Source organism: Pelmatolapia mariae, linkage group LG9 (genome assembly GCF_036321145.2).
Source record: "Pelmatolapia mariae isolate MD_Pm_ZW linkage group LG9, Pm_UMD_F_2, whole genome shotgun sequence".
Classification (NCBI taxonomy): domain Eukaryota; kingdom Metazoa; phylum Chordata; class Actinopteri; order Cichliformes; family Cichlidae; genus Pelmatolapia; species Pelmatolapia mariae.
In genome coordinates, this window is record NC_086235.1 from 34118753 (window position 1) to 34262931 (window position 144179).

At 39.3% G+C, this 144179-nt stretch overlaps 1 protein-coding gene and 1 long non-coding RNA gene across 2 annotated transcripts; both read right to left on the reverse strand.

The window, feature by feature from the left end:
• Positions 1 to 4592: 4592 nt before the first annotated feature.
• Positions 4593 to 104609, reverse strand: vstm2a (V-set and transmembrane domain containing 2A). Its single transcript, XM_063484307.1, has 5 exons — positions 104026 to 104609; positions 102684 to 102850; positions 29581 to 29631; positions 25207 to 25540; positions 4593 to 8391 (listed from the first exon to the last, which is right to left on the reverse strand). Exons 1-5 carry the CDS (start codon positions 104102 to 104104, stop codon positions 8315 to 8317), a joined length of 708 nt encoding a protein of 235 aa, XP_063340377.1. The 5' UTR covers positions 104105 to 104609; the 3' UTR covers positions 4593 to 8314.
• A 19603-nt stretch (positions 104610 to 124212) lies between these two features.
• Positions 124213 to 124927, reverse strand: LOC135933547 (uncharacterized). Its single transcript, XR_010573796.1, has 3 exons — positions 124815 to 124927; positions 124516 to 124668; positions 124213 to 124232 (listed from the first exon to the last, which is right to left on the reverse strand). It is a non-coding gene; the product is annotated as an uncharacterized LOC135933547 (long non-coding RNA).
• Between the last annotated feature and the right edge of the window lie 19252 nt (positions 124928 to 144179).

The window sequence follows — 144179 nt, forward strand, 5'->3', positions numbered from 1 at the left end:
CCTTTCCTAAGACCATGAAGGTATGTAAATGTGAGGGAAATCACTTGACTGGTGGAACAAACTCCAATCACCCAGATAAGCAGAAAGAAATTGAAGGGACGGAAACATTTTGATTTAAATGCATTTCCCAGAAATTTCCCAGATTTAGGACTTAACAAGGTAACCTGATCCAGTGTCCCCAACCACCACTCCGTGAGTCGTTTGGTACCGGGCCGCGAGAGTTGAGGCTCGGGTGTGAAATTTATGGTTTTCAGGGTTTTTATCGTTAACTCGGTTTCCCTGGGCCTTTTCCCGTGTTGTAGTTGTGTGTCTTATTTTGAAAGAAATATTTACGCGTTACCATAGCGACCAGAGAGCATTAAGGGGCAGAGAGGAGGATGTTACTCTCAATGTTGTTGGCGCATTATTTATCTGCGACACCTTAAAGGCCGGTCCGCGAAAATATTGTCTGGTATTAAACCGATCCATGGCGCAAAAAGTGTTGGGGACCGCTGACCTAATCTGTATCAGGTTTACAAATGAATGACAAATTCAGTAGCAGTACAATATATACAACGTGAATCACTCAACCATTTATACCAGCCTATTTTCCCTATACTTCATACCTAACATTCACACTCTTGAGGGTAGTATCTTGCCCAAGGATATATGCGGGATATTTGAACCAACCAAACGTCCGATCAGTAGACGACTCACTCCAGCTCCAGCCTTAAATGACAGCTCAAGGAAGAGTCTTCCATAGGATAACAATTGGTTTTGGAACAATAATACTGCATCACGTCTCTGTGATGTAGACAAAGCTTTATACCATAACTTATTCTCTCTTTCTCTTACACACTTACACACACACACACCTTTCAACGGCTATGATTTATTATGAACTGAAACTAATTTGTTTGTTTACACATAAGGAAAATGCTTGGTACAATACTGGCTGTCTGTCCATACTTCCATAGTTTAATGAGGCAAGCTTCATATTCTGTCAGCACATATTCAACATAGCACTCTCCTGGGCTCTGTTTTCATAATCAACACACCCACTCACCCACTGGAGAATAATTCCATAACTGTCTTCAAAACCCTTCTTTCTGTCTCTCATGTTGGGTTAAACTCATAGCTTTTTATTTTCACTCTCTAAGGTGACACCGCCTTTGTTGTTGTATTTAGTCATTGACAGCCATTCTAAGCCTGACATAGTATATTTTTGGCCGATATGCCAGTATGATTTTCTTCCAAAGCCTTTGGGGTTGGTAAATCCCTCGGCATCGAGGGATCCTTCGTATTGACGGCTCTGCACAAACACATCTCCATTCCTTTTGGCCCCTCGTGGAACAGAAAAATCAAGTGGGGTTAGAAAGTCATGCGGTACATTACAGTGACGGATTCCTGAAAGCCCAATAAAGACCCTTACATCAATGTCAGTTTCAATTGATTACTTTTAATGAGTCCAAATAAATAATGCAAGACTATTCGTCCACACTCACACACACACACACACACACACACACACACTGACAGGAAACAGAAACTTTCGTAAAGTTTAATGCCCTTCAATTACTTTGAGTTTGTTAAAATGTCTTTGAGTAGAACTGATCTCATTAAAATATCAGAGGACCTTTTATCTTAAGGCAGGATTTGTGAAACCATGTAGGAGATCTGTATTCCTTTTTGATATATCAAAATAAGACCAAACAGCAAAACCTTTTCATGGATTGTTGCGGGCTGAGAAACCGCTCTCATTCCCAACGCATAACATACCGACAATTTGTCACTTCCCGAGGCGTCTCATAGTAACACGAAAGGTAACCTTCCGAGTCCCTATGATACACGCTGGATTGTAGATGGAATCCAATAGAATGATGCTCCCGGTGGTAACACACATTCCAGCCATGTATTCCAGCCCTAACCTTAATCCTAAGCCTGACCATAACCTTATCCCTGACCTTAACCACAACCTTAATTGTATTAGATAGTGTTTTCCAAAGCGATTCATGATGAGAAACTAAAATAAATATAGATGTCTGGATTCATTCCAAACGGTTCTCATGTTTCCAAACATGTAACATACAGATGGGTTGTGTCGCCAAAAGCGTAACATACCGATGATTTGTCACATAGCGTCGGTATGTTACGTGTTGGGGCTGACCATGAGTTTTCAGTATTGTGTTGTTATGGTTTTGGTTTCTTCAGGAAAGTGCCAGAAAATAAGACAGAGATTTGATACTACATCACAAAAAAACAAATGCGTTTTCTCCGTACTGGATTTTTGGTGATAATTTTGGAGATACACTATCTTTCATTCTGCTTTATGTTGGTCAGTTTAACATTTTCCCTTGAACATCTCTTTATTTGCAGAGTCCCTAAAAACTGCTGCTCAACTTCTTTATGTTTCTTGGGTTCTGGTATTGATTTGCAGTTTTATGTTCATCAAAGTGGTTATTACTGTATTACTAGTTAGATTCCTTGGCAACACTTTTACTATAAATTTCTCATGTGGAAATAATGAGTAAATTACTCAATATTTACACATTTATACTCATGCTCACCAGAGGAATCATATTAACTTGAGACTATGCTACAAGGAAGAATAACATTGGTTCTTTGTTCAGAGTCTTCAAGGCTTTACTGTCGTGACTATTGATCAAAAGAATATTGATTACCGTCTCTCAGGCCACCTTTGAATTCGGTACTGAGATTGTTATACTGGAGAGGGCATGAAAGAAATGTAATGAATTTGCAAACCATGTGACTATTTCTGGAAGACTTCAATAGCAGATGGCATACTTTTACAAATACACCCTGATCTTGATCATTATCTAACTAAGAAGTTTTAGTGAACAAAACCTTGGGAGACCATGAGCACTTTACCTTTTTACTTGAGAGACCTGCCACAAAATTGGTTCTGAAGGTATCGAAGTGTAGCAGACTAATTTTTGACAAAATTTGACAAACAGTTGGGAAGTCGTTTGCTGTAAAGTGTAATGTATACTATAAGCATTTACAACAGACAGAAAAAAATTACAATATTATATTTTTAGGAATATGAAGCTCTCTACAAAGTTCTCAAGAATGGGACAGCATGCTTTGTTTCCTTTTTTCTATTTTCTCTAACCTTTACACAATTCCATCCACACAGTGTTCGTGGTTATGCCGTTCTTGAGGTGTGAGGAAGTTCCCGACAGCACATTGCCAAACACCACACAGTGCCACCAGTGGGGTACTTTACATTGAAGCTGGAATCAGAGTCACTCTCATTCTCTGCACGGACCTTGTCTCTACAATGTATGCGTGTATATTTTATGAGCATATGAAAATGTAAACTCTGTTTTTCTAACAGTATTATTTTTTCCTCCATGGACACACATAAAAAGATGAACAGATCTTACCCATCTGTGATTCATCGTCTGCAGCAACACAACATATTTGAATATGCAAGGTGCAGAGAGGGCAGTAATTTCCACATACAATAATTCCCCCTACTTCTTTATGCAGCAGTACAAACAGTGTCCTGATTCGAGTGCCAGAGGCCGGTCGGTGGTTTGCTCTTTCTTTGCCTCCACATAAATAACTGTCATTGCTTGCTGAAATAACTAACACGGGCTGAGGGTTAATTTCATATTGTTGCTCATGTGTCTCTCTTGCTTTTGCTCTCTTTTGCTACTTTGCCTGTTTTGCATTCTGAATTCACTGATTAAGTAAACCTGATTAGCTGAGCTGCCGCTGCCAAATTCATTCCGCAATTCCAAAGAGGATCTCGCTCTCTTAATTTGCTAGTGCTCTTTCTTACCTTTCAAACAGACAAGTGGATGATGAGATTTGACGGCTCATTTTTACCAGCTGGGAGGTTGTTTTCTGTTACTAAGTTTTGCACTGATGAAGGCTGCCAAAAGCAAGAGACCAAATTGCAAACTACCTAAATACTTGTTACTCTTTTTACCTCCTCAGCACCAGCATCACAGTGCCTCGATTACGACTTGTTAAAAAATTGTGTTCAAATCTTTATGTCCCTCAGTGTTCTTCATGTTGAACCTTAATTTAGAGATTTCAATTTTAGATTTAAGCATAGTGGTACTATTATTAATATCTCGACTCTATAAGGGCTTTGACAAAGAAGCAGAGCATCAACAACATCAACATTTCATTCCACTATAACAGCTATTTAAGTTTATAAATAAACTTTAAGTCTATAGATGACAACTCACCTCCTTTATTAATTTTTGTAAGCAGAATATATCAGCACAATGACCTTTATCATTTCTGAATGATATATCATAATAGATCAAAACTTTTAATCCCTTCTTATATACTTGGGTCAGCCACTTTTTCATGATTATAAAGTAATTCAAAAATGATGCCAATCGCACACATTTGTTTCTTTTTCTGTTTAGTTTTTTTCACATTTTTCAGTCTCTTGATGGTATATAAAGCAAGATTCTACGGTGCTATCAAACAAAAAGCTATTAATAATTCCAACAAAAGTAACTTTATTCCAAGTTGGAAACTGGGCCAGTGTTTAGCACTGTCAGCGCTCTCTAGCTCACTCACTAAAAAGCTCAGTATTTTACCAACCAAACAGATGGGATTCCTCAGTGTTTGAATTTCATCTGTGAAAATGGTTTATTTAAATATTATTCTGGTATTGTCATTATAATACAAACTGTTGCAATGTTGCAGTACAGAAGCCTCACACAATAGCAAAGAAAAGAGAATTATAATTCATCAGAACTTTTGACAGCTCAACAAACAGACAGGACCGCATTGAAATGAAATACATTAGAAGAAACAAATACATCTAGAGTGGGTGAAGAGTTGGCATATAAAACAGAACAAAAATGGCTGTGTGATGTTTCTGAAATAACATCCCTGGATGTAGGAACTGCTGCTGTAACCATCACTGTGAACTGTTCTCCTCTTTGGTAACAGAGACCTTGCTGCTTGTAAGCAATTCAGCCTCTCCCAACACTCATACCAAGTATTAGTTATTATTTTTTTAACCACACCAATCAATCATTGCTCCCATCTCTCTTTCTTTGTTATTCAGTATGTTACAAGGACCCACAATAAAGTGAGTCCCCTAGATTAAGATGAAGGCTTTATAAAGGAGATGTTTCTAATATATATAGATAGATAGATACTTTTTTTTGTCAAATACATTTTACCCATTTTCATTTTGAAGAGATGAAAACCCACTTTGGACTTGTTTACACTTGAATATGAATACATGACACCATTGTTACAAGTACAGAACATCACTGGCCTCTGCCTTTTTAAATGGATTTAAAAAATGTTCTCATGCTGATTATTTCATTTACAAGTTGTACAATTCTGCATCTTTTTACATGAGGGTTGGACACACCGTCCACTCTCTGGCACACATTCAAATCTCAGTCTCAATACACTGGAAAAGATTGTTTTCTCCTTGTAAACTAAATCATATTACATAGCATGTTTCTTTTCAAAACAATCTGTCGAGTGGCATATATGTGACAGTGATGTTAGATTAACTGTCTAAATGTGCATTGAAGCTATTTGAAACTTGAGGCATTAGACAGGGTCGTCCTCCATCGCCCGCACATCTTGTACCCAGCCTTGATGCTTCTGATCAGAAGATGTCTCTGCTCTTATCCCAAAGCACGACACATTCTGTCAGCCTTTGAAGCTCCGAGCTGGATCAACAAGTTTTCACACAACTGCTATTTGGAAATGCATCTATACAAGGGAGAATTTGATTTAGCTTTGAGTGCAAAGCAGAATGAAAGCTCAAAGTGAAGTGAACATTTACCTTTTTTGGGACATACACAGTAACCATTTCAAAATGCATCTGTATGACGTGTGATCAAAACGCCCTGAGATCAGGTCCATAATAATTAAAAACCCTGCCTGATTTAAACATCTCTGATCTCTCATTCAATATCATCCTCTCAGGAATGTCCAGACAGCTTCCAGCATAGCTGCTATTTTTAGATCACTCCCTGGAAGTTTTTTCTTTTACCACATGTACATTCTGTGATTTCACCGTGGACCTCAAACTTGCACGGTGACCAAACAGCAACTTGACTCGGTCGTCGCTGGTGATGGGATCTGGGTTTCCAGCTGTGATCCAATAGTTTGAAGGCAGCAGATCAGATGAGGTGGGAAATAAGAAGCATGCTCATCATTTTTTTTTGACATTCATGAGGTTGTGCACCATGACAATGTGTGTCTGGTCCAGTCTGTCAAAGCCAACTGTTGCTGCATTGGTGCGAGGTGCCTCAGGGAAATGCTATTGCGTGCCAGTTTTTCACCCACATCAACACAATCTTTGCTTTTCACGTGCATTATCTGCCTCCCTGTAACTTTTTCCTGAAACTGAAAATCCAGTTTTAATAAAACTGAAGGACATCAGCACATATTGGAGAGGCAAGTCAGGGATAAATGTACAGGGTGATCTAAAAATACCACCTGTGCACAAGAAGATGATCTTGAACAAGAGGTCGGCCAATTTTAAATGATATGGCCAAGGAGTAAAACAGTTGATTTTTTAGGGGGTGTGGGGTGGATTCCCAGAATTTTTTGATCACTCCTTATATATTATGCATGAAAGCCAGCTTACACCATATAACAAATTATGACTTCTATTATCATGCTTTATCTTTGACCACCTTAAAAGTTGGGCTAAGCAAGAAGAAAGTTGGGAAATAAAGCACTGATCTCGTTGCAGGGTGATTGGTGCTCTCTGGCACTGAATTTTATGGTCGACAACATTCATTTACAGTATCCTTCTTGAAACATCTGTCAGCTATTCACTTATTCATAAATATTTCACTTTAAATTGGAACATTGGTGCGCAATGTCCTTTCTGCTCAAAAGTTAACAACAAGGAAAGAATCCGTTTTTCTTTTGGAGGTTATCCTCAGTCATGCTAATGATCTAAGCTATGTGTATTATGAAACCCCACCATGCCTTTGCCTCTGTTTGTGTCAGATTGTCAAAGCGGTATATTTTTAATAAATGCTCTGCATGAATAAAAATCTCTGTGATATATCATCTGAAGATAAAGCTAAAAATATATTAATGTGAGATTAAGAGAGAAAAAAATAAACGTATTTCACATAATGAGTATACTCTCTGTGTCACTGGATCTCATGTCACCACCCTGCCACTCAGACTTGTACCTGTATGTGTGTCACTGTATGCATTAGGAATCAAAACGAATAAATGCTAGCTATCCTCATCATCCAAAGTGGGTAAATCCTCATTCATCCTCTGTAATTATAGCAGGGAGGTGCACAGCATCTGAAGCATGTCATTTAGCAAAGGTCCAGGTCAGTTAAAATCAATCATCCAATGGTCACATATTACAATTTTGAATGACTCGTAACTTGTGACATCCTTTTTTATTCCTACCAAGGATGCGATACAAATTAAAATGACATAGGGACATTTTTTTCACATCAAGTTAGCACATTAAAATAAAGCTAAATTCAAAATATTGTAACACTGAACTCCAAATGTTTGACTCATGTAGCTAACTAATGTGTTATCCTCTCTTCTAAGCCTTCAGACCGATAAGCATGCATATCCCCGGATGGATCACTAACAAGATGTAAAATTATGCACAATGGAAAGCTGGGTGGCTGATACAGCTGAAAGAAAAATTTGAAAATTTAACCTTTCGTTAACCTGTTGGTTAATGGTAACAGTCTAAATTAACACATACTTGAATATAAATTATCTCTTCGAGAGGGCTAAGAGTGCCTATTCACATTGAAGTTCCATGGTCAATATGGTGAGTGGTAGCTATGTATACAGCACATACAGTAATTCTAGGTGCTTCAAATAAAACAGATATAGATACAGATCTAGAATTATATATATTACACAAATATAGACTCTCCTTTTTTTGTTCGCTTTTGAGCAATGAACGCATGAACTGGAACAGCGAAACCATAAGAAAGTCATTCTTCCATGAGATTTATCCAACAAGATACAGAGTCCAGTTGTCACATAGGAGCGTTGCACCTCAGGTGGTGTCAGGATGACGTCTGTACAAAAGGTAATCCGACAGCTTTAAATGTGACTGGTGTTTACATTGGCTAATAACAATGTGCTGGGTGCAAGAGCAGTAGTGGCTAGGACACGAGGGGGGGCAACTGTGCTGTCCGCAATATGGTGGAGAGATGTGTGTGGGGTAAGAGGGGGGCAGGGCCGGGGAGAGGGGCAGGGAGTAAAACAGGCTTTTTTTTCTCATTCGCTTTGAGAGCAAACAGAAAGAGAGAGAGTGAGTGAGAGAGAGAGAGAGAGACCTGGGTGCAAACCATGTCAGTTCCTCAAATTATAACAAGGCATTCCTCACCAAACCACACGCCACGAGGAGGACAGCCAGTCCATAGCTGGATGATATTCTTGTACCTGTAAAGATAAGAAACAGAAGCACAAAAACACTGTTACTATTCTATTTTCTTCCCCGTGACCAAAACTCTCTACAGGAACACAAATCCTTTCCTATGAGCTTGTTCAAGGCCTACAGCACATATGACAAAATGACTTTTTATGTTTGGAAATACAAGAACTGGAGCATTAAAAAAAGGCTGTTAGCGAGAAAGAGTTTGTCCATAAACGTGTAATAAGAAGTCAAATCAAATAATCACCATGTTCTTCCTCTTAAAGTTGAATCTGACATCAATGAAGCTCACGTATACTTTCAAGTATGGTGGTTCTTTCCTTGAGCTAAACACCTTTTGTTTTTACCATATCACACCATTCACTCTGTGAAGGTTCTCAGTCATCCAGGCCATCATAGTCTAAGGAGCTCGGAAAGAAAAGCATCAGGACTTCTTTAAGTTTCCTTGAAGACGTTTCATCTGAGAAGCTTCTTCAGTTCTAAGAGCAGCGAGTGGTGGAGAGTCCAAGAATTTAAGCCCTAGGGGAGTGTCCCCACAAGAGAGTCATGGACCCCTTATTGATTGTCTACCTAATCACACGAGCCAAGGTGTGAAAACGGGTGTAGGTCACAATCAGCCAAGGTTTTTGGTGAATCCATTGTGAAGCCTAGCCCCACCCTATCATGTGACTTCCTGAGGTCAAATGGCCCAGGATGTGAGTGGGCGTTAAGGCGTCTTGGAAGGATCTCAGATGGTCGTTCAGAGTGGACATAGATGGCTTCTTTCAATCCTCTTTCAAACCATCTGTCTTCTCTCCACCAATTGCTCTTAGAACTGAAGAAGCGTCTCGGATGAAACATCTTCAAGAAATTTAAAGAAGTCCAGTCACTTTTCTTTCCAAGCTCCTTAGACATATCACAGATCTATTTTTTTTTAATTTGAGGTATTTCTCAATACAAGAAGAAAAAAAATGCTGTAGTTTTACTTTAAGGCTCCTAATTATAATATTTGGTGCCTGACTTGGATAAGATAATGCTAAACCTTAGCTTAAGGTGAGGATTTCATTTTTTTCAAATCTCTACAGTATCAACTTGGTAACTAAGAAAAATAGTTGTAAAGTGAAGTTGTAAAATTAGTTACTGTTGCAAATCTGTACATACATTTTTAGTAAATGTGGGCTGATGTCCAGTCATTAGTGTGTGCCATTAAGCTGAGGCGCACTTGGGTATATATAGTTTGTGACTATAGCTGCCTACAAATAAGTCTAACACCGTTAGGCATTTGAAAAAGGAAAAACAATACGATCTCTGCAGCAACAGCAGGTGCTTGTGGGTTGAAGGTGGTAAATGAAAGTGCTACTTCAAGACACTTTTTAGAAGAAAGATTCTGATTATTGCAAATACTCTCAGAAGCAATTTAACTTCTGATCTTTTTTTTCTATTTCAATGAAATCCTCGTGTTAGCTTTACTCAAGAACTATGACACTACGTCATCCTGCTAGTCCTTTCTGTTTATTTATTTTGTGCGAGTGTGTTCAAAATGAATGATATATATATATATATATACACAATTGGTTTATTTTGCTCGAGATGTGGTTTCTTGTTGTTTTACACCCACATCTGTACTTCAGTTTCTGTCCAACATATGGTCTAGATGGAGCAGAGTCCAAATGTAGCCCATACAGCTCCTGCTACGTACAGAATATAGACAGTTGAGTAGGTTTTAAAAGCTTTTATGTTTTTATTTAGTCAAGCTAAAAAGACATTTTAAAAAAAAAAAAAAATCCATCTCAAGTCAAGTTTCAGAAAATTTGGCATTAAAATGCTCCTAATAGCAGCATATAGGAATGTACATGTTGGTGTTCCAAATAGGAAGAAAATACCTGGGTAATGCTGTCACATTCACAAGTGATCATTCTTGTGACTTTACAGGTAAGAATAAATGGCCTGCATTTGTATAGCGCTTTACTCAGTCCCTAAGGACCCCAAAGCGCTTTACACTACATTCAGTCATTCACCCATTCACACACACATTCACACACTGGCAATGGCAAGCTACATTGTAGCCACAGCTGCCCTGGGGCGCACTGACAGAGGCGAGGCGAGAATAGAAATACAGCGGTCCCTCGTTTATCGCGGGAGTTAAGTTTTAAAAATAACCTGTGATAGGTGAAATCCGCGAAGTAGCGAACTTTATTTTTTACAATTATTATAGATGTTTTAAGGCTGTAAAACTCCTCACTATACACTTCATACACTTTTCTCAGACAGGCATAAACATTTTCACACTTTTGTTTAAACGCTCTCAAAGTTCAAACATTCGTAGAAAAATAAGTCCAGTATTATAGAAACCAAAGATCAAACCCTGTTTTCAGGTCCAGGACATGGGAATAGAGCAGCTGCCAGAAAATTCAACATTAATGAATCAATGGTACGGAAGTAGAGGAAGCAAGAAGAATGAGTTGAGTAAAGTTTGACTTATCTGACTGTTTTGTTTCGCTTAATGTGCCTTATAATCAGGCACCTTATAATACAGTAACTTCTATCTTCCTTTAGCATGTCCAGAAGTCCAACTTTTTGTGTGATGATAGCATCTTTCTCTGCCTTTTGGGTGCTACTGCAGGTGCCTTTGACCGTGCAAAACGTTTGTTGACATTGTTGTGTTTGTTGGGGAGAAAACTTGCAGACATAAAGTACAGCACTTCAGAGTCACACTGCTAGCGATCGAAGATTTATGTAAATGTGACAAGCTGAACGCATTCTGAACTGTACGGGAGACACTGCACGGAGGAGACTGATTGACAATGGTCTACAGCCGATCAGGAGGCAGAACACAATGCCCTGTAAAAAAACAAACAAACAAACACAAAAAAAGCAAAAGTGCACAAAAGAAATTTGTGAAACAGTGAGGCCGCGAAAGGTGAACCACGTTACAGCGAGGGACCACTGTACTTGAAATAGGAGATTGACAAAAATGAAGCAAAATTGTAGAGATTCAGCTTGTAATGGTTGAAGGAAAAGAAAGCGTCTGCTGCACAAACTCAGGGTTTCAAATACCCCACACACCTAATCCCAGAAAACCTGTTTCTAAACATGTGAATTTTAGAAAGAAATTCAAATGACCAAAAATAGAGTTGAAATTGTCTACAAAGAAACACAAAGTGCTGTGATTAAACCAGGAGAGGCAGACAACTACAAAGAAAGTGAAAATGACCAGAAAGAGACTAAAACCAAACACTAAAAGGCAAAAAATAAATAAATAATGCAAATTAGCCCAAAAAGCGATTGGAAAGAGTCAGAAAAAAGGTGTCACTGAGACTAAACATGACCAAAAAGAGAAGAAAGCAGACCAGAGACAGAAATGTGTTAAAAGAAATGCAAATGAAACACATAAACAGAGAGACAAAGAGAAAAGAGACATATAAACTGACTGCAAAGAGATGCAAACCAAGTCGTCTTATGTGCTTTTACCTATATAAACAGGGGGAATGTTAATCTATGTGTGATTGATGTTATAAATACATTCATTTAATTCTAGCAGCTTTACTGAAATCCCTGGAAAACTGTAAATAAAGGCTTTTGGACTGCTCTGAAAACATTTTGCATGGGCAGTTAGCATTGCCTGAGACCTGACAAGCTGCTATCACCACTGCGGGCAACTCTGACTGTTTACTGAGCATCTGACATGACTAACAACTGCAAACTAGAACACAACCTCCTCAGCCTGCAGTTTGATCCGCTTGCGTCTTGGAAACATTGAGCCAGAACTGATGAGAGCAAAGTAACAAATGACAGCTGTACAATCAGCCCAGCAGATGTCTGTGGACATAATAATAGGACATTTTCAGCATTGAATGCTTAGATAGGGAAAGAAAGGAGAGGGAACTGTGTACAAAAATGCAATACCATGAAATAAAGCATGATTTCAGTAATATTCATTAAAAAATCACATTATTCAATAAACTATATTAACATTTACTAGATTCCTGTGTCATACTGGACAGTGGTTCTAAGAAGAAACTGTACCAGGGGAGCCCACTGTTCCTCGCAGCTCTGGATTGTCAAGGCTGCTGAGGGTTAGGGGATATAAGGAAGGGATGGTGGTGCAGAGATGGAGGGCTTTGACCCTTTATTCCTCCCCACCACATCTCATTTGGCTCGAGGTGATCTAGAGAACAGGAGTGCCACAGAGGAGCAGCAATCACTCTAGGCCAAAACATCCTTCACACAGAGAATAATTAATCAGCTTCCAGCTAGGAGCCACAGAAAGGCACAGATGCAGTGATACAGGACAAAAAATCTGCATATCTACTGAACTATTTTACAATAATCTACTCTGTATATAAAAGTACGCAGCTTTAACTGTGGTTTCACTGTTGCAAACTGTTAATTACCTCAGGATGGAGGATGTGCCTTTGACTTCATTTTCTATTTTTCATCATTTTTTGTCAACAAAAGTAAAACCATGAAAGATTGTTTTTTTTTCTTAGGGCTTTGAGTTGCCATGCTGCACCACTGTGTTCATCCTACATCTATGCTGTTTTGCTGTTTTGAGGTTTTTTTTTTCTTTTTTTGGCCTTTTATGTCTAAATAGATCAATAAAAAATTTAAATGTTCATCACACATCTTTAAATGACACCAAGCTGTCAGTGTAAAGGTTCTGTAATATCATTTTCCATATTTTATCATATACTCATTTTAAATATGCTACAGGTATGCACAAATAATCCCGATGAGCCAAAGTCTTCAAACTGCTTTAGTTTTTTTCTGTTCTTGACTCTGTATGATGTCACTAAGAAACCACCATCATTACATGGACCTCTCATGGACACTCAGCTCTGACTGCGATCACAAAAGCTCCGTCAGAAAGCTGGCTTAAAGGGAAGGGAAGGTAGATTGTTTCAAATACAGGATGAGAAGCTGTGCCAAGATCCTGTGTAAGAAAGAAAATATTTTAAACTATGAATGATGCAAAGCCACTCTAGTAGAATCCAATAATTAGTAAACTATTCTGAGCGTGTTATGTCTGAAAAGGGCTGCAGAAAGCACCTGTGTTCTGCTGTGGAAGTAAGACATCCTCATTAAAAATCTCGTTGTAGCTCTAACACTTCCCTCTTAAGTACCACAAAACACTGACTATCTAGCAGAGTGTGTTGTCATGTTTTAGTTGCATGTATCTTTTAACTCCTAATTTCAGCAGGGCAACTAAGGGTCTGAAACAAAGTCACTTGATATCTACCCCTTTAGAACTCTTTTTAATGACTGTTAACAGGAGTTTAGCTTAAGCAGAGTTCAGCTAACAGGAAGGTTTAACTGACAGGTGAGATGCAATTCCTCATTTCACTGTGCAGTATTTATGGCTCGATGAGTGCAAAATAATAACACTTGAAGTTTGCAAAGCAAGAGTAGTTTTATAGGAGAAGTTGAGTGTTTTTCAGATGAAAATGGAGCAACAGTTGATTAAAAAACACTTGCCATCTGTCCAGAATAAAAATATTGTGCTTTGGGATTGTGTTTCAATTCATAGAGTAGGGAAAGTTGCACAACCTAAACCGAACAAAACTGAAAAACTCTGAGGATATCTAACACAGCTCATGTGTGCAATACAGCATTTATTTGTAACTCACAACCTGCGCTATATACACAACCTAAAGGGACATGAAAGGAAAAGTAGCAATAATAGAATTCATAAGAATCAAATCCAAAGTAGTTGTTGGCTGAACTCCCTATTGAAAACCCAAGGAGCATTGATAAAAGACAGCCTGCTATTTTTACAACCAAATACAGCAGCAGTATAATGCAGTGAGGCAGGGCTGCTTGATTAGGTCATAATGACCTCCTTCTGGATATAACCCAACAATGATGGGTCACTGCACACCACCCTGCACAGCTGCGTAGGGTCATTTCTTTAGTGTTAGTTGTGACGTCTTCCAGATGCACTTCAAAATCTGCTGAACTGACTCTGAATTATTATGCTCTAGTCCCCCCAGAATCTGGTGATCAAGCCACGTACAAAACAGCAGAGAGATTGTTATTCATACATTATTGATTTGCTGTTGTGCTGCTTTCTATTGTTTCGTGTGGGATTTCCAAAGCCATTTTTCAGTTTGCTTATCTGAGAGAACACAAACAATAAGGGAAGGCACATGTACCATAGATATGATTCTATCAGGTAAAAGAAAAGATCAGCCACACTATCAGCACTGCACCATGTTCATATCAAATCTCTGAAGCAACATCTTGTAGTCATCATAGTCCTTCATAAGTTATAAAGACTGACAGTTGTGTCCAGTAAATCGCAGGTTTGCCCAAAAGCTAATTTCATTTTTTTTTCTTTTACATGGAAACCACAACACAAGAAGAAGAAAAACAAAACCTTTCTTCATCCGCTGGTCAATTTGGAGAGTCTGGCAAAAAGAAAAAACTAGCAAAATACATATTTAAGGCTTTTCCACACCTTATGAAAATTAGTGCAAGTTTAATTAGACAGTTATTTAAAAAACAAAATGTCAAAACTTCTAACATAGCAAAGTGGTGCAGTCCTAAACTGTCACATTACAGGCAAAAAAGTACCGATTGAGTCCATGTTCTCACTGTGTTTGTGTCCATTCTCCACCCATGCTCCAGTATATGTGCACAAAATCAAAGTAAGTGTTGATGTGAGAGTACTTGATTGTCTGCAACACTAAGCTTAAATTATGTTTTACTTTACTTGGAGGATGTTCATTCATTTATTTATTTATTTATTGTAAGTAAGATCTAAATAGTGTAGCAAAAGATGATGGTACTCCTAGTTAGCTGTGTCTAAAATTTAGAGCTAGTAAAAGTAAAATAGGAAACTTATAAAAGGAAAACGTGTATGGGTAGACTGAAGAAATCAAGCATCAGGACAGAAAACCCTGAGCAATACGGCTTAACAGTAAAAAAAAAAATACACAACACAGAGATATAAATAAGTCATTTTTTTGTGACAGAATCATAAGAAATGGGTGGAATGGACTGGGATTTACATAGAAAAGTCAAAGGAAAACCTGTAGTAACACCCAAGCAAATATCCATCCATCCTTTTTTCCACTTATCTGTGGCTGGCTTTGTGGCTAATCTCTCCAGTGTGTCCTTGGGTTTCCAAACTGTCCGAACACCTCACCCAGGAGGCACCCAGGGGGCATCCTAGTCACATATTCAAACCATCTCAGCTGGCTCCTTTCGATGTGGAGGAGCAGCGGCTCTACTCTGAGCCCCTCAATGATGGCTGAACTCCTCACCCTATCTTTAAGCGAGATCCCTGATGCAGAGTGGCCACTCTAACCTTTTCCGGCTGAGGGCCATGGTCTCGGATTTGGAGGTGCCAATTCTCATTCCCGCCGCTTCACACTCGGCTGCGAACCGCTCCAGTGCGAGCTGGAGACCGTCACCTGATGAAGCCAGCAGAACCACATCATCTGCAGAAAGCAGAGATGAGACTCTGAGACCACCAAAGTAGAAGCCTTCGGCCACTTGGCTGGGCAGCCGTGGTGGAGTCCAACACCCACCGGAAATGAATCTGATTTATTGCCGGCTATGCGGACCAAGCTCTTGCAACAGTTGTATAAGGATTGAATGGCCCATAACAATGGGCCAGACACTCCGTACTACCGAAGAATCTCCCACAGGACACCCCGAGGAACATGGTTGAATGCCTTCTCCAAGTCCACAAAACACATGGAGACTGGCTGGGCAACTCCCATGCCCCCTCGGGTATCCTCAAGAGGTTAAAGAGCTGGTCCAGTGTTCAGTGACAGTGACGTTATTCTACGCGAGCTTTGAATAACGGAGGGACTCTCTTTTCCAACACCCTGGCATAGACTTTCCCAGGGAGGCTGAGCAGTGCAATCCCCTTGTAGTTGGAGCACACCGTGCACCATGTGATCTATTGAGGTCACCTGGCACAAGATGTGAGTGGGGGTTGAGGCTTCATGGGAAGGGATCTTAAAACTGCATTGCAAGTGGCAGATAGTTGGTGTTGTAAGCCACCCCTTCTGATCAAAGATGGTCGTTCACAGTGGACATACTGTAGATGGCCTCCTTCACTCCAAAAATGTGAACACTGGCATCCTCGAAAAGAGTAATCTTTATCCTTTAGGTGCAGATGTATAGCTGAGTCTTGTCCTCTTCAGGTGGCTTTTTTATTTGTTTATGGAGTGACTTTTTCGATTTTTCCAGTGCAACAAAAACAAGATCCTTAGACTACCACCAGATGACTGAGAGTCCATAGTAAAAGTCTATTTTTGTCCCTGTTGGTAGACAAGGACCAAATTATTAGAACTAAATGTAATCATGTCATCCTTTGAGGGCCACAAAGGTACAAATGTGACTCGCTGTAGCTCATTAGATAGAGCAAGTCATCTAGTAGTTGGAAGGTTGGTAGTTAAGTCCCTCACTGTTCCAGTCTGCAACCAACTGAAAGTTGCTCTCTGATGTGTTCACTGGTGTGTGGACACATCAGATATGTGAGATCACTTTTTATAAAATTACAGTGAAATAGGTAAAATCTTAACTGTAATTTTAGAACATGATTCTTGTTTTCTAAATGATGATGCTGATCAGAGTTAAAAATGATGTGGGCATACCTTGCCAAGGGCAATTGCTATCATATGAGGATGTACTGTCCGTCCGTTATTCACGTGTAGCATTTAGTTTCTAAACGCCAAGATAGTAGCACTTTGAGCCTTTACACTGGGATCTACTAACCAAGTGATATAACGTTATTGCATTTATCTTTACATGGGTTTTATGGTTCAAAGAAGCTATACAAATTAACTTGCGCTGACATGTCTTGCTAATGTGCTTTTGATGATTTATTTTCTCACCCTCTTGTCCTCCATTTCATAATGGCATTGTGTCCCCAGATAACAGCAATATGTGTGGGAATTGTATCTAAAGTAAAACAGTTATCTCCTCCCAACAGTGCCAGTCACTTTGAAAGACTGTATAAATCTGCAGTACTGCATATGAGTCTGTCACCTTCTTGCATGCACTGGGTGCAGGATTGTTTCCATTTGTTCCATTCCTAACCCTGAAATGATGTAAGCAATCCACATAGTATGGGAAAACAACACTGTCTGCAGCAATTATTCTCATAACCTCACAGATTCCTTCAGCTTTTTTGTGAGCTGTTTTTCACTTTCAAACTAACCTTGCCAGCAAGCATACTAAAGGTAAAGTCTGTGCTCCTGTGCTATTTTTAGAAAACAACAAAGGAAGAACATTTGCGAATTATTATTGTTGTTGTTTTGTGTTCTGCTGTGCATTTTAATTGATGAGCAGAGGGGGAAAATGTAAGAAGTGTCCAATAACACAACTGAACATACACATATAACGTGTATACACAAAAAGAGCTTTAGCTTATTATTTCATTTCACCATCGCTGTAGCTAAAAGCACTTTCATCCACTTCCTGTGATCGTTTGCTTGACAAGGTCACTGTGTCTTTACATGTCATTTGGAATTATCTATCTAAAGAGGGAAGCTGTGGAGAAAAGGGTTTCCAGGGGAGATTTTGAGTCGTCTGACTTCTGTACATAGTATTTAAAGCAATACGTTATGCCACTTTGAGTTTTCCCTTTTTCCATCCTCCAAAGTTGAAGTAACTGCAGAATGAATCATGTGGAAATATAATGAGCGAGAGTATCTAAGGTTGCAGAGACCTTTTTACTGGTTTCTTGGTGCATGCTGAGATAGAATAGACCCATATTGAATACTTTTCATTTTGTCCTACTTAACCTAACACAACACTTCTCATTTTGCCAAAATGTTTTTGGCTCGGTGAAACGGTGATGTGAAATATTGATTCCAGGCCAGTGAGGCAGCCAGGTTCAGTGAGGCAGGGAGGTGATTCACCACAGCACCTCCACAGGGAGCTCAAACTGGCTTCATGCCAGTTCTATCTATTGCTGCTGATCCCTTGCTGGCTGACCGTCTCTTTGACTCGCTTGCTTATTTGTCCGGGGGCTCCGGTATATAACTTGCTTTCTGATTTGCTTGTTGACTGATAGACTCTCTAACTGACTCATAGACTGCCCAAGCCATAGTTGGATTCTTAGCTAATATGACTGTGTAAATACAAGTAGATGCCATTAAAATGCAGCTTGATTGCTCAGCTGTGATGAGTCTAAATGTGATAACACAGTCTAAGGAATAAAGCTTCTAAATTACCATCCACAACATCTAAAACGACCACACCAGGATGACCACGTACTACAAGTGTTTCTTTAACCATTTAGCCACTGAAAAGGGGAATAAACAGCTAATGAGTGCTTGGGGATATTTTCCTCTGTTGGGTTCTTACCCAAACATACTTGGTCTCAGCTTCTATCAGCATTGTTCCTGTTATATGCCATGTGGAAATGACTAATGCAAATCTGATGCCCATCTAAATTTGACACCTTTCACAGTATTTGTCAGTGTTAATCAATACAAATAAATACTTACAAATTATTTTTCATTCAATATGTGTGGAATTTGCTGACAGTAGTGACATTCCTTACGTCCAGTTTATCAAATGTTTTATTATTTATTCTGGGCCTTGATGTAGCCTCTCAGTCAGTGGATGAAGAGCCTAATTCCAGATTCATTTAAGACAGTTTGCTAATGATTGACTTAGTTCATCAAAAACAGTAACAACAAAAAGTAGTTTTATTTTCTAAAAGTTTGATGTTTTCTCATAACCGTAATATGGCTTTTGCTCAAATTGTGTCTTTACAATCATTCTAAACTATTTTTTGAAATCTTGTAATCTTTTAAATAAATTCAAAGAGTTGATTGGTTTATGGAGGGCTAAAAGTACAAAAATGATATGAATAAATACATCATCAAATAATTAATGAATTAAATGTGTCATTAATTAAATAAAAGTGGAAATAATTTATTAAATGCATAATTAAATAACATGTATCATTAACTCATAATTAACTTATTTAAAAAAGCATATTTATTTATTTTCATGGTCCCTGTGCTTCAGTACATCATGAATAGTGATGCTGACCGACAGTCGGGTATCCCTGAATGTATTTTGAATTAAATCTCGTGCAGAAATGATGAAGCAAAGCACCCCAAACTGTAAGTAACATTTTGAAATCCTACTGTTTCAATGTCACCAAACACACCTTTTTCTTTAAGGCATGAATGTAGTGGCGTAATCTTCAAATATCTGGTTGTCAAGAGCCTAATGGCAAAACTACTCCAACATTTTTGGAGACGTCAGGTCCCAATAACAACCACTGGACCAGCATATCGATGTTGTTCTTGGACATCATGAAGAATGATGTTAAGCCTACTCTAGAAATATTTAAATGATCAGTTTTCAATTCAATTCAAATACTTTATTGTCCCACAAAGGGAAATTAGTTTAGCAGCAAAGCAACAATAAGAGTAAACAAAACTATAATAAAAAGCCACAAGACAGTTATTTGCCATTAAGGAGACGGGTTGCAGCAGGGATAAATGAAACCTGGAGTCTTTTGGTCTTCCTCACAGGTACTCTAAAACGACGGCCAAAGGGCAACAAGTCAAACTCACTGCGAAGTGGATGGTTAAAACAATTAACAATAACACGAGCCTTCCTCAGTACATGTTTGTTATAAATGGACCAAAGTGCCAACGCCAACGAGATGTTGCTGGCAGTTTTTACCAAAAGTCCCAACTGATTCTGGAAATCTACTAAAATTCAATTAATGAATAAATAACACAATCTATGTGGGGGTTTTTTCTTCTGTGAGCAGTAAGACTTATGTATACATCTATAATGTCTTTAAGAGACATCTACTGAACAGTCTGTTGCTTAATCAGTGATATTTAAGTTAATATACTGGTGTACAGCTCTTTACCACCTTCTTCCAAATCAATACAGGTTGTATAACCTTTGATGATAATTTGACAGTAATGGGCCTTTTATAGCTGAGAATCTTGCCAGAGAATTTTAAAGGAACGTAGACTATTAGGTGTATTATGTGCTTTTTATTATTAAAAAAAGAAAAAACTGGCAACAACACCCAGGCCTGGATCAAACTTGGTACAGTTACACTTTGGAGTTTCAAAGAAAGCACAGATACACTTATTTATTACTAACAATTTGGTACCATAAGAAATGCCTTAAGAACGTGTAACTTCAAAGAAACAATAGAATGTAAAGGCTTTTAATTGTAAACAGAAATGAAGATGATAATTACCGGAAAGGTGAGGCGACAATTTACCTCAAAGGAAAGAATGGCCACACTGACGACTACTTCATGATCATATTTCTCTGGACGTAACAAGCAAATGTCTGGAAGGATTCGCCACTCTGTGCCATCTGTGACCATCCTTCACCCTCTGTTAATTCTGTAGTATAGTAAAGGCGCACCAGATACCAAATAAAACCTTGAAAACTGATAAAATTTAAACCCTGTGATGATCATTATGAAATGTGTGAATATGTTAAGTTTGAGTTACACACACAACAACGGCATGCGTTTGTGAACTATCCTCATTCATGCAGTTTCCATATACACTGTGTGCTGTTGATGCATTTCATTTGCCTGGCTCTTCCAGTTGAGAGTGACATCACTCTTGGGGTGACTACTTTGTTGCACTGCACAAAAAAAGGAAGCAACCAAACCCATGAATAGAACCCAGTCATTGTTGTAGGTGTGGCTTGTTTAACGAGTCACATTGTAACAGTAGTAATACAGAATGAAAGTTTTAGTTTGCTAATGTTGTTAGTGCACTGTTGCCATCTTGGACTGTTGTGTCACTGTGCTCCAACAGGAACAATTGCTCCAGTTGAAAATTCTTCATTTCAACTTCAGATATAAGTCCATCCTCAGAAGACTGAGCTCCAGATTCAAGTAGGAACCAGCAAGTATGTGGGAACAAACTTGGTACTGAGGAACACACACTGCAAGAAACATTTCTCGACTGAAGCAAAGGCTTTAACTAGAAAACTGGGCAGTGTGTAGTCCATCACATTTGATCCAGACTGAGGCCAGTATAGCTGTCCTTTATGGACCACTTGCAATCCTAATGTAGGCATGTACGATCACATCCCACCCAGCACCCTTACTTTGTTTTTTTAACAAATCAGTAGATGTCAGTAGAAGCCCTTTCAATGCAGAAAATAACAAAGCTGTAGCAGAGTCAACGAACGATTTATCTGAAATCCTGAAAATTGAAAATGCCACAGCTGAAGTATCATTTAAAACAAATATGTTTACATTCATCCACCGTGAATTTTCAGTGGTGCTCAAGACCGGGCTTTGCCTCCTGCTGAGCATTCACAGATAGCAGACAGATTTAGATGCACCCACAAGACAAGTAAGGAAGAACCCACATTAGATTAATGAACCTGAAGCGACACGCTGCCATTGCATGTGAGTGCCTGAGCAATAGAAATGCAGCCACGAACAGCAGTCGTGCTGTTTCTAACCACCTACTGGAATGATGACTCATTGGTGTTCTTTCCTTAGACATACACAGTTGAGGCAGTTTAAAAAAATATGGTAGTTCTTTAAAACAAGGTCAGTGATTTTTTTTCTCTTTTTTTTGGATGAATGCTTATGCAATCAAACTGAGTCCATATTTGTTTTTACCTTCATGCGGGAACAAGGCTGGCCTCAGGGGTAGAGGGACAAGTCTGGCTTGGGGGACATTTTTCTTTCCTTTTTTCCCCAGCTCCGGTCACCTCTGAGCTTTGACAGAACAACACTGCCAGGAACGATGGAGGCCGAGCTGTGATCTAACAACAGCTGACACACTGGTGGGGAGTAGCTGTGAACAAACCACTCTGCTACTGCAGCCGCTCCACCAGCCTCAGTCCCATTCTCCCATCTGGAAAGTGCCTCATTGTTTACAGATGCAGCAATGCGGAAAAGGAAAATATCTGCACTCTCCCTGGTTTAATTTCATCTCAGCCCATTTGCCTATTGTGGCTCATCTGCCTCAAACCTGAGCATGGCTGTAATAGAACTCTGTCGCCCTCAGCTGTAACACCTCTCTGCCGCTCAGAGAGGGGGCTAAGGCTGCCTGAGCAGCCACAGAGAGGCATTTATCAGTGTCAGACACACCACACAGAGGACTCACTGCAACACAGTTGTCAGCATAATTTGGCTGCCTCATAATCTCAGGCTCTGCAGCCCTGGGGATTATTCAACTTTTTACCTCTATTCAGTGGCAAGTAATATCTTTCTGTGTTTCGCTACACGGTGCAGAGGGCTATCTGAGCCCAGAGCAGGGTCCACTTTGTGTTTGAAATGTCTGCCCAGTGGAGAAATGATTGGCATTTAGAGATGAGGAGCAGCGCAATTATAACATAGTCGGATAGTCAAAAAAAGAGAGAGAGAAAATTTATATAAAACCACATGAGGGCAAAATGAGAGGAGGTTACTACAGAGGCACCTGCGGTTTCAATGGTGACGTATGAGTTTCCTCGATTGTAAACACTGAAGTGAAAATGATAAATCAAAACCCGTGCAAAATATGCTGATTTAATATCACAATCATTTTGTTAAAGCCTTTTTTAAGTATACTCTACCAGAAAAAACCCTAAAAAGACACTCAGAGCAACTTAACAGGTAGGTTTGCTCAGGTAACCATCCTCTTTTGGTCAGCAACAAACAGGCAGGGTTAATAGGTGGTTATATATAGTGATACGCTATGAGAGACTGCTTTTTGGGTCGCCTACCTTCTCTCTCTCTCACTAACATGTCATGGTTGGCGGCTGGTGTCCAGCTGATCTACAGAGCCAGAAATCTTCTTTTGATTAGGTTCACCCGTGGTTGGCATGTGTAATGGGATATGCTGGATGAAATATCTGGCTGACTTTTATCAACCTTTACTCAGAAGTGTAAATTATTTACAATCTATAAAATTTCAGCAACAGAGGTGACTGAAGAGAAATTCTATTGGCTGTGATTGGCTGCGGTGTGTTATCTCTTACTCTCACTTGGGTTTTCTTCACTTTTGTCTAACTGCTTCAGTGGAAACTCAGCTGACCTCAACATCACTATTCTCAGGGAGCTCAATGCAGATGTTTAGGCATGACATGGTACACAAAGATTTTCAGCCTCACTATACTTAAAGAATAGAGGTATAGTTGATATTCTTAGCCATAATATTATATTACACCTAAATGAAAGTAATTGTAATTTCAAGCTGGTTTATGTAGCATTATAATAACATTTAAGCATCTTTTAAAATATTCAGCATTATTCAGTTCAATGTCGAATCTTTTTGTGGGTTAAAAATTAATTATGGTGAAACTATATGTTGTGATTAGCCCTAATGTTGTCTCTGTGTTTGTCTGTGAAGGTTCTCAGTCATCCAGGTCATCGTAGTCTAAGGAGCTTGGAAAGAAAAGCGTCTGGACTTCTTAAAGTTGCTTGAAGACCTGAAGAAGAACTGAAGAAGCTTCTCGGATGAGAGGTGAAACGTCTTCAAGCAACTTTAAGAAGTCCAGACGCTTTTCTTTCCAAGCTCCTTAGTCTCTGTGTTTGTGTTTTATATCGCTATGGGCTGGTGAGGATGTAAAAAAAACATGAAATGCTATATGTTGGAGCGATTACAACAATTAACCGATATTGCAGTGACTATAATAAATCTGTAAAAGAATTCAATACAGCTTTGGCTGGCCTGTGACACTAAGCTGTGTAGTCACAGAGCCTGCAGCTTGGAGCCTACAGCGAGGAGACACTCTGTAAGAAGGTGTGTGTGTGGGGGTGGAGACACCCGAGGAGTCCTGCCTGGAGACTTTAGGCTGCTTATGAACATTTCTTAAACACAACTGGGGGCTGGGTCATGTAGTGCCTTAGACATTAACAGTAAAGTCTTAAAATGATTTTGAAAACTTACAGGTGTTCACTGAAAAGAATGAAAGAGTAGAGAGTGTTCTTATCTCCTAGAATAGTTAAAAGCCTAAAGCAACATTTTGGGGATGTTAGAGGGAGGTGATTGACTTGTAGCTGGCTACTGAGAAAAGACAAATATAACATGCTACATGAGATTAAATAAATCACAGTCTTCTTCAATACGTGCTTACTAAAAATATGAAAATTTAAAACACTGGTCTGCTGCAGTACAGTGAGTTTGTGTATGTTTTTTCTTCTTCTTTTTACTTCACCATGGCATTTTACACAATTTTGTACATTAAAAACATTATTGGAGTGGATAAATAAAGCTAGACAACTGACTGCTAACAAAGTTTTGCTAGTAATTAGCTATTATGCTAGTCAATTCATTAGCTTAGTTGCTGCCAATTCAGTTTATTCAAACCAATCATGTCACTTTTGTGGAGCAAAAGAGAAGCTTTAATTGCTTCCTCTGAATTCCAAAAGTAGACACATAATGCTAAATATTTGCTTAGATGAATTTGGATTTCTCAAGCAGGCGTTAATGCTGCAAATGTTGTCAGTATTTAGCCTTCAGGGGAAGCTAGCAGCTTTGTGAAAAGGCTCATAGTATCAATGCTGTATTTTTAGTTGGCACATATACAGTATTTTAAGTTAATTCTTCAATTTTAAATCATGTAGTTTTAGTAGTCATGTTGAGTATTGCTATTACAGCTGTGCTGGTGTTTTTCCTACTCCACTGAGAGCACGTTAGTTCTTAAAACTGAAGTTCTATTGTAAGCTCAGTTGCTGAATAACCTCATTCTAAGTTCTATTCTTGGTAATCTTGAATTTTAACCAAGCAGTCCTTTTAAGCAAAGTAGGTGACTCACAAATGTGTCAAGAGCATTGCAAATCAGGATTTCATGGTGGTAGTGAAAACATAAGTCATGGGAGGGTTTTTTTGTGTGTTCCACAGTTTTTATGTAACTCTCCCCGAGGGCCTTACCTGAGCCGGGGTTGTGTTTAGCTGTATTGGAGGATGTGTGAGAGGTGGAAGTTGAGACCACCCTCTGGTCTGAACTCATGTCCTGCCCCAGTGATGAGCTGGACTTTCTTGGCTTCTTGTTTTTCAGGTGCCGTAGGGAGTTCTTCTCAGGAGGTGGCAGTGGTCGTTGGGGCCTGGACGTGGCGTTGACCTTCAACCAGGCTTGGGCCTTGTACTCCACAATCTCTCCGTAGTTAGCGCGTGTCACCCGGCACTCGTATAGACCTTCATCGTTCTTGCTGACTCTGGAGATCTGCAGCTTGTGTGAGATGTCATTGCCCTGGACTTTCACAGTCTGTTAGAGTAATTAAAAAAGAACAGACTGTCACAACATTCGATGGCATGATAAATACCACAAGTTGCTTGCACAACACATAACTCTCACACTCTGGGTTTTCCCCAAAATTTGACATGAACATATCCTAATTTTACTTTTCGAGTGTGGAAATAATAAGATTAAAAAAATAAAATCACAAATTCACTGTCATTTATTCTAATAAACTGTACTTTTTTTGTACAGTTTATTTTTGTACCAGTACTGTCAAACAAATCAGTTTGCTTGACAGTATGCTTTATTTCACTACCATCCATTTTCCTAAGGTTGATGGTAAATAATTAAGCGTCAAGGACGAAAACATCTGTCAAGTCTACGAACCACTCTAAAACCCACAAATGTGCATTTGTTAATAAGGGGTGAAGGAGTGATTCTGTACGGCTCTGAGAGCAGGGCAGCAAAGTCAGCCAAGCGCGTTAATCACGGCAGTTCAACTAGTCGTATGGGTGGCACACATGACAGGCAGATTTTTGCTCGGCTCATTTCACAACCCTCTTTCTCCCTCACTGACGTATAATTTTTATATACTTTTAAAGGACAGACATATCGCTATGTTCTCTCAATCAAGACAAAAAAGCACTTCAGATTAGGATTAAGGTAAAAGCTTTTGTCTTGGTTAAATATTGAAAACATCAGTATACCGTGGTCCATGTTTCAGTTCATGGTTAACTTGGATGAGTACACAGACTTTCAGTATGAACATTTTGTGATTTTGCAGACTGAGTTTAATGAAAAACATTTTTATGTTGATGAAAAACAATTTTGGTGGCATCTAAGAGAAGCGGTTTTATATGCTGGTAAAAGCGTAGAGTCAAGAGCTTTGTGCAGGCACATGTAAATTTTCCATCTTCTGATTCAGATGACATTATCACAAAGAAAAAAAAAACACTGTCAAAGTTCATTATGGGACTGGACATCATTTGTATAGATGGGATAGAGTATGTTTTTTTGTTGGCTTTAGGGAGCACTTCACAATGGAAAATAGCCTCTGGGAAAAAAATGACATTTTTACTTCAGTGCTAACAAAAAGGTAAATCAAAGACTAAATGCCATCCCTATAACCAAGAGTCAGAAACACCGAATCTGTTCTGAAAGCACTGCAACAGAAAAAAGAACAACATTGCTACATTTCTATGCTTTTGTACTGTTTTTCTAGAATATCATTAAATTTACATAAATAAACTGTGATTTTACATTTCAAATGTAAAATAACGTAAAATCACTGTAAATGTAATAAAACATAATTTTCTTGTTTTTTAAATATATTTGTCTGTACATATGCATATTTAGATTGTTAAAATACATTCACAAATGTATCATGATTTCACAAATATGTGTCTGTTATTTGAAAGATTGAACTGTTAAATTCAAGTCAAGTCAAGTCAAGTCATCTTTATTTATATAGCACATTTAAAAGACACATCAAGTGTCGGCCAAAGTGCTGAACAATTCAAATGTAATGCTATGGAAAAATATATAAAATGATTCTTATAAACTTTTTTTTTACATCAAATAATGTTATTTAGGGCATTTGTGGCTCAAGAGTTGGCAGTTCGCCTTGTAATCAGAAGGTTGCCGGTTCGAGCCCCGGCTCGGACAGTCTCTGTCGTTGTGTCCTTGGGCAAAACACTTCACCTACCGCCTACTGGTGATGGCCAGAGGGGCCGATGGTGTGATATGGCAGCCTCGCTTCTGTCAGTCTGTCCCAGGGCAGCTGTGGCTACAACTGTAGCTTGCCTCCACCAGTGTGTGAATGTGAGAGTGAATGAATAGTGGAATTGTAAAGTACTTTGAGGGTCTCGAAAAGCGCTATATAAATGCAATCCATTGTTATTATTATTTAAACCACCTGTTAACTGTATATTTCTGTACATTTAAGTATTATTATTCATATTGCCGCATTCATTGACCTTGTTTATAGGTAATTTCATTGTTTAATCACGTTAAAATGTTCCTAATTTAATGTTTAAAAGTGCTCGAAAAAGGCAAAATCCCATGTAAAATTAGGGCAACAAACTGTATTGTCATTACTGAAAATAACCGTAGTTTTATGTGAAAGTTATTTTCTGTTATTTTCTGGTATTATTTTGGCGCCCCAGCTGCCGGAATATTACTGTTTTTCTAGGATTTTTTTTTTTTTACAGTGTAACATGTTCGGGTCACAGATTCTCTGTGTAGTTATACTGGCTCTCTTTCTTGTTTGAGACTTTTTTTGTGTTTCAAGAAGTTGAAAAATATTTGAAGAACACACTGAGGTGCTTCCCATTATACCAGTTCTTAATTTGAGACTCATAATTTGAGAAAAAAAACTTTGTTTTAGCTCAACCTTAGGAAGGGCCACCTTCCTTTTCAGGTACCTTTTTCTGTGATTGGCTGCTTCTTAAACAGGACACTTGGATGCCTGAGCTTTTGATTCACTTTCACATAAAATGACCCCATAATTTGACACTTTGCCAACTTCTACCATAAGCATTAACCACTATACATAAGAGCACACACATACGTCAGAGTATGACAGACAGTGTTGGGGAGTAACGGAATACATGTACCGCCGTTACGTATTTAAAATACAAAATATGAGTAACTGTATTCCGTTACAGTTACCGTTTAAAAAGGTGGTATTTAGAATACAGTTACTTTGTTTAAATAAATGGATTACACGGCGGTATTTTCCTGTTTCATATTGTCACGAGTCAGGACTGTTTGGGTTTTGTTTGACAGCTACGTTCTGTTGTTCCAGGCGGCAGCGTTACGGTTGCCATGGTTACAGGGTGACGCGCTCTCTCTGCGACTGTGTGTTTCCTGGGTGAGAGAGCGCCTTTTTGTTGTTGTTGTTGTTGCACTAAGCTAATAGGCAGGATGCTACAGGCATAGCCCTAAAGAATGTAGCCTCATGGGCAGTGTAGTCCGTGCTGCAGGGAGAATGGACTGCCATACCTGTTATGTGTCTGTGAGCGAGGGAGAAAAAGGAAAAGTACGAGCTGTCATCGAGCAGAAACGGGAGCTGGAAGCATGTAAATATAATAATAACCACTGCAGCCAAGAAGAGTGCCTGACGAGCCCAGTTGTAAGTAAGCTATTAAGACTCGACTGTACACTGTGTTCGTGTTTTCCTCCGAAACAGTAAGTTCCGTTGGAGCAGCCTTTCAACGCCTCTCTTTGTCTCTCGCTAGCAAAGTTGACCCAGACAACAAAGTAAAGCTAGTTTTCGGCTACGAGCCCGACACGGAACCCGACGTATTAGCCAGAGGTCCCTTTACTACGGTTCAGAGCCGCGGACCTTCAGTAATAGTAATAAATCACATTCATGTAGTTGTAAACAGCATGATAATATATTAAGTAATCCAAAGTATTCAGAATACGTTACTCTCATTGAGTAACGTAACGGAATACGTTACAAAATACATTTTGGGGCATGTAATCTGTAATCTGTAGTGGAATACATTTTAAAAGTAACCTTCCCAACACTGATGACAGAATGTAAGAAGAGCCATAATAAGTTCCCTTTAATAATAACACAGAATCCATTAATTACTGAAATGTAAGAATATTTAAATACTCGTCTTCTGCTAGGAGACTGTCATACAGGCAAGGACCGTGTATAACACAGAAAATCACTGACCCAATTTCTAAGAAACCAGCATCTACAAACTTAGCTTGATCGTAAATCTGTCACTTTCCATTACACATGCCTGCCTGAGTGTCTGAGGGCTCCAATGAGGTCATTTAGAGGAAGGCTGTGTGGTGCACTGGGCACAGAAAGCGCATACAGAGTGGCAGGAAAAGGGGCGGAATAGTTGGTGGAGCATGAGCGCGGGGAGGGAACCACTTTGACAGTAATAATACACTGCCACTGATTTCACTGATTAGCTCCTTTCTCTGGTTGAAGGTGTATTATTCGAGAAAATCAGCTGCTGTTGTGTTTGCTCGGAATGAAACACTGCCAACTTTGGTCACGACGGCACACGGCAATGGCCTACGTGATGTGTTCTTGTACTTACACTTATTTTCGTCCCCTCATCATCAGGATCGGGCTCTTGTATCATCTCCATCTGGAAATGCAGAGAAAGAGAAAGGGAGCATGAGCAAAGTATAGAAACCTGCCACTTTCAGGAAATGTTTAGAGATACATTTTATGCGAGTCCAGTGTCAGAAACCCTAAAACCAACTCTGATAGTCCTACGACAACCTTGAGAGACGGCATGATCTATCCACCGAAGGCTATAAATCTTTCAAAACAACATCAACACACAGCGTACGGACTGAGTGACTGCATTGCTACTGTTCTGTCTTTAAAAGTAAATGCCACTCTTGCCACTGTTTCTGATTTATTTTTAGATTTTCTGAGTGCTTCTGTGGAGAAATTAAAGACAGCTTCCAGATGCTGCTGTGAATTTAGTGGGAAAAGAAAACAAAAGCGGTTCAAACGAGGATGCTGTGTAACAAATGAACAGCTTCCTGAGACAAATCACACCTCAAAACCTCTATCAGCTTCTGCAGTGAAAAGTAATATCGCCTAGGAAAACTTATGACGAATAATAAAATGTCAGACAGCCGAGAATAACTTTTCACAATGGCACAAAAAACAGTGAACAGCAGCGTGGCTCCTGGGCTTACAAAATGCCTCTGTTTGAGCATAATTCTAGCATGGTGGCAAGCACTAAGCCTACAGCCTACATCATGGACTGAGCATTGATTTTAGAGGCTATAATTTATTTATCCCACATCGGATGCCAAATGGATGTGTGCCTGGAAAAAAAAAAAAGAACCAAATAAAAAAAGAAAAGCCTGCTGACTACAAAGCTGAGGAGGAGCAAGAGCTGCACAATACAAAAGGAAGTTTCTCCAGAGGACATAGAAGCTATTGGCTCCACGGTTCAGACAAAAAATGAAGGGCAGGAGGAGTGAGGGATAAGATGGCTACTTATAAGCATTTGCTGCAGAGAGTGTTCCTTCAAGTGCTGTAATTACCTCAGAGGAACCAGGGCGCTTTTCTCTAGAGGATGTGCAGTAGACAGGTGATTAATGAGAAGAATTAGGAGCCATAGCTTTCTCTGCCTGCATGTATGCACGGCTCCTACATTGTGACTTCACAGATAGACTTGGCATGCTCTATTGTAACAAGAAGATGTCTTTAACGACGAGGCACGATTAATTGTCCTCAGCCTCAATGTTGGGACTGGTTCAAGTCATCAATTTCAGCCCCTGCTTTTTACAAACCACTATAACGGTGGTTATATGGGCTGCGTGTGCAGTCTATATATGTCACCTGAGGAAGATCAAGTCAGACTGTGAGCAGAAGAAAAACGCTCTGCTCTACCGTACCAGAGAGGCTGCTGTGTCCAGGAAACATGGCGGATGAAGAATGATTTAATGACTTCTCGAATATTTGATCGTGGAATCTCCTGTAGGGATAATCAACTCACAGTTGAATTCTGTTACTATATAATGTAAAATCACTTCTTGTGATGATTCCTTGTTTTAATTTTTATCCCTTGTTGGGGATATCCATATTCTCATTGTTCTGCTATCTAGAATTATTGCTTAATGTCCAATATTAGCTACCAGCCTAACCACTCGTCAGGAAATTTCCATGTCCTGTCTGTCTTGCTGTCTTGTCTCAGCCCTGTTTTTGATCATTCTGCCTACGTCTTCCACTCACCTCCAACCTGCCAACTGTGTTCAAAATTCCTTCCTTCTCTTTGTCTCATCTCCCCAAACTCTCTCTTATGCTCCATTTTGCTTATTTCCCAGACATCTCGCAACACACAGCAGCAGAGCATTAAGGTTTTTAAAATGTGAAGGTGTATTTGTTTGTAGATGTGCACATGGATTATCCTTTGTTATCAAAGGCAGTAGTATGTATTTTATCAGGAGGTATATTTGTGTCTACACCAGTATACCCAGTTCTAGCTCACTTCTAAAAAAAAAGGGATGGTGTGTAAAATGTAAACCAAATTAGAATGCAATGATTTTCAGTTCTCATAAATTCATATTTTATTCATAATAGAACACACAAAACATCAAATCTTTAAACAGAGATAATGTACCAATTTAAGAAAAAAAATGTTTTGAATTTGATGGCAGAAAAAGAACATCTTACTGCAGCACAGTTAATCAGAAGTAACGATCATTGTAAACACAATGAACTGTGCCATCCAGAAACGCAGGTTAAAGCTCCATCATTTACTGAAGTATCCATATGTGATGCAACTCTCGTCTCTGGGACAAAGCTCAGTTAAAGGGCCTGAGATGGTGGAAAACTGTTCTGTTGCTGAACACATGGACACTGCATCCTTCGAACTAATAAGTACACTGATCACCCAACTTTTTATCAGGGGTTTGTTCAAGACTCTGCATCTCTGATAGTATGGCATTGCATTAGCGCCTATGGAATTGGCAACTTGCACATCAGGAAACGTATCAATGCTGAAAGACTAGCTTCATTCAATTTTAAATAAACATGGACTTTTAGCTCAGCCATATCTGCATAAAAATTTATGGTACAAAGTGTGGACATAAAATGTTTGCTATGAAATTTTAGCTTCATATACTTCAAATAATTTTAAGACATATATTTTTTGAAAAATGGTCTGTTGACCCACTTTCAAGCCATTTTTCACACACTGAAACCTGAAGCAATGTTTAAACATGAATATCTCAAAAACTATTAAAGATAAAGCCTGGAAATTTTCACCGGCCTTTCTTATGATCAAAATTAAAATATGTGAAATTTGGGGCCAATAGATTAAAAATGTCTGATAATTGGCTACTTAAAATATGAAAAAGTCCAGCACTCCTGCAAAGTCCCATATTTGAGCACACACTAATAATAACACTACTTGCTTCTAGCAGAACTACGTTTATAAAGTGACTTTTGACCTTTACACAGTTCTAAAAAAATGTTTACAATGCATTTCATATTCACCTGTTCTCATACACAGTAGATAAATCATGGCATGTTGTTACCAGCCATCCAGAGACACTTGAAATTCACAGCCGAGGACACTCTGGCATGTGGCAGGGCCAGGCATTAAACACCAACCCAGAAAATTGAGTTTTCAAACACAAGCTAAATGTAAAATTTTAACTCAAGCCACAGTCTTTTTTGAAACCTCACCTCTTTTGGTGCTCAGTTCTTTTTTGTTTAAACCAAACCAAACAGAAGTGATGGAATGAAAAATGAAAGGATAAACATTCACACAGCGTCTTGTGCGACTTTTCTTCTGATGGTTTCTAAAGTTAAAGTTAATAACCTGTTCCTGACTGCCTTCATTCCTCTTGCCTCATTTTAACTGTTGAACATCCACACAGAGTATAATCATCAGACATAAATTAGTAATAAGTCTGACAGTGTGATCAGTCTTATCCTCTGTAAATAGGAAAGCCACAGATTAGGATGAGTAGATTTTGACAACTGTAAGGTTTTTACCCAGGCGCAGGAGTTGAAAAGACATACTATATGAAACATTTCCTTTGGAGCTCAAGCTTTGCAGAATTCAAATGCAGCACTGACATTAGGAAGACCTAAAAAATAGTATCTTTATCATCATTTGCAATATTCTGTTCTGATTGATCAAAGCCTTTCTGCAATAACATCTTTAACTACTGATGAAGTGTATGAAATCAGCCTACTTCAGTTTTTTGATTTTGACATTATCTTTATCAATCTTTATTCTTCTTTGGCTAACTGAGGAAAACCACCAAGGGTGAAGCACTTTATAATCCAAATTAACTGTAAATTTACACATACTGAACAGTTCTTTAAATTTCATATTTTTCCCAAACTTCTTCACGATCATCAACATGTTTTGTTTTAGGAAAAGTGAGAAGTCTTTGTGTTATTGTGTCACCAGTCTTTAAACTCTCCCATGGGTGCCATTTTTCCAGTGTCTCTTTTTATTGTTGAGTCATGAATGAACCTTAACTGAGGCAGGTTGTCTACTAATATGAAGTTTGGTGGTTGGATTTCTGGCTGCTCCAGTATGCAGGACAAGTACCCTTGGGAAGGATACTAAACCTACCCAAGTTGCTCTTCCATGAATCTATTGGAGTGTGAATGTTAGTTAGAAAGCATAGAAAAAGTGCTTGTATGAATGGGTGTAAGTGGGTGAATGAGGCATGTTGTATAAAGTCCTTTGAGTGCTCTGGGAGAGTAGAAAAGCAGTATATAAGGACCAGTCCATTTAACATTTGTCATTTAGCAAATGAGGCCTGCAGTCGTTTAGATGTTGTTTTGGGTTCTTTTGTAACCCCCTGAATGCGTCGTCCGTGTGCAGTAGTGTAATTTTGATAGGCTGGCCACTCCTAGGAAGTTTCTCTACTGTTCAAGTCTTCTCCATTTGTGGTTAATGGCTCTCACTTTGTTTTGTTGGAGTTCTAAAGTATTAGAAATAGCTTTGTAAACATTTTTACACTGATGTCAGGTCCTGGGTTAACACTTACCCAATTCAATTCCCCTTGTCTGCCTGGATTCTCTCCATGTACTCCAGCTTCCTCCCACAGTCCAAAGACATACACTTAGTCTTGTTAGGTTAACTGGTTATTCTACATGGCCCATAGGTTTGAATGTGAGTGTGATAAGCTGTAAGTCTCACTATCTTAGCCCAACTAACAGATTGGCAAACTGTCGAGGGTGTGCTCTGCCTCTTGCCCTATGGCAGATCCATCCATCCATCCATCCATCCATCCATCCATCCATCCATCCGCTTCCACTTATCCTTTTTCAGGGTTGCGGGGGGCACTGGAGCCTATTCCTTCTGTCTTGGGGCGAGAGGCAGGGTACACACTGGACAGGTCGCCAGTCTGTCTCAGGGCTAACACATAAACAGAGACAACGATTCATATTCACATTCACATTCACTCCCACATTCACACCTATGGGCAATTTAGAGTTTCCAATTAACCTATCCCCACGAACTGCATGTCTTTGAACTGTGGGAGGAAGTCGGAGGACCCGGGGAGAACCCATGCAAACACGGGGAGAACATCCAAACTCCACACAGAAAGACCCCGGCCCTGATGGTGGAATTGAACTCAGGACCCTCTTGCTGTGAGGCAACAGTGCGGGAAACCTCACCCGCCCCAGACACGGAAAGGACTGACAGATTGATAGCTCTTTCTCGATTGTGTGGGTAGTGGCGCATGGCCGTTCTTAGTTGGTGGAGCAATTTGTCTGGTTAATTCTGATAACGAACGAGACTCCTATGGCAGCATTTAAAATATTTGTGAAAACAAAAATTATAATATTTGATTTGACCTAAACATGGCGTAAATTACTGGTGTCAATAATGCTGTAATAACTTTGATAGTGGAAAAAATACTTGAAATGATAAGAAACTATACAGCTGATTTCCCAGGCAAAGCCCACATATAACACAAGCATGGTAAAATACGTTACACACCCGCATGCTAGTAAAATTAGCTTCAGCTTTCAAGGCAACAGCTAAAGTTACTTATTAAATAGCCACAGAACTGAGTTAACAATTTAATCACGGTTCTGAATAGAGCTTTACATAAGGTTCCTTCTGTTCACATTATAACCTTGTTCTTCAAGTGTTGTCAATCAGTAGTTCAATGGAAACATTATAATTTACTTCGAGTCTAACCGTAGTTAATTCTGTGTAGTCTCCTCTTATCTTAAGTGCAGAGTCTTAGAGTCTCCCTGTTTGCTGGCAGACAGTGTTTGGGTTCGTCTTATCACTCTCTGGTGATGATCTATTGAAAGCACTCCCCTGCTTGTGGATGTAAGAGGTCAACAGCATGTGTGACAAGCCACAAGCAACAGACTGAATGCTCAATTTCTGATCAGAAGCCACCATACAGCCATACTACTCTGAGCACACCTATATGTCAGATCTTGGAAGCCAAGGTTGGGGCTCATTACTGCCTGAATGGGAGGTTGTTTGAGACTACAAGGTGCTGTAAACTTGGGGTGGCTGTGGCTCATTGGGTTGACCAATTGGAAGGTTGGTGATTTAACTCCCAGCTCCCCCAGTCTGTTTGCTGACTAGACCTTGAGCATCTTGGTTTGTGTAGGATATTGAAGCCAAATTGCCGGCATCTGTTAAAGAATAAGCTTGACAGAAAGTTTTTAAAAGAATAGAATAATGTGCCGTGAGTGCTCAGTTGGAATAGAAAAGCACCACTGAAGTATGAGTCTATCTAGTTTAGACATCTGGTCAAATCAGACCAGTTCAATTCTGCATCATCACAAGTCCGAAGACTAATCACAGAAAGCAGAGCCACAAGTGTTTTTAAACAGGGGAAATTTTTTAACACAGCTTTTCCAAAGATCCTAGTTTTATATCTACATTACTGTACTTTGCACACAGAAACAAAGTTATTTACCCAAAACCAAAAACTACCAAGGTCAAACTTATTAGCCCTTCTGATGCTAATAGTCAATGGTGGACCCTCTTCAGTCAATTGTTGTAATTTTCAAAGGTTTTCACAGGTCTGCTGAGCAGTTCCACCCATGGTTCTTTGGTGAATCTCCCAAACTCCAAATTTGATGGGTCTTTGATATTAATCTTCACCTTCAGTTCACAGAAAGTGAACTGAGGCCAGTCGGTAACAATCACTTTGGTCTTCTAGAGGTAGTTCTTTACCAGTTATTCACATCCTCTCTCTTCCAAGCTTGTTCTGTACTCTGTGGCATTCTTTGAATTTATCAGTGATACTCATCACTTCAGTTCTTGACACTTGGAAATGCTGTGATAACTTTGTATATCCATCTCCTCCAAAACAACGATTCTTTTTCCTCAAATCTAAACTGATTTGTTTGGTTTTGGCATGATGTTTTGTCACTTGACATGTCAAACCCTTGCCAACGTTTTAAATTGAAAGTTAACTCTCAGTTTTAACTTGACTTTACAAGCTTGAAGTATTACACAGTGAAAGCACATAATTATACAGCAGGGGTTTCTGCTATGGCTAAATTACAAAGGGCAGTGTTTCAGAGGACTAATAATACTGAACCATGTAATTTCTCTATTTTTAAAATAATTCTGTTATTGTTATGCTAAGAAAACTAATATGTTTAGAAATGTTATGTTGAAAATTGCTTGCAAATGGAGACATTTTGACAAAAATGTAAAATTTCATAGTGGGCCTAATAATTTTGTCCTCATCTGTACATGAGTCAGCCTAGCTTATATATATATATCAGTAATGGTTATTTTGGCTTTCAGTGCTCACTGTATTCCTGCAGAATACAAGGACTTCCCATGGTCTCTGGTATTATAAATATGAGCTCATATATCATATTTATGTAGAAGCAATAATGCATTTCAAAGGATTCTTTTTTTAAATGTACAAAAACACTTTGAACAAAGCCACAGATGTGAACATGTACTGCTACAGAATTTCATCAGGATTAGAGAATTGCATGCATGTTTGACTTTATATAAACTGTGTAACATCATAACAAGACAGCATCACAATCCAAAGACTGATCACAGAAAACAGAACCATCTTCTTTGACTTTGTTTGGGAGAATAAAAGAAATGACAAAAATCTTTTTATGAATCTTTTTTTATTTGTTTTCAGGACAATACGTCTCTGCACTGACTCTTGGTCAACTGAATGTGCTGTCCTTGTTCACATATTAAGAAAAATCTATGTCTGGGTTCACCCCATCTTTCAAATATTTTGAAATATTTTATCCAAACTGACTTACTTTATGAGCGTGAACCCATTAGTCACCCAGCGCTGTACAAGTGCAATTAAGTAATTGTGACATAATTAATGTCCAATATCAATTCAGAATCCCTGCATTTATCACCTGCTGTAAAAAGACATTCGTCTGGCACTAAGATGTTGCTGTGCATGTCAAATAAAAAGGAAACCTTTCATAGAGATTAACTACCTGTCCTGCCTTTAACTGTTTCCACTCATCAGGGTCTTTTTTTTATCTGAATGTCTACCTGACAGATGTTCTCTGAAGTAAGTTTCCAGCCTCTGACAGCAATGCAAAAGTTTTCCCTGACACTGTCGGGATAAACCTCAATTATTTTCCCATTTATATTTCATTTCTTTCGCATGGGTGCCTTCTGAGCCAAAGCCGCGGCCATTCACGAGTATCTCAATTTCAATCGCTTGTCTTTTTATTGCAAAACCCTTCCACCATGACACTCTGCCATTCTTCATGCAAATCTCAAATTGACTTCTTGTAAAATGTGCTCTGCAATTATTGTGCATCAAAGAAGCTTCATTGACTTTCTGAAACTAAATTAATGTCACATGAAGAAAAATGGTCATCATTTAAACCGAAATACAGACTAGCCCACCCATCGCTGCGGCTGTGATTGCATTGCACCTCTTACTATGATGGGACAATATCTCATTTTAGAGCCCTGACCCTGCATGATAGACATGCACCCGCAAAGAAAACATATTCAGGCAACAAAATATTAAATGAGTTTACCCAGCAATCATAAGCTTTACAAACACAAACAATCTAAGAAGGTTAAACTCAGGTCGTGGACTTCATATGACATATTAAACCCTTTAATCTCAGGCTATACCACACGCTGTGGGCAAAAGCCTCTCATAACCAGTTTGCAATTTATAACCACAGCTTAGAAGTAGTATTGAAATACACAGAAAAATAGCCCTAAACTGATCTTTATATATGACATTAAAGTGCAACATATCACCTAAATGCTTCTGTGATGTATATCCAGTCACTCTTATGAGTAAAGCCACTTTTTCTTAATCAGCAGGGAATGTCACTCTTACTAAGTCATTATGCTAATAATTACCTCATAATTACTTCAAGACTGTTCATAAATAGTTAAACTTCATGTAAAACAACAGCTCTCCCCAGCTGAAAAAGTAGTCAAGTATGCTGTTGGTGCAAGCTGAACTACAGTCCCATTTTAAAGTTAAGCAACATTTAGCAGCCTTGTTAATAGATGTGCACTGGTGATAAGTTCTGAACAGGCAGAACTTCTCAGCACTGTAAGTGAAAATCAACAAAAAGTGAAACTAAATATGTTCACAGACGTTTTGGTCTGTTTCTGTTTTGTTTGAAAGCATCTGTAGATGCTAGCTCTCTGACATACCTAGCCTTAGCTAAATCGACACAGTGTGTGTGCTTTTGGGGCCTTTTGCACTTTTATTGGATTATGTAATAAATAATTTGTGGTATAGCTATTCCAAGAAAGTCATGCTTCAGTTTTACTAAGTATAATTCTAGTATTTTGTTTTTTTCTTGTGTGTGCTCGAGAGCACCTTTACAGTTTATTGATGCAACTTACGAACTTCATTTTTCTTGCTTGCTGGTAAATGCCACCTTCTTCATTAGCAAACATTGTAAAAATGGTAAATAAATATTAATATAGCATTTTCTTTGTCACAAAGCATTTTCACAACACAATTTTCATTCATGTATTCACAAAGACATTTTACTTTTACACTAGTGGATGCATCAGTACACATGTGGACTGGACTAGTAGAGGGCCCGATCTACTTTCGAGCCACAGCTTCACTACTGCATACAACTGACTTCTTCCGACGCCTAAGCGAACACCTTTAACAATCCCTTATGTGTCAGGAGTATTGGAACAACTGAGGTTGAAGCTCACTAAACACTGTGACTGTGTGACTGTGGCTGTTAAACCCCAAAACATGCTACATCAAAAATTGGTCCACACTAATGATTGGGTCCCTGCCACAAACACAGTAATATAGTGTATATGGAAGTGCTAAGGTGACTGCTGTGAATTATACATCAGAGAAAACATCCTCTGACTAAGTGGATGGCACAACACAGAAGAGTTACCACACCAGTCCAGGACTGTGCGCCTACAGTCTCGTGGCCACACTAGCAGTGATGAGGATACGCAAATCCTGGACAGGAAGCAACACTGGTTTGAGCAAGGAATCATGTTAAAGGAAGCAATTTACTTGGAAGAGGAATATCTGAACTGTGTAAGGGTCCAAAGGATATATTGTTCACCATAATACTGTAACTGGAGCCACAGCACAACTCTCTGTGAATAGTCTTCATGGCTATTGATCAACGGTGATGATAATTTGTACATCGATGATCATTAAATGATCATAAAACCGACCTCATGGCATTCAACATGCAAATGCAGTGTTTATAACGTCGAGGAAACCTGCAGTGGATTAGTGACACAAAACATTTCACCCAGACATTCAGATGAACCAAATCAACTCTCTGGCACCTGAGCAATATTCCCACCAAGGTAGGACTGAAAATCCTGGCCCACCATTGTGTCATTGTATCTTACGTGCCTTTCTTTTGCTGTTTTGTGCTAATCACAAGTGCCTTGCAAAGTGACTAGTGGTCGACTGTATGTAAAATAAATAGGGGTGCATATGACTCATAAGCTCAGCATTTCTGATCTATTGATTGGTGTCAGCAATAAGCACATTTTGCTTTTCTTCCTGGAAGGAGATACGATGATCTGGATTTGATTCATCTGGTCTTTTGTACATCTGTAAATACTGCCCCCTCCCCCCCCTCCCAAAAAACAAACAAAAAATATATAATGATGGAAGAATTCTCAAACATGTTTGCTGTACTTCAAATATCCTCATACTTTAAAAGCTATAATAACACTCTCTGACTGAGTTTGATTCATTCTGTTTGTGTTAAATGTGTCTTTTGTAATATGACTGACTTAATGTGCACAATGTGACATAATGTCAGGGTATTTCCTATGCTGCACCACTGGAGAAGGATAGAAAATGTATCAAAGACCCAAAAGAGCAAGGCTTTCTTTGTAGAGCCGCCATTTGAACTGACGTTCAATAATGATACAGGGAGAAATCCATCATGGAATGGAGATGATAGAAAAGTTTCTCCAATGACAGCGACAGGAAATACACAAGCATTCAATGGAGCAACATGAGGATATGTTTTGTGTAACACAAACAGAATTCACACTTTGGAACTAATAATATGCCCTTGCACCTACTGTTTTTGAAAGCAATGACTTCTTGGCTTTTCTCTGAAGGCTGTTGATGAGGCATGCAGGGCATCTCAACTGAAGTAGATGCGACAACCTCTAAAGCATCGCACAACAAAAAATGATGTTTTACAATGTAAGATTGTCAGTAACATGTCTGGGGTTGTATGTTTGCAAAATGCAGCTCAGAGTGATAATATAGTAAGGGGCTTTTTGACTCGATGATTCTTTTTCTTTTTGTCGCTTTAAAGAGATAGTAACTAACAAGACAAGCAGACTTGCTACAGAAATAGAGATAAACTAAAGGCACGAATGGACCCAAATCTGCACATCACATTACAAATATCCAAACTCAAGCTTGAACTGCAAGGCATGTGATTGTCTTGAAAGTAAATGCCTGTCTAAAAATACAATTCATTTGACAAAAGGATAAAAAGGAGTCTTGAATATGTATGACACCTTGTGATCGTTGTGTTAGATGGATTAGATGACATCATTTGTATAACTGAATTCACACAGAAAACATTGTGTACAAAGTTGAACAAATGATCATTTGTTTACAATGCATTTGGATTTTTTCAATCTCAGCAAAGAGGCGTGTTGTAGTAGGTATGATCGGATTTCTGGCATCTGAACAGTCATTAAAAAAGTCATTAAAAGACCTATATATTTCTTATTTTTGCTTGACGAGACCATCCCTGTAGCTACAGTCTCCATGTACAACGTAACATTTCATTCCTACTACATGTTGGTAAGATATATCTGGAGTAAGTTCTTTTGTTTTTGAATTTATATTTTTCAAAGTAATGTTTAAAACATAACACAGATTATATTATGTTATAATATTTCACATAAAACATAAATAGCAATGACCTGAACCACTGGGTAAACTCCATCTGCTGAAGAAGATTGTGTGATACAATTGCTAAGCTGTTGTACTGTATTTGTGCAAAGTACGAAGGTGGTTCTAATTTTAACTGCAATTATATTTCTTTTTCAGTTCCCTGAATTGGCATGTTCTCTGAGTTTCCTCTAGGTACTATGCTTTCCTCCCACAGACATACATGTTAGGTTAACTAGTGATTGTAGCTTGGTCACTGATACAAAGGATGGATGTCATATTTAATGCTTCAAGATTAAAATGAGAAAGCCTTGAATTCTTCACTTGACACTGCTGTCTTCTTGACATTTGTTTTGACCCTTGTCCCATCCGGAGCTCATTTCGTTTGAACACGCTCCGTCATTCTTGTGCTCTGAATGAAGAAAGGATCTGATTCATGGATCCAACACAGCTATTTCCTTATTTAAAGTAACCTTTGTGTATGTGTTCAGCTGTAGAGCTGCTGTCATGAAGCCCCTTCCAGTATGAGGGAAATGATCCTCTGCACCAAATCTGTGACTTAGATGCTGCGATGATCATTTTATTTTGAAAGCAAGCGAACGACTTAAAGACTGTCTTTGTATTTATCATCTGCATTCACACAATATATTTATTTATTTCCGATTTCGACCATGCAGCAGGATAACACTGTTAAAACAAATTGTTTGAAGATTACCTTCGAGCTTAAGCCGCATAAACACTGGAAGTCATTCAATTCAATTCAGAGCATAGAGAGGGAAGGATATTTGGTGACTACGAGTGAAATACCTGCTGGCAAAGTGGACGGGACCCACGATAAGGTTTCAGGTGAGCGAAGACCATTCATTGACCTTTGACCTATCACTTCGTCTTTGTCTATTATTCCTGTATTTTTGCTTTTTTATTTCTCGATCTTTGACCAACCAGTCAAGAATTTCCTTCATCCATCATGTGTTCTCTTAATGCATCATCAAAGCTCACGTCATATTATTAATATATTTCAGCCCTGCACTATCACAGCTCTGAACACACACTAAGGCACTTTACACACATAATGAGTAGTAATCCATTTCAAATTGTTTTCTTTGTTACTTTGGTATATGCCATATTTATTACTTAAATACATGTATTTAGTTTGATGCTTTCTTTTTTTTTACTTTACAGCATTTATTTAGATTTCTGATTAGATTTTTCAAACATTACCATTTTTGTTTTGTCATGTTTTATTGTCTTGTATTGAGCTGCACAGCATTCTACATGATTAAAGTTTTTTATCATATGTTTGTTTGTTTTAACTGATCTAACAAAAATAAGTGGTAATTAAAAACTACTTCTTCAGCTTTGTGCTTGTGATGACAGATGGTTGAGAAACCATCAAAGGGTTCATGGCGAGTGAATGTTTCCTCGATTCTGAAGCTTCAGTATACAGAGGAGATTTATGTTTGCTACACGTGTTCTGTCATTGAAAAACTGAACCTCCATAATCTCTTCAAAATAACAAGGACACCTTTCATGTAAAATAGCTTGAAAGTATAGAGGTTTGTATTTAGTGTGCGTTTTCTTCAGTTCAAAATCATCTGGCAGCTTCTTTTTAAACACTTTCAGTTCAGCCAGAATCTCACACGTTTGTTTAATCACTTTAAAATAAGATTGTTCATCTTGTTAAATGCATATCAACAAAACCTCAGGGCAATGCAATTGAGATATAAACGCTGCATGTGTAAGGCCCTTACAAACTGACGGTGTATTGATACTCAATGACATATCTCCAATTATGATGGATGTGTTTGTTTGTCCTCTTCAAGATGCATTACAGCCAGGACAACTTAATCATATCTGATAATGAGTTTTGAATGTTGCACGCATTTCCAATCCAATGTCTCCTCTAGCCGCGGCCCTTGGGAGCAATATGGCTCCTCGTGAAGAACAAAGTGAGGCCACAGTGGGTGTAAAATACATAAAGCACAGTAGTGCACCCTATAAAGTGTTTCCTAATTACAAAGCTCACTGACTCCCACTTGAAGATGTTTTGGTTCTAAGCTTAGTTGTTAACTCTAATTACATCCCACAGCTGACAGGGGTCCCATTCAGATGCAAACACTAATCCCCTTCACGGTCCATTGGTTTATGACAAGAGCTATGTTAATAACATGTAAAGTCTGCAATTGTGCGTGTAGAAAACATGAAAGTGCTCAAATTGTCTACAATTTTTCGATTACTTTATCCAGTGAAGGAAGGAACTGTAGAACTGTAAAATAGTTTCAAAGCACAAATACAGCATAAAAAAGATATACACTATGCTTCACTAAGCTGAAATTAAAAGTGTCATTGCAGCGAATGCTTTACTATCATCACTTTCAGCTCTCTTCATGACTTTTGTCACAACTATTGGAATGAGGACACAGTTCCTGTGTACAGCAGCAAGGTCAAAAATCAGAGATTCATCTTCTCGAGTGCCCATGCAGACATTCTCAGACACACACTCGACTCTTTCCGTATCAGAGCGTCAGAATCCAGCAGCGCTGACATCTTCAATGAATTACAATTAGTAGGGCGGGCCAGAGAGGCTGCTGGATTACTTTCGGCTTTTTTGTTCAGATTTCAAAATCCCTGACACAAACAAACTATCAGTTTTATGCATGAAGAGCAATACAGCATACATACATAAAAGAGACAAAGAACTAAATATTCTTCAGAAGTTTTCTATTTTGCTAAGCTTGCTGGGATCAGTTTTCATTTAACCAATTCTCTCTGATTCTTACTTTGTTTAAAAAACATTCAATTCAGTAATGTAAAATACAAGCAGGCGATTGCAGTTTTACTTAAACATACAGTGGTGTGAAACGTGTTTGCCCCCTCCCTGATTTCCTATTTTTTTTGGATGTTTGTCACACTTGTGTTTCAGAACATCAAACAAATTGAAATATTATATAAAGATTACACAAGTAAACACAAAACAGTTTCTAAATGAAGGTGTTTATTTTTAAGGGGAAAAAAATTCAACTCTACATGGGCCTGTGTGAAAAAGTGATTTCCCCTGAAACCTAATAACTGGTTGGGCCACCCTCACCAGCAACAGCTGCACTCAAGCGTTTGCAATAAGCAAGCCACAGCTCATCTTTGCAGAATTGTTGTAATTCAGCCACATTGTAGGGTGGCTGAATTATGCTCAAAAGAGCATGAGCTGCCTTTTTAAGGTCGTGCCACAGCATCTCAATCAGAATCAGGTCAGAACTTTGATTTGGCCACTCCAAAGTCCACATTTTGTTTTTCTTAAACCATTCAGAGGTGGACTTGGTGATGTGGTTTGGATCATTGTCCTGTTACAGAACCTAAGTGCGTTTCAGCTTGAGGTCACGAACAGATGGCCACACATTCTTTCATTATCCACATGGTAACAATCACACAATAACAGGTCAAAAATATATTAATAAATAATGGCTCAGTGGACTGTGCAGCTTTTAGCATTGAATGTGCATGCATTAAGTAGTCTGGCCCCCATACTGCTAAGAGAAAGCACGGGGAAGTCGCATCATCATAGCTCAATGTTTAAAATACAGAGCTTGTAATTGAAACATCTGGACCCTGATGAGGGGTTTGCAGCATGCTATTTACCCTTCTGCTCACACAAACTGCTTGCTTCCCTTCATTGTATAGTGCCTGATAAAAAAAAATTAAAAGTCAGTCATATTAACAGTCAGAAAAAAGGCAGAAACATGAAATATGTTTGTTCTCTTTTTCAAAAACGGTTACAAAGGTGTTTGCTTCATACAAACTCGTGCAGTGATTACTTGGGGAGCAAACAGATATGTAGGCATAAAGACCTGTGATGTGCAATGGCTGAAGATCAGCTGCCAGCTGAATAATGCATATATTAGACTTATATAATGACATTTATGCGCAAGCTCAATATGGAAGATCGGTAATCACTCCTCTGGCTGCGTTCCTGGGTGTTTGACTGTTAGTCTGTTCTTTACATCACTTCCACTTTCCCACACTGTCAAACTGAGTTCTGACATCATTGCTCTAGTCCAGTAATCTTCTCGCCCAACTTCTCCAAGTGAATCAGCTTTCACTTTGCATACTTTAAATCTCTGTGCTCTTCTGTCATTCTCCCTCTCACACTGTTATTTGTGCAACCCACCCTTCTCTTCATCTTCACCTAAACCTGATATCTTTGGATTGATTCGTCTTCATCTTCACCACCAGATTAGGATTCCTAATCACCAATGCTTTGGACAGAGGTAGCACCATTCCAACCTGTCTCACTGAAATGTCAGATGTCTGGACTTGTGCTAACTCACATCTGATCTGAGGGTCTTGACATGTTTCTTTCTGAAACATCGCAAGACCTGTGACGTTGACTTGCTTCAAACTGTGGGTAACTGCAAGCAAAACCTTTTAAGATTTTTTTTTTTTGTTCATCAGGGTAAAGTCTCTCTTACAGACAACACAGCGGTCTGAGATGAATAGGTCAAAGATATATCCAAACAGGTTAAACTCTCATCGCCTTGGCCTTGTTGGTGCTTTGTACATGTCTACCACCATGCCAGAAAGATCAGTATCTCCTATTTGTTACATGGAGGTATGAATGAGTGGTGGGCACAGAACATTTATTATGATGTGCATGTATATGCTCCATTGTTTAACAGTCAGGCATGATTCCACAGGCATTAAATGGAGTATACTAATATATGCCAGTTAGTAATGTCTCCCTGTCCGATCTTATTGTGTCAACTCTCCTTTAAACTCCCGTTTAGTTATGTTTTTTACCTTCTGTTCTACTTTGATAGTTACTTGACGTTTGTATCTTGTGTTTAGCATTCCTTTCCCCTCCTCTCACATTGTCTTTGATAATTGTCACCTGTGTTTTGTTTCCCACAGCTCTGTCCACTTCCCCAATTGCGCTCCTGTGTATTTATAGTGCTGTCTTCCGGTCAGTCTCTGTTTTGGCATCGGTTAATGTTCCTTGTGATCTTGCTGCCAGTTTGGAATTACTTTGTTGTCTGTGCTCATTTGCTTTTTTTTACTCTGGACTTCTCATTGACCATAATAAAGGGATCTTTTCTATTGACCTCTGTCTCACTTTCAATCTGCAGTTCAGGTCCACATTTTGCATTTCATGTCATTTCTTAAAACTACTGGCTATCATATGATGGAGAGTTCTTTTTATTGGGTGCATATAATTGCATGGCGTGATGCAAGGAAAAAACGACTTTGCAATTGACTTCCATGTGAATAAGTTCCCTACACTCCTTACTAACATCTATACAGCTGAGAGTGACAAGTTGTCATAAGCTTTGTAGATATTTGTTCAAAAATCAAAGTAATGGGCTACTTTTGACCAAACGAAGATGTTAGATGAAATATTTGTTGCAATAAATTAAGTAGTCATTGACAAACAAATGTCAGCTATAAGGAGATCACTAAAGGGGGTAATCAGAGAAGCTTGAGTGAATGTACCAAAATTTATTGCCAATCCATCCAATAGCTGTCAAGTCATTTCACTAAAAGCTAAAAATGTCAACTTTGTGTCATGCAAGATGATCATCAAAGCCCACACTTGCTCTATCCTCAGGGGACCAACAATGTCTGCAGACATTTTCATGGAAGTCCAGATATCTTGGCATCACTTAAACATAACAAGATGCAAAATGTGCATGAAATGGTGACCATTTTATGTTTTTTCTCCTTTAACTGTCTGCACATCTACATGTAGATTCAGGACTAAAACTGTGTAGGAAAGTGTGCACACAATCGTTTTGTCATATTTATAAAGCCTTGAGTAAGCATGCTCCTTTTATTGAGGTGTTGGCAGAAAATAAATGGATAGACTGAGAGAAGACCGTCGATTTAACTTGAACCTGGAGAGTGAGGAAAATAAAACTCAGGTTTGTTGTTCTGAAATCACAAACAAAAGAATAATTACTAAAGGAAAAAAGTAACAAAAAACTGACTCTAAGGGCAAAAGGGAAAATATAAAAAATCAACCACAAAAGCAAACATTAATAAGATGCCTAAAAAAACAAAACTGCAGTTCACACTAATGTATTTGCATCTCAGCTAATGAATGGGGAATTGTGCATATTTATACAGATGTGTGTTTAACAGCTTATACTGCACATGTTCTCTGTGTACATGTTTATTTTACCAAGTACTTTTAAGTTTTAATTTGTTACACTGTATAAAAAATTTACACTTCTACTTTTCATTTAGTGTCCCTCTGGATCCTTTCATTTATTTTTTGTAAACCTGCAGGGAAATTCTCTTCTTATTCAAAATCGTATTCCCCTTCTCCTAAATGCTTACCTTTGTAGGCTGGCACATGGAAACCAATAATCCAAGGATGTAAACAGACAAGCATAGGAAAGGGCGTGATGAACAAGCATGAAAATGAATCGGCACCTTTGAGCAGCGCTAATTGATTTGGCAGTTTAATTTTTGTAGTGGCTGGCTAATCCATTTCCAGAGAGACAAAAAGGTGAAATGGCACAGCTGGGAATGAGGGGACCAAGGCAAAGGCAGCCTCTGAAGCATACTGAATGGAGTAAGAGACACTGAGTGAAATGCCAATTCAAGTCGATGGCTAACAGAATGACAAAGTACTTACCACCCCCAATGGGAATCCTAATGAGAGCTGAGAGGTGACATTTCAGGACATCCCTAAATTGTAACGACTTGAGACAATTTTTTAAAGCTCAGCTACAACAACGAGAAAGCCTTTGGAGATTTATATTTATCAGTGTCCACACTGAGAGTCACATTTAATTTTGAAAAAAAAGAGTCAGTCTATATAGGCTCAACTAATACGCAACCCCATCTTGTTCAAGCTCCATCCCACCAGTGTTTAACCCAGAGATGTCAAAGCCATTTTACATCGTAAGCCAAATACTGGCTACTTTAATCTTATTTGGGCCTGAAAGTTTTCGTTGACTCACAGAAAAAAAACAAAAACTCTTATTTCTAGAGTAGGTAGCTGAAAAACTGGAAATTTCTGTAATTTAATTGTTTATATTTTATTTAATGAACTTAATTTAGCATGAATGGCAATGGGTGTGTGTGGGGAGGGCTTATGTTTGACAACCTTGGGTTAATTCATTAAAGCTTGATGTCAATAGCAATGCAATCAACTTCTCTTTGTTCTTTGACAGATACATTATAATATGTCAACAGTCTTGGTAAAAATTACTTTTAAAGACTTGTTTTATTTCAGACTTACAGGTGACGGTAACACAATATGGTCAGAATGTATTGATGTGTTCAGGGTAGATTCATAATGAGTGCAAAAAAAGTTGAAAAGATTTGATCTGCACCCCATAAGACTTCAGGAGAACAGCAGTCTGGCTTCAAAGCACTACAGATGACTGTAGTCTGCTTACAGTAATGGTGCGAGACTGTTAAAGAAGCGCCATGAGGTTGGTACAATAATGGAGGCAGCACATGAAAAAGGTCTTTGAAATAAACTAGATCACAATTACAGGCGCAGCCCTGCAAGCCAAGTTGTATCAAAATGAATGACAATAAGCAGCACACTGTGTCAGCAGAGAACAAATGTGGCAAAATTTGGCAGTCACTACTTTTACAGTGAGCAAGTTAAAACATGTAAAGCCAGATTATCAAAAAAGCTTTGTGAATGGCAAATTATTCTCAGTACCATGGAGGGAGAAAAACACATTGACAAGTTAACCCCCTTTTGGCTTCTTATATGTTATTATGACTCTCCCTGGAAGTTGAAATTTGCCTTACTGAAGGGAAAAACTACGGTGGCCCTGAGAGGCCAAACGGACTGCAACTTAAGAAAACACCAGCAATAAGAAAACGCTGCAAAAGCACACAAAACACAATGGAAATAGGAAAAAACACAGGGGAAGTGTTTCTGGGGAGATAATAAAAATCTCAAAACCATAAATAGTGAACTAGTTCACTATATTTATGTGGGTGAGAAAATTGCTAAACCTAATATGGGCAGAGCAGACTATTGTTTGGGTCACACTGAAAATAAACTGGAGGCAAAATATGAAAAAGAATATAACAAGTGGAAGATTAAAGGTGTCTGTGTGGTCTGAGTACAGTAAATGTGTAGATTACAGACAGTTCAAAAACTATTCTGTTCAATATGTAAACTGATTTGACTTCTAACTTAAGCACTGCTTGACACAACGCAGCAGACTTTATTCCAATATTTTTGAGAGGCAGTAACCATTTTTATTTCAGGCAAGCAATCTTTCTACACCCCTTCAAAACTGCTGTTCACAAAGTAGTTTAGGGTCAAAATCCCTGATGAAACACCTGATGTCTGACAGTATCCAGAGAGAAATGAGAATCAACTGCTGGCACATTTTAATCCAAATATTTATGTCTCTGAAAAGTAAAACCCAAACCTTTCACCACAACTTCACAACGTAAGCTGCAAAAGGCAGTTTTCAGCACCCAAAAGAGCTAAGCGTTTCACTATTCATTGAAAACCGCAGCACAGCACACACTGCATGCCCATGAGTAGCAGCCAGCCCAAAGTGTGGTGCTTCGTAGCAAAAGGATTTCAAAGGGAAAAGAGAGTGAAAGCATGTATCATTTACCTAAAAAATCTGGAAAAGGTAGTTTCTCACATTCATCCTGCTTTTGTGTATTTGTTTCTATTCGTTCATCTGTATTCACTCAAATACTTTCTGTTCTCTGAGGAGGCTTTTCAACAGTGTGCGTGTAAGTGGACGGAAACAGGTCTCACGTTTATTGGAGCAGCTTTGTCACATGTGCAGTGTCATGCTTCAATAATGTCAGCATTTGTATGGTCTGTTGTCAGAGTTTGAACTGCAGCAGCTTAGCTAAAGGTATCAGTTCAGAGGATTAAAACATAATTTAGTAGACAGTATTTAAAGATAATTCAGCTTGTTTTTGTATATGCACACATGACTCACTGTCCTTTTGGGAAAATAAACTTATTTAATAGACAGCTGAATGACCATGTGAATTTTAATCTTATACTTAATCTACGTGACCTGAGATCTAACTCAGACTATTGGTCTAATCAGATCAGGTGGATCCGACAGTATTGTTGCAGACATCCTGTCTGCATGTCAACATCTAATGTTTTAATGACAGAATTACTGTCTTTTTTTCTCTGTTTTTTTTTTTTAACCTTTGGAGGCTTGAAGCTCTGTGCCGTTGGTCAAACAGTTTGTCAGACCAATCAGTGTCTCATGAGGCACATGCCCATGGTCGGCAGCTATGGACATGTTCCAGCCTGTGATGATGATGACAGACAGATGGTTGATCCAGTCACCTATCAAAAAAAATTCTAAAAGTGCCTTCTCTTTTATCAGTTTCCAAAAATACGTTCTCTGACAGTTCTGTGTAACAAACCATCTGTCGTGTCAGGCTAGACATTTTGGAGCTGTTCAGATTATCTGAGGTTCCTTTTTGATTCTGGCCTGCTTAAACTTGTCAGCTGTACAGACCGGTCTCATAGGTTCCCCATTTATTGTTTCATATAGTCACTTCTTTAAAATTGACATAATAATTGTTCTGCAGGTCCCCTGATGAACCATAGCAGTACTGTTGGCACAAGAAGATATTTACAATAAAGAATTTTGTTCCCATACTAACCTCTACAGCATGTAAAAGAACTGAAATGGAGCAGCAAATCAAGAAAATCATGGAAAAATAAAAAACAAAATCAATAAAAACACAAAGAAGGAAACACTTCATCACGGGTTTGTGTGAGGACCAGAGCTGTGATTAAAGTGTCGGCTTTAAATCTGAGAATGGCTCTCTGGGTGTTAACTGCATAGTTGCTCATTATGAGCAACACAGAGGCATCTGAAGGGTTTCTTTTTTATTTTGTTTCATTTCTTTTGGTACTGAGTTTAGATTTTCTCCTCAAGCCTTGAGCTTAGCATTGGAAAAAAAATCAAAGTCTGAAAATCTGTGTTTAAGTGCACCCCAAAAATCCATACAAACACATTTTAGCACCTCACAAAATAAAGCTATCAATCTACAGTCTACATCTTCAGTTTTACCTAACAGCAACCATCCACTATTAATGGATTACATAGCTTGACTAATGTGTTAACATCAGGGAACTGTAGCTGTGAAGTACCTCTCAATACTCCCGAGTGTAAATAACAGCCAAACTAATTTAAAAAAAAATACATATAATAAAGTCTGATTCAGCAAGGCAGATACGTAGATGTTTATGAGAGATGCGGTGAAGGTGGTTTTTGAAACTGGTTGTGATGAGCTGGGGTAGATCTGACAGTTTCTGGAATAGTGCAACCCTATTGTGATTAACAAGCACTATAATGTAAGAGTTCAGCATCCAACCCACTCTCACAGCAAAGAATGCACGCAGGTCCACCATGTCCATTTCACACTTTGCCTCTCCAAAGTGTGAATGGACAAGCATGCAGACGTTGCAGTACCAGCAGGGGGAGATAACATATTTAAAGCCAAGAAGTCATTAGCGACCAACGAAGGTTTGAAATGCATTCCAGGGTCGTTAATCGCCAGAAATGATTAAACCCTCCAGTTGTGTTCACCCCCCCCACTTACTTTAGTGTTCCTGGTAAAAAATGACCAGTCTGTTTTAACAGCTCTTAAATTAACATAACAAACATTTTTCACCACCAAATTCTGTTCAGTGGGTGGTTCAGTGGGTCATTCAGAGGCCAAAGAGGGGGGTGGGGGGTGGATTCCCATTCATTTCCTATGGCGGTCACCTTTGACCGGGAACACCACAGATATAACAAAGTTGATTAAAACACTCAAAATTCAATGAAAAGAGGTGATCACCACTTTTATATGTTCGAGTGCGTAGTATGGAGGATGTACAACACAATATTTATGAGTGTTTTAACTTGTAAATTTGCCCTGCATGTGACAGGAAGGTTAAGCTAGGAGGCTAATATGTATTTACATTTAAATGTGTTAATAATGTGTCTTTGAACACTTTCCCATGATTACTGTCATGGTGGCTTGAAATAAAATGTCTCCCTATATGGTACGCTAGATTACTGCAACTTACTTCAACTTCTGCATGTGGAGAGAAAACGTGAAATGGTCACGGTGGACTGACATATCTATTACACACTTTGCCGTGATAGTGGGTACATTATGGGACAGGCGGAACTGTAGATACTGGGCAGAATGGACCCACGCTTTCTTATTTTTTATGCCAAATTCTGACCCTACCATTTCAGTGTAGCAGAAATTCAAACTAATCAGACCAACATAGTTTTCCCACTTTCACAGTTTCAGTTTCCCAACTTAGTTGACAGGAACTTTTTTTTTCTATAAAAATTGTGTGTGTTTCTGTTCTGTGTCCAGTTCTGTTTTTATATGTGCTTTTTTTTTGCTGCTGTTACAACCAAAATTAAAGGATTATTCTATCTTCTAGTCTAAGGGGTCTGGCGGGTAAATATAAGCTACAAACTGATCCCAAACCTTCAGACAGAACATCAGTATGTTGTTTTGTGTCATTCCATTTCTGTAAAATAATAATATTTTAGGGCAGACAGTTGACATTTTTATCATGAAAAATTGTCATAATGATTAAATAGCTGTAACTCATGCAGAGTATAATAAGCATGTAAGATATGATCTTACTTCACAGAAATGAATTGACCCATCAATCATACATGCTGTTATTTCCCCATCAGGAGTATTAATGGGTTCTCTATACAGTGACAAGGTTAATTATGATGCAAAACAGAGTGACGAAAAACACAGGGGGATTGGGAAGTGGATAAAGGGGTGGTGTTTTTGTCAATCAGAGCAGATATGAATTGATAACACCAACGGTGTCTTAAATCACCGTTATTTAACAACTGGCCTCAAGTTTGAAATCAAACTGTTTCAATTTTCCCCCAGTAAAACAGTCATGGAAAATGTGAGTCCTGCATTATTGAGATGCTGGGCTTCACCGGTGCTTTGATTTTATAAGCAATAGACCTCTTTACGCAGATAAAAAAGTTTGCAAGAGAGACTCTCTTCAGAATACTTTGCCATGAATCCATATCAGCTTTGAAGTTCAGATGCCTGGCTTCAGAAAGTAATGAAATAGTTATCAAAAAATTTCCCAAAAGTTAAAAGGAAGAAATGAAGGCACAGAAGGGGAGAAGTTTCACTTAGATGTCATGTTCCTTTAAAAGCGTGAAACAGCAAAAACTGGACTTGATTTCTCATGCAAGAAATTAACTCCCGGGACAAAGTATATCAAGCTTATATTACAATATTAAGACATTATTTGTAAAACATTTTCATAAATCAGAGGACACAGTCATACTGCCAGTATTAAAGCTTTCACTCAGTCCTGCCTTTCCACTCTAGACCCACAAATCACACAGCCATCAAGTTGACATACGGCCATTCAATCTGTGAGGTTTAATTGCATGTTACTCATGGTTAATGGATGGGGTTTTAATCTGAGGAGCAACCTTTGACAATTTCTTCAAATCTCTCAGCAGCAGGCATTAGTATCTTCATCTGTTTCTTGAGGTAAGCGCACTAAGCAGCCAGCTGAGGCTTGTGGGCACTGATGGCGAGAGATAAATAACTGGACTGCAGATGTTTGCAGTTATGATTGGAAATGTGTGATTTTAATGATGCAACTGTAGCTGGAATATGACAATGCCCCGTACTGAGTGTGAAAATGCTTGATTCAATTAGCAGCCTGTACAAAATTTGGTCCAGAGCAAAAAATCTTTCCATCTAGTCTGAATTCAGTAAATTCAAGTGCTGTGGCTTTTTATAGACCCCAGAAGATAAATCATAATCATTTTAGCGACCTCCCCTGGCAATCAACCTGAATTCTCCTCTTAACTTTTTTGCCTCTGCTGAGGTAAAATGAACAAGAACATCTGATTACTACAGAATCTGCTGTGGGGGTTTCTGGTCAATGGAAAAAAAATGATATTAGTTCACCATCTTGTCTTTACTACAGTGCCATCAATCAATCAAAATGTATGTAAGAAAAATACATTCTGACCCTTGTATGTTGGAGTTTGGGCCCATGAGCCACAGCTTTACATTCACACTGAGGCCATCTGTGTCTATAGTATATGGTCTCCTAATGTACGTCTAATATACTTTACATTTGTAGCCCCTTCCTTTAACCAAGGACTTTGACAGTTGGACACAGTTTGGAAGTGTCTGAAATGTGTATCTTTTTTAGTGGCCAGCAACTGGCTACTCACTGGGTATAAAAATAAGTTTGATTGCACAGATATATATCGGTATACTCTCTGGTTTTTCCTGATAAGTTTGTGGGCTAAATTTTTAAGGTCCTACTGAATAAAAATAATCAGTAAATTATGGTTTCACAGAGTGAGGTAAATTACAAAGCAGAAGGACGCTTTAAAACATAACTACTTTGTGATTAGCAAGGCACCATTGGCTGCATGTACTGTAGGTGCAGTGCTTATCGACGCATAATGAGCCTTTCCCAAAATCCACTGTCATCTCATCTTACGCAAAGGGCATCTTTTCGTGCCAATAGTTGTAACAGAAAGATGAAGCTACCCTTTTAAACAAAAAGGAGTAGTGGCAGTAGCATAGGTTGTGGGTTACAATCTAGCAGAGCAATGTTTGTATCTCTGCCTTTTTACTATCTCTGGGTTGCACTCAATTTTTAGTGTCTAATTCAGTGATTGGTTAGGTTAACCAACTATTAGGTCTAGGTTTCGGTTAAAATACACCCTTCACACCACTTCCCCTTTGGATTAAAAAATTAAAAATTATGAGTGATGGCTATGTTCTTAACTTGATAACCTGATAACTAACACTCAAGTGAAAAAAAGACAGAGGCAGCAGATTTTAATCTCAAACTTCTTTGAGGTGATTAACTTAAAACTTTGACAGTCATAGTCATTTCTATTGTATACAGTGTGCCTTCAATTTTCAGACTATTTTACTGATTTTCTTTTGCGCCTCGGCTGTACTTCTGAGTTTTTAATGGATTAATAAATCAATTTAAAGTGACCTTTATTCTCAAAATACAATGAATCCAAACAGAAGCATCGATAATGATTTATTTTATTAAAGAAATAATTCTGATTTATGTTTATTAGCTGGGCTGATGCTGTGCGCTGATATCTTGAGAATTATAAAATGGAACTTATTTACCATTATATTGGACTTCTCAAGCACATACACACATAATTATGTGGCTAATTACTCATTTGCTACCAGTATGTGAAGGCAGTGTCTGCTGTTGTCGGGACTGCTGATGTGAAGTAGAACAAATGTGGAAAATGTGAGAAATAATGAGGTAAATATTGGGCTTCTGGAAGCACGTAATTCCTTAAATGCAGCAGAGCGAAGCTTCACATAAGCACATTTCCCTTCTGTTCTAATAAAGGTATTAGATAAATGCCATAAGACTGATGCAAATTGTTATATACGTTTAATTTATCACTTCCACTGTAGATTGTGTCATTGAAGAAAATCATTTTGTTTAAATGCAACTATACTGCCAAAAAAATTAAAGCTGTGCTTTTAGTTATTCAGAGCAGCAAACAGTCTCACTCTACAAAGCGTGGCTGACCCTGAGCTAAAAGGAGGTCATCCATCAGGTTGCGCAGCCAGCTTTAAAGCATGATCTCACTCAAAACATCCAAAACAAACACGTGTGAAGAAGGAAATTCTGCACTCACAGTGGTCTAACTGTCCTTGAGTGTAGTGAGTTGATTACTCCACTTGGAGCAGCTTTGCACATAAGTGACAGTATGTCTCTTCTCTTTCTTTTTTTCAATAAAACCCCAAAGTTACTCAGCTGTCCGGGCTCAGGCTTTGACCCCGCTGTAATGAAATCTTGTGACAAAAACCACATTTGCCTCTTTTCTCACTGGCTTAAGGTGCTCTCAGGAGCCGATTGGACAAGACGCTGATCAAGAACCCAGACTACACTTACTGCATGCCAGTTGTTTTCTGCTAATTTTATTAGTTGTTAATTTGTTTAGGAATTGGGAAGCACAATATCCATGTGGTCCTGCATTATGCTGTAATCGTTTATCCATGACTTACAGAGGGGTGTATGTTAAACACTGTTAAACAATTCATTTTTTCTCAATTTCACAATTAAATTAACAAGAAACTTTTTTAAGCTAATCTTATAGCTCCATTTTTCATTTTTGTTGGCCTGTCCAACATTTCATCAAGCTCATTATCTCAACAAAGACAAGTCAGAGCTCCATGAATGTGCTGTGGATTTTCACAGCCTCTACATGAAGAATCAGAACACACACCATCCCCCTGGATATTTCAATATTCTGCAATATTCTGCAATATTCCTAACAACAATATTGCAGAAGTGGAAGCACAGCAACTACGGACGAAAGTTTCGGCCTGTCTCAGCAATGCAAAGCCCCCAGCATCCAACATCACCACGGAGGAGAGGAAGGCACTCACATCACTTAGTGATGACAACAACATATCATCCTTCCGGCTGACAAGGGTAGGTGCACAGTATTGCTAAACCAGAAAGACTATCATGAGAAAATTTTGTCATTACTCAGTGATGAAAATACTTATGAGCCCCTGAAACGAGACCCAGGAAGTGGTTACAGGAAGAGGGTGATAGACTGTCTGAAGCAGTTAGAACAAGACAAGGCTATTGACCGGACCTCATACCACAGGCTGTACCCAGGGGAGTCTACACCAAGTCTGTATGGTTTACCGAAAATACATAAACAGGGTGCACCTTTAAGACCGATTGTCTGCATGATCAACTCGGTCACCTATAACATCTCCAAGTTTCTGGCTTCGATCCTCAACCTGCTGGTGGGCAGCTCTGAACACCACATCCAGAACACCCTGGATTTTGTTGAGAAGGTGAGAGATGTCATTATGGAGGCAGATGAAACCATGGTCTCGTACGACGTTACATCTCTCTTCACTTGCATCCCAGTCACGGAAGCGTTGGAGGTAGTCCGTAAGAGATTACAGGATGACACCAACCTCAGCAGCAGGACCACTCTCAGCATCGACCAAGTGTGTTTGCTTTTGGAACTGTGTCTTCATTCCACCTACTTCACATACAAGGGTCAGTTCTACAGGCAGAAACATGGGTGTGCCATGGGCTCCCCAGTTTCACCCATCGTGGCCAATTTGTACATGGAAGAAGTGGAAAAGAGGGCTTTGCTATCCCACCCTGGAACACCACCAAGCCATTGGTTCAGATATGTGGATGACACCTGGGTGAAAATCAAATCTCAGGACGTACTACATTTCACGGATCACATTAACTCGGTGGACCGACACATCAAATTCACCAGGGAGGATATGAAAAGTGGCAGGCTAGCCTTCTTAGACTGTGAGATTTCCATCAGTAATGGGGGACATCTAAAAGCTGACGTGTACCGTAAACCTACACATACGGATCAGTATCTAAGGCTTGACTCTCATCATCCACTGGAGCACAAACTGGGTGTCATCAGGACGCTACAACACAGAGCGAACACCATCCCCACTGGCACAGCGGCCAGGGAGGCAGAAGAACAGCACATCAAGAAGGCCCTGAGTAAATGTGGTTATCCCAGCTGGACTTTTGTCAAAGCTGGAAAGGCACCTAAAGAAAGCTCCAAGCCAGGAGAGAAGGACAACCGCTGCCCAAGCGAAAACCTGTAGTGATCCCATATGTGTCAGGAGTATCGGAACAGTTGAGACGCATTTTTTCTAAACACCGGGTCTCTGTGACTTTTAAACCCCAAAACACTCTGCGCCAAAAATTGGTCCACCCCAAGGATCGGGTCCCCCGACACAAACAGAGTAACATAGTGTACGCTGTTAAGAGCCAGGAGGATTGCCAGGATTTATACATCGGGGAAACCAAACAACCTCTGGCGAAGCGGATGGCACAACACAGAAGAGCTACCTCGTCAGGCCAGGACTCTGCAGTCTATTTACACCTACAGGCCAGTGGACACTCTTTCAATGATGAGGATGTACACATCCTGGACAGGGAGGAACGCTGGTTTGAGCGCGGAGTCAAGGAGGCCATTTACGTGAAAAGGGAAAGACCATCTCTGAATCGAGGAGGGGGCCTGAGGGTACATCTGTCACCATCTTACAATGCTGTGATTGCAGCCATTCCCCAACTCTCTGTGAATGGGACTCGTGGCCATTGATCAGTGGTCTTTGATCAGTGGGTTTTGGTCAGTGGTTGTTGATCAATGGTCATGACAATTTGCATAATTAAGATTAAGGAACTGACCTCCCAGCCCATTGTTCCTTCAGTGGGCTGGTTTCAGTCATTATGCAAATGTACTGTTTATAAGATTTGGGGAAACCTGCAGTCAGCTGAGACTGAAGAAGTCACTTGGATGAGTGACGAAACGTTTCTCCCACAAAACGCTACATCCAGATTAACAGAATCAACTTTTGGAGATTCCCCTGGATACTGTACACTACATTACTTTTATTTTATTTACGGTTATGTTTTTTGTTGTTGTTTTTTTTAGAAAATGCAGACTCTGCTTGTTCAGGACCCTCAGAGGATGCACATATGGAAAAATATGTGTTCTTGGCAACTTGAAATTCTTGGTTGCCTAAAAAGAATAATTAACCTATGATCATAAGTCAACATTTGATTCTTTCACAAGCCTGCCAGTGAAAAAATCTATTCCTTTATATCTGATTTAAAATGGATTATCAATTTTGGAAATAGACGGTAATTTATATAGTGCTTTATTGGTCTAAAGCAGGGGTGTCCAACTCCAGGCCTCAAGGGCTGGTGTCCTGCAGGTTTTAGATCTCACCCTGGGTCAACACACCTGACTCAAATGATTAGGTCATTACCAGGCCTCTGGAGAACTTCAAGACATGTTCAGGAGGTAATTTAGCCATTTAAATTAGCTGTGTTGGATCAAGGACACATCTAAAACCTGCAGGACATCCTGGTCTAAAGTGACCAATAGTGGTTTCTATGTTGTGCCTTTTTTCTCCCATGTCTTCTTATCTCTGTCTTCGTGTTTTGTGTGGCCTGATATCTCAGTGTTATTTGTATTTTTTGGGTTATTTTCTGTTTTACTTTGCAGTTTAGTTTTCTGTTGTGTTTTATTCTAATTTTACTCTCTATCATTGTTCCCACCATAACTGTCTTTACCTTTTCTTGATTTTCTCGCCTGTGTTTGACTCCCTGCTCTGTCTCATCTTGTAATCAGTTCCCAATGAATTCATATTCATTTCTTCATCAGTTTCTTTGTCAGACTGTCTGTTGTTCACGGTCACATGTCTACATGTTTTCCTATAGCTCATATTCTGCTTCATTTTTCCTGTCCTCTCCTGTTTCTGTCCTTGAGTCAGTTTAGTTTCTTCAGTTTGGGTGAGTTTCCTTCCGTGCATGATTCCCAGGTTCTCCTGCCAGTTTTGCACAGAACCTCTGTGATTATTTTTATAGTCAATAAAGCTTTTTTTTCCATTTGCATCACTAAACCCTGACACTTTCACAAAGTTTATGACATTAAAAGCTTCTGTTTAGATTCAACTAGTCCCACTGTTAAACTGGTTCATTGAAAAGAAAAAGCATTAAAATCAACTGTGAGAGAATAAATGTGAAAGAGATGGACGGAGGAATGGACTTGCATTTATGTGTAATTTGGGAGAAAATACTAAGGCTCTCATGACCTTCTTAGAGATTGGATGTTAATCCACAGACAACACACATAGCTAGGCTCAGATGTTATGGCTGTGGCGTTAAGTTAAACATAACTGCAGTGATATGATGACTCAGAGAAAAAGATGCATAGTGCAAAAACTTAGTACTTAAAACCTTAGTATTTTTCACTCTAAGCTAGAGTCTGAGCAAAATGGTTAGAAGTGATAGATGGCATACAGTTGCTGCAAGTGAGAAAGGAAAACAGCGGCAAACGCTTCCAAACAAACATCTGAATATTCTGCCAGAGCTCTAGAAAATATCTCTCCAATTAACTGTACAGGAGCTTTGTTTTTAGGACATGGGCCCGTGTTTGACCATGATTTTCATAGATGATTACCTCATCAAATATGATTAAAAGCCGTAAGACGTGTGTTAATACAAAATGCCAGACATCAAATCTGGAGAAGCTGAGGGCACACTGCAATGCAATAGAACTGTCTAAGAGTAATAAATAATTTAGTGTTTGTTGTTTTTCTCCGTTTTGATGGCAGTGTCTGGATAACAAAAAGCAGGAAGCAGTTAAGCTCATAGATGTAGCATCAGTTCCAGTCTGAAAATTTTAGAGCGATTTGGTTCACAGCCTGCAACGAGACTCAGTCACTGTTCCCATAAGTTATCTGCTCTAACCAGTCCTTGGTTTGGGTCTAATGTCACTGCATTACCAAAATAAACGGTGGTGCACTCTCGATGATTGATACCTCCATCTTCAGGCAGATGTCAGTGATTCTCTTTGATTGACAGTTCAAAATGACTTTCTTTACTCTCCCAAAGTGCTTTCTGTCTGCTTCTACCTGAGAATATTGAATCAGTCTTTCCTGCAGCAGCCCCTTTCCACTCCAAGCACACATACACAAACACACACACGATTTGTGATGTAAAGAATGTCTTCCTTTCTGACTTCAAACTCTGTACTGGCCTTCAGACTGTCATTGACCCAAGACTGATAGAACCCTCTCAATAGAATATCTGCAGTGTGGGAGGATTCAATTTCTATAAGCAAGCCACGATTCATTCATTTTGAATAAACAAGGTCTGGAGGACATGATTGCATTAACTTATTGTGCTGAATTATCCCTTCAATTTTCTCTGCGTAGATGCAGAAAGCAGTGTCATGTAGTTTGTGCAATTTACCATCACATCCCGCTCTGCAGCAGCACCTTGGAAACACACATGTCAGAATTGTGGCATCACATCCACGGTTGTGCGAGTCAAGAACACAGATAATACTTAAAGCATCGTTGGAAATGTAATTTTTGGGCCCCGAATGTAAAAGTGCAGCTGCTTAATCATCTCGAGCACTCTGTGGAAAATTGCCTAAATGTTAATCCAACTGTTGTACAAGCTCGTGACAACTCCACTATACGCGTCCACACCGAGAGCAAGCCTGTTCTTTCTGTTCTCTCTGTGTCTGAAGGCAGTTATTCCAGGTGCCATTGTAACATTACAGTTTCAGACAAAACAAAAAGGACAACAAGGACAAAAAGGAAAAAGAAAAAAGAAATCAGACTTCGGAAGTAATTCACACAAAAACCCACAGGATGACTCAAGATTAAAGTGGCCATTTTAAATTAGCTGTAAGGAGTTAGAGTGGAATGAATGTGAAGTCTCAGGTGACGAAGCAGCTCCACAGGATGAGGTGGGTTTTAAATGAGCACATTCCTGTGGGCTGGAATTAAAACAGATATACAAAATGATGGAATTTTAACAAGAGAACTTCAGGTAACTTTGACCCACTGAGAAACATTTGTTTATTTTAAATTAAAGATTCATTAATTCTTTAATCCAGGCTTTAAAAAAAATGGACTGGTGGTATTTTGAATTCAACGGCCAGCTGGCTCTGCAGCTCTGTGCAGCTTATATTTAGTTTTGGCTCATTGTCTGGAATTTCATGCCAATATAAACCATATTCTTCATTCCTGAGGTCAGAGATAAAAAAACAAACTCACTACATGAACAGTACTTTAAAGAAAGAAAGAAACCCAGAATTTCTTTTGACTACAGCTTAGTTTTGATGTGTTTGAGGTATATTGAGGCCTCGTGCAAACCTGGGAACCAGACAATATATTGTTGAGCCCAGCTCTCTGCCACAGTTTTGGCAGGGGGATAAACTTTGTTTTTCCCTTTCTGTTTTTTTTTTTTTTTTACATTTCTGTGATATAGTGAAAACATCTTCTGTTAGCTGCTTCCATCTCACCCTGTCCGTAGCATCCTCCCTGACTGTACTAATGCTCTGCATGTCCTTCTTCATTACCTCCATGAGTCTTTTGATATATCCACTACCACCTCTGCACATCTCCAAACCATCTCATTGTTGCCTTTTAACTTTCTCTTCAAACTCCTCAACAAGCTTGCTCTCTGATGTATCTTCTCCATTCTGAGCACTCCCAAAGAAAATCGAAACATTTTCAACTCCCCCACCTCCAGCTTATCCTCCTGCCTTTTTGTCACTGTCACTGTCTCCAAACCATACATCATAGTAGGTATCGTCTGCCATCTTGTAAACCTTCCCTTTCACTCTTGCTGCTATCCTTCCAGCACAAATCACCTGACACTCATCTCCACCCACTCCACTCTGCCTGTACTCTCTTCTTCTTCACCTCTATTGTGCACTGTTCATTGCTTCGCATGGTCAAGCCCAGGTATTTAAACTCATCTGCCTTTACTTCCTCTCCTCCTCACTATTACACCTGTCTCCCTCTCATTCACACATGTATCCTGTCTTACTTTCACTTTTTCTCTCCAGTGCTTACCTCCTCCAGGGTCTGTTCCACCTGCTCCCTACTCTCACTATAGATAATAACGTCATCTACAAATGTCACAGTCCACAGGCAGGTCTATCTGTCATTTTGTTCATTGAAACAACATTCTGGTAATATAGTTTATATTACTGGTCAAAAGTTTCAGAACACCTCAATTTTTCAATTTTTTAACTGAAAATTATGCAGTTTAATGTCTCATTGCAATTGGAATTAAAACAAAAGAAATCATGGAATCAGTTTATAGCCCAAAATGTATTCTAAGCTTTTGACTAATCAAAGTAGCCACGTTTGGCAGATATAACAGCTGAAAACACCCGTGGCATTCTTTCTACAATAGAAATCAAATATTCTCCCATATCTGTTGCAGAAGTTCCCATAAATGTGGCACCTGTAAGTAGGGATGGGTACCGGTACTGGTTCTGACATAAACGGTAGTAACCAGACCGAAAAGCAGCGCACATTTCGGTGCTTTTTTTTTCTTGAGATGTCATACACTTTGGATTCTAGCAAATCATTTTACCTTTCCAAGGATAGTAGGCGGGCCCAGGTACGTACGTTCTTTTAGAGCAGAGCTACAGATTAAAAATGCCCAAGGCGAAGCGGTCAAAGGTCTGGCTGTACTTCACAGCAAAAGATGCAAACTCAGCAGCCTGCAACAAGTGCTGTAAGGTGATACTGTGATACTGTGCAAAGGAGGTAACACCTCAAATCTGATGAAACACCTGGCGACGCAAGACTTTTATTTCCCAGAGCACATCTACTGCCGGTGTGGTGCCTGTTATCGGACCCGGAGTTAGCAACATCCCCCAAGAACCCGAAGAGGAGAGTCCTGGCCCCTAGCCCTGCCAGTGTAGCAGAAATGATGATGGATGATGATGGCAGCAGCAGCCGTTCTTCTCTGCGTGAGTAGCTTAATGTTGTTCGTGTGTAATTTACGTTGAGTAGGCTAATCAAAGGGCTAGTTTTTAAAACCTAAAGTGTTCTAGCCCACCAGCTAGCACACAATGGATTTATCAGGAATAGATAAAATAAACTCTGGTGCCGCCGGACACTACATGAGAAAAGGACACTTAATAACCTCACAGCGGTTCTGGGAAATAAAATCCATCAGAACTTTTAAAACACCAGCTGCTATCTCCTGCTGTCATTTGGGGCCACTAAAATGAGGCATGGCTATAGTGCAGCTTTAAAATAGCATTTTTTTAAAAGCTGAGAAATGCACCGTATTTGATAGCTTGCTGCAAGACCTCACACCGAGTACATCTACTGCGGGTGTGGTGCCTGTTATCAGACCTGGAGTTAGCAACATCCCCCAAGAACCCAAAGAGGAGAGTCCTGGCCCCTAGCCCTGCCAGTGTAGCAGAAATGATGATGATGATGATGGCAGCAGCAGCCGTTCTTCTCTGCGTGAGTAGCTTAATGTTGTTCGTGTGTAATTTACTTTGAGTAGGCTAACCACATTATTAAATTAATGCACATAAGGTGAACTAGCAAACACCGTCGTAGTTACATGTGGCTGTCTTCTTGTTTGATAGAGTGATACCATATATGCCCTATAGCTGCAGAAAAGGCTAACATTGTTATCTTTTTACGAAAAAAACAGCTAAACATGAGAGGTTTTAGGACAAAGTTTGTGTTTTCCATTGTTTAAGCACCGGTTCCAACCAAAGGAGTTATGTTGTATCAACAGAAAAGGCTAACTTGGTTATCATTTTTCAGAAAAAAAGAGACTGCTAAAAATAAAAACATAAGAGGTTTTTGGACAAAGTTTGTGTTCTCCATTCTTTAAGCACCGGTTCGAGCACCGTTTAAGCACCGGCACCGTTTCAAAAGTACCGGTTTGGCACCGGTATCGGATAAAACCTAAACGATACCCATCCCTATCTGTAGGTTGCTTTGCTTTCACTCTTCTGTCCACTTCATCCCAAACCAGCTCGATGGGATTTAAGTCTGGAGACTGTGCTGGCCACTCAATGTTTTCAAGCTCACCATCTTGTTCTTTTTTTCCTGAGGTGGATCTGACACAGCTTGGACTTACGTTTTGGGTCATTATCTTGCTGTAGGATGAACCCCTGACCAACTAGACACATATCAGAGGGTATTGCATGGTGCTGCAGACTGCTCTGGTAGCCGTTTTGGTTCAGGGTGCCCCTCACTCTGTACAAGTCAGTGAACCTGGATCCAGCAAAACAGCCCCGGGCCATCATACGTCCTCCTCCATGTTTGACAGTTGATTCCACGCACTGTGGAACCATCTTTTCACTTACTCGACGGCATACAAAGATCCTGCGTGATGAACCGAAGAGTTTAAATTTTGATTCGTCCATAATACCTTCTTCCAGTGTTTCATGGCCAAGGCTGTCAAGTACAACTAGTCTATGAAGGAAGAGATGCTAGCAGCTGGTGATGTGCTGCTACCAACCATGCATAGCTGGAGCATTCACCAGCTGAATAAGCTAGCTGCATTAAATATGACAGGAAGAGCAAACAGTAGATGGAAAAATACTCATGCAGCCACAAAGTGGAAAAACAGGGATTTAAGCAGCTGATTAAAAAGCTCAATTGAAGATATAACATCACAGGTAAAACATATTTTTCACTTTTACTACATTACAATATTGTGCAGGCTCCTGAAGAGTTATAAGGTGACGTTATTTTAGTTATTATATTGTAAAATTTCCAGAGAAAAACATCACCTAGGTTGTATTTGTGACTATTTGCCTTATGCTGTGTCATTACTATTGCATTATAATGTGGCTGGCACCTCTATGCAATCATTCTCAAAATTAGGTAGTACGTCACTGTAAAAGAAAGATGCCCTTTATTTACTTACAGTCATAAATGCTGCAATTTTTAAGCCTCAATAAAATATTCTTAAGTATGATTTTTTTTTCTATATTATCAGAGATATCATTATCACACATTTTCTTGAAGTATCACTGTGTAATTTTGTGGTACCCCTAAAATATAAACTAATAAATAGCTAAAACACACTATTCAATGGAAGGTATATAGAGCAGTCCAATCTAACAATCTGATTAAAGAGAGCAACTTCAAAAAAGAATCCCTCTACAGCCTATCACTGGATTCAGGTAAACATAGGTAGCAGAAAATCATCATCATAATAAACAACTGCTTCCATCTTGTGCAGTCAACATAAGAAAGCAAGCAAGAAAGAAAGCTGCTATTACAAATGTATCGAAATGAAGTCAGATACTGAGCAAAAAAAGAAAGATGATGTCATTACTCATTGCATTTACATTCATTATTAAGACATCTGGCAACAATCGAGACCACTGTGAAAATCAAAAAGAGCATTTATCTCTTCATTTTGGTCCTGAAAAGTACGACAACAACACAGAAGAAAGGGCTAGTTTTTAAAACCTAAAGTGTTCTAGCCCACCAGCTAGCACACAATGGATTTATCAGGAATAGATAAAATAAACTCTGGTGCCGCCGGACACTATATGAGAAAAGGACACTTAATAACCTCACAGCGGTTCTGGGAAATAAAATCCATCAGAACTTTTAAAACACCAGCTGCTATCTCCTGCTGTCATTTGGGGCCACTAAAATGAGGCATGGCTATAGTGCAGCTTTAAAATAAACAGTCTGACATTTTGGGAAATGTGCATTGATTCCCATCTTACTCAGAGTCAAATGAGACGATCAATATCATTTTCATCTCTGTGCATCCTCTACAGAGATGTCTAAGCATGGAATCAGGGAGAAAATTGTCCCTTTTTTCTTCTTTTAATATCTTTTATCAGAAAATTCTAACTTAACATCTACACCAGCTACAGCATGTTGTGCTGCCAGGTTTTCCCACAACGGTGGTGATTGTATTAGGGTTATTGCAGCAAATCTTTCAAACTAATTGAGATGATATTATAGAAATTGTTTTATTTGACCATTTTATTATATGTCACTGTCATAGTTAATAATTGCCTGGGTTTGCCCGCGATAAAACTGAAAGTTAGGGTGAGAGAAACACATTAGCTTAATAAGGTTATTTAATAGAAAAAAGTGCTGTACTCATAAATGTACATCAATTAGTGTGTAATTATATCCTGCAGAAAAATGATGCATTCTCATAACCTTAGAATTAATCCATTAAAAAAAACACAGGATCGGGCGCTGTGTTGGCCCGACATCAGTGACCCACCTCATCCTCCTCAGCTTAAAGCCTCATCTCCTGAACTGATTCTGGACTTAATGCAGGAAAATGTGAAAACATGAAACATTATTTATTCTCTATATTGTCACAATTACTTAAATTAATGTCTTTCCCTTTCACTCTTGGTGCCATCATTCTGTCAGAAATCACCTCCTGACACTCTCCACTCAACCCTACTGGACCTTAACGCTCCTTCACCTTGTGCATTTGCTTGCTCCTTTGGATGGTTGACCCTAGCTCACTAGTGTCACCATCTATCTTTTCCCTCTAATTCATACTCCTGTATTTAGTCTTGCTTACACAGACATTCCTCGTCTCTCCAGTGCATATCTCCACCTCTCTAGGCTCTCTTCCACCTGTTCACTACAGATCACAATGTTATTTGCAAACATCGTGGTCCTTGGAGACTTATGCCTAATGTCATCAGTCAGCCTGTCTCTACAAATCAACGTCTAACTCAACTCCTTTTCCAACTTTGTGCAACAGTCTCCCTTCTTCAACTCCACCATTTAATAATTGCCGCTGCCTTCACTCGCTTCCTCTTCTCGATGCCCAGAGTCATCCCATGCTGCTTAGCTACAGCCTCCCATTGCACCACCTTGGCTTTTCTTAAAGTATGTCCTTCTGTATTTCTCTCCATAAAACCTACCCAACACTTCCTGATCACCTTCACCTACATGTCCACTTAAGTCTCTTTTCCCCTGTGGACACTTCCTACCAGTTCATCCAACTTACTTCAGGATTCCTCCTTTCCTTTAAACTGACAACACGTGAGGTGCACACACTCACAACATTCAACATCGCCCCTTCGATTTCCAGCTTCAAAGTCATAATCCTGTCCGATACTCTGTTCATTTCACAATATTGTCATATTCTCTTCCTTTGAAATCACCCCTACTCCATTGCTATTCCTATCTACACGATGGTAGAACAGCTTTAATCCACTCCCAATGCCCTGCTTCCCTTCCATCGTGTCTCCTGCACATACAATACATCTACCTTCCTCCTCGCTATTTTATCAGCCAACTCTCTCCCTTTACCAGTCAAAGGTTTTGGGTTAAACATGCCATGTCAAAACAGAATGAAGTTCTCAGCGTTTCTCTTCCTAAGAGAAGCCCAAACAAAAGTGATTTGAAACTGTGGAACACTTCTTTAAAAAAATAAATAAAAAACTGAGGAAATCATTAGTCTAACTCAATAAAATACCCATGCTGGATGGACACAGAGTGCTACCCCGCCTGAGTTATGCCACAACACAATCGCTGTAATTGTTTGGTGGCGGCCCCAATCGATAAAAGGATTATTGGCACTGACAACACATGAGTACATATCAGTGTGTGATCAGTGTCATAACTGTTCTAGTGCAACAATACATAGCATTTAATATCCTCAGACTGCTATCCAGCCAGTGGAGGCCTAAAGCAATTAAAGGCAGAATCAATGCCCTGAGTCAAAACACTGTGACAGCTCTATTATCCCTGGATATAGGAGGCCTAGTCGAGTCCCATTTCTCCGCTTCTCCCTCTTCCTGTTGCATGGTGCACAAACACACCCACACAGACATTTTCTCTCACATCCATCTTTAACTATCTGCAGTGGAGTGGGTACAGTAGTGCACTATCACACGTAATACACCGACCTTTCCCATATTCAGCCATTTTACTCTTCTTTTCTCCAAAATTCTTTCTGTCTGAAATAATCCCTTCTCGTATTTTCTTACTTTTTCCATCATTACCTGCCTCCTTGTTCTGTCTCCCTGTCTGTCAGCAGCAGTCTTCTGCTGCTGGAATTCACCCCATCAATGTCAGCTGAACATCAGGACTGACAGTGCTTTCATCTAATCACACTCTTTAATGTTCTCGGGCTCTTTTAATCCTCCAAGGTATCCCAGGTAAAATGATTTTTGGCTGCATTTGTTCTTTTTGACACATAATACTTTGCTTCATTGACCAGTGTAGCTACAGCGAGATTAAAATTATCCCAAATAAATCGTTTGAAATTGCATTCTCTCACTTTTTTGCAGCACTTGGGGCTATGATACACTCAGCCAACCAACCAAAGAACTAACCTCTATTTAGGACATTCAGGTCATTCTTTCTGAGGATGTGGTGGTTTCGCATATTCTACTTTCCACAGTTAAAATCTGTCTCATTTTCAGGCTAATTACCAGTTTATAGGTCTCAGTTTTTTCCACCAAGATGTTGTTTCTAGCAGAGGGAGAGGGGTTGTCAGAAAACAATATGAAAACCCTTTTTTGGAAGACCCATCATTCCCTACTAATTTCCTTAGAGATTTCATGTATTCTGGTACTAATGTAGGAAATTAAGTTCAGATTTTTAGTTCATTGTGTTGAATTTCTAAGCAGCTGTTCCAGTGCTGCTTAGAAATTCAAAGAAATTTTCTTTGAAAATCTTCACTGGATAATCAGAATCATCTAACAGTGAACAGTGTATATCACCACACGCAAACATATATGTCCATTTTCTTCCACTTATCCAGTTCAGGGTCAAAGATGCCCTGGAGCCTACCCCAGCTGCCTCAGCGTGTAATGCAGTTTACAGGTCGCTAATCTGTCGCAGGGGTAACATATAGAGCATGGCGGGCAACTCCAGGCCTCGAGGGCCGGTGTCCTGCAGGTTTTAGATATTACCCTGGGTCAACACACCTGAATCACATGATTAGTTCATTACCAGGCCTCTGGAGAACTTCGGGACATGTTGAGGAGGTTATTAAGCCATTTAAATCAGCTGTGTTGGATCAAGAACACATCTAAAACCTGCAGGACACTGGCCCTCGAGGCCTGGAGTTGCCCACCCCTGATATAGAGACACACAACCATTCAAACGCACGAGCAATTTAGAGTCACCAGTTACTTTAAACCCTATGAATGTCTCTGGACTGTGGGATGAAGAGAAAACCCACAGAGACATGGGGATAATATGCAAAGTCCACCCAGGACCTTCTTGCCGAGAGAGGTGACGTGTGTGTGTGTGTGTGTGTGTGTGTGTGTGTGAGAGAGAGAGAGAGAGAGAAATATATGACAATACAGCATATAAGGCTTGTATTTTTCATATCTTTTATGAAATTACTTCCATCCAATGTTCCCTCTAAGCTGCGCACGTGCGCAATTGCGCACTTCTGGCATGGTCTCTGCGCACAGAAAATCTGCGTTGCGCACAAAAAAAATCTAACCTGAATTGAAATTAAAATTAATACTTAAACAATCCTATTTTGCAGTGTTAGTCAGTGAGTGACTGGCTGCTCCCATATGGGATTAGAACGATGTCACCTTATCCCATAGTCCAGCCAATAATGCGTATATAAGCAGCCAATCAACGTCATTGACAGGCTATGACAGCGTCTTTATGCGCCGACACCGGTGTTTTAGGTGGCAAAGCGGCGTGGCTGATGTGGAGTGAAGCCACGTTAACGACAACGTGTACAACCATTGGAGATGTGAGCAGGACAGACGGAACAATTGACGGAAAAAGTGTGGACTTTATACCAGTTTTGATTTTGTGTTGATAGGCCACGTAAAACCAGAGTTATGATAAAAATATATGCAATGTTTGTTTTTCTTCCTGAATACTATCGTTGTTTATATTTACTGCGGGAAGAAACGGTAAAACGGCATTTTATAAGAAAAAAGGCTCGAAAGCGCTCTCCACCTGTGAGCAAGAACAAACTCCACCCCCTCTCCCTTTCCTATTCGTCCAAAAAAGTACCATGTCGACCAATCAAAAAATGATATGGCAACGTGACATCTAGTTGTTAAGAAACGGGAGGAAGTTTTAGGAGTGACGGCGTGTTTTGAGATGTGAGAGATTTGCGACGTTTAGCGCAAATCTTGTGTAGTTAGTGTGTAGTTAGTGTGTAGTGTAGTCAATAGTTTTGTTGTGTGTGTCAGAACAATGAGGCGACTGCTGAATGTTACAGGTGTTACAGCAGTGATACATCTCCTGTTGTCAGGCCTGCAGGTATCAGGCTGTTGTTCTCCTTTATCTCATAGTGGACAGAAATTATTTTTGGAGTGGCACAAATAATTTGTGTGGCATCAGATTTGATGCAGAACAGCTGATTGTTCTGTAAATAGTTTGAAATGTTTATTTTAAAAACGCCTTGGCTGCATTTAAAAAAATAGCTGCAAAAAACTTTGTTGTTTGCCAAACTGAGTTACATTTTTGAAGAAGTAACTATATAATTAATTGCCCAACATTGGTCATTATATACTGTATTTTGCAGACAGAGAGTTACAGGACTCTCTCCCAGACCACAGACTCATAATACAAGTCAGAGCTTTATTAAAAAATTTAAAAAAAGAAAGTTGTGTTTTTGAAATTGGAGTTATTTTTACTTCCAATAGTGTTAACATACTACACAGGTCAATGACTAGATTTTTTTTTTAAATTTTCATTGTAAGTGGGTTAAAGCAGTTAATTAAAAGTAGTCTAACATAAATGTAAATGCTGTAATTTGATTATTTTAATAAACCATGTAACTTGGATGAATTCGATGCTGGCGTGACCAAAGCGCACACGTCTGATGTCGCTCACAGTGGTCCAAGGGACCGCTCAGGGAGTTTGTGTGTTTGCTCAGACACGTGAAAAATTAGAGGGAACATTGCTTCCATCTATACTGTGTTTTTAAACAAGACTAAAAAAACCTTTTAGTCATTGAGTATAAGTCAAACAAATTTTGGTATAAGCTGTTTTATTACATCATTAATTCTTAATAATTAGTTTTCCTAACAAGATAGCACTAAGCTCTCACGTTTGACTATTTTTCATTATGTTATTTTGCCGAAAAAAAAATCATCTGAATACTAAACACTGCAGCAGAAACGTGATAGTGATCATCAGAGAATCATGTCAAACACAAATGAGAAACCTTGTTTTTAAAAAAGGGTGTATTGCTTTAATACCACAAGCATATGCTGAAGAGTATATCTCTAGGCTTGATGATGCTCAAGCACATGACAACTGTCAGAGTTTTGCATAAATCTTATGTTAGAGCCCTGAGATCTGTGATGAACATAGTTAAGTGTGTCCTGTGTCTCACTGTGCCTCTCGTGACTCGGAGTACTGTGACCAAGTTAAGTTGTTACACTGTGCATTATTGATCTTTTTCACAAGTCCATAAATTGACTTCAGTTTTGGCCATTAGTGGAGACATAAATCAGATATAAATGTCACGTCTCTCAGCTGTGGAATAGACTTGTGAAGATGTCTGAAAAGAGAATCACTAAAAAGATTTTTAATTGGGACATTTCACATGGTCATCAAAGGACTAATGAATCCTTATTTTATTTTAACAGCTGCACATTCATTTAGAATGGGTCACATTGTGAAAGCCGGGCAATTGCTGTATATATAGAGAAAATGGTCTGTGCACTGCTAGGACAAAAAAAGAGATAAGGTTTATATTAATGCAATAATCTTAATGTAAAAAGCTACTGAATAAAGGTTTCTTGATGTTTTCTATATTCTATATTTCTATACTGTGGTCTCAAACCTTATACTCTTTCTATATATGCAATATATCTGAAGTTTTTTCCCTTTACAAAACTTCAGTGACAACATTTTAATAAATAAATATTACCTATGATACCGGGTAGCATGTTGGCATTGTGGTTAGGACTGTTGTGTCACAGCAAGTAGGTCGTGCATTTAAATCCACCACCTTTCTGCACAGAGTCTACGTGCTATGTCCAGTTCTCTCTGGGTTCTCTGGCTTGCTTTAACAGTCCAAAGACATGCCCTTAGAGGAGTTAGGTTAATTGGTGATTCTAACTTCTCTCTGTGTTAGCCCCGCCTCTGACCCTATGGGATCTGTGACTGAACCAGATAAGGGGAAGAAGATGGATGGATGGATACCCTTGATACCTGTAAAGTAATGCAATTAAATATTTCAGGACTGCAATTTAAATTTTGGTGTTTTGGAATATACTGAGTGTTTAACTCAAAGAAATACAGGAAAATCAATAAAACGTACTACTCTCTCTCTACTACTATGACTGTAGTGTATACAATCTCTGCCTTTGCACAAATATTGTCACACATACAGCAACCAAACATCTATATTTTTTTTTTATTATGAATCCCATTTATTTTGATTTTCATATTCATCATCCTCCTCCGAATGTGATGTTATGTTATTCATTTGCATTTGTTTCACATACCACATTCAGCAGTCACCAAAATTAGCATCCAGAATCAAATTTTGTTTGAGTCACCACTAAAGGCACTGCAGGCCTGGCACAAACCACCTCTATGATGGCTTTTTACTAGTATATGTAACGTTCTAAATCTTTATTTTCTGAAGGAAGGAGATGTTCAAAAGGTCGATATCTCAAAAGCTTTAACTGCAGCCTTGGAACCAACATTGTTGTGTCTTTTGTTAGAAGTTCCACTGGAACATGCTACAAGAACAGTTTTTTTTTTTATATCTGAACCTGAGTGGAGATAAAGCAATCTACACTATGCCTAAAAAAGTAACTCCTTGTCTTGAGGGCATTATTTCATTTATAGTGACTTAAGAAGCCATCTACAGTAGTGTTCTTCTTACATTTTATTGCATAAATTTCTAACTGAAGTGGCTGTGCACAGCCACAACTGAAATAATCTGAGCTCATTTTACTCATAGATACATGATGATACATGCATGTGAGATAACTAAAAGCAAATAGATTATCCATTTGTCTCTCACCTTCTTTGGTTTTTTGGCCCTGCATGCTACCAGAGAAGAATACCTTCACACATTAGTCCCAAGATAGCAAAGTTATTCTTGTCCTGCACTGGCCCACATCTACTACTTTTGTTTGACCCACATGCAGCATGTAATCATGGTGGTGAGATGTGTTCCATTTGTAGTTGTCATATGTTGTCGGCATATGGGCCAAAGTTTATCCTAAAACTTGAATCAAACGTTACAGTTAACCAGGGCATTATTAAGAAAAGGTTAACCTTTATTTGACAAGACATCACCATAAGTAAGTGACACAAAAAAGAAATGCCACCTTCCACCTCAAATGTAAGTACAGGTTATAAAATTTAATGTTGACTATAGTTTATCAGCATACGTGGCATCCTACTCAAATTAAAATGATCTCTTAAAGAAGAGTGATAAGCCCCTGACATATTTCATGCTGAAAATGTCAGCCACATTGTAAAGGGAATCAAAAAGTCATTAGGATTCAATCTATTCAGTTTTTATACCTGAACCAAAGTGGCTTTGCCTCAGACCTCACTATGTAGTTCTGGCACAGCTAAAAAAAAAAAATTGAAGTAAAAAAAAAAGCTCAGTGCTGTTGAACTCTACTAGGTGAGCTGACGGTGGTTAAACAGAGCTCTGTGTAACATGTTGTTCACATTTTTCCTCTGAAATTTCACAAATCTGTAAACTGTCTGTGCTGAAAAGCCAGTAAGACAGCTGTTGCTGATTCAACATGATGGGTTGCCAAAATGACCACTGATGAGGGGTGACTACAGCCAACAGACAATGCCAAACATGCTGCCAAAGCCGAAGGCGGCAATCAGCCACAGATGCTCGACAAAAGCCCAGCAGTGCCTGAATATGTCATAGAGATGGTCAAATTTGACATACTAAGTCTGGGCATTTTTTTTCTGCAGTTACTTTACTAAATTGTTAATATCTCCTGTCGCATCTATTTTAAGAGGTATTTTATGTAAATGTTGCCAGAATATCCCATCGAATCCCTCTGCAAGTTCTACACTATTTATTCACTGAAATGAAGGCCAAAATCCAGTATCACTTCACCCACTGTGAAACAATATGCATAAATTCATGCTTCTTGATGGGAAAATAGCTTGTTCACATCTCAAACATGTGAACAACTGTATCAAATGTAAAATTACGAATACCAGGCACACATGTTCATCTCGCCTCACCTGTGCTGCTTTGTCTCAGCAGTCCATCAACACAGTAAGGCGTCAGAGCTGTCGGTAAGCCTAATGCTTGCAGATCGACAGGAATGACTGATGAGGATGCTGCCTCAGGAAGCAATACTTAATGCAGAGTTCCTACATGTTTTTGTCACTCAGCTGTCACTTGGTTGTTCTAATGAAGTGTATCAGGTCCTGCAGCTGCCAGCATCACCGCACACGTGAGTATTGTGAGCTTAAAAAGCATCTCTGATGAAAGCTCCAGTTACGCCCTGCTTGACATTCAAAACGTTCCATCCTGCCACATTGATAGCATGATGGTCTATTGTCTCCTTTCTTCAAGAGACACCTCACACAAGTGACAACACAGAGTGATGTTGAGTGTTTACTAATGTGCAATCCTAAGAACCAATTTTGTTTTAGTCCTCATGCCATTCAAAGCTTGAGGAAGATGAGATCATTTAATTATGCAATGAGAATGTGCAGAAATTTCATAAGAACGTTTTTAAAACACATTGAATCTGATGGTTCCGTCTACATTTGGATACATTTTGAAAAGTTTAGTTTATCCTTTGGCAGAGAATGAAAAGTAATGTGGAAAGATTCATATAGCAGCTCCAGGGATGACAGAGTTCACAGCTTTGGTCCACACGGAAATATCTTAAAATGTGAAATTTGTCACGGTTATTTGTGTAACCTTAAAGCTGTATTTAAATCACAGCTCTAGGGTTAAAGCTGTAATTTTCATCAGAATCAGAAGACTTTATTTATCCCCAAGGGGCAATTAGCAAACAACAGAGCAGCATAACGTTGAAGATAAGGACAATGTGAACAGGCAATAAGAGTGAAATAATAAATACACAGAATATACAGTATATACAGTTTAAAAATTACACAGCTTTAAAATTAAAGTGACTGAAAGGTGAATAAATAACTGTAAGTGACTAAAAGTGAATAAAGTGTCGGCAGTATAAAAAGAGTGTAGTTTATGTTTCTGGTGTGGGAAATGTTCTTATCGGCTGGAGTTAAAAAGCAGAGTGGCTTTGGGGACAAAGGTGGCTCTCCTCCTCTCAGTCCTGCAGGAAATGCAGTGGAGGCGTCGCCCAGAGGGGAGCCATTGAAATGCGAGGTGAAGAATGTGAGAGGGGTCGTTGATGATTTTGGCTGTCTGTCTAAGGGCCTGTTGGCTGAAAACCTGTGCCAGAGCTCTGACAGGCAGGCCAATGATTTTAGAGCACACTGATGCAGTGTGCTGCAGTCTGTTTTTGTTCTGAAGGCTCAGGGAGTAGAACCAGCAGGTGATGGAGAAGGTCATGATGCTTTCCAGGACGGCATAGTAAAAAGTCATCATGATGGGTGTGCTGACTCCAAAGGAGTTGAGTTTCCTAAGGAGGTATAGCCGTTGGTGGCACCTCCTAAGAATCTCCTCTGTGTTGGCAGAGAATTTCAGGAGCTTGTCAAAGATGGTTCCCAGGTATTTGTGCTCCTCAACTACCTCCACTGGCTTCCCATGGATGGTGGTGACTGAAGCAGCCAGATCCTTCTGCCTACTGGAGAAGGTCACCACCATCTCTTTGGTTTTGCTCACGTTCAGTTCAAGTTTGGAGCTGTCACACCACTCTACAAACTCCTGCAGAGCGGGCCCGTGGTGTTGTGAGGGCCTGACAGCTTTGACAGGAGAACTGTGTCGTCAGCATATTTAACCAGGTGACAGTTGGGCTGTGTGGATCTGCAGTCATCGGTGTAGAGGATGAAGAGCAGGGGGCAGAGCACACAGCCCTGGGGGGAGCCAGTGGAGGTGGAACGGAGACCGGAAAGAGAGTTGTTGACCTGAACTTTCTGAGTCCTGTTGGTCAAAAAGTCCAATATCCACAGGATTAGCTGATCATCCAGGTGAAATCAGCAAACAGAAGTCTGGCGGAGTAGTCAGGGAGCTCCAGATGTTTGTGGATGGAGTCCAAGATGAAGATTTTTGCATCACTGACGCCTCTGCGTGCACGGTAAGCAAACTGGAGTGGGTCCATCAGGCGGTCAGTTGCTCTTACGATGTGCTGTTTTATGATCTTCTCCATGGCCTTAATCACCAGGGAGGTGAGGGCCACAGGACGAAGATCATTCAGAGACTTTGGGTTGTTTCTTTTGGGGATGGGGATGACTGTGGAGTGTTTCCACAGCTGGGGGACGGTGTGACTGTCAATTGAGTGTTGAAACAGAGTCCGGAACAAACTTCCTAGTTGCCCTGCACAGTGCCTCAGAACTCGACTGCTGATGTTGTCAGGGCCGGGTGAGCTCCTCTCCCTGGTCCTCCTGAGGGCTCTCACCACGTCCTCAGTCCTGAAGGTGAGTGCAGAGCTGCCAGGTTTGAGTGAGGATCTGGACTCCTCAAGCTGGATGATGTTGTCTGTCTCAAACCTGGTGTAGAAAGCGTTGAGGTCGTCAGGGAGGGAGGAGGGGTTGCTGCCCTCCATCTGGATGGTTCATGGACACCTGGATGCCAGATGTCCATGATTTCTGGGTTACGTTTCGTCTAATTTGGCTGAAATGTGAAAGGTTGAAGGTTTTTTCAGCCAATTACAAAGACATGAATACAATCTAATTTCAATTACTTAGTTATTCCCATTTACCAACTGAGCAAATTTTCATTTGGCAAAATGTCTAAAAGCTGTCTAAAATCATTGGTTTAAGTTGACCAGCTGTTGTTTAAAAAACTGTGACGCATGCTAACAAAAAAAAGAAAGAATTGTGTCTTTGTTTTATTTTTTTATTAAAACATTTGATTGACATTTTATTTGGTTGTAAAGTGGTCTTGTTTAGATTTTCCAACGAACCTGAAAAACTGCTGATTTCTGCTAAAATCATTGGCTGCTTTTGATTTGCCAATTTGTAATTTTTAAATGATATTAAACCGTCAAAAAGTCACATCCTTTATCAAATTTAAATTTGCAGAACATATCAAATTATTTAGTTAAGTTCAATGACACATGCACAGAAATGTTGTAAAACTACGTGCACCATATAAACATAAGTAATTGGATTAAACCAGTGACGTTTTTGATCAAAGATATGGTTTTACCCTTGCAGTTTACATGTGGCTTGTAAATCTTGTTTTCCTTCCTGGCAGAAATTTTCCAAATCCACTGATGTCACTGACATATTGCAAAAGGTGTACTCTGGAGCTGTGAGGTACCAGACTTGGAAATATTAGACACAATATTGAATTGCAAATTCTCTTACTTGAAAGAGTGACAAAGCATGGATAAGGAGGTACTGTAGGTTGCAGACATGCCAATCACAAGCCTGCAGTTTATATTCAAGTGGGGACCTTTGTGTTTTTCACATCACTTTGTTCTGTTTTTACATAACGTTTAGGTTTGGGTTTTGTAAAAAAATTATGCTAAGTGCTTCTCATAGTTTCAGAAACTGGAAGATTTTAACTCACGAAACAAGTTTTGCCCTCAAAGTTTTTTTTCTGTTTTTCCGTCATAACATTTCCACCTGGGAACTTACACCTGAAATAGGAACAGTTAGGTGAATCAGCGATATATGATTACACACCCACCAACCACTACCAACTAAACATCGTGGCGCCTGACAAGAAACAAAAGACTGGAACAGTGAAAAATCTGGAAATCCCAGCCGACAGCTCCGTGAAGAATTAGCACAAGAAAATAGTAAAGTAGATGTAGAATGTAAAGTCCAAAGTGGCGCCAATGGGAATAGAAGCAGCAATCCCAAAACAAGGAGAGTTGCTCCAGCAGAATTCAGGCACAACATCAGACATCTCTGTGTTTAATAGTGCAGTCCTAGGAACAGCTACGATACTGTGCAGAACCCTCAAACTCCCAGGCCTCTCCTCAAGGACCCCAGCTTGCAGAACACACACATACCACCCCCAAGAGCATGATAATAGTAATAATAATAATAATAATAATAATAATAATAATAATAATAATAATAATAATAATAATAATAATGTGAACCTATCCCTACACAGGTTCATATATCAGACAGAAAACTGAATGCCTTTCAGAGCACATTATCTCAGTAATGTATTCCTGTTCAGTTACACTCCTACAATTTACACAGAGGGGAAGAAAACCAGATGATCAATTGAGGCCAAGAGTCCCAGCCCCCCCATTGGGTTAATCCAGCTCTACTTCTGTTAGTCATTAGAAATGACTTTGCACTATTTATGGTATCTCTAAAGGTTCCACTGAGTCACTGGGGCACATGTGAAGAAAAAAAAAAGCGTCTTTGTGGTAGGTATTGTTAGATACTTCTCTTTCTATGGCTCCACTGTCTCAAACTTGTCTAGACAAAGCCAAAGATAATTATGTAAATGTTTGCTTTGATTTGGCAAAAAATGTAAATCTTTATCCTGAAACCTTTAACAGCAGGCTTACTGCCAAGACTTTGTTTATACCTCTCTACTCATTGTAATTCAGATGACATGGCCATTTTAGTTAAGATATATCATTTTCCCTTATGTTCAAAAGGTATAGGTGGAATGTAAAGGGTTAAAAGTAATTCTTTCTACTAAATAAGGAACAATAGAGTAGGAGATCTAAAATCTGGCAGTTGGCATGTAATTATCTAAATCTCAGTGAAGGTAGGTGAATAAGGGGACTCTGAGCCATTAGAGAAATTAATCATGATGGCCAATAAATGTCCACTACATTAGATCTAAGCTCCTCAGGGAAAGCATTATGGGCCATGAGTCCTGTAAGCTGAAACAAATCATCCTCCTCTTTTCCTTTGGCAATAAGCTGCTACCATTATGATCTAGAGTAAAACGTAAAGCAATACTGTCTTCCTCATACATATATATATATATATGTGTGTGTGTGTGTGTGTGTCCACTGTTTCCACTTTCAACTGGACCTGCTGGACAGGTTTCATCCTATTGCAGTACCACACTTGAATTTACTGTTTGTAGAAGCAGTGTGCATGCCTTAGATGCTCGATTAAAACCCACATGTGGCCATGGAAGTGTTTGGAACACCTGAATTCAGTGATTTGGATAGGTGAGTGAATACTTTCGGCAAGACAGCATATGTGTCAAGAGGAACGGATGGCAGTGTTGCAAGGCTGTGTTGCTAATGTGAATCTTTAGTTTATTTAAATAAAACTGACTAATATTAACAGCCTTCTAGTTGTTAATGGTAGATTATTGGCTAGATAATTCGACCGGATAATGGTATAAAGTTACTGCCTAATACCACCAAGCTTTGTTAGAAAGTTGCATCCATAAGTTATATGGGTAAAGACACAGATATCTGATAATTAATGCCAATAATGTCACAGACAATAAACCAACAATTAGATTTTCACTCACTCAAACTAAAGCACAATTTTCTGTAAATTGTGTCTACCTCACAGGAAGCCAAACTTGTTGAGCAATTCCATTAAAAAAGCTACTAACATGAGCACCAAAAGCACAAACATGGGTGAGACGTAGCTCATTGGTTCAAAATAGCAAAGGTGAAGCATCAGACAGCTGTCAAAATCAATCTTGACCTTAAATAGTAATAAATTCCTAATTAGTTAGTTATAAAGATTGGAAATTGGTTTATGCCTGTATGTTAAAATCAACATGTTAATTCTATGACTTTAATCCTTTTAATATGAGAGACTGTAGGGACTGACTTGATTTTGAACCTACCCTCAAGTGTCTACTACACAAACTGTAGTTGTTGATTCATTCATTTTTGAACCAGGAAGTTGCTGCTTGAAAAGAAGAGTGAGACACCTTACCATAGCTTTGTTGCATGTACTTAAGTGTTAATTAGAACCACCTACAAGATTAATGTGGTGTATATTTGACGCTGTGTATATTTGTGGAAAAATGGCTGCAGCTAAGCTTTCCCACTATGTACAGCTGGAATTTCATTGTCAATAAAATATATACTAAAAAAAAAAATCTTCACCATAAGACTGCATTATTATTAATAGGTCATATTCTTAACCAAATTGGCTGTGGCCATGTTGAAGAACACATTCTGCATATAAACATTTTCTGTTATATAGCAAAAATGGGGAGCCAGAGCAAATAAAGGCCTGCAATCTGACAATGTTTCCAGCACAGCACTCCAATAGGGCTGACATCAAAGGCATCATCTGACGGCATTTAGAAAAACATCAGATTCAATTGGAAAAAGTACTTCTGTGTCTGACAACTGCTGTTGTGACACCAAATGAATTCAATATCCTTTTGGTGACAGTGGAACAGAGAGGTCAAGAAGACCAGTGACAGCAAAGGATCGGCTGATTGAATTATCAGTGGCTGCTGTTAGAAAACGGCACATGCCATCTCCCACCACACACCACCATCCCCATATCCCCCCTGACACAAAAAGCAATAAAGTCCGATTGCTGTTGACGACCATGTGTCTGACTCTGGATTCTCCACCCTTGTGTACGATAAGAACAAATGTAATGTCACCCTTCAGATGGAAAATAACAAGTCTGTGTCAGATCAAAAAGAACAGAATGTGTGTAGCTCTGGATGTTCTGATTATGCACTAGCAACACGGGACAAGTATTTTTCAAACATTCTTCATAATTATTGCTATTGAAAAGGAAAAAGATCCAAAGGTTGTTAAGGTGGAGCTAAAACCAATGTAAAAGAGAAGCAATGATCTTTTGGAATGAATATGTGCATGTGATCAAGTAGCAGGAGCAGGTCCTATTTTCAATATAATCATGACTCCCATAGTGGCAATAAAAGGCAGAAAGCGGAGCTCATGCATTCAGATCAACACTAAAAAAACGTCAGTGCATAAAAGCTGATTTCCATGATGTTAAAGTTACAGCCAACCTTAAAACCTCCATCATTAGGCATGTATTATAATCTGCCTCTTCTATCAAACAGCAAGGATAAACCATCTACCTAATCCATGTTTAATTTCCGGTCCCACTGTGATGTAGATAAGCCCTTTTTCTGTCATCACTGGTCATTATCTGCTGCTGATTAAAGCACCAAAAGGAATATGGTGGATTAAGGGGAAGCTGTTGGTAAATACTCTGTATTAGCTGCAGTGAATGTACAGACATGGGGGAGTGGTGATTAATGTGCATTGCATAGACTTTTACTTTTTGTTTGTGAATCAATAAAAAGTAGCTAAATCAAAGGCTAACTGGCTGGAATAAAGAGTTGTTGTTGTTTTTAAGACATAAATAACAACAACAAAACTCTTCTAACCCAAATAATCATCATTGTCATTTCCTTTCCTGGCCACTAATTAATGCAGCAGCCTCACTTTTATCCAAGAAGCTCTTTCTTTTTTTTCTTTTCTTTTTTGGTGATGTCCGGAACTGTTATCTAGCAAATCTTCCCCAGGAAATTATGCATTTATATTGCTAATGTAGGTGAGACAGACAAAAGATCCACTGGGTCATTAGACATTATTAGTGCCTATCAGTGCATTTGGAAAATAAAATGCATAAAAATAAGGATCTAATTTACCATGATTTACATAGTTTTACCTGATGGTAATTTGTGGACAAATGAACCAGCTGCTAATTGATGAGATGCACCCAGAATGGCTAACCAAAGAGTGGACAGTCCTGATCCCAAGGATCCCTACAAGGCACCGGACCGATCCAACTACCGATCATAGAAACTAAGATGAACAGACACGTGGCTCAATACATGAGCAGGGCACACACAGGAATTGTAAGGAACACCAGAGGGCCAGAGAGCAGTTGCTTGAGATTGTAAGACCAGACTGACTAACCTATGCACCACCTGGATTGACTACAACAAAGTCTATGACTCAGTGCCTTAAACATGGATCCTGGAATGTCTCCAACCATAGAAGGTCAAAGGGACTCCTTCATCAAGAATTCATTGGGGATCTGGCGAACAACACTAGAGGACAATAGCACAGGTCACCATCAAGTGCAGATTTGCCAAGGACATGCTTTGGTCCCACTGCTGTTCTGCATAGGCCCCCTCAGTAAGATCATTGACAAGACTGGGTATGGGTACCAACTACGGAATGGCACAATCGTTAGCCACCTTGCTGTATAGCTACAGTCAATGAGAGACCAACTCACTGATCCACACCACTAGAATCTACAGGAATAACATCATTTGGACCGCAGAAGTGCAGTCAGGTGGTAAAAAAGAGAGGGAATGTAGTCAGAATTGACTGGACTGCACTCTTAGAAGGCAAAATTGCAGGCACTGAGTTCAGCTGCCTGGGAATCCCACAGGCAAACCATAAAGAGGACTGTAAGACAGCCACAACTACGAGATACCTGCAGAGATGAGGGCAAATCCGGAGGAGTAAGTGGAATAGGAAGATCTGGCCAATCAACACCTTTGCCCTGCAATTAGAAACCCTGCTGGGAAAATAAGCTGGCCAAAGGAAAGGATAGAAGCTACTGACATCAAGACAAGGAAGCTCCTTACCATTCACCCAAAATTCAGTGGACGGAAGGGACTTGTAGACCGGTGAGTGTCAGAAATTGGTAGCAACAATATGTTAAATGGCATACTAAAGCTATTACACCAGCTTAAGCTTCAAGTGTGCCAGTTTGCTTTCACATCACCACAGCAGTTTTTTTTTTTTTAATCAGAGGCAAAATAACAAAACTGTGTCATTGTCCAAACATGTATGGACCTGTACATGCACCATACTGCAGCGGAACACTGCAATAATGAATGACTGAACGTTCAGACTCTTTTGTTACATGGAGAATAACCAAACAATTAAAATCACATTAATATTTGATAGATGATGAATACCATACAAAGCAAATACAGAATAAAAGCTAGGCCAATGTTTTCTCCTTAGTGGGCATTTATTCTTTCATGATGGGATTGTGAGTGAGCGATAGGGAATATGACTGACTGTTCTGGTGTCAAAGAGAATGATAGGAGCTCTGTCAGCGACTCTGCAATATCTCAAAGGGAAAAAAAATCCACAGCTCTACTCCTCCATATCGATAAATCAGATTCAGATGCCTGCCTGCTTTTCTTTTCTTGGAAAATCAAAGGGATGGAGTGACTCATTGGACTGTCAGAATATAAACATGATGCGTTTTGAAATGTGAAGGTGACAGAGCAGATTTTTGCTCTTTTAAAGATTTTAACTGCTGTCCCTTATAATTTGGCCGTTTGAATTATTTGGGCACTTTTCCAGCCCTGCGGTTGAAGATGTGAAGATGTGATTGTCTTTGCTTAGGAATGGCAAAATGACTGATAACTATTCAGAAAATGCAGATGTATCACAGATGCACATTTAAACCAGTAAATAAGGTTAACCAGTAAAGTAGGGTTTTTCTGCTTCTGCCAGCTGTGTCACTCTCCTTTAAATTCTCCTTTCAAACGTGACAGGAAAACCCTGATGTGGAACTTTAAATGGCTCTGTTGTTACAGCCAGGGTGGCTTCAGCCATGTTGAGTCTATTCATTTGCTCCGCGGCAGTGAGATGATGGAGGGAGGGATAAAAGGGATGGGCAGATGGAAAAAACATATGGGAGGTGTGATGCAATAAGGATACAGGAAGCCTCTGGGGAAATATCTGGGCGAGATTCATACGTGCATGCAAAACAAATCCTCATTTACTGTCCCGTGTGTCTCTGAATGGCCCTGTATATTGGCCAGATTGTATGACATGAACAGCGTAGACTTGCAAAGCTGGGACTTAATGCTTCACTGATGCAAGCTGTTGCTGCTTCACCACCGTGATGTAGGAAGAGGAGCTAACAGTGTATATTTAGCTTAGTTTGGGGCTCTGCTGAATGTACACAAGTCTGTGTGTTTTCAGAATTGTACATCATAAAACTGCAACAGCCACCGAGGTTTTCATTTCAAAGGCAGAGAGTTACACTATTTGTTAAACCGGTGTGATTTAGGACTTGCATACTTAAGTTTGCTGAACTTACTATAATGCATACACCCTGCAGCAAATGCCTTTTCCCATATTTCAAAGCTTCTGCTTTGAAAGTTTTTGCTCTCATTCATGAATTCTGGAATGTGTACTTTCATGATACAGCACAGTTTCTGCCACAGTTATACACTCCAGCACGTTCTTAAATAAATTAATATGCATTTTTGTGACAAAAAGTAATGATGCAATAGTCATCTCCATCTTCAGCAAGTCCCATGGAAGGACTCAAACTTAATCTTGAACTGCGGCTGGTTGTAATTCTGCTGCTTTGCAGCCCCAGTGAGCACATGAGCCAGTTCACCATCTACAAAGTATTCTGGTTAGAGTGGTCCTCCAGCTCATAACCAGTCAGACAACCGTCACCAGCTGCAGCCAAAGATAGTAGAGCAGAAGCCTGTCCAACTGTGAGGCAAGACACTTTCAAGACATCTCAACAGCTGGCCAGTAAGGAAACACAGGAAGGACACAGATTTTCTGGTTAGCAGAGACCGGGATTTCCAAATAAGAGTGAGAGAATGGTTTACTACTAAGTGGATCGCGATTGGCATTGTTTCTCTGACAGCTGAAGTGAGTCCCAGTGGGTGGTCATGAACCTGAGTAACCCCTTCAAGTTAAGTCTATGTGTAGAAAACAGCAGTATATACATTATGTGTTGGGTAATGTTTCTTTTAAAAGTCATTTGCTACATTAAAAGATTACTACCATTAAAATGTAATCCATAATATAATGTAACACATAGAGTCATGTGGACAACAGCTTGTTAGAAAACCAAAAATAAACTCCACTCTGCACTTAGCTTAGTCATATAAGTTTTACTGGCCAGAAGCTGTGTAGCATGCTGTACAATTATTGTTCATTTGTAAGGATCCTGGCTTTTATCTAAAACTGGAGAAACAGTTTGAGGTAAAAGCCAGCGATTTTGGAGCTGTAACACTGGCATCATTCTCTTCTTCAAAAGGCCTTAATGCAAGTGCTTTGGAGCCAAATGTAACCTGCAGGTGAAAAAACAGATAAAATGAAGCAGCAACAGATATTTATCTCAACAGCTGGCCAGCATGACTTCCATCTGACTTTAACATGAGCACTGACACAGCTGTAGAACTGGATACATCCCACTATGCACCAAGGAGTTGGAGGAGATTGGAAACCTTCTTGGACTTTCTTGCTTATTTGGAAAGTGGGTAACTAAATGAAATATATTTGGTATAAAATAGCTGAGCTCGTGCAGGATGGCAGATGCTGCGGTAAAGACATAAGATGTCTGATTATTCTGCCCAATTACTTTTAAGAATTAAGGTCAATTAATTAAGAATTTTCACTCTGTTTTGTAAAATTTAGCCACAGAAATATTTGGTTAGAGTAAGGGGAAAAAAACCTAATTAGTTTGGGTTAAAATGGAAAAAAAAGTGTGAGGAGTTCTACCCCATCCCAAACTGTAACGAGTATGATATGTGAGTCACTCTGTGTTGTGTATTAGAATTAAAAATGATGGAAAAACTTCACATAAACAGGAACAATCACATATACTTACATCTTAGGTGAGTTTAGACCCTTTTTGGGGGTGCTCAAGTGCCCTCAAATTTTATCAGAGCACGCCTAAAAATAGCTATTAATAGTATTAATAATTGTAGCATTATTTCCTGGAATTATCTTCAAATGTTATTTTTTCCTAACTTTTCTATTGGCGACAGTACAGGATGAAAACAGGTTTTATGTCCAGTCTTGTTGATGTCATGATGTTACAGTGTGCTCACACAGAGGCGTGGCTTGTCATCAATAATAGACTCCTGCTGCTGCGGCGGAAAGAAGACTCAGAGGTAATTTTATGACAAACATCTTTGATGCAGATTAAAAACACGCTTTAACTGAAATACAGTAAAAGTTTTGAGTTTCAAATTGTTTCGATAATGCGGGGACATTGCTGTGACTTCTAAAGTGTCTGCTTATTTTTATTTGTTCTCTAAATACATCGTGAGTTGTCAGCCAAGCAGCTGTTGTACTTTATTATTTGAGTTTGTTAAAAATTTCTATTCCTATTCTGATCAAACTTGGCTTCAGTTGTTGTTTGCCGTACAGCTCCAGATCCAGGTGACAGGAAGTCAAAATGATGTTACCCGTCTATGTCCAGCAGCGCCTGTATTCAGTTGGAATATTGCAATAAACTGGTATGGATCAGTTTATTCCTTTTAGTCACTGTAACATTTACATTTATCAAAAATTATAAAACTGTTGCTTCTGTTTTATCCACATTGATTGATGATGATTTCACATAATTAGACAGTGTTGTCCTGTTGTCAATTGTGGATCCCCCACTTGCTGTTATGATAATTATTATAAAATTATACTTTAGTCATTTTCTAGTGTCTAGTTGAGTGAGGAGGATGGGGAGAGATGGAGAAATAGAGAGATTGTACAAGTAGTGAAGATAGTGAAGTTGGCCGGAAAAACAAAAGTTATTTTTTATGTAGTTCCAGTAGCAAACTTAAATAATGCCAGTGGACGAAATAGAGCATATTAATATGAAATGGCAGCATTTTACAGGGTTCATACGACTCTAAACAGCTCTAACAGGATGGCTGTCACTACCTTCATGTGACAGACTAAAAAATCTATTCTGCACTCGTGAAACTGGTTGACATGATGCTCTGTGCTGAGTCTGCATAATAAAGGTAGGGTTGATATGAATTCAAAAACTTTAATATAAAACAAATCGATTACCAGTTTGCTTCGTTTACAGGTCTATGGAGAGCGATTAGAGCACGCTGTAGGTATTACAGGTACTGCACTGCAGTGGTTTGTATCATATCTATCTAATAGACTCCAATTTGTACATGTAAATGGAGAGTCCTCTTCACACACTAAGGTCAATTATGGTGTTCCACAGGATTCAGTGCTAGGACCAATTCTGTTTACATTATACATGCTTCCCCTAGGCAGCATACATAGCATACATTTTCACTGCTATGCAGATGACACCCAGCTCTATCTGTCCATGAAGCCAGATAACACACACCAATTAGTTAAACTGCAGGAATGTCTTAAAGACATAAAGACCTGGATGGCCGCTAACTTTCTGCTTCTTAATTCAGATAAAACTGAGGTTATTGTACTCGGCCCTGAAAATCTTAGAAATATGGTATCTAACCAGATTCTTACTCTGGATGGCATTACCTTGGCCTCCAGTAACACTGTGAGGAACCTTGGAGTCATTTTTGACCAGGACATGTCCTTCAATGCACATATTAAACAAATATGTAGGACTGCTTTCTTCCATTTGTGCAACATCTCTAAAATGAGAAATATCCTGTCTCAGAGTGACGCTGGAAAAGTAGTTCATGCATTTATTACTTCCAGGCTGGACTACTGTAATTCATTATTATCAGGAAGTCCTAAAAACTCCCTGAAAAGCCTTCAGTTAATCCAAAATGCTGCAGCAAGAGTCCTGACAGGGACTAGAAAGAGAGAGCAGATTTCTCCTGTATTGGCTTCCCTTCATTGGCTTCCTGTTAAATCCAGAATTGAATTCAAAATCCTGCTCCTCACATACAAGGTCTTAAATAATCAGGCCCCATCTTATCTGAATGACCTTGTAGTACCATATCACCCTATTAGAGCACTTCGCTCTCACACTGCAGGCTTACTTGTTGTTCCTAGAGTATTTAAAAGTAGAATGGGAGGCAGAGCCTTCAGTTTTCAGGCCCCTCTTCTGTGGAACCAGCTTCCAGTTTGGATTCAGGAGACAGACACTATCTCTACTTTCAAGATTAGGCTCCAAACTTTCCTTTTTACTGAAGCATATAGTTAGGGCTGGACCAGGTGACCCTGAATCCTCCCTTAGTTATGCTGCAATAGACGTAGGCTGCTGGGGGATTCCCATGATGCCTTGAGTTTTTCCTTTTAAGTCACCTTTCTCACTCACTATGTGTTAATAGACCTCTCTGTATTGAGTCATATCTGTTATTAACCTCTGTCTCTCTTCCACAGCATGTCTTTATCCTGTCTTCCTTCTCTCACCCCAACCGGTGGCAGCAAATGGCCCCGCCCCTCCCTGAGCCTGGTTCTGCCGGAGGTTTCTTCCTGTTAAAAGGGAGTTTTTCCTTCCCACTGTCGCCAAAGTGCTTGCTCATAGGGGGTCATGTGATTGTTGGGTTTTTCTCTGTAACTATTATTGTACGATCTACTATACAATATAAAGCACCTTGAGGCGACTGTTGTTGTGATTTGGCGATGCATAAATAAAATTTAATTGAAAATAAATTGGATTTAATTAATGTCTGACACTTTGCCTCGGGTTTGATAACTAAAGGCTCCACCCTAAAACAGGTGGACTAGATTGAAATCTATGCTTCTCCCCACTGCAGGGAAAAGGGTAACACCACCTGGGTCTGGGTGCAGTTTCCCCCTCCAGGGGCAAGGGTACCTAGACCCGGTTCTTAGAGTACGCTTGGGGAGTGTGACTGTGTGTACAGCGTCTCTTTATGTCTGTCTTCACGTTGGTTGAGTGTGGAGTAATTGCTTATGAGAGCATGAGGGTGGGAATGGATGTTTGTATCTGTGTGTGCCTGTATGTCTGTGTCTATATGTCAGGTTGGGTATCAGACGCCACCTCTCTGGGGACATCTCAGGCCCTCCAAGGTTTGGAGGCCTATCTCCCCCCACCACTTCCCCTGCCGGTGGCGGACGCCCTCAGACATCGGTGCGTTGGTGGTTCGTTGTGTCCGGGGGTGGGCGTCCAGGTACCCACCGGCTCACTCCTTGGTGGCTGCTTATCGGGGTCTGGAGCCTGGGTTTCGCTCGGGCCACTTCGGGGATGGGGTGCCCTCGGCCTCTCGGCCTAGGGCTCGGTCACTCTGGCACAGCTGGCTGCCGGCGGAGCTCACGGGCACGTCACTGCAACCCCCCCTGGCTTCTGCTCCGCGGCTGCTGAGTGACCCCTCATCTGGGACTCTCCTCAGCTCTTTCTGGGATAGTGGCGCGGCTGCCCCTCTGTTGGTCTTCCTTGGTCTCTTGTGTTCTGGGGGCCTCTGGATGTCTGGAGTTTTGATCTCCTCCATACCTGCTTCATGCCCTGGAGGACGGGGCAGTGGCCCCCCACACCCTCTAGCAGATCATTACATGAAGGAACCTTTTAAAAACAAGCGCGCTCATGCTCACAGGTGTACACAAGGGTGATCACACACACAAACTACATCCTTTTTGGCTCCTACCTCAAAGCACACTGTGCGCTGTCGATCTTACGTGCTGCACAATAATGTTTAATATTTAGTATTTACTGTCATATTCCTATATATCATTGTGATGTTGTTTATTCTATTACTCTCGTTTTCTTCTGCTTGTTTTCTTTTTTCTTTCTCAACAGGTGATCCAGGTGATCGATATATGTATTTTTTGTCTGCTTATTCTGTTGGTTTTTGTTTTTTGCCCTTTTTCGCCGTCCCTCTTCTCAGCTGTTTTTCTTTCCCTCTTTCTTTCCCCCAGTCAAGTAAAAAAAAGAAAGAAAAAAAGATTGAAATCTATGATTATTCACTCTGAAATATTCTTAGACACTACAACAGGTCATGCAATTAATACGGGTTGCTTTTAAATGTATCATTGTCATGTTTATCCAATTGTATTGAGGATTGCAAATGTGAGAAGCGTTGATTACATCTGCAAACAGCATATTCCATTAATATTAATTACAAGTCACAGGATGCATGGCATTATGATTGGGAGCTGAGCCCCCCTAAAGGTCTGAACATAGAGTCACCCCTGACTTACATGTACATCCGTGTACTCAGTGTGTGCTAACTCAAGTCCACTGTCTGTTCCCTTTACATCAGAATTCATAAAAAACAGATATTATAAAAACAACTTAGAAATATTGAAGTTTGGAGTAATGCTACAAATATATTAACCAGTTCACAGCAGTACCAAAAAATCATATCCAGGTCTATACAAGCACTGACCGGAGATGAGTAAACATGTAAGAAACCATTATCATTACATATAGTCTCACCATAGCAACACACTATAAAAAGTACTCCCACACTCACATGGACATGCTTTCATACACTCACATAAAGGACTTGATCAATACACACAAATTCTGACAGTTTTTAATGTATTACTGAATTCCTCCAAATTAACTTGGTTTTTGTCTGTTAGACGTAGATGTTAACAACCATTTAAACCAGATTTGTACATATTTGAAAGCACACATGCAGTACAGGCTTATAGAGCTTCAAACACATTTGCATAAAAACACCAGGATTAAAGCTCACACAGTATTTTGGGAAAAAAATATTAATTCACTTTTAAATAAGCAAATATAATAAGCCCTGGAACCAAGAGCTCTAGGTGCATAAACTGAGCAGGAGCCAGTACGTAAAGAACTGGACTCATTCATGTTCTGTTGTAGGAAGACTGACAGACACACTTGTCTTCAGATATCAGCACAAATCTGAACAACAGTCACAGAGTTTTAACAAGTTCTCAGGGGACTTGGTAAAAATACCACATTAGCAAACATGTTACCATGGCTAATTAGCTGCTCTGTTGTAACAATGTTTATTTACAGCTTAAACCAGTTGTCACACATATCCTTCAGCCCTGCTGCTTACCTTGCTGGTGGAATTTCTCAGTGTAGCATCCTTCGCACTGTCTCTCCATGCCCTTGTCAGCTGTCAGTCAAACAGATACACCTGAGCTTCAGAGCCTAAAGGAGTATTTTGGATCAATCTCTCATTTCAGATCTTATTTTTTTCATCCTTTCAATATTATACAAAAACTCAAAAAAATGAATTTTAACTCCAAGAAGGAAGGACAACTGTCATTTCAGTTAAATGTTCAGATGTATCTGTTTAGTAAAACTGATGTTCAAGATGATGAAACAAATCGTATATGATTTATGTCTTTTTTGAGAAATCACATTATTTCATTTCATAATTTTCATTTCATAATATCTAAGCAGAAATGCTTAAAATTGGCCTGACAGTAACAAAGATAAAGTTGAAGAAAACATGTCAATTGTATTAGGTCACTTGAATTTAACATGAACACTCATTGACTGAAGGCTTTTGTGGTAATTATAGATGCAAACAAAAACATTCTCATGCTTTATATAAGTCTCGGTGATTTGGTTTACCATTTAACATCATTCTAAAATGAAATACATTTATTTGCCATCTCATTTTGTTGGCTCTCTTACCTCACATTTGATGCTTTAAACTATAAACTTGCCCAATGGTTTTGGACTTTACATCTTGAAGCCTTAGTATTAGCATTCTTGCTCACACCATGTTAGTTTTTCTGGACACAGAAATGGGAAGAAGTTTACACACCAATTAAGTCAATTAAATTTTATTTATATAGCGCCAAATCACAACAGCAGTCACCTCAAGGTGCTTTGTATATATAAGGTAGACGCTACAATAATACAAGTCATTAGCTAACACTAGCTTGCTTAGCAAGCTGCATCCATAAAGTGGATTGAAGCAGTTTATTCACACAGAAATGTATAAATTTGTGCAAGTAAGAGACTAAAAATATGTTAGAAACTCACTCACCATAAATAAAGCAGAACATAAATTTCTTGAGTGTTCTTCATTCCCACTGTAACCAAGTGCCCGCTCATACTGTACGATCCATAGGAGTTTTGATGCAGTTTCCCTCCTAGCTCCTCCCCCAAACCTGACCATGGGCTGTTGGCCCGCACAAGTATAGTAAATTTCAAATTTTGGTCCCCACAAAGGTAGGAAAAACCGGTACACAAATAGACACACACAGACACACACAAACACACATATACACACACACACACACAGACACCCACCCCACCTAAAACAACCTCCTGCCACCCCCCTACCAATACTGGAAACAGCCCTGGGTCGTTTCTGCAGTGAATTCCAGTGATTTCAAAAGCCCGGTTTTCTTCCACCGCTGCAGCTGAGCCTGTCAGTGGATCGCTTGACAGTCCACAGGTGGAATAACAAAGCAGCGAGCTCTTTCATGTGTTCGTGCATGCTCACACATAAACAACAGGCTCCTGTGGAGAACTCATGTTCGCTGTTTACAAACCACTGCAGATCATTACAGGCGTGTGCGGGAATGGCAGGGGCCAGAATGGCTGAGGAGAGCAGTTAGCAGACTATACCTGGTGCTTGGTATTGACTCCGGGTGCAGTTATCTCAGCTTGAGTGGAGGAGGAGGCTGCATAAGCTGCAGTCAGACTATGATGGAGAGGCAGGGAGGCAGACAGTAAGGTCACTCAAAGAGCATGGCTGCCAATGGATTTTATGCTTCCTTGCTGTTACACCCAGTGGATTTATAAACTCACTTGTTAAGAGAGGTAAAGCTTGCAGTGGTTTGAGTGCATTTTGGTCAAAGTGCGCAGGTGGATGCTTTATATAACGGTCGTTTGTATTCTTACCCCAGGCTTCAGCTGATCTCAATTTTCTCTGGCGGCTGAGGGTGACCTCGTATCATGTCCACCTCCTTTTTTTTTTCTTAAAAAAAAAAAAAAATCATCTCGCTTTTAGAAAAACATCCCAGTGCTGTGATGTGATGTGTTTCAGGGAGATCTAGGTTTGAATCCAGCAGCAGTCTCACCATTCATGCACTCCAGGCAGTATTTGAGTAATGAAATGCAGTATACATTTTTAAACAGCACACATCTGCGCTAGGTCTCCAGCATCATCTCCGATTTTTTCTCTAAACCTTTACTTCAGCTTTGAAATTCATACTGTCAAGGTGTGGCCTTTATGATATTCCAGATATACAAAGATGTTTGTCCCCCCCCACACACACAGAATTACATTGATTCTAAGCTGCTTTTATTTTTATGTATTTATTCCCAACGTCTGCGGGAATAATACATAACTGAGAACTCACAGAGCAGTGGCTGAAATGATCGGAACAGTTACCTCCACAGATAAATCTCAGCTTTTCTCCCTTTCCCTCTCTTTTATCCAAACATAATCCCACGCCAAATAGAATTACCAGTGGACGGGGTGGTAAAGATTTACTCAATAAATTGATCTTATGGCAAACAACAGTGGGCGGATTAGCTGGATAAAAAGAAGAGATCAAAGCCTGAAAAGATTTATATCCACCTCTTCAGAATAAGAGGGATTTAGGGTTTAAAACTAAAAAAATTCGCTAATGTATTTTTTAAATTCAAATGCATGGAAATGAGGCCCTGTCCGTCATGCGTGACATAACCTTCAGGTAGGCTTTGTACATCTATGAGGAAGGTCAAAGCAGCAGCCTTTCCAGTCAGTATTCAGACAAGGATCCAATATTCTAAATTTGCACCTTCACAATGGACTTGAAATGAAGCAATCAAAATGTAATTTAAGTGTAGACCTTCCGCTTTAATTTTAGGGGTTTAACAAAATATTGCATTAACCATTTATACATAGTGCTTCCATTTCCAGAGGCTCAAAAGTAATTGGTCAAACCAAAATAATTAGAAATACAAATATTGTTTTCAGTAGTTTAATTCAAATCCTTTGTGAGCAATGACTGCCTGAAGTCAGAAATCTGAAAAAGTCAAACAAAGCCTGCACACTTATTCACATTTGTTGGAATGTTTTATAGTGGTATGAATTATATTTAGGTATTAAATATTAATTGAAATATCCACATTCATCAAAATGCTAGTTGTAATTTAGAAAACACGAAACAAGCTTTTGGGTCTTACAGATCTTGTCAAGGTGTGCTGTTTGGCAGGCAGGAGATGGGACCCAATGCAGGACTCGGAAAAGGAACGTTAAACTAAAACGCAGCTTTAATTGCTGGAAGAACTTTACATGAATACAAAACACTAAGCTTTACCAAGGAAACTGGAGAAACTAGAAAGCTAAGCTGTGAACAGAGAACTAGAAAACTACCATAACACAGAGGTTAAGACACAGCATGGAGAGGGTATGACACGACAACAAGCAGGGGATGACAGAGGACTAAAATACACAGCGGGGTAATCAGGAAATGGGAGACAGAAGGGTAACACAGCAGGACGAGACACGGGAAGTAACGCAGAATACAGACACGGACCTTCAAAGTAAAACAGGAAGCACACCAACTGAACTTACAGACTCAGATCGCAATACTGACACAGTACAGAGGGAACACAAGGAAAGGCATAACTTAGACAGGAGACGTGGGAGCAGGGCAGGCACAGAGACACAGACTAGACACTAAACATAACCCAAAACCTAAGAACAAGCAAATCTTAGCAAGAATTCATCCGAAACATACAACAGTCTTAATCAAAACAAAAACACAGAGTCAACAGACTCAGGACCATGACAGATCTTGTGTTCTAAGATTGGCAGATGGGTTAAAAATCAACATAAAGTGGTGGATATAAAAAAAAAACCCTAGCCACAACCATAAGCATATTACTAACAACCTCTCAAATATAAAGAGGTTGAACTGATACAGTGATACTACATTTTGGTCATTAGAGGTGGGCAGATTGATCCAAATATCGATAGTATCGACATCAACACTGGTATCAGTATTTAAACGATACTAACGCAATTAGTATTGGGGGGTTGGAGCCTATCACAGCTGTCTTAGGGTGGGTATACCCTGGACAGTCTATCGCAGGCCTAACACAGAGAATCACCAGTTAACTTAACCCCACTGCATCCCACTGAACTGTGTTATATACTTTTTTTTAATGAAAAATATCATCATGTTAATTCTTTATAGCCTATAGCACATTTAAACAACAGAAGCTGATCAAATGTCAGTTAAAGAGAGGCACATTTACATTCCAGGTCTCTAAAAAACCCCACAGTATCTATATATAATTAAACTGTGTTAACTAAACTGTTTTAGTTAGTCTGTGTTGATACCAACATTTGCGTATCACACAGCACTATTGATCATTTAATTTAATGAATCAAATGAAGCGGATCTATCTCGTCAAAGTAAATAAGCTGTAAAAAAATTGTGACGAAAAGGACTCGTCACAGGAGTGCACACACTAAACAAACACGTAGGACTTTTTTCTTACATTGCCACAATACCTCAAAAATTAGAAGCATCCTGTCTCTGAGTGATTTTGATACATTTATTACTTCTAGGCTGGACTACGGTAATGTGTTATCAGGATGTCCTAAAAACTCCCTAAAAACCTTCAGTTGATCAAAAACGCTGCAGCAAGAGTACTGACAGGGACAAGAAAGAGAGCATATTTCTCCCATATTGGTTTCTCATCATCATATTAAATCCAGTATCAAATTTAAAATCCTTCTCCTCACAAACAACGTCTTGAATAATCAGGTCCCATCTTGTCTTAAAGACCTTATAGTACTTCAATAAAGCACTTCGCTCTTAGGCAGAGCCGTCAGCGCACATGGCTCCTCTTCTGTGGAACGAGCTCCCAGTTTGGATTCAGAGGACAGACACTATCTCTACTTTCAAGATTATGCTGATAGTTAGGGTTGGATCAGGTGATCCTGAATCCTCCTTTAGTTAGGCTGCTGGGGGGCTTCCCATGATGCACTGATTGTTTCTAACCCTGTGTGTTTGCACATAACTCTGCATTTAATCATTAGGTATTATTAATCTCTGGCTACCATTGACATCTACCACGATGTGAGCAACGACAGGATTTTTTGTCCTGTCGTTGCTCACATCGTGGTAGATGGCTGCCTCTCTCTGAGCGTGGAGGCTTCTTCCTGCTTAAAGGGAATTTTTCCTTCTCACTGTCACCAAGTGCTTGCTCAAACGGGGTCGTGTGATTATTGGGGGCTTCTCCCTATAACTGTAGGGTCTACATACGTAAAACACAAATAGGTTTAATGGCAATGTATGATTACACACTAATAAATGGCCAGCCAACCAGATGTATTGATAATTAATAAAAAAACAGAAGACAGCATATGTGGAAATCCCAGTGAAGAGCAAAAAACTCTAAAGTGGTCCCAGTGATGATGGATTAAAAATGGATGAGAAACAAGGTCCAGTACTTTTGTCCATATAGTGCATGTTTTCACGCCACAGTGACTTCTTCCTAAAACGTTTTAATCTTTCAATACTGCCAAACACAGTGGAACAGTGTTCCTTTATCCTCCAGGTCAGGGGCATTTTAAGGGCACCTGTAGAACAAAGCGATGTGGTTTTAATGTCTTAATGAGGCTAACTGGTGGGAACTCAAGAACAGCCTCAGAGACTAAAAATAAAGCAGTTGTGGAAGTTAGTTCAACTGGATTCATGAAAAGCACAGCAATGGAACTATGAAGAAAAATCTGCATGATGCACCACAACTCTCACGCCAGTCCTCTCCAGCTCATTATGGCCATCTTGGAGAGCTGATTTGGAAAATGTACCCTGCATTGGAAACTGAAATAAAAAATTCACTGGTGCAGCACTTTGGTCTTTTTAAATGGCAGAAGCGCTTCACAAGACCACCAGTAAACTACTTTCCTCTGCTCTTAGCTTAAAAGCTTGCATCCGCATATCCATTCACATAAATGTGCAGCATATTATATTCTTTGAGAGGTACACTTTAGTCCTTTTGGATTATAATCCAACATTCTGAAAATAATGCTGCATAATTATAGATGAAATGACAGGCGAGACAGCCTCTGTTAGAGAACGGCAGCCAAAGTGTCGTATAGACTGATGACCCCGTGTTTCCACAGCAATCTGCTCCTGTTCCGTAACAGCAAATGTTTAGCTCCCACTCATGCTCTGCGATCGCTCTCCTCCTCTCTGTGTGTCTTTACTCTCTGACTTGAATCAACAACATCACAAGTGTAGCGCATCCCGTCAGCGGCACGACTCCTCTTTGTCATGGAGGTGTGAATATTTTGTTTCTGTCTGTCTGTGTTTGTGCATAATTATGAACTGGCAGTTTGTCATTTATAATCTGAGAGGAGAATCATTTAGCACTTGTTGTGGAAGCTGAAGCCAAACAGCTCTCTCTATTGACATGTTTGTTTTCCTTTCTTTTAGTCTAATCTGTGTCCAAGGTAGGCTCGGGGAATTTTGGAAAAGCAATGAGCACAGACGCTTCATGAATATTATTTTTTTGTTATTCCAAAAGCTGATAATTGAAAACAGCAACAAATTGAGCATAGTTTATTTTTTCTTATCTTAATCACGGTGCTAAAAACCTGCAAGTAGATAAATGTTCTAACTGAGAACTCTCTGTCAGAAATAACCAGTGGAGCAGCAAATGCGGATTAATGCTGAAAATAGTCCCCATCAAATGCACCATTTCATCCTGTTTTCATCTGACACTCAACACTGATCTCTTTTAACCCAAACCACAATCTTTCCTTGCTTTTCAAACAGTTAACTGTATGTAATAGTCTTTACTAAACCCTAGTCAAACACAAATCTAAACAAACCTTAACCAGAGCTTTAAAAATGATCAGATGTATTTATTTTTTATTCTTTGGATTTGATGATATTGTTATAGAATATATTACAACACAGAGTTTGCCCTCATGCAGAAATAATTGTTTAGAAAAACCAAATGAATAGTAGAAAATATTATTATACAGCATCAATTTAATATTAATGGGAAACAGTGGGGGGAAAAGCAGAAGTGGTTATCATCTTCTGAAGTGGTTATCTCACCAAAAAATTCACATGCTCCCTACATCTACTCTTAGTCCACATGTTGGTCCTTTAACAAACAGAGAAAGCACAGGAAGAAGCCCTGTGACAGATCATTATTTTATCTGCAGTGATGTGAGTACAGTTGACACAATTGTAGATTTTGGCTGCATGTTTATCATCTGAGACTCTGTGCATGGATACAATTTTTAAGAGTCAAAAATGTTTTGAATCCATTTAAAATATTAAAATAATATCTCCATACTGCCACTTTCTCACCAACAAAATCAAGCGAAAGACCAGTTTTAAAACATGTAAAACTCCAAACAAGTTTAGTCTTCAGTGCAATCAGAGCTCACAGCTTATAAACCTTTTTTTTTCCCCATAATAAACCATCATAACCCCTGGGCTATTTTTCTTTAAATTTTCACCTGAAAAAGCAGCCTCAAATGCACTCTGTCACAGCTCAGCAACTGCGAGGCCAAAATGAACAACCGTGGGCTCTGTGCTTCTGCGACACTTGGGAAAATTTGAAATACAATAAGACCCCAGGTCCCCATCACAGGGTCAGGGAAAGATCAGAAAAAGTCAACGCACAAATAGATATTTTTACTGCATATCAAAAATATACACGAGCCAATGAATAACATCCTGATAAAGATGAGTCACTCGGTTTGTGAATGTGTTCTAAAAACTCTCAGCCTGCAACTCTGCAAAATATGATGTTACACAAATGATGCACTTTAGTCCTAGTAGTACTAGGTTGTCTCTTCGCTGAGTGCATCACTCTACTACCTTTTAAAACGGCAGCTGGTTGAGTTCTATTAACAGACACAGGCTGGCCTTGGTACAGGTATCTCCAGAAGACTAAATATTGCCAGGGCGCCTTGGTGTTCAGTGCTTTTGGTGCATTATTTAATAACCACCTCAACAGTGACCATTCTGTGATTAGGGTTGGGTTTGGCATATACTAAATGGATAAATGAATTTTAATAAAACAAAAGTTATTTATCCATTTAAAATCAAGTGCTAAACACTGTGGGTGATAATGGGCTGAAAATTGCATCAAAAAGAGGTGGGCACTAATCAAACCCTGACCTTAGATGGGTCAACAGTGACTCTTCATTAGACTGCAGAATTCTAATAAAGGTTTTTCCTTCATGTGTGAGGCGCAAGTCTTGCTTTATCCCAGACCACAGTAGACAGTTTGTCCTTGATGGTGTTTCAGAGCCGCTAGGGCCACATGTGCACCCTGTCCAGTCGGTCTGAGAAAAAGCTCCTCAAAATCACCACCAGACGTGCTGCAACGGTTGGAGATCCTGCCGCTAGTCACTCATTCAATCGAACTGTCCAGTTTCTTGGACTCATACTGCAGTGCAGAGAAGCCACTATTGTGAGCACTGCTGAAAAAAACGAGGTCTGGCGATCGGTGGAGCAATGCACCACTTACAAAGAACTTGTGCATATAGAATTGCTGTATCCACAAGTGCAATATATAGCACCTTGAGCTAACTGTTGTTATGATTTTGGCACTAAAATGAAATAGAATTGAACTGAATAATGTGTTGGTTATAGATGGCACTGAGTTTAATACTGCTGACATGTTTAAGTTTAACTTATATTTCAACAACAACAACAGCAAAAAATACAGAAAACTGTGCTTATGTGGGTACACAAATGACCTGATTTAGCATTTTGTTAGAAGTTAATTCTAGTGCTTTACAAAAAATACCCATTACCAAATCCTGCTGCATATGGCAAAGGTTAGATCTGATGCAGGCAGAAACTCCTTTCCTAACTGACTTGAGTGGACCTGGGAATGCTTCATTTTTCAGTGTCTACATGTCAGCCTGAATCCACTTTCTACTTATTCACTGAATGTATATTTGTAGGAATAGTCGATACTATCCCTCTGCAGTGTTGCCTCTGGGTAACACACCTACTTTCACACTCACAAAGTCATCCAATTTTTTTCTTTTATCTCTAGAATGACTGAAGTATTATAAAATTGTTAATAATGTTAGTTGTTTTACATGATAGAGCATCTAGGAAGAGATGCATCTGCTAACTGAAACCAAACATTTAAATATAGCATAAAAGCTCAAACACTGAAATATGAGTCACTCTTTTGAAGAGGGTTATAATGTTACGACTTGACAGACTGTTGCAGAGTAATGCTAAAGTAATGTAACTAGCAGTGTAATGGGTTACCTATCCAATATGTAAGTTTAAAAAATGCATTATTTATTTTTTCTATGAAGGAACCCAACACTGATCCTACAGGAAGCTCCACAATGTTACAATGATAGAAAATGACTTTCAAACAGCATTGCACCACGGTGGAACAATAACCAGCCCAGTCTCATATGTTAACATGTAAAACAATCACAAAGAAGCAGTGCATTTGTTACATTCTGCACATGTTTTAAACTAATGTATTTAGGATGCCTGTTTCCTACCTGGAACACATACGTTCTTCTAAGTTACGTGGCCTGACACTTTGTGCCTGAACTGCGGTGGTGCGGAAACACTTCCACTTTGCAACAATACCCTCAATTGTGGATCATTTAGGATGGAAGAAATTTTACAAACTGAATTGTTACAATGGTGGCAATCTACTACAGTCCCAGGCTCAAATTCAGTGCCTATACACAGGTCTGTATAATCCAGCACCTCGAAATGCAGTCTACATTTACAAACAGACTAAAGACACCTTAGTTCAAAAAACAAGAAGTGTAGTTCATATAGTGTGTTTCTGTGTATATGTCCTTGCTTCTTTTATTTCCACATTTTTTCCATCCTTTACCACTATTGTAAAACTTGTCACACAATAAAAGCCACAGGCAATAACTGCATATTTGCATTAACAAAAATAAAAGCTCACAGTACAATAATTGTGTGGATAAGAATTAAACCTGGGTCGTTAAGAGTTGAAGATAAAGTGTCCGCCCACCTACCCTTCCTCTGCACTATTTCAGCACTGAGCTGCTGTCTGTCTTCTCAAGTCTTTTCATATCATCCTTTCAAACATCCGAGTCTTACTTTTCGTGCATGCAGCTTGGATTTCCATAAACATTTGCATTCTAAGACATTGTGTTCATTTCCTCTAAATTTCCAGGAGACCATGTGACTTCGTTCTCTATTACTCTCTCTCTCACACACACACACACACACACACACACACACACACACACACACACACACACACACACCACACACACTGCCATTCAAAGTGAAACACTGCAGGCCAAACACACACACACACACAGCAGCTTTCATTCAAACAGCCATCCCTGATAAGAAATATGGGTAACAATGTGATGTCTGCATCAATAGGCCACTTCAACCCAACATCCAAGAGTCATGTGGGATCAAACCCACATCAAAGCCTGGCCGACGCTGCTATGAGAGCCGGGCAACAATGGAACAATAATTAAAGCCACATGGATATCCAGCTACCTCCCGTCACACACATCTCTCACTTCCCCTTTGTCATAGAAATGTACAGATCACCGTTTGATGTCTGTCATGACAATACAACAGGCCTTGCACATCACGAAACGCAGCTCCTCGCCACACAATATGGAAGCAAGTCATTTCCATCCATTTGAATGCAGTAAACACTCTCATCCACTAAGCAGCTGATCATTATTTGCTGTCATAACCAGCAGTAATGCAGCAGCAATACATAACAAAATGCCAAAGTGCCTCCAATGCACTGTTAAATGAGGCAGCGTGCAGGAATATGCTTTGGCTGTATTGATTCAGCCACTTTTTATCCATCCATGAATAGTCGGGCTCATTTACTTCATTTATCATGTAATTAATATCCAGAACGAGCTAATTTTTTCCCTTTCCCACCCTCCACACTTTTCTTTGATTAATGCTCTTATTTTTCTTCTTGATGGGGCTGCGTCCTGCTTGGAGTGCGGAGGGCTTTTTTTAACTGTTTCAGGGGAAAGTTGGAAGCCCAAGTAGTCAAACTAAACTTAGAGCCACGGATTGAAAAGTTATGAAAATGAGAAAAGTTTAACCCCCAAATCTCAGCTGGCATTCAGCTATCAATAAAGTTTTAACCACTTCGGGGAAGCAGCTGGGGGTGGGGGGTTGAAGGTAACAAAAAGTTCCAGAAAAGAAAAAAAAATACCCAAAAAGCTCTGGCATTAATGCTCTGTCGGCTACAGAGGCACGAGGTTTGATAACATAAGGTGCTTGTGCGGAATAGCTGGGGATACAAACTGGATGCCCTTATTTCCTTCATGAGTGGGTGTGCTCCAAGCAAGCCTCGCACAGCTCTTGATAGGGAAAGGGCAGACGCCGAGAGAGATGCAGAGAGAGAGGGAGAGATTCCCTTGTACCTCTTGAGCATCGATGTCCTCCTCGCTGTCACTCGGCTCCGGCGCTTTCACGAACCACCACTGGATCTCCAAATACACGGAGGCGGTTCCGCTTTGGAACGCGCACGCCATTTCTATGTTTTGACCCTCTTTGACGGTCATGTTGGAGGGCAGGTCCGTGAACCGACCTGCGGATGAGAGAAGGAGGGGGAGGAGGAGGGGTGAGGCGGGGGTAATAATGATGAGGCTAGTTTGTGCGTCGTCTACACGCACAGAATCACTCGAGTCTCCTGCTCGCTGATGGCCGCAGTAGCTGCGTTACTGAGGCACACGTTTGACGAAAGGTGCCTTCTTGTTTTTAATTAGAGAGCCCCCCCCCCCCCCCCCCCGCTCCACTCCCCAGCACCACCATCACCACCGTCACATATAATGACGCGTCTTCATCTGGAATTTACGTAACGCACGCCTGCTACATTATTCACAAACTAAATTGGAGCAGCCATGCCCCCCCCCCCCCCCCCCAAAAAAAAAAACAAAAAAACAAACCTTTCCTATTATACATGCGTGTATCTTTGTAGCCACAGTGGAGCTGGTTGAAACCGCGTTAAAAATTCCAACTAAGCTTCGTGGTGTTTGCCTGAGTGTGATTCAGTCCACGGGATTTTTTTAAAAAAGCACAGATTGATAAAGAGTTTGGTTTGAAGGGGCTGTAGCCTTCTGTGGAGCGGTGACGACATGACATTTGTAAACTTTTAAACCAAACCGTCGTTTACGTCCTTTCCGACAAACTCCCTGTTAAACTGTTTAGAGCTTTGTAGCGGCGATGTGGCCAAAGGCGAGCGTGAGAGAGCCCGCACCGACGCAGTTTGAAAGTGGCGAGCGACACGAAGCAGCCACACGGAATCCGGAGCGTCGGCTTTTCAGGAGCGCGGACAGACGCAGGCAGCTGCAGCTGTCCGCGGTGCTGAAAGCTTCTCATGAAAGGCAGCCTTTAAGACAAGTTTTATCTCCCCATCAAGCGTCGCCGTGAAAGAGATGCAAGGGGGGAAGAGGGGAAGGAGCCCCTCTTCTCTTCTGAACGCGACGTGAAACGACTTGATCTGAAACAATCACCAGTTGCATTTTTTTTTCGTTATCAGCTTCAGGAGAAACATTCATTCTGAGATCGCTTTCGCTTTCTTTTTTTTCCAGTCACTTAAAAAAATCCCTTTACAACCGCCTCTTTTCCCCGTTTTCCGCCAGCAAAGCTGCGCACTTTTAACACTTTCTCCCACCAGTGCAGGGCAGCAAAGCCAGACACGATCGCGCTCGCACGCCAACATTGTTTTTCCCCCTTTTGGTTAAGAAAATATGCCATCCTTACCTTCAAAAGAGAATCCGAATTGAACGCAAAATCCGGTTAAGAAAACAAATCCAACAGTATCGTGTGAGGTCCACATCATTCCAAGATCAAGGGGCTCGTTTTTCTTTTTACATCAGCCGGAGGAGGATAGAAAAAAGACGAATCTTTCCAAGGGGGCGAAGAGGGGGGAAAAATCCTGCACACCAGCAAAATCAAACAGTTGCTGGGCGAGTGTGTTTAAACGGAGATTTCAGAAGGCTGAACATGCTGGAAAGCTACAGCTTGTCGTTGCCGAAGTTCTTTTTTTCTCCTTCCTTCTCTTTCTCTATGCCTCTCTGCGGGAGAGACTGTCGACTGCCTGGTTGCACTGAAGTCTGTGAAATAACCGTGTTGCGGTCTTCTTCTGCGCTACCAGAGAGACGTCAGTCTAGAGGATCACTGTGGCATCCACACTCTCCCCACACCTCTGCAAATCTAGTCCTCATCCGGCCCTTTTTCCTGTCACCTTGACCGCTTAATTTAAACAAAAGCAGAACCGAGCGTTTGCTTTACAGTTACTACTTTTTAACGAGCTTATTTTATTTGGACATTTTTGCAAATGATGCCCAAATGATGCGAATACAGATTTTTAAAGGTCCTACTTATTCACAAAACTTCAGTTTTGTGAAAGAGAACCTTTAAGTTTGTCTAACATGCACAAGAGCGCGTATTTAATGTGGGTGTGTCGAAATCTGGTGCACTCACACAGTCAGGAGTTCGTCTAAATATTGTAGCTTCACAAGTGAGCAAATAAGAAAGATGACAGTTTGGAGGTGGGTCAGGGCAGGGCAAGCATAACATGTCCCGAGTCATTAAGCTAAAAGAGAGCCTGCTGGAATATGCTATTAGTCTCCCGGAAAGACTGAGAACATTTTGGCCTTTGATGCAGTGCGTACATATCGTGGCACCACTAATGTCTGCTCATAACGTGAATGGAGATCAGTCATCCTTTGCGGAGGAGGACAGGTGTGTATAGGTCGACTGGCATAAAGTCAGAATTCAGCAGTGATGGGAATAACAGCGTTACAAGTAACGGCGTTACTAACGGCGTTACTTTTTTCAGTAACGGCTAATCTAACTAATTATTTCTATCGTTACAACGCCATTACCGTTACTAACAAGAAAATGCGGTGTGGTCGCGTTACTATTTTTCAACAACCAGACGGCTGAAGCTGTCTTCAGCTTACTGCACCTTACCGCATCAGAAGTAGCTGTCTACCTAAGTAATCTGGGCGTTACAGCTTTAAGCAGCTGCGCGCGCTCCCGCGGGCGGCAATCACTTTCTGCCTGACGATCACTTTTTGGCACAACACCTGGAGCTAAGGGAGCAAAACAATCGCATGAGTGCTGCTGTTTGACTGAGGAAGAATAAACGACTTTATGACTTTATGACATGACCACTTCAAGATGACAAAGCAACAAGGTGATATATACCAGTTTTTAAATGGTGTTGATAGGACACGTAAAACCAGAGTAATGCTAAATAATATATGCATGTTTTTTTCCTGAATAGTTTCCTCACGTTTACTGTCTAAGGACAGTGCTAGCAAGCACTCTCTGCTTATGAGAGTGCTTGCTAGAGTTTAAAAAAACAAACAAACAAAAAAAAATCCTGTCCCTTCCTGTTGGTGGAAAAATGCACCATGTCGGCCAATCAAAAATGATATGCCAACATGACTTTTGGTTGTTTAGGAAGAGGGGGAGTTTTAGGAGTGACCGAGAGAGAGAGAGAGCAGAAAAAGAGAGAGAGCGAGTTTTGAGATGTGAGAGATTTGTGATTTTTAGCGTGTTTGGAGTGTGTAGTTAATGTGTTGTCTTGTGTAGTTAGTGTGTAGTGCTGTGTGTCAGACAGTGTTGGGTAAGTTACTTTAAATTAGTAACTTAGTTACATTACTAGTTACTTCTATCAAAAGTAACTCAGTTACTTCAAGTTACTCGTTACTTTCAAAGTAACTATTTACTAGGGAAAGTAACTTTGGTTTTACTCAGAATTGTGTTTTTAATATTGTGTTGCTTCCCTAACTGGATACCCAGCAAGGATGCCAGTCTTCTAGCTTGCTTACATGTTAGCACTATCTTGCCACAAGTGCACTGTGCCACCTACTAATAGAAAGGAAAAGATAATGTGCATATTTCCACGAGAGAAATCCCACGCCTGGACAGTCGTTGACCGCCGCCATGATTCTAGCCTACGTCACAGCGTCATGTGCGCTTTTTATATCCAACACGAAAACTGCAGTCGCGGTGCTTTCGATTGTACTCAGAACAGAAATTCTGCCTTCCAAATAGAGATTGACAGACCACGTGACTTTCACGCTTTGCATTGTGGGTACGAGTGGCAACAAAATCAAAACACTGCATCAAGCGCTAGCATTTCCAGCACTGGTAATCATTAATTCTGCGGTTTTAATCCCTATTTGCATTTTATTTGGTCCAAAAACAGTTATGTAAAAAACGACGGTGAACACGACAGGTCCGTACAAAGACAGACTTGCCGAAAAGGCAAAAAAAAAGTAAGAGGAAAAAGTCAAAGGAGTGAAAGGGTTAGACCCATACGAGCACACATAGTGGAGTAAGGACGTTAGCGTGCTGCCCAACTTTCATCACGCACATATTTATTATTATATGGTCCTAAGTGTGAGCGCATACACTCACAAAATGTTTAGTAACTTCAGATCCCTGCAACAAGCCCAGGTGCAGTTTACTTTGATGATTTGGACTATTCCATTTCACAGCTGTTGTTACATTTTTTTTCTTTACCTCCTGTACAGGACAACGCATCTATTTGTCGTTTCAGGTTGTAGTGTTACACAACATTTTCAGATCTAATAGAAATAAAATAAGTGTTTCATAATTCACTCAATTTATTGTCTTTATTTATAACTGGCATTATTGTTTCATTCTATTATAGAATCTTACAAGAAAGAGGCTAAATTATATTCCATCGTGCTTTATTAGCTGCTTCGGTGAAAAACAAACCAACAATGCAAAAAAAAAAAAAAACATTTCAAAACAACTGGAAAACAGTAATTCATCACTTGATTGCTTCAATACAACACTTGGGCACATATATGCAGGACTTTTCATGGCTGCTTTGATATCGCTCTCTCTCTTAACCGATCAAATCTCGCTGTGGTAGCAGCTTTAAACTCGGTATGACCCAGGTTGATAGAGGGTGCCCAGTCTGGATCGCATTCCTGCATTTTGTAGGCTGGTTTTCCTACAAAACACAACAAACATTAGCTCGCAAAGCCACAGTGAACAAAGCAGCATAGCGCAACGAATTCAGTTCAAATTAAGACTTATTTGTAACCTACATCAACAATTATGTTATGATAAATTACGTAATACCTACAACAGAAGACTTACCTTTGTGGAAATGCTTGGAGCAGACTAACGTGAGCTGGAGTGTTCTGGGACGTTATATTTGGTCTTCGAATGGCTGCAATCCAGGCCATCCGTCAGCTCTTTGTTACTTCGGAAACACGGCTTGAACAATTTCTCTTCCATGACGGAATCCGATAAAAACTGATCTCTCTACCCATCGGCTTCCCGTGGCTGTCGTGCGACCGGCTATTGCAGTTAATAATACAAACAGCTTCTTGCCATTCTTTGTGTTTCTTTTTATTGCTGTGTGACTGTTTTCATGTGAAAGCCTGCGTGCGCTAGTACCGCTTGCCACTCGTACCTACAATCCTTTGCGGTTTTACCCCGGAAATGACGTCACATTTTCAATCTCTATAGGAAGATGTAGGTAACTCCAGACTGCAGATGAGCTGCATACAGGGCTGGACTGGGACAAAAAATCGGCCCGGGCGTTTTGACTAGAGACCGGCCCACCATTATAGGAAAAACCATAAAGCCTTTGAATGAAAACAAACGCTGTTGTGACAGTGATGTACACTGTTTTGTTGGTATATATACATCAATCTATCAATCGTTTGTTGTAAGATTCAGATAATTATTTAATAAAAGCGAGACATTTTAAATGAGAATAAGAAAGAAAAGTACTTTGTGCCCCCCTTTCCCTGTTAATGCCCTACCTGGCCCCCCTGGCTAAACTTTGCTAGACCCGCCCCTGCACAGTTACCAGCTGTCAGCTACGTAGAAAAGGATCCTGGTGTCATTTGTCTCTCAGAAACAGTTCATAACTTCCCTTCAACTCATTCATGTCACCTAAAAGGTAAACCTGTTTCTCCATCACCTGTTCAGCTCTGATGATTCAGTAAGGACATCTCCTGGTTTCATCTTCATGTTTCCCTCTCACCACATATCCAAACCGATATCATGACCAGCAGCTTTACAGCTGTGGCTCCAGCAAACATCAGCTGATACTAGAAATTAATATTAAATAAATTCTAACAACAGCTGATCAAGCTTAAACGTGCTGCTGTTGTTTAGCGCGACATCCGCTGGTTTCTTCTTTGTGGCGCAAAGTGAGCGATAAACAAACAAGAGAGAAAAGCCGATCAGCTGATCATTGATCAGTTTCATGATTGAAGTAGAAACAGGAGAGGGAGGGGGAGAGAAAGAGAGAAGAAGAGGCAGCTGTGCAGCAAACACAGAATAACTCCAGCTTTGTGTCTTTTTCATTGTAGCTGAAGTCCGGGACAAACTGTGTTCCTTTTCACCTCAATAGGAAACGCGTAATATTTTCTCTGAATACGAGACGATTCCGTTTTTTAGGGGACAGTTGGCAACTCTAATAATTAACCTTATGAACAAAATAAAGTTCAACATCAGTAACATCATAGCACCCACCCAGCTGTATAGAAACTCCGTCATGCTAGCTAGTACGCAGTACGAGTTACTGTAACTGACTCTAAAAAGTCAGCACAACGAAAATAAACTCCAGCTAAACTTGGTTTATATCTGACCCAGATAGACTGCAGGTCATAACTTCTTACCTGAAGTTCAGTTCACCTGACACTCGGACCGGCGGCCACCTCGGGTCTCTCCTCCTCCTGCCTCCCCTTTCCCTCATCCACCCGCTGGCCTCCACCACTTGCTAATGTTACTGAATCTGTGGAAGCTCCGCGATAGCCACCACACGAAGTAACGAATAACAACCCTATCTAAATCCCAGTAACGATTAACGCGTTCCTGATTTTGGCATAATAACTAGTTACCGTGCTCGCTACTACAATAATAACGTAGTTACTGTCCCTACACTGGTGTCAGAACAATGAGGCGACTGCTGTCTCCAGGTAGAGAACAGGAGGAGTGATACACCTGCTGCTGTCAGACCTGCAGGTATCAGGCTGTGATGTTCTCCTTTATAGTGGACAGAAATATTTGGAGTGGCACAAATAATTTGTGTGGCATCTTAGTGAATGCAGAACAGCTGATTGTTCTGTAAATAGTTTGAAATGGTTATTAAAAAAAGAGGTAAAAGGTAAATGGCTGCAAATAACTTTGTTGTTTGCAAAACTTGTGCATAGGATTTTAAAATTAACAATTTATATTTGCATTTAAAGTTATGAAATATGATGCATTAAACGTGTTTGTGGTTACAGTAAAAAATATAACTTTTTCTACTCAGATTTTATGTTTTTTGTCTGATTTTAGATCAATTGTGTTAATACAGTATGTCAAAATGAAAACATAACTGTAAATTCAGACACGTGAGGTTGTGCTGAAAAGGATGATACCAAACAAAGCAAAGGAAATAGTTTTTAAAGGTGAAATGTAGAGGGAAAATAGTTAAAAATGGCCAATTATGACCTGGAAAAAATGTTAAACATTTTTTTTTAAAGTAACGCAATAGTTACTTTTCAAGTAATTAATTACTTTTAAAATCTCGTAACTCAGTTACTAACTCAGTTACTTTTTTTGAAGAAGTAACTAGTAACTATAATTAATTACTATTTCAAAGTAACTTGCCCAACACTGGAATTCAGTTAGCAATAGTTGCCTGTTCACAGTGTGCTACAGTTTTTTCTCAGTCACCTTGGTATTTTCCCCACGAGTTGAAATTCTCAATCGGTAAAACCTGTTTCTTATAATAGTTAAAAATGAATCAAGACATTACAGATGATACGTCAAAGGCTGCTGCTCTCCCAATGTTCCTCCGACATCCTGTCAATCACAGCAATAAAGATGTTTGGTCATTTGTTTGAAACACAGTCTTAACAGTGAGGCCTGATTATTTTCACTCACATTTACACAGAATTCCTTCCTTTGTAAAGACGAAGAGCACAAACATGTCCACGTATCACTGCAGAACAACTTGTTGCCCTGTTTGATATGGAGCGAGCGGAAGCAGCAAAAAAATAGACACATTACATGTGCATTACAGATGGCTGCAGAACTACAAAAACTAACTGTGTTGCCATTGTGACTCGAAAATAATGCCTTAAAACATATAAAGCTGAGGCTATAGTCCCACACAATTACACAAATCCATATCGTAATCAGGATACACACATGACCTTTTTTTTGTACTCTTGGGTATGAACACAAAACCAACAACAGAAAGAAACGTTAAAAAAAGCAGCCCCAAAAAGACTTCAAAGACTTCAAAGTAGAAATGGAGGGTACAGTGCTGTAAGCCTCACTGCTCATCACTGCCTTTGTTACCTGTTGAAGATCAGGCTGCTGGGCTCAGCAGGCACTCAGTTATAACATCACTCTGGGTTCTTCTCTAGCTTTATATTACCATGCTGTCTGTGCAGATGCTTGCAATGAGCTGATGCAGTGTTAACAGTATAGTGCCATTGTTTCTGTCATGGGCCCAGTTTGCACTTTACCATCCTGATCTTGTTCTTTCGTGCAATGAATAAAGAAATGTCCGCATTTCCACTCCGCAAAAGTTGTATAGACTGCTCTGCCATATTCCTCATCCCTGCACATGTGAAATAAGCAGTTTTTAGTGCAGGAAAATAAAAAAAAGTATGTTTGATCTTTATTTTATTGTATTGTATTTTATTTTATTTTATTTTATTCTTCTTCCACAGCATGTCTTTCATCCTGTCTTCCTTCTCTCACCTCAACCGGTTGCTGCAGATGGCCCCGCCCCTCCCTGAGCCTGGTTCTGCCGGAGGTTTCTTCCTGTTAAAAGGGAGTTTTTCCTTCCCACTGTCGCCAAAGTGCTTGATTATATGGGTCATCTGATTGTTGGGTTTTTCTCTATATGTATTATTGTAGAGTTGACCTTCCAATATAAAGGGCCTTGAGGCGACTGTTGTTGTGATTTGCTGCTGTATAAATAAATAAATTAATCAATTAATTAAATGAATTATTTTGTTCTGCAGGTAACTGAAGAATCTTTATAATGCAAGTAACAACATAACTGTAACTGCAATGTTTTTACTGAATATAATACAATAACACATTACATTGCTGTCCTACTAAAAAGTAATGAGATTACTGTACAGGGCACAAAACAACTATGAAACATGGACAATGATTTAAATGATTATATTTATATCTTACACTTTACTTACGTAATGTGAAGGTTCCTTATGTGGATGTTACCTTTACTCTCTGCACACCTTGACAACAACAAAACACTTCCTGTACAGCCCTCATGATACTTCACTGGCCAATCAGAAGCCAGGAAATCCTATACTCGGATAAATGCTGGGAAACTAACTAGGAAGATTCAACACATACTTGTTGCTGTTTTGAAAGTGCACGTGCAAACATTCAGATATGTAAACATGTAACCACCAAATGGGTAAATAACTAGCTCTATAACCCTCATAAACACCTCTTCGTTTATCAAACGACATATAAATTTACTTCTACACTTTACACTTCTAGAAATATTTTCAGTGGATTTGTACATCTCACAGTGTTGTTTCCCACATCTTCTCATCAGGAACAGCAACATGCTTTTTTAAAAGATCCCAGCTCCCAGGGCAGCATGTTGAATGTGTCTGGTCTACAATTTGAACGCAGATAATATTTCTTTTTCAGCTTCTGACAGGGGGCATGTAAGACATACTCGAAGCTCAACTTGAAGTTCACATTAACCAAATCACACAATTTTTGTTCTGTGCCTTTAAGTGATTTTTATAACAATTACACTCACACAGTCACCTCTAATGGATGCACCTGGACTGCAGGAGGCAGTGATTGAACAGCCGATCCTTCCATTAGTAGATGACCTGCTAAACTTCCTGAACCAAATGAAATACAAGTTCTTTCTGGATGTGGCGTTACATTTATTGGCTGCAGATTCAGGTCGTCCAGTGATTCCAGCAATGTTTTGCTACTTTCGTATACTACTGTACACAGCAGAGTGCTGTTATATAAATGCCACACAATTCATTCTCATAACATAGTGCACAATATGTTTTGTTCTTAGTTGTTAGACGGTTAACTAAGAAGATTCATTTTACATAAAATGTCACAGAAGAATATTTACTCATTTATTTCTTTTCAGTTGTTGGTGTTGTGTTGGATTTTTTTTCTCCCATATAGTGATTCATAACTGGGAGCTGAAGTGAGTGTTTATACTGTTATAGTGAAAAGTTGAATTTAGAAAATCTAGTTGATTAAATTCTGTACTGTACATTTCATATATGCACTGTGTGTTTAGATGCCCTATGAAGACAATCAAGAACATTTATCATGGTTTCATAATTGTGCTCAAGGTTCTACCTAATATATATATACATATACAGTCAGGTCCATAAATATTGGGACATCGACACAATTCTAACATTTCTGGCTCTATACACCACCACAATGGATTCCAAATGAAACGAACAAGACATGCTTTAACTGCAGACTGTCAGCTTTTATTTGAGGGTATTTACATCCAAATCAGGTGAACGGTGTAGGAATTACAACAGTTTGCAAATGTGCCTCCCACTTCTTGAGGGACCAAAAGTAATGGGACAGAATAAGAACCATAAATCAAACATTCATTTTTTAATACTTGGTTGCAAATCCTTTACAGTCAATCACAGCCTTAAGTCTGGAACACATAGACATCACCAGACGCCGGGTTTCATCCCTGGTGATGCTCTGCCAGGCCTCTACTGCAACAGTCTTCAGTTCCTGCTTGTTCTTGGGGCATTTTCCCTTCAGTTTTGTCTTCAGCAAGTGAAATACATGCTCAATCGGATTCAGGTCAGGTGATTGACTTGGCCATTGCAAAACAGTCCACTTCTTTCCCTTCAAAAACTCTTTGGTTGCTTTTGCAGTATGCTTTGGGTCGTTGTCCACCTGCACTGTGAAGCGCCGTCTAATGAGTTTTGAAGCATTTGTCTGAATATGAGCAGATAATATTGCCCGAAACACTTCAGAATTCATTGTGCTGCTTTTGTCAGCAGTCACACTCTAATCTGGCCTGCCTGTTTTTGGGGCTCACCAAAGGTTTACATCTTGTGGTGAACCCTCTGTATTCACACTGGTGGAGTCTTCTCTTGATTGTTGACTCTGACGCACATACACCTGCCTCCTAGAGAGTGTTCTTGATCTGGCCAACTGTTGTGAAGGGTGTTTTCTTCACCAGGGAAAGGATTCTTTGGTCATCCACCACAGTTGTGTCCCGTGGTCTTCCTAGTTTTTTGGTGTTGCTGAGCTCACCAGTGCGTTCCTTCTTTTTGGGAATGTTCTAAACAGTTGTTTTGGCCACGCCTGATGTTTTTGCTATCTCTCTGATGGGTTTGTTTTGTTTTTTTCAGCCTAATGATGGCTTGCTTGTAGTGACAGCTCTTTGGATCTCATCCTGGCAGTTGACAGCAACAGGTTCAAAAAGCAAACAGCACACTTGAAATGAACTCTGGACCTTTTATTTGTTCATTGTAATTGGGGTAATGAGGGAATAACACACACCTGGCCATGGAACAGCTGAGAAGCCAATTGTCCCATTACTTTTGGTCCCTTAAGAAGTGGGAGGCACATATACAAACTGTCATAATTCCTATACTGTTCACCTGATTTGGATGTAAATACCCTCAAATAAAAGCTGACAGTCTGCAGTTAAAGCATGTCTTGTTCGTTTCATTTGGAATCCATTGTGGTTGTGTATAGAGCCAAAAATGTTAGAATTGTGTCGATGTCCCAATATTTATGGACCTGACTGTATATATTCAATTCTATAATTTTTAAATTTGTATTTAATATATATTTATACAACATTCGTTTGACTTGGAGGGTCCTTCATATTTTAAATTGCATTTTCAGAGTACCTCACCAAGAAAGTTAATTATTGCAAGGTTATAGAAAAACTATAAAAAAGCTGAAAGCAGCAAAAATAAAGCAAATGATATAACACAGAATAAAGATATTACCAAGTCCAGCTAAAGGCCAGACGATTTCCTTAGCTACAGAACTTACATACAAAGCCAAAAAAGATATTTTTAATAAATATCCTCAGATAATATCTACAATCACTGGAGATTTGTGAGTTATCCCTCAGAAAAATGTTATGAAATCAGGTATTACTCATCCAGCTTTGTAAGTTATTTTATCCTGTGCTGATTTTGAGCCTTTGTCACAAATCATTGATAAAGTTATTCGTTAATGTTAAATGTTTTTATAATTAACAGTGATAAGAGATTGCTGAAGTTTAAACTCAGTGCTGTTTTTAATGGATCATCTGTAAGAGGTCACATGGCAAAATCCTTCACGGTAACTCACTGTAAAAAGCTGGGTACATTTTTTAGACTTATTTTTTAGAGGTTTGTCTGACCACGTTACTCTGATGTGACAGCAGACCAAAACAGCTTGTGGTTCAGTACCTTGTGGCACCGCCTTTACCAGCAGTAATTCATATTTTTTCTGTTTGACATTATCAGTCCGTCACATCTTTGTGGAGGTATTTTGGCTCATTCTTCTTTACAGTATTGCCTCAGTTTATTCAGGTTTGCAGGTAATCATTAGGTTCAGGTCTGGACTTTGACTAGCCCATTTTCCTTTTATTCATTTCCTTTTATTCCCAGTCTCTTGTAGATTTGCTCCGGTGCTTTGGATCACTGTCCTGTCTCATGACCCAATTGCAGCCAGCCTTTGGCTATTGGACAGATGGCCTCACATTTGGCTTTAGAAATCCTTGGTGTACAAAAGAATTCACATTTAACTCAGTGACTGCAAGATGTCCAGGCTCTTTGGCTCCAAAACACACTCAAATCCTCACCTCTCCACCACTGTGTTTTGCAGTTGTTATGAGGTGTTTGTGCTATGCTGTGTTTGGTTTTTGCCAATACTGGCATTGTGCATCAGGGCCAGACATCTCCATTTTGATCTTGTCTGAAAAAAGAACATTGTATTAGATCGCTTGTGGCTTGCTGGAACTTTGCAAATCTAAGGCATGCTCCCATGGTTTTCTTAGAGTGAAGAAGTTTTCTTCTGGCAAGCCATACTTTTTCACTCTTCGATCTCTGTAGAGCTGCTGTGTCTTTTAGTTTAGTTTCTCTAAACATCGCACAGTCTGCTCTTAAGTTGAATTTGCTGAAATGTCCAATCCTGGGAAGATTGTGGCTTTCTGTTAAGACACACCTAAATGCTACAGATCTGCAAACTGGCCACACATCAGCTTTTATAAAGGTGGTTACACTAGCTGCATTTGATTGCTTAGTTTTCACAGCACGCTCTGCAATCCTGTAAAAACTATGTCACACAATTGTATCTGTAAAATTAGATGTACTAACAGAATCATTTTATTCATCTAAATCAGACACATGATGTTGAAAAAAACCTCAGATTCATCTGTAAAATTGAAAACACTCTGTTTCCAAGCTTTATTGTGTTTCTTCTAAATGTAGTGTAAAGATTCTGTTGGCAGTGTAGTATATGGGAAAGCCTGATTAGCAGCACTTCAACACACAGGTTGTTTGTTGCTTTGGCTAAAATGTTTCTACTCCCATCTGCTTTGCTGGTGTGTTTACTCACTGTGTGCGAGACAATACATTAGTATACACCTGTTGAGACTGCATGCTACACAGATTATAATTCACGTTTGTTTACTGTCAGAAAAAAAGCTCATAACAGGTGTTCTATTAAAGCAACACAATGTGCTAACATCATCATTACAAAACTGAACCCACTGGATTTACCATGAATTCGAGGTCCCCCACTTTCAGACTCCATTAGTCTTTATCAAAGCTCATCATGGAAACATTGGTGTTTGGTGTGGAAGTCATATATCCTTAACTACACAGCTCCAACACTCTTTGTGTCGATTAAGCACTCAAATATCTATTGTTACTCTTAGATTAATTTGATTTTGTCTCATGTAAGGTCTGAAATGACACCAAAATAATGATGAAGAGCTGCAGCTACTAACAGGGCTACTGTGTTTGGATATTAAATGTAAAAATAATAACAATTGAGGCAGGCATGTCGATTTTTCTAAAAGTTTGAGTGTCTTAAAGGAAACTGTGAATGGAAAAGATTACAAAACATACAAACCATGCCTTTATTAATAAGGCACAAAACACTGTTATATATAAAACTGGTTTTTGATTTCAAATAAATAAACATTTTGTAATTTTGATTTTTTTTAACAAATCCAGCACCTAAGTATATTATTAGAGTGCAATTTGCAAAAAGGTTTGTAAAAAAAAATTCTGTTAAGTAGCCTCAATATACTGAAGGCACTTTTATCACTGTGCGCTGTGATGTACAGCACCTCTTGATCTATGTTTTGCTGACTCAAAGGCTACTTAAATCAGTACAGAAGCAGAGTGAGGCAGGATTATGTGTAAAAATAGAAAATGTATACAAAGTACAGAGTATCAGCTTACATACTACACGCTAAGCTCTGATTTCTTAATGAAACAAAAATGTGCAAAAATCAATGACACTTATTTATTTAAAAAAAAATACATTAATGATATAAAAATAATGATTTGCTTTGTTTGGGTTGTGTGGCAGATGTTTTTGAGGAAATGAAGGTCCGGACATGAAATAAACATCTCGTGTCTGGGATGCATCGCCGGTTCTATTTCAAATAGTTTGAACCGTCAGAAAATTGCTTCCTTTTTTAAGTTGTGAGTGAGTATACAGCAGCAAAGTCAATGCAGTGGTCGGCTGTACTCCACCACTCTCCCCAGTGTGAAGCAACAACTAGTTACCACTCAAGGATTCTGCTGTCTGTCATGCCAAAGTCATCTAAGCAGAGAGAGCACACAATGTTATCTGATTTCCAGCTATGGCTGAGAAGTTCGCTGTATCACCGAGTGAACAGAGAAGAAACTCGACATCTGCTTTTTGGGGGCAAAGTTTCTAATGCAGCTCACAGTTAGTTCACTTGATAAGAGTTTCAGAACAAAGTTCAAGTTTCAAAACATTTGATGTTTAGTGTAATAAAAGCAACAAAGTAGAGTATAATGTGGAGTAAGCTCTGATAAATGATACTGGGTTATAGTTTGCTGCTGTCTTTTTGGCTGCCTATTTTCTTGAGCTTTTTGAGTCATTGTTTAGGAAATTACTTAATTTAAATTTAATTAAAACAAGGGAAAAAAAGTTCCACTCATTCCATTTTCAGTTCATAGCGTGACAGTTCATTAACTGTGCTGTAAAACTCCTCCAGGAAAATCATTTACAACCATGTAATAGAAAATATATTTCATGAAATAAGATCTAAGAAATTCTTTCCAGATAAAAATCTGGGAGCCCTGCTGTGAAAACAGGGAAGCCTCTTCCAAACGGTCATGTGGAAATCTGCATTTGTAACCCTCTGCTTTGATATAGAATATTTGATCAAATTTATTGTTGGGTTATGAGCAAACTAATCATAACACCACACTAGATTCAAAGGGTTTAACACAAAGCACACGATCTTAGTTATCTTTTTCAGTCCTTGTGTTTCCCTTTACATGGTTTTGCATCATTTCTTACTAAATTAAAACAAGAGTAACAGTTGTTTCATCAAAAGTCTAAATCTGCAGTTAATCTGCAGAATGTTAATCACCAGAAAAAGACCAACAGTGCTTGAAATGTTATAGCCAACCGCTTGCTGGTGTGTCTGTGGATATATATATTCCCCAAAAACCCAACAAAAACCCCCACATTTTAAATCCTAAATGGACCACTGGGGGCAGCACAGTGGTGCAGTGTGGAACCAGCATGTTTTCCCCATTCCCAGGGTTAATTGGTGATTCCAAATTGGCTGCAGGTGTGAGAATGACCTCAATCACTGGTAGGGATGATAATCGAGAACTGGTTCTTGTAGAAAACCGGTTTCCAGTAGTCCAATTCCTTCAAATTGTTAGTCTGCCTGCCTATCGATCCCGCTTTTCACTTCTTGCACTCATTCAGCTGATTTCAGTTCACGTGTCAGAGGAGGAAAATAGTGATGCATCCTGGCCCGGTAACTCCACTGAGGCATGTCTACAATTGGTAGACAAAACTACCGGACTAGACATTTGCAGTAAATCTCTGATTGTAGCTCTTCTGTTTTTTCTTTTTTTTCTTTTTTTTGTTGCAAGGGCTCTGGCATTGGTGAGCAAGATGGATGGAAGCAGGGTTTTGTGTTGTTGTTTGCACAACCGGACGCGATAGCCAGCTCTGCATCTGGCTTTTGTTTCCTCTCCCTGTGCCGCCTACGTCACTTGCTGTTCCCGACTTTAACTCACGGAGCAGTTGGTGGTCTTGCAATCTCAGTTGGGATGCTGTCAGTCCGATCTAAAGTAAAGTCCAGGTTCAGGCTGAGGCCAGTGTCTATCAATTCCTGGGGACTGAAAGTGATCAGTGCATTGCAGGACGAGGGAGTGAAAAGGCATAAAAAAACCCAACAACACAAAAATATGCACAGTAGTTGGGAGCACTGTGCCCTTGCATATATCCGTAGGACTTTAAAAAGTCCTGCACGCAAGAATTGAAACAGAATAAAATACGCAGACACAATACCACAACAATTAAAGCAATAAATAAAGCCATTCACAGGCTGTAATTTTGTATCCTCTGGGTAGTAAAGGGGACTCGGATGAATGATCCTATTCTGCATAAAATCCACTGTACTTTATTATACTTTATTATCTGAAGGACTTTTTTTTTTCACTTTCAGCAGTGTAGACAGTATACCATTTTCTTGTGGCTTGACGTTGAACTGCTGTGTAGATATTCATCATTAACATGAAAAAAACAACAACTTTAAAATGAAGAGGTGTCACCTCTGCTATAGCAGTCCTCAGTGCATCTCCTCTGTCAAGAAACGCCATCTGCACTGCCAGTACAATAGCCATTAGGCAGTGAAACCACAGTTTAGCTGGTTCCCTGCCAGGATCCATTTTGCAGCCTGAGCACACTCCACAAGGCTCACTGAGTGCAACAGAGTGCATCAAAAAATAATTAAACACTTTTTCCAGGGTGATGATGCAAGCAGTAATTAATTGCCTTTGCATTCAGCAATGTTCATTAATGTGACTGCCACAATAATAATGCTTTCTACCAAACTGTCTCATCTCTTGTGATCTTGCCTCCCAAGGTTTCATGGTAATAATATCTGATTGTGGAGAACTGTGAGCATACCAATAAGACCCAAAAGCTCCCAGTAACCTTTTAACACCATGCACTGAGCGAAACAGCAGCAGAATTAGTTGTAAATCAAGACGCTACAACTGTACTAATTTATGTCTCAGTCTGTGTGTAATCTGACTTGTTCATTCTTAAAGCAGTCTCTAAATCTGTGTTCAGAATCAGTGTGTATGTGCTCATATATGGAGGGGGGCTGTAAATTAGGTGGTAGAGCAAGTCACCTACTAAGAAGGTTGGTGGTTCAATTCCTGTCTGCTCCAGTCTGCATGCCAAATATCTTTGGTAAAGATACTAACCCCAAGTTCCTCTGCGATGCATCCATCAGAGTATGAATGTGTGTGAATGTTAGACAGAAAGCACAATTCCCCCGACTAGACTCACACAACCTTTATTGTGAAGCCCTTATAATGCTCTTTAAACACCACACAGGTCAATAACAAAGACAACACCAGACGGCAGATGAGTTTGAATAGGACATGTCTCTTCCTAATGAGGTTTTAATCACTTTTACCTAATGTGGTACAATTTTTCTGATATTTGCAATGTAGTAAAATGTATAAAAAACAACAGTTCTTCATTTAAACATTAGGTTAGATAGAAAGTGTTTGTGTGAATGTATGCTTTAAGTGCTCAGACAGAGTAGAAAAGCACTAAATAAGAACCATCCATTTGCTATATAAAAAATTGCATAAAGATTATGGTTTTGTCATTTTACAACCCAGCAGCTCACCATTCTGATGACGTCCACAATTTAATATTCAAACTCAAAAGCAGCTTCCTCCAGATAATCCATTATGAACTTGAACTTGCATGAACAACAGTCCCTTAATACAGTGCACTGGTGAAGTGACTATCCTCAGCTGTATAGGCTCAGTCACGTCTTTAAGTCCTAAGTCCCAAACTCTTTCATGGCATGCATTTTAAATTTCTCTTTGCTATTTGGGAATTGAGTAATGATGTGCATAACTCTTTCTTTGGTGTCTGAACACAGCCGCACAAAAATAAAATGAGAAACAACAATTGTGCCCCTTTGAGTGATACGGCTCATTTGAAAGAGCAAAATTTAGTATTGTGGTCTAGACAATCCAAAATGTGACATCCCCATATGTGGACGCCAGGTCCTAGGAGGTTAAGGTCATGTTGGGTAATACATTAAGTGCATTTTGTCAATGATGGCCATTTGAAGTTTTACATTTATCCAGGGTAGGCTCAAGTTAATATCATGAAAGCATGAAAGAAACACCTATGTACCATCACATTACACATTCATTTGTGATGGCCAGATCTGAAGCCTCAAGAGGAGCTTTTGCACAAGACCGAGTGGAAGATCTGACTCTGAAATCAAATAATTCTTCATGATTCTTCATGCTAGCCAATTAGCAGGTCATTGTGATAACAAACTCATCTGTGGGTCAACCTGTGTAAATCAGTTATATGTTGTTTTGTTTACACATCAGCAGCGATGCAGCAGTTGCTAGCACTGCTGTGATGTCAACAGTTTTACTTTTGTATGTTTTCCAATAGTTTCAGACCTAACCACAAACTGTGGTCAAGAGTTTACATGATTCAAATTCCCCAGAGTGACACTTTCTCTGTCAGCCTCCTTCCCTATGCCTCACTCTCATTATGCAATTTAACATTTGTTGAGAAGCTTTTACTACACTTACAGTGTCATGATATGTTATCGTCAACACCATCAATATTCTTTCACTCTCTTTGCTCCTCTCTAAATGCAAGCTGCATGTGTGAGGACATTCATGTTATGCTGAAAGCAGAGAATGAGGAACCTGGTGAATCCAGAGGACAGCAGTGTGCAGCCCAGATTCTGACACTGAGGTGAAATTAATTTGCTTTTTTTAAATCTACATAAGGTCCTATTGCCACTTATTGCCATGGTCAGTGGGAGTGTCCGGGGTGTTTGCCATCTGTGGCTGTCGATGTCCTGTCCACCCTTTTTGGGTGGAGCCTCCTACACCTCACCTGGGCCTTGTGTACATGCAATCAGCAGCAGGGCAGTCTGCCATGCCTTGCCAGTCCATTGTGTGCCATCCACCGGTTAACTAGGTCACTCTTTCATGTAACTAAACTAACTGCCTTTTCCTTGAGTAACCCTTTTCTCCCTGTGTGCAGAGGCTGAAGTTTCCATAAATTGAACCATCAGGAGTGAACTTACTTTCCTGAGCCCTGGTGATCTCTGGCTGCTTCTCCTACCTGGTTGCCTGCCCTCCAGCCTGCCACTACACCTCACATTCGCTGGCTGTGAGCTGACTCCCACGGACCTCCCCTCCTCAGGACCTGCAAGGTAAGGACAGCAAAACTCACCAGCAAACTCCCTTCAGTCAGCTCCTACCACGTGACAATAACTGTTTCTCCATCTCCTTGCAGACCCTCCCTTGTTCCTTCATTCCTTGTCGCCACACTCCTCTCCTCAAATCCAGTGCCAGTCGCCGTCTTGTCACATCAGTTATTTCCTTCCCCTAATCCTCCTTCCTTGTGTGTGTGTTTAGTTCTCAGTTGAATAAAATCTCTGTAAATAGTTCACCGATGAGTTTGCGTTTGAGTCCATCCCTTGGGCAAAGCTGCCAGGTTTATGACACTTATTGTTTACTTAAATAAGTAAATGAATCAATTCAGTTAGTTTTTATTCTTGGATCTATGATACGACGTTTAATTCAGACCTGGTCTTGCACCACACATAAAAGAATGACTCAAAGTTGTTTCCTCACAGTGAAAACATTGGTACCAGACTGGTACTTGGTACCGTCTAAGTCCATTGGGGCGATCGTGGCTCAAGAGTTGGCAGTTCGTCTTGTAATTGGAAGGTTGCTGGTTCGAGCCCCGGCTCGGACAGTCTCGGTCGTTGTGTCCTTGTGCAAAATACTTCACCCGTTGCGTACTGGTGGTGGTCAGAGGGCCCGGGGGTGCCAGTGTCCTGCAGCCTCGCCTCTGTAAGTGCGCCCCAGGGCAGCTGTGGCTACAATGTAGCTTGCCATCACCAATGTGTGTGTGAATGGGTGAATGACTGAATGTAGTGTAAAGCGCTATACAAATACAGGTCATTTACCCTTGCTGTTGTATCCTAACTTTAAAAAACATTCTACCTAAAAGTTGAACTCGAGTGTTCAGGATGAAAGCCATACACATCTGTCTGCTGGTCAGATGTGGCAAAGGCACAGGCTTTCATTACTTAAACAGTACACTGAAAAAAAAAGTTCTTTCAATTTACTTGATTTTATTGTGTACATCGGTCCCACATAATATGAATAAGTATTGCTGACTTAATTTTCCACTTTCCCTCAAGTAATTAATGCTTGTCAAATCAAAGTATTTTATTTACATCAGATTACTTTAAAAAATCACGTTTGATGTACTAATATTAATCTGTTACCATAATATCAATGTATTGCATAATGTCAATTTATTTTAATGTTTAACACCAACTTATTTTTGATTGCCAGTGGTACGCAATTATATTGTGTAATGTAAACACATTGCAATTATGTTCCTGCAACACAAATTAGGGCTTTAAATCTTACTTATTTTTTTCACTTGAAATATTAACTGATCATTATTGACAAAAAAGGCAAAGACTGTGACTGCTACTGAACAATTCACCTTTATTAAACTGTAACAGCAGTGAAAACAGCAAGCTGCCATGAACAAAATCACATCCATATAAACCTGTTAACATATTTTTAAAGATAGCCTGCAGAAATAACTAAAAGAAAAATTTAAAACATTTGCAAATATTTCACAAAAAACTGACCTTAGCAGCAAATAAAAGAAAGTGCTTATAGATGATCCTGTCATCTCTTACATATAACATTTGTATTAATTACACAATTGAAAATTTAAACTAAATTAGGACTACCTGAAAAAAAGCAACACGCTTTTATGAATAAACAGATTTACACAAATATTATTATTTGACAACAGTTTCAGCTTCTGTACAAGTATTTACCTGTACAAGATTTCAACTAAGTTGAGCCTTAAATGACATTGTTACATAACTAATACCAAACACCTACATGAATTTTAATCGTCCTTTTAAACATGTAAGCAGGACATTAAGGTTGACTCAGAACATATTGCTAAAAATCGTCTGTAAAACTTTCTTACAACATGATACCAAAAGGAAAAATCATCCTGCATTGCAGTCACATGAGGGGAAAGCAATAAAAACATAAGCAGTATAACGTTACTGAACACAAAATGAAAAACTGCAAAGAATTGCAGAAGTGCAGTCTTTGACTTCTCAATGAAACAGATGGTTTTTGAAAGCAAGAACTTTAGAGAGTTTAGCTCCATCCAGTTCCATGAAAACCTTCTGGAAAACGTCAAAGGTGTAGCGGAGGTCAGCAGGGTAGGCAAGGTTTAATGCATACATGAGTCCAAATAGCATTATCACAGCAAATGCTTCATTATCCAAATTCTTCACCACCCTGATGCCTGCAAGGACAACTCTTGTTCATCTGCTGAAGCTTGCTCTTTAAGAAGATAAATTCGAACAGTGGTGTCTTCAACAGTCTCATTGATGGCACGTTCTTCCATGCCCTGTAAAAAAGAAGCCATGTTAGTCATTTCATGTATTATTTCATGTATATTTCATGCATTTCAAGTAAGTAATATGACACACTGTGGAAAGTCCAAAAAAAAGAAAAGAAAAAAAAGACAAGTACATACCACATACTCCCGGATAAGCATGCCAGAGTCTTCACCCATGTAGATACACACTCAGCATCATCATCTTCACACTGAAATGAAATGTATGTAATTAGCATCTTCATTCAGCCCTTGTCCTTCATTTAAGTTTTAATAGTGTACTTTACATGAATGTTTTTAAAGTAAAGGCACACAAATTAATAATAGGTTTACTGGCAATTAATAAGTTGACAAAGTGAAGGTTAAAAAAACAAGCAGATGTAAAAATACAAAATGAGAGAATTTATCATGGGAAAACATTTGAAATCTTCCACAATTATAAAGTTTCATCCAAAGAGGATCATGTTAAGTGAGTGTTGAGGCTTTATCACTTACATTATCCATTTGTGCCACAATTCTTTTCAGTATTAGTCCAAGCTCTCCTCTTCTGTTGACCAACTTCACCAGGTTGTCCAAGTGGAGATCCAGCTGAGCCAGGAACTTTGTTTGAGGGGGGATGGTGGCAATTCTCTTAAACTCAGCGTTGATCTGAAAACATGAGCACAGAGGAATGAGCTTCAGAGGTTTAATACCTGCAATCACTCATGCTGAAGAAATGGGCTGTCAAATAACAACTGTGCCTTAACCATTTTAGGCTAATACCACAAGAACACCGTGTATGAGGCAAACCTTACCTCATGGAAATCAAATAGAGCAGGCCATCTTGCCATGAAAGCCTCCACCATTGGTGCATCACGAACAACTTCATGTCTTCTGTATGAAAAAGTCTTTTCCATCTTGAGTTTCACCAACTCGTTACTCTTTTTTATGTCCATGTGGTGGGCTTTGACATGTCAATAGCTTTAAGAGTCCCTTTGTCTGCTACTTTTGAAACTGAGGTAAGGTTAAGAAACTCATTCCCAAACAAGGAATCCATAAACTGAAGACTGAAACTGCCCTGAAGACAACACTGTCTCTTGACTTCAACGATGAGATCCTCAGTTGATTCAGGCGCTCCATTAGAGAGTGAGCCTTCGACAGGTTCCGTCAGCCAAAACAGTCTTTAGGACCACAGGACTCTGTAGGCAAAAAAGAATTATATATCATACATTCAGAAAGAATCATTTCAGTTTAGTTTTCATACAGCTATCCATACCCAATAGTCAAAGTTATAAAGATCAGACATTAAAAAAGAAGAATTTATCTAATGAAATACATGCGACTTAAACTATTACACTTATCTGAACACCTTTTATTTCTATATGCCTTTTTAAAGTCACAATGTGGACTCATCCAATCTTATAGTCAACCAATGGATAAGTATAAAGGAGTTCACAGAGTGAAACCAGGGTGAATATTCTTGTGGATACTGGGCTGAGCTCAAAAGCTCTGTCGTGATCTCTGTACCAGCCACCAAGCTCTCTGACGATGTAGAATATGCTGTGGTACAATGCAGATAAGGTTTTTCAGTATTCTGGCAATTCACCTGCTGCCCTTTGGGCCAGTACCATTCCCTTTCTATAAGTTATGCCCTTTAATGTCACACACTGTGCAAGGTTGACCTCTAGAATGTCAGGGAATATGTACCTAATGACTTAAGATATCTCCTCTTTAAGCAAATCCACTAGAAAGGCCGATACAGCTGAGACCTCTAATTCAGACTTGCCAAGAGATGGGGAGTTTAGATGGTAAGCTATCATCATCTGATGTTTTGACTTCTATAATCATAAAGGTAAAAATTCCACCATCACAAAAAATATTAATTTTAATTGAAAAAAGGTATTCCAGTCCAGAAGAGCATTAATGGTTTCTTTAAAGTACCAATCTTTCTCTCATTTATACATAATGTTTTGGGAAGCAGCTCACATATGTTCTACACAAAGTAGAAAAAAAGGGGGAACAAAGGGTCCTAATTTTTGTTAGGACAATGTTGGAAAATTCACAATACATCCCTTAATAAGACATACTCTGTTGAACAAACTTATCTCCTTGTAGATATCTGCTGTATTATTTGGGCTTGACCAATAGAATAGTCAAGTAAGTGACACTTCACCTAAAACAATGACTAAATGGAAAAATGATTTGGCATTTATGGGCACAGGTTCTTAAACCCACTTATTATAACTCGAGTGCGTGTCAGCAGCAAGAATTAAGGTATGGCACTGTGGCGCTCCCAGCTTCTTAAACTCTGACGGTTACAGCCAGACTAATTAGCCACTGTAGCCATAACTAGCACGAGTAACACAAACACTATTGCGCTCTCTCAGTGACGTTTTAACTTGCTAAGCCATCAAAAACGCCAGTGCTCTCTGTCACATACATAAATTCCATATCTGACCGACAACAGCTGCTTTCTCCCGACTATGTGCAATTTGTTACTATTTTTCAGCTTTAGCCACAAAGCTAATACCAACTTTAGCTAGCACTGTAAAAACAACATGTAGATGCATTACAGATTACTTTTCCTATAGCATGCACTACAACAATTCTGTGAAAACGTACCCAACTAAAACAAATGTATTTAAATTACTTACCTTCTCAGTATGCCTGACTCAGTGCCAAAGGTTGCATGTGGCTAAACAGTCTTCCAGAATGTGGCGGTCAATTGCGCTCTCCTTAAATTATGTTGTTGTCTTATTGGATAAGACTCTAGGTCTTATTATCCAATCATATTTAGTTGTTGTCTTTGAATATATTGCATCATTTCCGGTTGTGGTCAAACATGATTACAATGGTTTTAGTATTCTAATTTAGTCACTTTAAATCAATGCAAGAAAAATGAGTAGTCTCAGTATTGTTTATAATCAAGTAAATGGTACTTTATTCAATCATGTAAATAAGAGAAACATGAAAGGCTTGTGTGACATTAACTAAATTCATTTGTGCAAATTCAAAAGCCAGCCAATTCCCATTTTTTCAGTGTAGTATTAAAATGAGAAAGAATAAAGTTGTTCTTTGTAAGAACAATTTTATTTTATTATATTATTAATATAATAATATAATATATAATAATAATTTGATGTAACCTAACTCTGACCATGAACAGCACAGCCACTGTGCACCAGTCGGACACGGCGCTTTACTGCAAACCTGTTTAGTGTGAAAATTCCTCAGTGTTTTTTGCAGGACATTTCACAATGTTAAAAAACATAATTTCTCATCATATAGAGATTCGATAGTTGATTTAAAAAAAAAAAAACCAATAGGACATTACATGAAAGCTTTTTATTTCAGGTTTATCAAATGTCACTGATAATCTCTCTTCTCCCTCCTGTCCAATCTTTCTAATAGTGAAGTTATCTCTTTTCTCTCCTTGGGAAATAAAGCAGCAACACATTGTGTGATAAACTGCACTTGCCTAATAAGTGTGCGTGTTTGCTGATATGTTTTAAGACATTTGACAGTTGCATTTTAAAATTACCTGACAATTAAAAAGTCATTAATTCTTTTCTTTTCTGTTTTTTCTGTTGAGGTAGCTAGATGCTGAAGTTCCCTGAGAACAACTGGAAATCTGCACCACAAATGCTGTACAGTTTGAAATAGTAGTAGTAATAGTAAGTATATTTGTGTGCATAAACAATATGTTTGGCCTTTTTCATCACTTTGTAAGGCCCAGTGATGGATACACAATAAGTACAATGATGAAGTATTTGTACTTTGTCAGTATGTTGAGTTCTAACACCTCATGTTGATGATAGAATGTGTTTCCCCAAACATATAACTAAAAAAGCAGTTTATCTTCTTTAGAATTTCATTTTTAGGACTCAGTGTATTAAGGTGGGAATACATTTACCTTTGGTGCTTATTTTGTGCTTCATTATGCTAATCTTTTTTCAAGCGGGATCATTCTCACTCCTTATCATCATCAACCTTACACTTACAACCAAAGTGTAACATTCTTCCTGAAACAGCATGATGAGAGAGCAATGACGCAGCTTCAGTATTTAAGGGGTCTATGACATGGGCCTTTATTGTCTTTAATAATAATAATAATAATAATAATGTATACTTTACTGATCCCTGTGGGGAAGTTCCTCTCTGCATTTATCCCATTCACTCAGTGAAGCAGTGGGCAGCCATTGGGTGCCCGGGGAGCAGTTTGTAGGAACGGTACCTTGCTCAGGGGTACCTCAGGGTAACCGTTCAGTGGATTCGACCCCTGACCTTCCGGTCACGGGGCCACCACTCTACCTACTGAGCTATCCCTTCCCCCCCTTTTTTTATTGTCTATAGCTTTGATGCAGGAAGAATGCCATTCATGAAAGAACTGGATACTGAGCTGAGACTCTGTGTGTGTAATACAAGATGAAAGCCGACAAATTTAATGTATTTCATGTGTCCCTGTGGGAGAATACAAAAAAATCTTTCTTGTTCTGCTCTAAAAACAGGTCAAAGGTCAGGGTAAACTGCAAAAGCAATGTTACAGCCATCGAGGAACAAGGGATTTGACTTGTGATTGGCTTTAGTCATCATGTGAAACCTTAAACTGTAAAACTGTAATTCCCCATGTTGTTTTGACACCCGCATTTGCTGTTATTTTGTTGGCTGCTCGAGGCAGAGGGAAATCTGTTTGAGATGAAAATCCCTCATGGCAGCAGTGCCAGGTCACACCGTTCAATCAAACTGAAAACCACAAAACACACTTTTAACATGTAATCAAAGCGTATGTTAACTTTTTCAGACAGAGAAGATGTATTTTCATGTACCATGAGTAAAAAGAATCACAAATTTAACACTTGCATGTATTCATTAAACCTTTGCTTAACCAGGAAGTTAAAACTTGTTTTTCAAGGAACACTTGGTAGTTTCAAATAGGTACACCACTATACACCAGACTCTGCATAACTGTCATTAGTCTGGTACCAAAATGTAGGTTTAAAGGAGACCTTTCATATAGTGTAATTCATTTTGACAGGTATTAATATCACATTGGTTCAATTTTTCAATTCAATTCTATTTATACATCGCCAAATCACAACAACAGTCACCTCAAGGCGCTTTATATTGTACAGTAGATCGTACAATAATAGATACAGAGAAAAACCCAACAATCATATGACCCCCTATGAGCAAGCACTTTGGCAACTGTGGGGAGGAAAAACTCCCTTTTAACAGGAAGAAACCTCCGGCAGAACCAGGCTCAGGGAGGGGCGGGGCCATCTGCTGTGACCGGATGGGGTGAGAGAAGGAAGACAGGATGAAGACATGCTGTGGAAGAGAGACAGAGATTAATAACAGGTATGATTCAATGCAGAGAGGTCTATTAACACATAGTGAGTGAGAAAGGTGACTGGAAAGGAAAAACTCAATGCATCATGGGAATCTCCCGGCAGCCTACGTCTATTGCAGCATAACTAAGGGAGGATTCAGGGTCACCTGATCCAGCCCTAACTATATGTTTTAGTAAAAAGGAAAGTTTGAAGCCTAATCTTAAAAGTAGAGATAGAGTCTGTCTCCCGAATCCAAACTGGAATCTGGTTCCACAGAAGAGGGGCATGAAAACTGAAGGCTCTGCCTCCCATTCTACTTTTAAATACTCCAGGAACAACAAGTAAGCCTGCAGTGTGAGAGCGAAGTGCTCTAATAGGGTGATATGGTACTACAAGGTCATTAAGATAAGATGGGGCCTGATTATTTAAGACCTTGTATGTGAGGAGCAGGATTTTGAATTCAATTCTGGATTTAACAGGAAACCAATGAAGGGAAGCCAAAACAGAAGAAATGGTCATATGACCATTGAAATTCTATCTGAAATGTGCTTTTTCAAGCCTTTTCAGTCTTAGTATGAGCAAATAATAATTTGATGGTTTGTTTGTATTTTACTCTAAATTACTGGCATGAAATCTATTTTACAGTTGAAACTGGGATACTGCATCCCATGATGTAGTAAATAATTATTTTTGACACACCCAAATGTCCTTGAATGTCAACCATTTTCATCACACTGTAGTTTTTAGTTAAGTGTTGTGTTGTGCATATATTGGAATTAACAGTAACGCTGATATTGAAAGATGAAATACAAAAAAAATCTTTAAAACAAACATATGAATTGTAGGGTCTTCCTTACAATATAAAGCACCTTGAGGTGTCTGCTGTTGTAATTTGGCACTGTATAAATAAAACTGAATTGAATTGAATTGAATTGAATTGAATTGAATTGAGGGGCTCAGAGTAGAGCCGCTGCTCCTCCACATCAAAAGGAGCCAGTTGAGGTGGCTCGGACATCTGACTAGGATGCCTCCTGTGCGCCTCCTGGGTGAGGCGTTCCGGGCATGTCCTACTAGGAGGAGGCCCCGGGACAGACCCAGGACAGGCTGGAGAGATTATATCTCTCGGCTGGCCTGGGAACGCCTTGGTGTTCCCCCAGACAAGCTAGGGGAGGTGGCTGGGGAGAGGGAGGTCTGGGCTTCTCTGCTTAGGCTGCTGCCCCTGCGACCCGGCCCCCGGATAAAGTGGAAGAAGATGGATGGACATAAAAGTAATCTTATAAGATTACTGAGTGCACGCAATATGCAGTTTTTAATTGATGATTTCATTTACTAAAGGGAAAAAAACATCCAAACCAATGTTGTGAAAAAGTAATTACAAAAAATCATAAGAAAGAAAGTGGGCAAAAATGGCATCCATGGGAGAGTTCCAAGGCAGAAAACCACTGTTGACCAAAAACAATACACAGATGTGTGTCCTGTTGTATCTGGAGTAACACTAACACATCGTTTTATAAAAAGAACATTTTACCAAGAGTCAAACATGGTGCTGGCAGTGAGATGGGCTGAGGCTGCTTTGCTTCTTCAGGACCTAGACAACTTATCATAACTGAAGGAACCATGACAAATCTCCCTCTGAATGACTAAAGAAATAATGAAATAATGAAAACTGGATTTTTTATTCAACTCAGTTATTGTTATCTAATATTAAATTAAAGGATGATGATGATGTGAAACATGTAATTGTGACAAATATGCAAAAAACATGAGAAATTGTGAAGAGGGCAAATCCTATTTGACAAAACTGCAATACAAGCCTTTGGACTGGATATTTTCATTTTCCACTGAAAAAAGAAAAAATGCATACGACTCATTTTTTATCTAAATTACAGCAGCTTTATGTTGTCCTCCTCGTAGCTGCTTCTTTTTGAACTGTGTTTCACAGATACCCAGACTACAATTTGACATTCAGGTTTTGATTTAAAGTCTTCCACTTTACCACCTTCACTGCTGGATTAGCTAACTCGTCTTTAACTGAGCAACTCCACACCTGTCATTCCACCCAGTAACACCACTGACTCACAGCAGTGAGTCGACTGAGACAGATTAAAAGTTCCTGGCATTAACATGTACTGTGAATGAATACTGTAGTGCCAGAACATGTTTGTGGAAATTTAAAAAGGCTCTGCTATTAGATTAGAAAACTGCTCAGATCACATAAGGAACCAGCAGCATGTGACAGACATGAGATGAGCTTAGCAACAAGAAGCTTTTATTTAGTGACTGTTTCCTCAGATATGTTGTAATGATACAAAGCAGAAACAAGCTCATGTGTGTTTGAAGCAATACATTTATATATAAAATGAACCCAGCAGGGAAAGGTTTTGCAAACATGATCTATTACAATTCAATACAAAGCTTTTGATTCCTGGCTATTTGTTGCCAACATTCCTACACCAATAACTGCTGTGTTCACCATGCACATTGCACTAATACTTTATTCTATAGGACAAGTAAGTCAGTTAGAGAAGCTGGAAAAGCTGCATGTTTCATGCTGTGAAGCAGGATTTAGGACTTCGTAAGTCAACTGCAGACTTAGTGCTGAGTTTTTCAGGTTTATTAAGACATACATAAGCTGCTCTTAAACAGGTTACTTTTGAGATTAAAAAAAATTTGCTAAACAACCTCCTAAACCAGAATCATTACTTTGTTGTATTTTTAAACACATTTTATTTTATTTTTTTACATTTCTTGTACTAAAAATTGCTTTTGCTAGTGTGAGATAGCTTGGCCAAAGTGGCTAAAAAAGGGCAGGAGACAGATGCTGTCCAGTGTAGCAAGTGATGTATTTACCATCATTGTGACCAAAAATATTTACAAAAATAAAAAAATACATAACTGAACTTAAACCAACAAAAATAGTGTCAAGTGCACTCAGCTACACTGACTCAGTCCTCTCCTCTTGAGTTCTTCTGCTTAAATACTCAAGCTATCCAAACAATAGAGGAGGATATTATTATTATTTTACCCAGAGGAGATAAGATAAACATTACCACTCCCGTAATCTTATGATGCTAATCTTTACTAGCAATAAAACACACTAAGGTGTAGCCAGTACATGTTACATCAATACATATCTCTTAAACAAATTCAATCCTAAAATTGTGACATCCAAACTAAACAAGAAGCTATAAATACAGGAAGTGAGCCAGCGCGTCCTCTTCTTGCTCCTGAAACACACTAAAGTCAGGTGAGTTTAAACCCAGTAAACTAGATAACCTCCCAGTTAGAATAAATAAAATTTTAACTTAACAAACTTGTGAAAGTTGATTTAAACCAAGACGTTCTATTACGTAATCTGTAAAAGTGCAGAACATAAACAAACTCGGGATAGTAAATGTTTGCAAACTGCAGAATAAAGATAAGGTATGGTTAAATCAAAACAAGAATGTTAACTAAGAATAGCAAGCTTTAACTCTGGGCAAATGGAGTTCTCACCCGCTTTGTCACAGCTAGTCTCTGAAACATGAGGTTTGAGTTCATCGCTGATGATGAGTTAGAGCTCTCAGGGTTTAACCTCCTTCTACTCTGGATTTCACTCTTTTTTTGCTCAGATTACTTCTACACATTCTGCAACCTCTGTTCAGTCCAGCTTTGTTTCTCCCGCTGCTCTGCTCTGTGTAAACAATCGTGTTGCTAGGCAGCCTCTTTCCCTTTAAATGGAATTTTTGCCTATTTGGAATACCCAAACTGAAATCGTATAAGACAAAAACTGGAGGGCAAAAATGTATGTGAGAGACATGATTTGTAAAAAGCGTCATCTTCTACTTTCTAAAAGCTCTCTTGTTTATCATGTGGCTAAATGGCAACATAATCATAGGACTACAATAAGTGCCTCACTACCAAGCTGGAAGATGTTAAGCGGTTTAGTTATAGTAGAATGTAGGGTAGGGTAAGATGGCGCTGGCACGGCTGGCAGCCTTAACCCAATTTCCCTCGGGATGAATAAAGTATGATCAATCAATCAATCAATCAATCAATCAATCAATCAATCAATCAATCAATGTGCAATTATAAATATAATTAGTAGAGCTGTCCATGTTTGTGACTGGCCATATCCAGAGTATTTTAAAGATACTTCATAGTAAAGACCCCAGTGCATATCCTATGAAAACATCTCTCACAGATTTCTGATAAATCTTCTGCCTCGACCTATTAGTACTAACAAAAACAGTTTTCACGGGCAGTAACTGCCCGGTTATATAAACTAACTGAATCCTTAGTATGTGCTGTGCTTGTTTAACTTGACTAACTACTCCTGCTATCATCATCTGTGCAGTGCAAAGGTGGGCTAATATTCTAACCAATAGAAGCAGACTGTTAGCCTCAAATTTAGCCTGTATGTGTTCATAACTGTTCTCACATTACATGCTGTCTGAGGAAAATGTCGAGATTCTCTTTTCCGTATTCTTCTTCAATGTGAAGCGCATCCTTAAATCTCATTTATGTGTTTGTTTATCTTTCAAGTCTTCCTTGTAAAAGAGTTTCTTTCGTATTTAGCTAAGAATGGCGGTTCTTGCATAAGTTACAGAAAAGAGTCTTTGTATTCTCAGTTCAAGTGACAGTCGCAGACATTGCCATTAAAGGGCTGCCTGTTTACAGCCCTATTTTTAGGTATCTTTCACTTTCTTCAAGTAATGCTGCTGAACAACTGCAGTCTGAAGTAACAGTGTATGGCCTCATGGAGTGAGGATGATCATGAAAAGGTTGGGCAATCAGTCAGAACTACATGGGAGGAGCTTTGCAGTGATCTGAAGGCAGTTGGGACCACAGTGACCAAGAACACCACTGGTAACACACTATGACACGATGATTGAAATCTTGCAGCATCCCAAAGGTCCCCTGCTCAAGAGAAGGGGGGCTATCAATAAGCCATTTATAAGAAAGAGAAAAGGACTGAAAAGGCCGAGCTGTGCCAAATTACACATTAACTGGACTGAAAGTCACTGGCAAGCAGTCTTATGGATTGAGCAGTCTACATTTCACATTTCTTTTCAAGCTTTCATCCATATCTACGATCAGAAGAAAGGTACAAGAGCGAGTTTTTACAACCATCTATAAACATGGTGTAGGCTCTGTTATGATTTCTGGCTGCATTTCTGACAGCTGTGTTGGGGATCTTCTGAAAACTGAAGCAAAAATATGATCAGGTTTTTATCCACCATGCAGTATCATCTGGAAAGCGTCTGATTGGTAGTGGCTCAGCTTATTTTTTCACCATGACAGTGATTCTTTTCCTTCTTTGTTTATTTTCTTTTATTCTTAGTAGACAAAATCATTAATGTGAGAAATAATATTTCTTCACCAGCACTGATCAGGAAATCTTTTCCTGATCCAACTCTGTTACTTTAGAAGCTTTTGCAGTTATTTATCTGAGCAGGCCAAATTTGTTAATTAAATGAAAATTTAATGAGAGCCACCCTTTGCTCTCTCGACATTTACCTACATCTCTGTTCAAACATGACTTTCAGTCTGTTGGTCGCTATAATAAACACCTTAGTAGTCTCTGGTCAAGTCACTGCTTAGTTTAAGAATGCTGTCATCCACCCAAAGAAAAAAGCTTGACCCTTCTCTTCTTAGCAGCCATCTCAATCTCAGAATTATTGTTTTTTGCCAAGATTTTAGCAAAGATTGTGGCTAAGCAGTTCCATGTTGTCTTGGACAAATACAGCGTTCTTCATAAATTTAAATCTGGCTTTCATAGAGCACAGGAAGCAGCTCTTCTCAGAGTCTCCAGCGACATTTTGATGCAAAGTGATGCAGGAGAATGTTTTGTTCTGCTGACCTTTGTTGGACCTTACCTCTGCTTTTGATACTGTTGACCATCGCATTATGCTCAGTAGGCTGAAATGCTTGGTGGGTGTATCTGGGTTTGCTTTGAAGTGGTTCACATCATATTTATCTGAACAATCCTTTTCTGTGGCTGCTTCCAAGTGTAGGTCCTCTTCTGCTTCTCTTTTCATGATGCTCCCTTTACAGCAACATTTTGAGCCCCCTTAAATACATTTGCTATCACTGCTATGCAAATGATTTTCAGTTAATGCTAATATCAAATCTCTGGTTTGCTCTTGTTTTGAATCACTTAAGAAAAACTGCCAAGTTCATTTTCATTGAGTCACAGCAAAGATTTCAGTTTTCCAAATACTTGCATGTCACACTGTTACTGCGACCCAGCTGCAGTTACTCTTAATTGTAGTTCTGACTTTTAGAGCTCTTTGGGGACACGCACCAGCATACATCCCCAGCAATTCCCTGAGTTCATTTGGGCAGAGCCTGCTGGCTGTGCATCACACAAAGCTGAAAACTATAGGAGGCGGAGCTTATGCAGACTGTGGAACTCTCTCCCTTTGAGCTAAAGGTCTGTTGTAGCTGAAAACTCGTCTTTTTAGACTTACGTTTGGTTAACTATTGTTTTTATAATCAGTCATATTGTTGTGAAGGACTTTAATGTTCATCTTGAAACGTACTACAGAAATAACATTTTACTTACTTTCTTTCATTGCAAATGTAGCCTCAGTTTAACAGACAAACTGTAATGGGAAAATCAGTATTGTTTTTGAATTGTGTGATGTGATGGTGTCAGATGGTGAAACCACCAACCACATTTGTTCAGCACACACCACAAAAACTACTCTTAATCTTACTGTCACAGTTTGGCTGGCTGTGTGGGGTGAGGAGGTGGACCCAAGCGCAGACATGCGAAGAGACAAAACTTGATGTAACAAAAAACGAGGCATTTATTAAGGCTGGCAAAAATAATACAAACAAAGGCCAAGGGTGAAACTTAAACCTAAACTTGGTGAACTAAGGCTAAACATTAAAAGAAACATGGAATGTGAACAGGAACAAGAACATAGAACAAAGAACCCTGACATCAAGTCATGGCATGACGTGGAAACAAGGCAGGATAACAGACGATTGGACTAGGAGTGAATGAAAACACACAGACTAAATACACAAAGGAGGTGATCAGGGGAAGTGGAAACACATGGGGAAACAGCTGATTAGAATGAACATAATGACACCACAGGGGAAGTGAAACTGAACACAATGAACATGGGACACCAGACCTCTTCAAAATAAAACAGCAAACATAACGGGATGCAGACATGGCAACGTGAGCCTGACACATAGAACATGCAGACATGAAACACATGAAGGGTGAGGGAGACTTAAGCTTCTAGGACCTGCCGTCCACATATGTGGACATCACATTTTGGGTGGTCTAGACCAAAATACAAAATTTTGCTCTACAAGGGCCTGATATCCACTTACGAGGGCGTTATACTGCCACTGCTCTATCAAAATTTAAAATGAATGTCCTCATATGTGGCTCTCATTTTTCTCAAAAACAAAAATCAAGTAAAAAAAAAAAAATCAGGTAATTCTTTGTTTTTACATTCATCAGGTCCCAATCAGCCCAGACAGCAAGATAAATTAAAAGTGCATGCCATGAAAGAGTTTGGGTCTTAGGAGGTTAAACACAGGGGGTGAAGACACAAGTGGAGCAATGAACTATGACGGTAACCTAAGCATAATAGAAATGAACTTACATAATCGAATGAACTTAAACATAAACCATAAAGGTCAAACTGTATTAAAATTCAAAACAGTGACACTTACTGCTCCTGACTGGGAAACACCCCAAACCAATTTCTACGTTGTCCCACGCTGGTCATCAGGCCCAGTACTCACCACCATGCAGTCTGTTTTTTTCCCTCTTCACTTTTCACTTTCAGAAATAATACCTAATAATTTAACTTCAATAACATGAGATTATGAGAACACTGGTGTCAGATTTCTCTGTAATAACTTACATAACTTAACGTACATTCTGCATCCACTTTGTGCACCACTGGCCCTAAAACAGCCCCAGAACATAATGCTAACACCGTGCTTGACAGTTGGTACCTGTTCTTGTGTTTAAAAGCCTCACCTTTACTCCTTCAAACATACACTTGTTGTTGTTAACAGATGACTCAAACTTTGTGTAATATGACCAGAATTTTTTTCTGCAGAAACATCTGGCTTTTCCACGTTGGCAGCTGAGAATTTCAGTCAAATTATGCACCAAGTTCTTGAATTCTAAAGTCATTAAAGATGCATGCTGCAAAATCTTTTCATCTTGCAAAAGGAACAGTTCAAAGAAATCATTACAAGTCCAAAATTATCAGGACATTCATGCCCATGATGAGTTTATGTAAACTTCTGAACACAAAGGTATTAAATCAGTAATTAGACAAGACTTTGAGTTTGTCCAGTGTTCTTTTACACAAATCTCCAGTCCTGTCTAAGCTTGAAAAAAAAAACACATCTAACATGGGTTTTTTTTTTCATCTTAGCTAATTCGTTTATTTAGTTTTTGCAGTATACTGCAGTTTACAGTTATTTACCAGTAAGACTGTGGTTGTGTAAGTTGGGAGGTACTCCACGCTTCTCCAAGTAGCAAAAGAGAGCAACTTAACCTGATGTTAGCCTTCTGTAAGCACAATAAAAGCTTCCTAAACAGTTAATTAGTTGGGCTGAACAGACGCTCATCAAAAACTCTTTATGGGTCTGATAGCAGGGAAGCCAGTATTTGGAAGAGTGGCTTGTTTATTAAATATAAAGGCTCTATCGTTGCTTGATGCAGACACTTGAAGCATGACCCTGAAAGAGACAATGATGCTCTTTTTTATTTTGTGGTACCCATAGTAAAGTTTTAACCAAACTTTATAAATAAAATTGACTTGTTTGAGACAAACCCCAGGACACAGTCCCTTGTTTTTAGAGTTGCACATTAATGACCGTGGAGGCTTGTTTAAATGAATGCAGGTTTGCAGAAAGCAACTGCTCGAGACATCTTTCACACCACTGACCTTTGACAAATGAGATATTTGTGTGAGCTCAGTACATTGTGAAAACCCTCTCCTCAAGTCGGTGATCTTATCAGATGTGATTGAAGCAAACACTATCAGCGATGAGGGGAACCTGTTAGCCTCTCTGGCAATAGTGCAGAGCCAGTCACACATCAATGAAAACATCTCATCAAACATTTATGCTATCAGCACCACAGCAAATCCATTTGAATGCACTGAGCCCCAGGTATAATTACAACCCATGATGATAAATAATCTCCTCAGCAAAGTTAGAGGGACAAATTTAGGCATTATGTTTCTCCCAGCCAATGAATATGATGAGGTAATTAATAGCAGCATGAAAATTGTGACACAATTGCATAGTTAATACTAATTACCTGTCTCACTGTGGTAAATTTCAGCAAGCCCGCTATATTTTTTGTTAGTTTTGGGTTGTAAGCTCAAGGCTTTTGGCTTGGTGTGTGTTTAATGAAATAATATGAAGCAGCATGTAGAAGAAAACAAGAACATTTATTAACCAAATGTTTTTTGGGGCCCACGGGGGAGAAAAACTGTCTTGTTGGGCTCATCTGAAGAAGTTAAGTCTGAAATAGAACTGTGGATAAAGTTACACTGAAAAATAAAACAAAATAGTACACTGGCAGTATTAAGCAAAATCAGCTTTTGTCTATATATTTTCTGCATTCACTCATAGTCCATCCATCCACTGTATGATTAATCAGGCCAACACTGGTTAAGTAAAATAAGAGAAATGAAATAAAATAATGAATCCAGACAAAAAAAGTCAGATAGGTTTCACCATATACAAGAAAGAAAATGCAAACTTAGTGAATATATCAAACAGACAAAATTCATGAAGCCAAAAATGTAACCTTACACTTTTCAATGGAAACTCTAAAAATGACCACTGCCGTTTGCTGACTTCTGTACATGCAGCATGTTCACAACGATTTTAACCTATGACCTAATATAGGAGACGGATGCTTGCAGCAGAAGACGAGTCTCATGATTCAGTGCTACTGTATTTATACATGTAACTGTACTGATCTAACTCTGACAAGTGCAACTGTTTAAATCTAAACACCTCTAGGGGCAAAGGAAAAACTGCAGTCCGACTGGTGCTGCATTGCATAATAAAAAGCACAGAAAACAATCTTTCTGCCACATTTTCATTCGTCTGTTCCTGGGTTTTGAACTTGGTTTTTACCCAAACAAACGTTCCATCACTTTTAACTCTACCAGTGTAAGAGAGGAGATCTTAATTCACCATTATACAGTTCAGCCTGACTTTTATTCCTCCCAGTTTTAGAAGCCATTAAGCACGTGTCCATGTTCCAGCACAGTGTTAACAAAGTTCCATTTCTCTTCTTTCTGGCCAGCACACTAATGGGGTAGAGAATAAAATTCTTGTGATAGACAGACAAATACAAGGCTGGACCTCTGTGAGTCCAGAGGGTGACAGGCAGTCCTCCTGAATCATTAACCCAGTTTGTTGTGAAGACCTGCTGCCACTGTGAGCTTGTGTTTTTGGCAAGCTGTGTTATCAGTAGTGATGGGGAGACTGATTGCAGCTACACAAGGGGGAGGAAATTTCCACAGCCCATCTATCACAGCTTCAGATAAACAGATGGAAGACTGTCGTTTGTACAGGATAAGCACACAGCCTCCCCTGCTGTCCATTAAAGACAAGGATTCAGCAGATGAGGCAAAAAGTTAAAGATGCACTCCAGGCAAGATTCGCTTTAATGTTAAAAAAATAATAACTTAATCATCCAAAATAAAAGAACTACACGACCTATAACAATCATCGCAATGTCATAGATTAAACTTGCATTCCAGTACAGACTTAATAAACAGTATTTTCATTGTCAGGGAGATTGGTGTCCATGGGGACAGACTGGGTAAAATAAGGGCTCCTCCATTAAGGTTTAAACTTATATATGATAGCAAGACTCTCCTGTATCTTATTATATATTTAATCCACCTTCCCAACAAAAGAGAAAAAAAGGATAAAATGATGCAACCATGTATCAAGCAGTGGTAAGAAGTTCATTTTAGTGATAGCCCTTACCTCAACTTTGCAGCCTTTGATCTCTTGTCACTAATCTGACTAGAGCTGCACCAATTTTTGAATTCATTAATTCATTTTTAAAAAGAGAGAAATGGATTCATATCATTGCTCTAATCTAAGCCTAGCAACAGGGATCTACAGAGCAAGCAGCCAAGGTTGCTAGCTACGAACTAACACGTATGTTCAACACAGAAAAACATTTTTGTTAAATATAAATAGCTCTCACTTGATTTGTTAGCTAATGCCTGCGCTGACCAGCCAACTCTGGTATCCACCACCATAACCTAACACAATTAGCCTGTGTAATTAACAAGTACTGTATAATATTTAAATTTATTCAAAGATAACTAATTAGTGAATAACTTAGTTTTATTAGTTTATGGTCTTGGTTTTGTTAAGATATGCAGTATGAGTTGCTGAACAGCCTTTGCCACAAGGATGCGCCTTTCAAGTTATTGACAAATTTAAAAAATTGCAGTCGCAGCAAATGAGAAACAAAAATAGACAATTTGGAAACAGAAGAAAAATATCTGCTAATTACCTCCAGTGAGAAGCAGTTTAATCACAAAAAGATTAAAGGTTAATTATGATTTAAACTACTACAACTATGTTACATGTCAAATCAACACAGGCCTTCTGCCTGACCATCTCCAGTTTGCATAAAAATTTTATGGTCAAAAGTTTGGACATGTTAACAGCTGCTGTGAAATTCTGGCATTATTTTAAGATCATATTATTAACATCACAAAGTCACAAAGAACTAATCTATTGCTAATTTAGTCCAGCTGTCATCATGTACAGTAATAAGCTCCTAATCAGGACTTAAAAACTTCAAAATTAAAAAAATAAACCTTTTATCTTATTAAGTTGGATGAGCTTAGTTTGAACTTTGAGCTTTTTTTTCTTTTGGTGACCAGAGTGTTCATGAACTTCTGCACAGTCATTTTGCTCAGTCATTGGTAAAATTGTTGTTTTATGGCTAAATCCCACAAGTGACACCCTATAATCATTTGTATGACTCTAACGTGTCTTTCACAAATTATGTTCATAATTTCTACTCAGTTTCACTTTAGTGAAACAAGCTAGTGCACATCATTTTCATCCGTCCAGTGTAAGACTTATCTAAGAAAGAGATGACAAAACAAAACATCAGAGGAAAGAAAAACTGTTCATGTTGTGATTACAGTGGAACCCAGAGGTTAGGCTTTGCAGAGAACACACAGAGAATCCACACAGGCACTCAGAAAACATGCAAACTCAGCAAGACCTGATGGTGGATATGAACACAGAACATTCTTGCTGTGGTCTATACTGACATGTTCTAGCGACGCCAGCTTTGTGAGGTGGTGCGTTATCCTGCTAGAAGCAGTGATCAGAAGATGGCTACACAGACCAGTAACAATACTCAGGTAGCCTGTGTTGTTTAAATGATGCACAACTGATACAAAGCAGGCTGAGAAAATATTCCTCACACAATTAAACCACCATCATCATCCACTGATCTCTGAACAATATATTTTCTGATTTTCTATGAAAATCCTAAAGATGGTTTTCTTGGAAATTTCCAGTAAATCAGCAGTTTCTGAAATACAGCACAGCCTGTCCGGCACCAGCAACCACGCCACTTTCAAAATCAACTTGAACTTAAGCAGGTCAGGTGTATGTCTTATATGAAACACATTTTGCTTATGATTATGGTCTGTTTGATATGAATTTTTATAATTAAAATCCAAGATGATGCAAACACAAACACTGTAGTGTCCTGAATTTCTACGCTTTTAAATGCCTATCAAAGGAAAATATCAACAACAGCCCTTGGCCTGAAGAGTTCATGGGCTCAGTCACTCATTTCATGTCATACAAAATTAAACATTCAGCCCATTTTATACATTTTGGTCCTTTTATGTGTCAGGAAGATTCCACAAAAATAATTACATGTAATTTCCACACAATCTCACCACTGCTTATGCATTTATTAAATGATAACATTCTGGTTCTGTTGACCTTCATCAGTTACCCACCGAAGGTGACTGCATTTTAATAAATGTATTGGTGGTAAACAAGACTGTGCATGTTCAAGTGTGCAGGGATTGTGAACTGGGTGTCAGAAAGATGGATGATTTGGGATATGCTGCATGCAGTTTCACGACCCAAGATGGCACAAACATGAGTAACATATTAACACCTTTGTGGCTCTGTAACAAGTGATGTCCTCCTTTTGGTATAATAACAATTACTATGATCACTTAAAAATAAATACGGTGTTTTCAGACGTCTGCTGAAGTGAATGATTATCTACACATGTCAATAAGAGGCTTCTTAATGAAATGAAAGTCAAATATACCAAATTATGGGGTCATTTCTTAATGCAAGATAAAATAAATAATTAAAAAAAATGAAAATTGTACCACAAAAGCATCATTCTCTTCTTCAGTGTGATCACCACACACCCACACACACTGACACACTGCCTAACATATTCTCAGCAACTGTATCTGGAACTGATTGTTACAGTGGCTATGGTAATTATGCCCTGCAAGACTGAAGATTGGGACCTTACTTTCTGATTGAATGCTGGCAAAACTAGAGGGAGGACAGCCTAACAAGATAGCACAATAATAAGCACACAGAGAACAGTGCTGACTTTAAAACAACTGGCCCTGAAACTTCAACATCCAGTGCTGATGAGTGCGCACTGTATGTGTGTGTGTGTTCTCTGTGTGGGCAAGCAGGGATGATTCATGACAACAGTCAGTGACTCACCTTAAAACAGCTGAGGACAATGACAGAATGTTGAAGTGAAAAAATAACAACCTACCCAGCTGTAAATTACATATAGATATTTCAGTCTAATTTCTGTCTGTTAATTTCTTCATGCTGCAATTACTGTAAGTGACTTTCTTGTCTGAATTATCTGTGGCCTTTCCGTCCCTTTGCCATGCTCCCTGTTTCATTAATGCTGAGGCTTTAACTTTGGAACTTGAAGATTTATTTTAAGAATTTGTTTCCACAAGAGAAAAAACGAATCAGCTATGAAAAGGTTAACTGCACCACTTAGCATTCTGGAAGGATCCAGCTTCATCCTGCAAGTCAATCTATCATTAAATCACCAGCAGCACCATCTCTGCTCCACGCAATGCGAGGACATCAATAAGCCATCTCAAGCAGCATTGGATCAGGCTGGAGAATTGATTATTGTTATCCTAATGGCAAAATGCCATTGTCATTAAAAGGCTGTATCTTATGGAATGGAAGTTGTTTTCAATTTAAGTAGAACAGGTGTATGTTTCCAGTATTGTACTATGTGTAAGCTATGTGCTAGGACGCCTTTATGTTTAATCTGTTGTCTGATTGGACTACCTTCAAGTCCCCCCAAATTTCAGTCCCAGGTGTCATCCTTTGGAAGGGAGAAAAATTATTGGCACTTTGAAAATCCAGCAAATGATGTTAGTGGTAGAACTGGAAGAGATGCAGGTCAAACAGACCCACCTTTCTCTCAGGTATCATTCCCAAAGAGCCTCAGAAAGAGCGTCTGAAAAAAAACTGCACACATGCATCATGTCCCATCACAAAATGCATTACAAAAAGGAAATCAACCCTGCCTTTCTGATGCGAATTTGTCATTATCTGCAAAATGAAATCGAAGTTGTTGCGTTGACACAGACACGCAGGGATTTCCGGGAGCAGCCTAGAAATAGCACCTTTGAAGGGATTAGGAAAATTGAAAATGTAACTTTAGGATGGTAGCTTTTTTAGCTCTGTTTTTGGTCTCTACCAGCTTGTAAAAAATATCAGACTTTAACTGTTTAATATTCTACAAAGGGATTTTTGCTGCAGAGCAAGCAACATTTCTTCTGTATTTTG

What these genes read in the sequence shown, in the direction of transcription:
- vstm2a (XM_063484307.1), bottom strand. Translation starts at nt 104,104, where the DNA reads ATGATGTGGACCTCACACGATACTGTTGGATTTGTTTTCTTAACCGGA. An exon ending in ATTCGGATTCTCTTTTGAAG is followed by an intron (nt 102,851 to 104,025) that starts GTAAGGATGGCA and finishes TCTCATCCGCAG; the next exon opens with GTCGGTTCACGGACCTGCCC. An exon ending in TAAACACAACCCCGGCTCAG is followed by an intron (nt 8,392 to 25,206) that starts GTAAGGCCCTCG and finishes TTATCTTTACAG; the next exon opens with GTACAAGAATATCATCCAGC.